A 139,232-nucleotide genomic window follows, 5' to 3' on the forward strand; every position below is an offset into this window, starting at 1 on the left:
GCTACCTCCACTTGCGCACACCACCCCAGAAGTGGCTGCATTTTACTTGTGCTGTCTGTATGCACTGCAGGACTTATGCAGTCCCTGTCCAGCCCCAGTGTAATGAAGCCATTTCTGGAGCATGTAAAAAGCACCATGGATTCCTTGCAAACACCCACTTATCATTCACACCCTTTATCACTCTCCTGTGTGCCAGCAAGAAGGCAGGTCAGGAACAGGGCAGCAGTTCCACGTTGAAAAGGCAGAGGCGGTGGGCAAGGGCACTTTGATCTTTCCAGCTGCTTCTCGTTCTCATGCCTCCAGATTTGTTACACGGATTTCTGCTGCTGTTTTGATCTGTGCAGCTTGTAACTTTCATGTCCCATCAGCTGTCCCCAGAGGATCAGCTCCGCACCCCACAGTGTGAATGGGCTCAGCTGTGCAGATGGGACTGTGGGTGTAAAAAGGAGCATTGAACCTCACAACTCTGCCTGGGGTGGATCCTAGGGTGGAGGTAAGCACCATTTGCTGGGAAGCACGTGAAAAGCAGCGAGACTGCTAGAAGGGGCAGGCTCCAACCAGCTCACACCTGGTTTCCCACTATGTCCAGTACCAGTGCTTCAAGAAAGGTGCAACAGTAGGCAGCGGTTCACCACCTTGTTCCCCTGAAGGCCTAAGCCTCTCCCTAAATTTGGCTTAAGCTATGATGCATGAGAGAAACAAGCCCTAAGTTCCAGATCCAGTGACCAACTAAATCCAGTCTGGGATTTACCCCTATCTGTTGACAGAGTTAGTCTGCATATGTGCTAGAAACAGGCACTACAGGAACATGGAGCTGGCAGGGAGGAGACGAATAGGGCCTGGATTCATCCATCTGACTTGGATTGGAGTCAGCAGACTCCTGCCCTGGAAGGGGCAGGACAGCATGCTGATTGTGCTGGCCAGCTTGGCTTCTGGACAAGAGAGGAGCCAGATGGTGCTGCAGGGATGGGCAAGAATCTGTGATAGATGGACAGTGCGCAGAGAGGCTGGAGCCCAGGCTGAGTTAAGCCACAGGCATAACTGGCCCGTGATAAGACACTGCCCATTCCCAGGGTGTCCATCAGTGGAACAGCATCAGGATCACAGCTGCACCTGTCTGGTTACCAGCTTTCCTGGTGGGGAAGAAGAGCTTTACGACAGAACTGGATTGTACCTACTGCCATGCCACCCACCTGAGCCTGGACCAGAAGTGCAGAGCAGTCATCAAGAAAAGTGGCTCTAACACATCTAGCCTTAGAGTAGATCTGTCCATGCTGCCCCGTGGGGTGCCTGGGAGAGGTAGCCTGCCCCCTCTGCCAGCCCTCTTCTACCATCTCCTGGGCTGGTGTCCCTGTGCACTTGCCTGCAGCCTTACCTGGCTCTAATGCAGCCCTGCTTCTGCCAAGCCCAGATGGTTTCTGGGATAACTGTATTGCAAACTCCTGATTGACCCCAGCACAGTCTTTCTGGCTTTGCTTTATTGTGTTGCCCCATAGCTGCCTATGATGGTCCTGGAGGGTAATATGTGAGAGCTGGGAAAGCTGCTGGAGTAGTGGGGTGGGGAAAAAACTTCTTTTCCCATTAATACATTATATAGGCACTAGCTCACATCTTTCTGATCCAGTTAATTCCTCCTCCCAAAAGCCTTCCCCCCCCCCAAAGCAGCAGGCATTACCCTTCCCAGATATAGAGTACAATCTTGGGAGGTGCCCTAGTTAAGCGCAGTGCTCTGTGTTGGCATTACCTATGGCCACAGGAAGCACTGGGTTCCCCTTGCCAGTCGCTATGGCAAGTTTCTATTCGGGTTTGGAGAGAATGGCAGAAAATCGACCTGCCCAAGGAACCCAGTGCCTCTTAGCAGGGCGTCAAAATTCATCCCAAAGGCCAAGCAAATAAATGTGTGCAGAAAAAGTGAGCACAGAATGGAGCTCACATGTTGCTGAACCCAGGGCACCACATAGGGCCTTTGCTTAGGTGGCCTGGTGGCACCTGCCACAGAGCATGACCTCAGCTGCTGGCATTGTGCTTGTAGGGAAGGGGCAAGACCTGTGACCAGAAACAGGAGTTGAGCATGGGGGGCAGACGGATGGATCTGGGTGCCAATAGCCAGCACCACAATTCAGTAAAGTCCCCATCTCTGTGGCTGGTGCTTTGGGATTGAGCTGGGGCTCCCAGCGTCTAGATGTGTGAATGGTTACAGCTTGAGCTAAAGATTCAGGTGCAGAGAAGTAGGGCTGTGGTGACTTGGCCTTGGCACTCGGGACAGCACTTCACATGCAGGATAGTGGGGTCTGCGGGGGGTTATACATCATCTGGTTTCTGCAGCAGGAGGCGGCATCTGCAGAAATGAGAGACCAGGCCTATATTTATCTCTGAATTATTCAGAGCCACATGCACTGCCTGTCTTGGATGCCATAGAAGTGCTGTTGAAATTACTAATTTTAAAATATTAAAATTGCTATAAAAAATACATTCTTCCTGAATAAGAATCTTGCCTTATGCTTACATCTGACCTTCATCATCCAACGGCAGGACAATGGCTTGCCAAAGATCATGCAGCAGTGCTGGAAGTAGGATCCAGGAGTCCTACTCCTCACCCCTTCCTTGACTGATAGATCATCATGACACCATCTCTCCCCAAATAAAGCAAAGGAATCCATGCTGCAGGGAAGGTTTTGACTCCTAAAGCAAGTCCACCTAACCCCAGCGATCAGTTTGGTCCTAAGGCTTCCCTGGGGGATTGAGGAGGCGATGCTTGCAAAGAGGAGCAAAGTCTTGGTTGAACATCTCAGTGAAATGTGGCAGCCGTCACACCCCCTCAGGAGTCCCAGGGCCTGATGCCTCTTCCCCCATGGGGGTAAAGTGAGTGTGTCGAAGGGAATGTGCACCATGACGCAGGAAGTTGAGAAGGGCTGGCTCTCACCCTCCGAGTACTGGGGAACAGTTCGCTCCTTCAGCCCATCAACACCGCAAGCAGGGGTGTGACTGCAGCACATGGAGGCACATCCTTGAGAATACAAAGCTACGTCAATCATACCCAGAACAGAGAAGCCAGGAGGGCACAGGGTGCCATGTGTGCCAGTGGCCTGAGAAAGTACCCAGGGCAGTTGTGCAACAGAGGGGGGAGCAACTGGGGCTCACCGTCCTTGTGGGGAGGGAAGTGGGGCAAAAGCAGATGTGGCTGCAGCAGCACTGCAATTGGCACCGCAGGAGCTGGCACTGCCCCAGGCACTACAACAGACTGTGTGTTAAAATGTTTCTGAGCAAACTTCAGTCCTACCCCCGGAAATCAGTGAGCAAGGATGGAGGAGACGTATCCACTTTCACCTGGAAAAGCGACACCTGGTGCAGGTTGTTCGAAGATGCCCTGGGAGGGGGAGTGGACAGAGAGAATGAAGAGGACAGAGATGCAACTGGACATGGAGACAGCGAGAAGGACTACAACAGGATCAGCAGCTGCGGAAGTCACAGCGACAAGGACAGTGACTGAACTGAGAATGTAAACCTCAAATCGGGGCTTGGACGAAAGGACTGCGATTGGGGTAGGTGAGGGTGGAGGGTGGGTGCATTTATTGTAGCAGGAAGTGCGGGCTTCTTAACGCGGTTTTAAGATGCGTGATGGAAAGCTTATGATAGAGGATGTATATATATATAACTCTATATACATTGGCGATGTGTAGGGCGTGCACGCGGGTGCACGTGCGCCCCTTGAGATCAGCCGTGCACCCCCTGGAAGCGCCGGCTGTGAAACCATAAACGCCACTGGCTCAGCAATCAGCCACTGGGGGACCCTCCCCACCCATCAGCGATCTGGTGCCCCCCAGACTCGGGAAGCACCCGTCACCCATAGTACTCATCGTTGGAAGGGACCTAAACAGATCATTGAGTCCAACTCCCTGCCCTGGGCCTCCTCTTGAAGACTCCCAGGGTAGGGGAGAGAGAGCACCACCTCCCTTGGGAGCCCTGTCAAGCAATGTCTCCATCACCATATATATCCATCTCTCTCTCTCTCTCTCTCTCTCTCTCTCTCTCTCTATATATATATAAAAATATATTTTAATGGAAAAAACCCACAAGCTGCCTCAGGGGTGCCTCTGCCCCAGGGGCTGGCAGCACTGGTGGAGGATTGCACCACCTCGCACGGGCCCCGACGCCAGCAGCGAGGAGCCGGCAGGGCGGCGCGATCCCCGCGGCGGCCGGCAGGGGGCAGCGCCGCGCCGCCGCTTGCCGCCGCGCCCGCCCTCGCCGCCTCCAGCGGCCCGCCCCGCCCCGCCCCGCCCCGCCCCGCCGGCCCGCTGGTTCGCGCCCCCCGCCGGGACCATGCCGCCGGGCGCCGCTTGACGAGGCTCCGCGCCCGGCATGAGCATCCCCGGCGGGGCAGGGGCAGGGCGGCCGCTGCACCTGCACGCTCCGCGCCCGGGGCTGCAGCGGCGGGATGGCGGCGGCGGACTGCTGCGTGAAGGTGGCGCTGCGGTAAGCCGGTGCAGGGCTGCGTGTCCGCGCCCAGGTGCCCGGGGAGGGGAGGGGTGGGGACACCCCCGGGCCGGGGGCTCCCAGCCGCCGCCGCCGCCTCCTCCTTGCACAAAGGGTCCTCTCGCCCGCATCGCGGGGGTTGGGGTTTGGGGGCGCTTGCGGCTTCCGGCCAAGGGCGTGCATGTCGCGGCGCGGGCGGGCGTGGGGGAGACATGCGCGGGCACCTCGGGCTCCTCATCCTCCCGAGGGGCAAGGGGACCCGGCATCTTGTGAGTCGGGGGCAGCCCGGCTTTGTTGGGGTGGGGCGGGTAGGGGCGCCCCGGTGGAGGCGGCAGGACAATGGGGAGGGATGGAGCCGCCGGGGCTCCCCGCGCCGCCACAGTGCGGGAAGGGCCGTGGGGGGCCCGCGACAAGAGGTGCCCCATTGGGGGCAGGGGCGCGAGCCAGCCCTGCGCATCCCACCGCCTGCGGCACCGGGGGCTCGCAAACGCAGGGCGCGTTGGCTAGGGGAAGCGCCAGACAATGGCTCTTCACGCCCCTGAGCCCGAGATGTTCATGCCCGTTTCCAGTCGGAGCCCGGGATGGCAGCTTCTGCCTCCCCGCCCCGCGACGTCCCCTCTGTGCAGGTGCGGGAGCAGGGTGCTGCACGCGCCATCCCCTCTGGGTCCCTGCGGGGTCCGAACCCGGGGCTGCAGAGCGCTTGAAAGCCTTTTTGGGGAGTGGGGACAAAGAGGGGACAAGCCAGGAAGCGACCAGAGGTTGGGGTCACCTTCCTCTGGGGCCACAGGGGTCTTTTCTTTCCGCTGTGCCGTGAGACCCCGCTGTGGTGCTCCAAACAGCACGCTGCTGAGGTGCGTATACATCCCCATCACTGTAGCGGCCAAGCGTCTGGCTTGTGGGGTAGTTGTCCTCCCCGCTTCAGAGCGGCAGAGCGTGTGCGCGGTGGGGAGCAGAGGTGCGTCCTGCCAGCTCCGGGAGGGGACTGATGCTCTGCCAAGGCTTTCACGGGTCACTGCGATTCAAGGGAAGGAGATGGTCCCCCCCTCTAACAGAGCATTATCCATGCCCGACCTCCAAATGGGAGCGAGGTGGCAACCATGGTTCAAGGGTACGTCTAGGATTAGGCTGCTGATCCTGAGGCCCATTGGTCTCTGGTTTATTCAGGGGACTTGCCCTGATTCTGGGCAGGCTCCTCTTGGGCTATGCTGTTTGGGAGGGCCTGCCCAGAGCTGGCTCTGGCACCCATGTGAGACGTGCCAGCCTCTGGCATCAGGTTTTCAGTTCATCCAAAAAAAAAAAACCAACCCCCAAATCCTGTAATCCCCCATCTGCAGAAATGCAGCAAAACCCTTTAATAAACCAGCACCTGTGCAGGGATCAAAGAGCTGAGCTGACAGCAGCAGAGGGGGACTGGGCTGCTAAAGCGATCTGCTCTGCATTAAAGCAAACCCGAGCCTAGACAATAGAGCGTTCTCAAATGGCTGCCAGCTAACGGCACAGACCTGCCTGCAAGGTACAAGAGGGCGTTTTTTTTATTGCAGGGTAGGAGAAGCAGTCACACTGCTGATTCCCCTCCATCTGCGTGTGTGGTTGCCCTGCTGTTTCCCCGGCTAATCGCTTTATCCAGATGCCTTTTTAATCTCCTCTTGTGATAACGCAAGCAAAAAAAATCCTTCCTTGCTGTTTTAAATGTTTGAGACCCATGCTGTCGGCAGAGATGGAGCCGGGTCTATGCTGGAAACTTGAGGGCAAAAGCTTAGCGTTAAAGGGAGCCGGCAAAAAGGAGGGGAGAAATACTGCATTTCCCACCCACTCTTTGATGGTTCTGACGTGCAGCACAGGAAGGCCTAAAAGATGACATTTTTGTTTTGTTTATGTTTTTCCCTACTTCTTTTATTGTAGAAATTCAGATTGTCCCCTTTTTTCTTCTGGGACACTCTGGGTGACTGGAGAGCTAATAGGTTTATGACATCACAGCCCTTAAGGAATGGAAATCTAAGGTCTTGACCAGAAAAGGGGGGTTTATAATAGGCTTTGTCTGTGCTGGGATTTTAGTTGCCGGCGTTTGAGCTGCACAGATATCCCCACTGTAGGTACAATTTACCTCATTATCAAACTGGGATAATGTGTTTCTTTAACTCCAATCTGGGCTTGAGAGATGCACCAAGAATAGACTGTTTTAAAATGGTGTTGAAGTTTGACTCAGAGGGGTTGAGCCAAACATGTGAAAAAGCAGATCTCTGGTAAGTGTGAAGCAGCACCGCCTCTTCAATTAGGGCTGTGAAAGCCCCACTCCCTTCTCACCTCTGCCTGCAGCAGAAAGACAAAAGAAACACCTGAAGTCACTCTGGCTTTGCTTTTTAATCAGTAAAAGAGCAGGTGCGTGCACACATGGTTTTGCACCACTCTGAATTCAGTATCAGCCTGGTTTATAGGGGTCACAGGGCACAGTGAAGCACAAGTGATGTAAACACGGTTGGAACTGGATCAAGCATCCAGGCTGTTTGCACCAGTCTTAACTGAACCAGTGTAAAAATATTACTGTTCGTTAAACCGGTCCAACATGGAGTACGGATAGGAGTGTTTATTTGAGCTATCCCTAAGGTTCTGAAAAAGGTTCCTTTCTTTACTAATGAGCACGTAAGTCCTGTTAGTTTTGCTTCATAGGTGACCTGGAAGCTGAGCTTGTCCCCAAACCAGCTAATGAGCACAGAGCATGTGCTCTCAAGACTTCTGCAATTTAGAAATGAACATCTCCCATTGTGTCCCTCACCTTCCCAATTACTGGGACTGGCTTCTCAAACTTTACCCAGGGTTCAAACCCTAAACTGGGCTCTTTTTTGCCTCTGACCTCATCACCAGCAAAGAATAAACATTTTTCTGTTAGAACATGGCTAGTGGTGGTGTTGATAAGGGCAAATAGCAATACAGGCTTGGGTAATATTAGCAAAAGCATATGGGCTCCCAGAACCAGGGCACAGAGCCCTGCTGGGACCAGCATGACCACAGTCACTGAACATGCAGAAATACACACGTGTACATCCCAGTTGGGCTTGATGGAGGGGATCTAGGAGGCTGGCAGGGGGACGATGGACCTTTCTGAGCTAGTTGTGGACCTTTCTGAGCTCTTCACAACAGCATCTGCCCAAGGTTTCAAAGAACTTACTAAATAAGAAGAAAATGCCCTTACCACCAGCATTTCCTGCAGCGACTGAGCACGCCTGGCGGTGCCGAGAAGGGGCAGGAAGCAGAGCTTGTGAAATTGGGGAAGGAAGTCGAGTCGGATTTCAAGTTTATTTAAACCCTGCAACCTCCAGACCTCAGTCACTCTTGTAAACACTCCTGCTGAAACACTGCCTTACCAGGGGTTGCTGAATCACTTGCTGAGCGGCTCTTATCTCTCTACCCACTGAGCTTACTGCCCTGCTGCATAGGGAGATTTGACTCCCTTTTAAGCAAAGGGCGTTGCTGTTCACAATTCTGCATACAGCTTGAATTGGCCGCTTTGTGGTGGGGTGTGGAGGGGAGAGTTGGGAGACACATGCCGCCAAAGCATGTCTCTCCCAGGTGGTGTGTGATCGTGCGCCGATTATGACTTTTCCTCCTGGGTCTTGAGTGCGGCTGTACCGCTGACTTGGAACAGGAGCTGTGCTGAAGACATGCACAGTGCCTTTGAGCAGGGCTGGCCCCACTGCACTCAGTTATCATTCGCTGCCAGGAAGAGGAAACCTTTGAGAACAGCTAGCAGTTGGCCTCGCCTGCTCACAGTGGTATTGTGGCATCTCTGCTGCAACACGGCTAGCGCTGACTTTAAGAGCTGGCATTGTCCAATGGGAAGTAAGCCTGTTACTGGCTTGTGGAGGTCTAGGAAACTTGCTGGCAAATCACAGAGGTTCCTGAGCATTGAAAATATCAGGGTCTGTGTTGACCTAAATTCTAGGTCCTCCAGTACCATCTTTGGTCTGAGCGGGAGAACTAGAGCCTGTCAAGTGCCCTTTGAGCTAGTACCCAATTCCTGAGTTAGGACAATGCCCTGGGTTACTGTGTTGGAGCAGGGGGCGGGGGTGATGCTGCATTTTAGAGATCTCAGGCCAGTGTGATCAGATCTTAGATAGTAGAGATGTTCCCTGGACTCTTTAGACTGGAAACAGTGATGGAAACTAGCTTTTGAGTGGTTGGTATCTCCTGGATAGATCCAGCTATGGGATGTGAAAGTGAAGTCACTCTTTTAGCAGGGATAGGGGAGGTGACAACAGAGCTTTCAGACAGATCCCCATAATCTTGGCTAAGGTGCTTCAGAAAGGTCTCCCTGCTTCAGAGCCAGCCACTGTGGTGGTTTAAAGAGTGTGTCCACTTCCAAATCCAGCTCTTGGCTGTATCTGGAAAGAGTTTTCCCAATCCAGTCTGATTGCTAATTGGAAACCAAGGAACAGATTGTGGGGAGGAGATGTTGGTAAATGAATAGTCAAGGTAGCGGACTGAACTGGCCAAATGCTGCAGCTGAAGCCTGATGGGCCAAGTTGTAAATGCTCCAGGATGTCCTTGAGCACCTCGCTGGCCCATGTACATGATGGATAGCAATGCTGACGATATTTTTACTGTAACCCTGGAGGTCCTAGTTACGTGCAAAAATGCTCCGTTCTATTTAAGTCCTGCTAAGGTTTTGCCTGCAATTGCATGTCGAGGTAGTGAATTTCCCGAGGTCAACAACAGGGGCATATGCATTCATGCGTGTGCATGTGTGTACCTTGCTTTCTGTTTTAAATACACTGTTTTTCAATTCCATTTCAGTTCCCTCCCTTTTGTTTTAGGAGACATGATGAACAGTCAAGTCTGCCCTATCTCTTATTCTTTTCCCTAAAGTAACAGGGATTTTTTTTTCCGTTTTTTGTTCTCCCCTCACATACAACTCCTAGGCTGCTCCTTGCTTCTATGGGTCATCTCTGAATCTCATCTCTCTCTGACTGGCCCTCTTGCAGATTGGCTAGCCAGAACTGGACGCGGCATTCAAGCATGGGTGTCCTAAATCTGCATTGTATATCCAGAGGTGGCTTGCCTTGAGGGTATCTTGGAGCTTTTTCTACACAATGTTCCCTGTTCTCTAGCATGGGGTAGACTGGAAAGACCTGTAACTCAAGTACAGCAAAAACTGGGGAGACACCACATTTCCTTCTCTGAGGTCCTAAGGAGGTGCAGCACAATTCTGTTCAGATCCTTATTTTGGATCTGATGGTTTCCAAAGTCACTGAAAGCCTCTAGCCAGCACCTGGGTAAGGGCAGTGAGAGCTACCAGGGATCACACAGGATCTGATGCTTTCCCAGCTCTAAGACCAAGACTTTCACACAGAAATTAGCCAAGGGTTTGTTCAAACTGGATGTGGAAGTAGCAGCTCAGGGAGCCATTGAGGTCATGGCTGCTGCTTTACATGGGAACCAGATCCACAAAGATGCTGTGCTTTCAAGAAGTGGGGCAGGTGGGAGTGTCTGCATCTGCAGATCTCAGGCGTGGGTTGGCTCTTTTTCAAGGCCTCACCCCTCCTTTCACAGAATGATGTAGGTGGTATTTGCAGGTGTGTGGGGACAGCTTGGCCCAGATTTTCTCCCCCTGGGTCTGCATTGAGACCTGTAATGTCTCTGTCACAGCCTAGACCCCAGTGCATCCATGAGCTGCCTGAAAGGATTAGCAGGGAGGGCAGCAGGCTGGAGCTCAGATACTTTGGCAGAGCTGCAGGGAGCCCCACAGCTGGAACAACGGGACTGTGGGCTGGGACAGAGGGGCATTGGCAGAGCTGCATGTTGGGATTAAGGGGTGTCGTCAAGATGATTGAGGTGCATTGGTTGGGCTGTCGGATGGGGCAGGAGATGAACATCTGACTACACTTGACTTGGCTCAAGCTGGTGCTTTCTCAGGGCGTTCACCAGCACTGATACTCTACTGTCTGCTAATATGTGTGTTACTTAAAGGCCAAATCAATCTAAAAAAACATAAGTTCGGCTCACTCGAGAGGATGGGGCTGTGACTGGGACCACTGGAAGTTCCCTGCTATGAGGCAGTAAATACGTGAATGACCAGGGGTTATGCTGATGAAGTCTGGAGCTGCCTGAGGACATGGACCACTGACTTAATGAAACCCCAGGTCGCATAGTGGCACGTATAATGAATGGTGAGGACTCTGACCATGAGGTATGGGAAGGAGATGAGCCCAGGCAATTGTAGTTTCCCTCTTCACATTCCCAGTGCACTGATACAGCTGGAGATCTCCCCTGGTAACTGGGCTACAGGTTCAGCTGAGCATGTTTGTTCTGTACTGCACAGGCATGTCACACTGGACAGCGCCGATATTGCTACTAATTGGTCACTCCAGATTCCCAGATCCTGACTGTGTTGTTTGTGGGTGTGGTTTTTCCACTGCTGCAGAGGGAAGGTTTAAATCAAGCTCATAAAGCTGTCATAGAAACTCACCAGTACAGGCACTACACACCCTCAGCCGGCCTTTGTGCTGGTGGCTAGGAGGGAGCACTCCAATATGCTGCGATGACAGCACGCACACAATAGCCTTTGATTTGCTCGCTTGCCTCGGGTGTGAGAGTGGGTGGAATTTTATAAGGCTGGCTTAGATCAACCATACACCTACTATGACTAAAGTGTTAAATAGATTGGAAAAGAGGGGGTAGCCCGCAAAGGGAGGTTTGGGAAAAGTACCTGGAGGTGCCCCTTTTTGTAAAAAAAAAAAAAAGTAATCCTGGCTTAGGGGGTCATCCAGCATGGGGAAGGTCTCACTTGCTGGCTGGAGGAGTTCATACTCAGTGACATTTCCAGAAGTGCTACAAGATTTAGGAGCTCAGATGCCCTTGGTTTTCAATGAGACTTAGGCACCAAGTTCCATTAGGTCCTCTTGGCTTTCACATTTTAGGGGGATGAATATTTTATGTCCTCTGTATAACCTGGAAAATGCCTCACAGGGCAGCAGTCTAACAGATTCGTACTTTCATTTTGTGTTTAAAACATAAAGTCCTAGACTGGTAAAAGCCTCAGTTTGCAAGAGTGTGTGCACTGGGAACCTCACCCCACCCTGGGGCAGGTGTTGGGTGTAGTCAGCACCCATGGCTCCAGAGCTGTCAGCCTCCAGGCCAGTGGTTCTCAACCTTTTTTTTTAGACCCAAAGCACCAGTGGAGAATACCAGCTCTGAGCTTTCACTCTTTTTTTGAGCAAGTCTTCTCTACAAAGACTGCAGAAAGCCCACAACAGGTCAGGATGTTTCTGACACTCTGGATTCCTGTTTGAAGTCTCTGTGTTTATCCGTATAGGTGTTTGCAAACCTATCAGTCTTAATAACACAGCACCCTTAAAAGGATCTCATGGCAGCTCATGTTGTCTTGACACTGTGATTGAAAATAACTGCTCCAAGCTGTTTCTTCTTGCACTAAAAAAGCACTAGTAAATTCTTATTATCTACACGGACCAACTTCTAGAAGGGGCATGTGCCATTCTTCATTTACTGCCTTTCCCCCTGATGTAGAAGAACCACACGCTTGCCATCAGTATGGTATGCTAGAAGAGCTAAGGGAGGTCTCCATATGAGAGCACTGGGGGGTGTCTCTCAACAGTGACAGTCTGCTTTGACTTGTACTTCTCCTGAGGAGACCCTGCTGCTTAGACAAGGACACAAGTTCCATAAACCAAAATATTGACCTCTGATAAAATGAGGGCAGATCTAGGATTTAGTAAAGGAGCATACAGCACATCACCCCTCAGCCCATAGGGGAAAGGTACCAAGATTGGATCCTTATCTGCTTTTGGGTACTCGGAGTCCTTGGTTGCTGCTGTGGCATGGTCTCAGCTCGGTTTCTGCCTGGATTCTGCAGGGGACCCACGTGTCCGAGGAAGCAGGGAACCAGGGCTGCCAATATGTGCGCTATGCAGCGGAAGAGGGGTGCAGCCGCACCATAGCATGCCCCCCAGATCTGCCTCTGATAGAGGGTTGGCATCAAAGAGGAGGATGAAAACTCTGGTCTCCCCATATGTTCCTACGTGGGTGAATCTTGCCTGGAAAAGAAGTTTCTCTGGGAACATCGGTGCTGTTCCCTGGGACCTGTTTCAGGTTGAAGTGAGTCGGGTGGGATTTTAAAGCTCCAGGGCTGTGTTCACTTGTGGTGCTGTCTTTCTGGAGCTGCTCTGGTACTAGCAGTATTGGTTATGGTAAAGCAGCATTAGAGGTGCTGGTAAGCAGAATGATGGTTAAGTCTCTAAATGACTGTCACTGAATCTGACCCCTGATCCACTTGTCTAGGGAAGGAAGCAGGGACTTCCCCAGCAATCCCTGGTGGGAACTGAGAAGTAGATTCTGTCCATCAAGTTAAGCCTTCCCGTACTTGTTAGCCAGGCCCTTGTAGTCCCAGAGTGGGTATCCCCTACCAGATGCTGTCAAAATATTTGATGGTGTTAGATTAAACAGAGGGGAGGACTGGGACATGCTGTATTGCAAGGGGAGGTCACAGAAGACTCCACCACAGATATTGCCCCCTTCCCAGGAGGGGCTGGTAGCAGCGGGCTGTGCACAGCTGGGCAATTTCCGTTTACATTAAATGCTAACAGGCTTCTCTTGTAGCCGCAGTTGGGTTGGAGGTTAAGCATGTAACCCTGGTGTGCCAGAGCAATTCCCCCAGCAGGCCTGAGTCTGTCACTCCTGACATGAAGGCGGGCGGATAAAATTTACAAGGCTCGGTTTGCTTTGATACAGAGCATCTTGATCCACTTAGCAGACCTGCTGCGCTGTCATGCACCTTCTGCCTATGCCAGGGCAGTCCTCTTATGTTTATTAACCAGCCGCCATTTAGATGTATTTTGGCTTTTCAGTATATTCAGGGCAAAAGTCATAGCCTGTTTCGTACCTCTGAGAAGATAAGGAAACAAGAGCCCATTCTCTTTTCTGAGGCTTTGGTCAGTCTGGGATGCAAAACGGAGCGACAGATTTGCCTGTGAAATGTCTCTTTGGGTGTTGCCCCCTTAGCTGTGCCAGGACTCTGCTGGCTGCAGAGGGAAGTTGTCAGTCTGCTTGCCAGGCATGCTGCCTTTAGCTCTTGCACTTATCTGGCCCCATTGTGAGTGTTTCACAGTCTTTACACTCTGCAGAGGGCAGGTCTATTATCCTCGTTCTACAGATGGAGAGACTTGGAGTTTGTCTGCATGGGAAAAGATCCTGGATAGCTGCTGGGGAGCAGCACAGCTCCTTGTGGACAGCTTCCTTCTGGACTAAAAATGCCTTCTTGTGGTTTGATGTAACGCGGATTAAGTTCCTGCACTCTACCGTATTCCAGATTGATTTCCTTATGTGACTTGCCCAACGTCAGGGACTCGGGTGGGGATTGGAACCGAGATCTCGTGAATCCTGGGTTATGTTCCAGTCCCCGGGCTCTCAGTCCGCTTTTTCCTGAAGGACCTTGCACGTGTCTAAGACTATGACAAACCTGAACTGAGGGTGACTCAAAGGCATCTGTGCCCTTTGGGCCATGGCAGTGCCCAGGGTCTGACTTTCTGCCCTGTATGTAACCCATCATTAGTAGAATATCACTGGACAGGGCAGGAAGCTTTTTCTGCCTGATCCTCACCCTTGTGGCAAGGCTGCCAAAAGGATTTGTTTGCAGTCCCCTACAGGGGATATTTTTATGCCACCACTGACTGTTTCCAAGAAGACCTCTGCACTCTCCAGAGGAGATGAGACCAAATGATGTTGGGAGGCCTTATGGCCATGTACAGAAAAATCCAGGATCAGCCACTCCCCGCGTGGCTCAAGCCTGATTGACATACCCTGGCTTGCCCTGCCCAAGGGGGCACTAACTTTTCCCTCCAGTCACCAGTGCCCTGACCCAGGGTGGTGCAGCACTGCAGCTTGTCTGCCCATTGGCTTTGCCCTGCTCCGGCAGCCCCTCCTGTATCGTTAACCTCGTACAGGATGCAGCGTCCGTGGGTCAGGCACCAGCAGGAACCTCCTCCCTGATGGGCCTCTGGGAAGGTCAAGCTTGTCCCACATGGGCTGATGGGGCTCTTGTCACTGGCTCACATTGCTGCTTGGAAACCTCTGAGGTATCCTCGACAAGGGGAACTTGTCAAGGACTTGCTGACTACATTGCCTACTGCAGCCCCAGCCATTTCCCCAAAGCCCCAGCACCACTCAGACTCTGATCCCCACTGGTTAGGGGCCAGGGTCACCAAGCCAGCCCCAAGCCTGGGATGGCACAGCTTGAAAAGCTAAGCAAGGTCCTGTGGATTGAGTTTAGGAGCCTGCCATATGGCTCGAGCCTGAAGCCTTATGGGTGAAAGGTGAGTGAGTTAACCCTCAGCTCCCCTTCCCAAGCTGGGCCAGGGCTTTGAATTCAGGAAAGGAATGGAGAGCACCTAGAGCCCTCCCTCCCCTCCCCTCCTCCCCTTGCCATGTGTAAAAGGGTTCCCCTAGAGAGCATTATCGCTCAACAAAATGACCTCTAACACTGAGGGACAAAGCAGCCTGTTATTGCTCCCATTGGGCCTTTTCTTCCTGTCTCGTCTGTCACAGTCTCAGATCACAAGCACGGCTAGCACAGAACGAGTGAATGAGAGAGAAAAAGTGTGTGTGTGTGCATGCGTGCACATGCACAAGCACATAGGCTTATGAGCAGAGCACCCAGACCAAATCCCCGCCCAGGAGTAACTGAGTAAGCCTGGGGGTGGAAAATAGGCAAATCATGAACTTTAAACCTTCACCAGAGGTGTCTTCTACATTTCATCTCCAGTGATGGCAGGCTAGTGTTTCTGTCTGGTAGTAGTTTGGATGAGGGGCTGTTTAAGCCCAATGTCTTGTCTCAGTATTGGCTCCATCTCCTGCATCTGAGGATGGTGCAAGGAATCCACTGGTTGGCAATTTAGGATGCACTCAACCTATGAGGAAAGCTTTTGCTAACCACCCTCAGTGACTGGTTGATGCGTGCGCTGAAGCGCGAAGGCTCACAGCCCTGAAGCATTTGCACCCTATCTAATGAAACCGTGGGTGATGTTTTTCCAGTGATCAGTGCTGCAGCTAAAGCTGAGTACTTTCCACCTTCCCCTTTAGCTTGGGTCAATGTGTAGATATAGAGAGAAGAGTTGGCCGTGCTCGTATGTGGTTTGTAAGCTCTTCAGGGCAAGGACTGGTGATGCCACCCCCAGCACAGTAGGACTCCAGCTGATGGAAGCCACCAGGTACTATCACAGTCTGTTTTAATTACCCAGGCAGTGAAGAGTAATACAAATAGGAGGCCAAGCAGTGAAATGCAGCCAAGTCTGGGGTGGAACAGAGCAGCTGTTGATCAGCACACAGGAACAGGATAGCTAGTTTACAATGGGAGTGAAGAAGAATGATGAATGCAGGTGAATTCGTTAAGTGGCTACATTCCTCATAGGAGACGAGCAATAGATTGCACAGTGACATGATTGAGTAGAGGCCGGTCCCCAATGTGCAACTTGTGCTTACAGAGGAGGAAGAGCCTGGACTGGCGACCTCAGGCTCAATGTAGTATGTGGCTAGGAAGGGAGCTGGGCCCACAACTGCCAGGCTGCAGCAAGCAGGCTCTGCTGGGCATAGTGTCTCTTACTGACTGGTCCAGAGAGGATGAGCAGCCCAGAAACAACCGCAGCACCAAGACTGCAAGAGAAACCTTCCTGTGGCTTTAAAGAAGCAGAGTGGGGATCAGGATGCATTTTCTGTCCTGTCATCTGTATTGGCACTCGCAAAGGGATGAGCAAGGTATGACTGCTGCTACCTGAGCTGCTGCTCTTGGTGGTTATATGCAGAAGAGGTTGGGGTAATGCATGTTATTCCAGATTCGTGCATCAGCTGGGTAGAAAGCATGTCTAAAACCAAAGCAGCCTCATCGCTCCTACAGCTGGGGCTTACCATGCATCAGCCAAAGTGCCTGCCTAGTATATGGCAACAGGGTCTGATACTTGGAGTGGCTATAGGGGTGTATTGGGAGCTTGTCTGTGCAGACAGGTCCAAGCTGCTACTTCCCAGCCTCTTGTGGGCTAAGATCAAGTGGGGGTATCTGAATCTCAAGTTCTCTGGGCTTGGGCCTTCACGTAGGATGCCTGCCAATGGATCTGTGAGTCTCTGATGTCCCAGGGTGAGAGCCTGGGACAAAGGATGCTCGCCAGTTGTAGCACCATACATGGTGTTTAAAATGATTGAGTTCTGCCTGCTCAGTCAGTGTGGTTTTTGGAATGATTAAGTTCTGTTCAATCTATTTGATTTGGGATTAATCTGGCTGATTTGACCTGGAACCTGAAATATATTAATTAAAAAACAAAACAAACAAACACAAACCAGATCCAGGCTGCTACAAGACAAATGGGGACCTCCTGCTATGTAACATGGTTGGAAAAGACTTGTAAAGCGTTGCAGCCCACAGCATCCCTCACAGTGAAAATATTTGTCTATTAAAACCTGTGGAGCCTGGTGGTTGTCAGAGCGCAGAAATTAGATGGCCAGCTCCTGCCATGGGGTGGATGTTGAGGTTTGCTCAGAGTAAAGAGGAGCTGATAAATGGCCATGCGCCTGCGCATGGAGTTTGGGTGCAGTGCTCCTTGTTCCACACTGGTTCTGAATGGCATAGGCCTTTTGATCAGTTTGAATGGCAGCTGACTGCAGCACTTTGAGTTGTGGTGGTGCAGCTTGGGGGCTTGAGGTTTGCATTTTGCATCCCTGCTTGGATCTATTTGGGTCTGCCAGGGTGGTGCCATGGAGCGCTCCTTAGGTCCTCAGTACTCTGGGGAAGGACAGAGCTTGTACATCACCCACTTCCATGGGGCTGTGCTGGCTCCTTGGCCCTTCTGTGATATGAATGACATTGCAGCTTGGAAGTCTCTTGGCACGTGCAACTGAGTGGGCAGGGAGGAACAAGCTGCAGCATTTGAGCCACTGGTTTCCGTATCTGCTGCCAGTTCGAGTGCTGAGTGAGAGAGCTCTCGCTTCCCTGGGAAATGGGAAGCAGCAGCAGAAGGGCAGGACTAGACCTGGGAACAGAGGGAATCCCATTCTTACCCAGCTGGCTATGCAGGCCTGGACTGCAGGAGCTTGTCCTTCATCCTATCCTCTGCCCTCCCTAGGCCTGCATTTGAGCAGAGCCAGACTATGACCAAGAGGCCCCTCAAGCTTCATTCCCAGTCTCTGCTCATCTGTATTTCATGCTTGCACCCACCATTGGAGGAGGTTAGGGTTTAGCAAGCTCCTTCCTAACTCTTTCTTTCCTGTGTGCTCTGCATTGATTTATGCTCTGACAGCCTGCAGTGCTTGGTGGAGAGGGCTGGTTTTGTAGACTCCTACAAGGTGTAGAAATGACCTGTTCTCTCTCCAGTTGTAGCACTGAGGAGAGGTCATGGCTTCATCAATGAGTCTTGCAGTCTTACTCCTTCTGTAGACTCATGCTTCAGGCCAGGGTTTAGGGGGCTGCTATGCAGTGTCTGTAGGCATGTTGGCCCTCCAAGCCCAGCCTGCATCTCTGCCCAGTACCTCACACTGAAATCCCCTTTGTACTGACAGACAGCCCAGTCTTGCCCCTTCACTAGGGTGAGTCTGCACTGCTCTGGGCAGGAGGGCCCTGCTTTGCATGGCTTGCACAGTAGAGTAATCTAAAGGTTGGGATTGCAGGGGATAATCAGCCTGGCTCTTAAGAACCAGGCATGCTGAGAAATTGGGCTCAGGGAAAATGAGAAGCCAACAGCAGGTTCTTTGCTCCCAGGCACTGAATGCTTGCCCTCCTTACCCTGACATGGTCCTCTGTGCTGCTTGCTATCTTATCTCCCATGGTCTTAGCCTTGTGACTGCTGTAGCTTGGCTTCCTCATGATAGGTTCCACAGTCTCTTGGGCTGTGGCCTCTTTACACAAGAAACAGCTTGCTTAGAGCAGTATGGAGAGTAGGTGCCCCATTTGGGGAAAGGAAACAGAAGAGATGCAGGAGAGGAGTCCTGCTGTCCTTTCTAATCTTAAACTAAGCAGGCTGAAGCTGGTTCAGTTTTTAGATGGAGACCTTGGGGAATGTCCAGGTGCTGCTGGTGATTTAGGATCATCATTGAGCCAGTATCGCCTAATGATGGGGTCCATCACTATATGCATCTGTGCTGGGGTAGAAATGCAGAGGGGCTTCACCTCGGTTGTTCAGCGCTCTACAGTCGTGGAGCAGACGAGTCGCTCTGCCCTAAGCTTTTCATTCTACAAAATAAGCTGCCTTGTGCTGAACAGGAACAGAGATTCTCCCAGCACCCCTGACACTGGGCCCGCACACAGGGGACAGCGGTAAGGCTTAGTTCTGCTTCCAGTGGGATGTCCAGGGTCAGACTACTGTAAAATAGAAGCTGCTGTTGGTTGTGCAGGTGTGAGTTGGCGTGACCTCACCGGCAACAGCAGAGTGTTGTGTGCCCTGTGGTATAACTGGGCTCTGGTTAGCCTCTGGGTTCTGCCATCTCTGCACCAGGCAGGAGATACTGAGATCTTCTCTGCAGAGTGGTGAGGGCTGCTCCATGTCTCTGTCTGGAAGTAACCTGCAGGAACCAGCTTTTACCATTATCTGTGTTAAGGCAGTGTCTAGGCTAGGGGCTCCTTTTGCCAGGTGTTGTGTAGGCAGACCCTACCCCAGAGAGGTCGCAGTCTGAACAGGCAAGTCCAGAGAGGAGGGATGCAGCATCCAAGCAGGGGGTGCACTGTAGATGTCAAGGCAGCTCCACTATTTAGTCTTTATGGGGAAGGGGTTGGCATTTTTTTTTTTTTAAATCAGTTCTGGTATGCGGACTTGTAAACCAGTCCAGATCTGAAAGGACATACTAACTTCCGTGGGGAGAGACAAAAGTCAGCCAGCCGTCCCTCTGCTCTGTCTTGGACTGGAGATTTCTAAAAGATCAAAAAAAGGACACTAATGCTTAACCCCTGTTATTACCCTCCTGAGTGCCCAAGCCAGCATTGGGCATCACATTCACTCTCTGTATGTTGGGTGTATTTCCCAGCTGGAGCTTGAATCCCTAGTCGAAACCCTGCATGTTTGTTCATCTTCTTGAAAACAAATCCCTAGCATAAGCTGTTCCCTTCCCAGCTGCCCTGATCCCAAACTGGATCTACCTCCCTGAAACTCTGCTCCCTGAGTGCAGGCACAGAGAGCAGATGGAGCTGATCAGCACAGGTGTGCCATGCCAGAGCTAATGAGCATCACATGCTGGCTGCCAATGCTTGGTTTATAGGTCTTCCTAAGCTTGGGAAAGTCTAGAGCTGGGGATTATAGGAGGGCAGCAAAATAGTTCTTTAAGAGCTCTGCATTCTCGGAAGCTGGACTCTGGGGAGCAGGAAGGCATAGAAATCCCACCCCCACCCCTGGCAGGTCCTTTCTACCATGCAGCTGGAGGACTGCCATTGGCAGAGCCCAATGTTGATCCTGAAAAGCTGGGGGAGTTGGGAGGAAGGTGAGCAACCCTCAGCCTCTGGGGTGGCCTAGCTCATTTTCTGCACTGCTCCGGGAGGTCAAGGCAGTGAACCCTTGTGCAGGACAGAGCAGGGAGTGTTGCGTGGAAAAATTATGCCTGCAGGACCTGAGCTGCCTCAGGATGGGCTGATGACCTGACACTCCTCTAGGCTGTGCAGGACCCCTTACTCTTGTTAAGCATCTGCTACTTTCCAAGCCCTGCTATGCTGGGAGAATTGGGGGCACCGTGGGTTGGTGGCAGCACCCCCGTGGAGCAATACAACTGTTCAGTGTTGTGCACAGGAGTGAAAGGGCCACTTCCTGGGGGTGGTTTCCCTTGAACACGTAGCAGGGAAGCTGGTACACTTCCGTGTATTACCTCGCTCCCTCAAGTGCCCTGCCTGGCACTGTTCTGTCCATTTACTAACCCGGCTCCATTACCCTCGCGTCTGAGCACCTCGCAGTTTTGGCTGGATTTAGCCATCCCACACCTTTACGGAGTGGGGCAGTGTTATTGCCCCATTGCACAAAGGAAATCCAGGGGAGGCTAAGTGACTTGCCAAAGGTTGTCAAGGGCGTCTATGGGAGAATTGCGAATCAAGGCCAGGGTTACTGGATCCTGGCCTGGTTCCCCCCATCATGAGGCTGCCCTGCAAACTTGAAGCTTTGCAAAGGAGTCTTCCTAGAACCAAGCAAATGCTGCAGACCCTGGGCATGGAGATATCTTGATCTGGAAGTGGCTGCAGGCAGTATGTTCAGCCAGCGTTAATGTGCTGCTGGCAGATGACTAATGGTATCTCTTAATCTGAGCTGTGGGAAGGAGCATTTGCTGATCAGGCCTGACTCTCCCAGGGGACCTTGATTTGATTCTCACTGATTGCCTTCTTGCTGCAGTAATTAAATGCTTAACTTTGTTTTGAATTTGGTCCAAACCAGCCAGTGTCCCATGTACAAACAGCCCATCTTCCTGCGGCAAACTCTTTCCTATGGACGCTGCACTGGGCTACCTGAGAGAGTAGAGGGTAGAGCCATTCGCTCCCTCCTTGATGCAGAGTGGCGTGAAATGCTCACATGGGGGTAATATTAAGTGCTGCCAGGCCCTGAGCTGAAGATCCGTGCACTCTTTAGTCAATGCTGCAGGGGATAGGGCGCTAAAGGACTTCAGTTCCTTACTAACTGGGACACCGCTAATCCTGACGTGTCGGTTCCTGATATGTAGAATACAGATACCAGCACAGCCCTGCCTCATGTGGATGCTCACGGTCAATAGAGTTGATTGTGAGTAAACCCCAATGGTGGAGGCTGCATGAGTGTTAAATAGATTCCTCATCTGTCCCAGCAGCTGCTCTTGGGCCAACTGGAGATTGAGGGCTAGAGAACGAGCCAGAGGGACAAGCCTGGATTGGCAGGGTCAGGGTAGAGGGCAGCGGGCCCGAGGGCTGGCCCTAGGTAGTAGTACAGAAGTGCTCTATGTCAGCTGTGCTGGTTGACAATAGACTCTTTTTCAAGCTGTATGTTGTGCCTCCAGTCTCAACATGGGAGCCCCCATGAGATCATTAGCAATCCCTCTGTGTTTTCACCCAGGCAAGGTGCATCGGTCTGAACTGCCTGACAGTCCATGCAGGCCATACGGGCTGGGATTGACTGTATAAAGTCAGCAGAGCGCTGGGCAGAGGAGCTCAGGTGGGAAGAGACTTTTGGATGCACAAAGAGGATGGCAGTGACTGGCTGGGCAGGCAGTCGTACCATATCGAAAGCTCAGGAGGATTGGAGCAGCTGATGAATTCAGCCTGAGTCACATGTGTCATGCTTCTGCAAAAATAGACAACTGCAGCCTCCGTCATCCAAGAGTGAGATGACAGGCACGAGAGCTGCAACACAGGAAACAGAAGCTATGTCTTTGCCAAGATGATGCTGTTAGGGTCTGCTCAGCCCTAGGTCCTTCCAAGATGAATACATGGAAGCTCTAAGCAGGACTGATATTTCCCAAGGGGCTCTGATCTTAGACGTAGGGCAGCCGACTGGTGAGCCTGTGTTACAGGTCTCATGCTGTTCAGTCCAGAGGATATGACCTGACCCTGAGCTGGAGGTGGGCTTTTTAGCACACTCTGTAGCAGCTTGTGCTTTTAGCCATGAAAGCACCCAGTTCTGCTGCAGTGGCAGCTGATTGCACTTGCCGCCCTGCTGTGGGCTGAGGACCACCACTCTCAGCCCAGATCAAGTATTTGGACTGAATTACCTCTCCTCCAGACTTGGTGGCCCTGCAATTAGCTGTTTTGTAGGGAGGAAACCCAGTAGCATAACCATGGGTGGGCTAATGGGTCACAAGGCCTGGATGCTGCCTAAGGGGAAGTGCCAGAATTGAGCTAGGGGGGTGCTTCACCTTCCTTCCCCCCGCTCCTCCCCTTCCCCTTGCCCTGCACCTTCTCTGCAGCAGCTAAAGCTCCCATGCTGGGGAGGGCAGAGCTATAGGGGCACCACTCAGTGCCCTGGGCAATGATGGGACAGGAGCAGTGACCAGAGATTCACTGCAGCGGGCTGGGGGGATGTCACCACCTTTGCTTGCTGCCAGAATCAGTGTTTAAATGGCTGCTCAACATGTTAGTGACAAAAAAACAAACAAAAAGGAGTTGACATCTCCCCCTGCAGCAGCAAGCCTCTAGCTGCTCCTCCTGCACTGTGCACTGCCACTGCCCAGGGCGTAGGACTGGCTGGTTATGCCTCTGATGACACCACCAATATCAGGGAGTGCCAACATTGCAGGGATTTCCCACCCACATTCCAGCTGTGCTAATTTTAATTACAAGCCAAGTTTGTGTGGCACTGGGGAGAAAGCCTCAGGTGGCAGCCTGTCTATGGAGCTAAGCTAAACTGCTGTGAACTGTGCAGCTCACTGGAGTCTGTGCTGCTGTCACGCACCAGGGATGCAAAAGTTCCTGGTCTGAGTCAGCCCGTCTTTCAGTGTCCCAGAAATGGGTGCAGTGAAAAGAGGTATTTCTCCTCTCCCTTTACTCGTTGAGCATGGTGCCTCTTTTACTATGTAGGGGTTTTCGTTCTTGGAGGTTTAGACTCTTGTACGGTCTGAAGTAATGTTTGAGGATATTGCATTGAGTAGAAAGGTTCTCTTGCTTCAGACTCTGGGTTAGTTGGCAAAGCAGGCTAGAGTCCCTTCTTTGAGCACTCTGGGGACAGTGCGTTTCAACCACAGAAGCCGGAACTGAACAGCTATGTTATTTTTAAATTCATGATTTTATGACTCATCAAAAAGCAAGATCTGGGGTGAGCTGCAGCTTGCAGTTCCCTCTGTACCAGCAGTAAAATGCACTGCCTTCCTATGTGAAGGGCAGGCCATTGACCTTTGCAGCATACCTCCCATATTCATACACAATAGCTACTTCACGGTTATTGGGCATATAGCACTAGCCCACAGGGCAAGCTGATAGTACTTGCATTTGTCTGGGGCTTTGGGACCCAGCAGCATAGTAAATTTCTGTGGTCGCTAAAACACCCAGTAGGTGGCAAGACAGCATATGCCTTGGTGAGTGTGTTGGATGAACCATAGAAAGAGCCTGCTCATCCTGGGGATGAAACGTTCCTTCTGGGGTGCTGTGCACAAGAGTGGAGAGTCTGCTCAAGTGTCCTTGGCTGTGTATCCCCCTTCATCCCTGTGCTGTGTGATGCTGCGTGTAGTTCAGTGGTGCCTGTCCCCTAGGAGTGGCACAGTTCAGTGCTGCTATATAGTTCTCATCCTGGGGGTGTTTCATGACCTAGTTCAGTGCCAGATTTTCAAAACTGCTAAGCTTTAGGCATAGCTGGGGGCTCTCCATGGCTCTCTGCATGAGCTGCTGGGATTTGGGAACAAACACTAATGGAGCATAAGGCTGCAAAACAGGCCACTAGTTGGTAATGGTCTCTGGACTAAGGCCACTCTATGGGCATGTCTACATGTTCATTAATGCACCATCATCACTATGCATTAAATTTAATACCTGTAATAGGTACTAACTTAATGTGCTGTAATCAGCACTACTGTGCAATAGCGCCAGTGCACGTCTTTTAAGTGACACTAATGTGCAGTAGACTAATGTGCTAATGCACAGTAGAATTAGCACGGCTTTTCCCTTGACGTGCTAATGCTCAGTAGAAGTAGTTTACTGTGCTTTTAGCATCTTGTTTAAGTATGAAATATCTTGATAGGGACAGTGACAATGGAATAGGAGAGGGAGGCTGAGGCAGAGGGGAGGTGACTCAGTGACAAAGGTGAGATTTGCACTCAATGTGCTTGGTTCCCACACTTGCAATTGAACACCACCCTCTGCAGAACGTCCATAGGCAATCTCCACCCATGTGGCTTGTGGGAAGGTGATTTATGTTTCGGGGAATGGGTCGAGGGTTTGAGCGTCACGGGTTAAAAGGCCACTCCCCGAGTGCCTGATCTGTGACAGGCTCTCACACTACTCTCTGTGTCCGATCCTATTCTGCACCACTGCTTTAAAGCATCCTTGTCTAATCAGAGGCTTCTTAGTGCTCCTCTTGAGCTAGAGGTGGTAAGATGCCACGTGCTGATGGATGGGCCCTATTTTAAACAGTGGTTGTCCTCCGTCATCATTCCCTAGGGCAATTATTGCTTAGACCCTGGAGTGCTATATCATTTTTAGTACTGGGCTGTCCACTCTGAGGAGCAAAATCCAGATCTTTTGTACACAGAGAAGGTGTTCAGGGCCTAGGTAGCAAGGCTCTATGTAGTAAAGGCATCTTCCTGGATTGCCTGTTTCTGGGCAGTGAGTTGCTGACATGCCTTATTAGGAGGCAGGGGCGGTAGCTTTTTGAATGGTTCCCTGGTGGAGTCTTACAGAGCCTGGCTATTAGACCAGTACCCATTCATTGCTTTGGAAGCCAGCCCAATTGGTTCCCCTCTCTGTAAATGTTGGCTTACAGCTATGAAGCCGAACAACCCAGCCATTGTACATCTCAGGGCTGCTGGAGAAATTGAGAGTATTTTCATAAGAGATTGAGAGAGAGAGAGTGTGTGTAAGCATCTCACCCTTTGGGATGTATCTCCTGCTCCCTTTTCTTCCCTCCTCCCCTTCATGGATGCTTGGTTGCCATGACAATCTTCTCATGGTGATGGCTGCTTTCACATCCTGCCAGCAAAGAAAGAAAGAAAAGACAGAGAGGCTCCCAGCTGGGGAGCCCTCTGTGTCTGTTCTCTTGCTTTATATACTGCTCCCTGTCTGTCTTTTCTGTTCTGATCTGGCTCCATCACAGACCGGATGCAGGAGAGGGGGTCTCCCTGGCACCATATGCCTCTTTCGGCAGCAGCAGGCTCCAGACTCTGAAACTGGAATGGCCAGACTCATCCAGTGCCACCAGTCCCTGTCCTAGCTGGAGCTCCCAGTCTGGAAGGGCTCAATCCCTCCCCCTGCCCATGTCTTTGTCTCTGCCAGCAGGTCCATCCGCCTCCCGTTCTGCATGCTTGCCACTGGCATGCCGCTGACTCTCAGAGTTTGTCATCCCTACGTCTGCAAACAGACTCTCCTGGCAGGGATGACCTGCAGCTCCATCCCGAGCAGCCCTGTGCTCCAGTGGTCTTTGCCCAGAGCAGGTCTTTTTGCTCCTTTCTACCCCCTGGCTCCAAGAAGCTCACTGCCTTGATGTGTCGTAATGGGAGAGGGGGCTTGTGTGCTTTCTAATGCCCTCCCTCATTTCCTTCCAGCTAGGTGCATCTGTCTCACTCCCTCCACCTCCGCTGGACGGGTCAGGGAGGTTCCAGTCTTTCAGGGCTGCTGTGCACTGACAATGAGCACTGTGAAGTCCTTTGTGTTCGCCCACTTCCTCTGTTCTCTCTCCTTCACCCATCACCCCTCTCCATTGACCCTCTGGCACTAATTATCCTCTCATGAGTAGGTCTGGTGTTGGTGAGCCTGAACTGTAGCAAGCTCCTTAGGATGGCTGTGTTCCCAGACGACATTGCAGGAAGCCAGGACCAGCATGGTTGCTGTTGGGGCATTACCACATGTATACAACTTCTCCTGCAGGCTGTCAGGGAGAGGGAGCTGGTGCTGGCCCAAGGTGGTTGAATGTGCCTGTTCCAGCTGGACCTGGGCATGGTCAGGACCCATTTATATGAGGACACTGGCTGCTGGTGTAGCAGTTGTCTCTACAGTGGCACCTCTGAAATGGAGGGACTGACTGTCACTGTTAGTGTAAAAATAAGCAGTAAGCAGGGTAGAGATGCACCTCATAGACTAACTAAATCAGAGATGCATAGGCGAGCTAGAGGTCACTTCATCAGTTGCTACCTGTAGCCGCAGCTGGTAGTATCTGAAGAAATGAGCTCTGACTCACGAAAGCTTATGCATCCCTGATTTAGTTAATCCCTAAGGTGCATCTCTACCCTGCCATCTGTTAGTGTAGGTGGGACAGACTGCTCCTGCAGTCCCTGCCGAGCAAGCGTGACAAAGCAAGAGGCCCTGAGACTGCTGCCAATGCCAGTTCAATGGGCTGGTCAGGCAATGGCTGCTGACACCAGAGCAAATTCCTAATGTGGACAGACAGGGCTTTGGTTTAATCTTTCTCAGGCACAGCCTAGGGGAAGCTGCCTCTTATCTGTTAAGAAGAGTGAGCTTCCTGCCAGCCCTGGGTATTTATGGGGTTGCCCAGGGACCAATGGATAAGTCCTTAATTGCCAAATAGGTTTAGGTTTCTGAAGTTACGCTTGCTGCTACTAAGGTGCTTGGAGTCCGTCTCTGGAGTAAGGGGAGGATGTCCACTAACTGCAGTGCCCTTCGTACCAGGCTCTTGGTGAAGTCAGTGTCCTCTCATTACTGTTTGGGCCTTCTCCAGCTTCCATGAGGTCTCCTTGCTTCTTGGCAAAGGCTAAATGACATAGTATTGGAGGCCTCAGTGCAGTGCCTGGACTTCACTGGCCAAATTCTTTCCTGGTGGAAATATGTTATCATCTGTACTAGCATTTTCCCACTCCAGGAAACAAAAGGTGCTTTGTGAGCACTGCTGGACACCATGTATCCTTGCACTGTGAAGCTGGTCACCAGCATTGTCCCCATAGTATAAATGGAGAAACTGAGGCATGGAGAGCGAAACCCATTGATTCACCCAAGATGTTACAAAGGGTCAGGAATGGAGCCAGAGATGAACCTCTCAGTGGGTCACCTGGTGCTCAGCTTCGAGTCTCAGGGTCTAGAACTGCTTCTGGCTTTATTGTGATTTATTGTGTAAATATGGCCAGTGGGCAATAACAGCTTCAGAGGAAGGTAGAAAAAGCCCCATTAAGCCATAATCTGTATAGTTTCTTCCTGACCACCATCAGAGGTTGGCTCATGCACCTAAGCATGAGGATTTATAACCATGGGGAGGAAGGGGCCTTTAGGTGTGTATGTTGTCATAATCCGTGTCAGTCCAGGTCTGCTGTTTTCTGCTAAAGTCTCTGTATTAGGGCTATGCAGTAACCTAGATTGCCAGTGCACCTTGTCACACTGCATAATGGGGGCAGTTCTCTTCATTGTACTGCCCAGGATTTCTACCAGCCTGTCTTGATATTTGGCCTCAGTTTTCTTTACTTAGTTTTATTCCAGTAGTCCCTCCTTTCCCCCATCCCCCTGAACACAGTCCCTGCCTCCTCTGTGTTTCTTCCCTGTTCTCCCCAGTTCAGCTTGGACTGTAAGAGCTCTGGGGTCACAGGTGGGACAGGTACTTAGAAGTGCTGTGTTCCCTGAAGCCCTCTTTCAACCAAGTCTTTGCAAGATTTGTGCATGTCGGATGATAAGTACAGGAGGCCATAAATACCTTTTTGTTATTCTAAGCAACAGTGAAAAAATATCACTTTAATTAGAGGGGGGAAAAATCTCTGTAAAACTTAAAATGTTTTTGATAAAAAAAGTAATTTGAGATCTTCCTCACCTCTCCCTCTGAAAACGAAAAAACAAATCTCTTGGAAACCGTCACATTTTTAAGGGACGGGGGACATGTTGGTTAAAAAGATTTTTTTCTAAAAATAAATAATAATTCAGGACAAAAGCTCCAATTGTTGAACTCTTCTGAAAATGTGACCTTTAGTTATGGGCACTAAGCTGAATTGAGCCTAGATTTCAAATCTGTCATTCTTGATTGGGGGGGGGGGGGGGGGGGGGGGGGACACGGGACTCCAAATGCAGGGAGAGTTTTGGACACGGGACTCCAAATGCAGGGAGAGTTTTGTGATAATTTGACATTTCTGCATCACCTTCCATCCCTCAAACTTTCCTTCCCCGAGCAGGAGGGCTGGACCTGATGATCTCACGAGGTCCCTTCCAGCCCTGAACTTCTGTGAATTGATGCACAAACTATGCATGGTGCAGATGGTATCATGGGTGCTAATTGCCACTCCTGGCTCCGTGGGTTTGGATGTGGCAGCCGTTTTGTGTACTGTGAGCTATTAACAATTTAAGATGTGAAATGAGAGACTGAAAAGCTCCTCTCCATGAGATTTCTGCTGTAATGGTTTGGAGGCATGAGTCCCTTTCTGCCAACATGGTTTACCAGGAATTAATAAAAGTATTTGGGAAAGGAAACTTTTTTGCCATTAATTCCCCGAGTGCTTTCTATCTGGGCATTCTTGTTGTATTTTATGTAATGGGAGGATTTTTCAATGGGGATTGTATGCGAATTTGCAACTTGAGAGCGTGTACACTTCTGCTTCTATGTAGGTATTTACCCTCCTGTTTGAGATGGCCTGGCCTGGGAGAGGTTGGCTTCATCAGTCTTTCTTGGTTTGGGCCTGTGTCTTTCCCTGATGTGTTTTAAGTGCTAGAATTGGTATCTCTAGTTGATTTTTAATTACTGTTTTTAATAGCATTGTTTGAGCCTTAAATTTGCATGATGAGAAACAGCTTTTACTAGTGCAAAACGTAAATGTACAGTGTGGTGATCTAGCTTTTATAGTGATAATGGCCTGATTAACCATTGGAACAGATTGCCAAGGCCTGCTGTGGGCTCTCCAGCACTGAAAGAGAATAAACCAAGGTGTGGGGCTCTCCGATCTGCTGTAACTCAAACAGTAGTCATGGGGCTGAATGCAGGAATCCCTGGGTGATCCTCTCTGGGCAGTGCAGCACAAGCCTGCAGCAGTCATGGGGTAAGAGCAGATCGGGGCTGGGAGCAAAAACGTGCTGCTTAAGGGACTGTGATGCCTGGCAGGAGAGAGCCTTTGGGGCAGGGAAGGGGAGGGTGGCTTACTACCAGTTACTTCTGAGCTCCTTGTTGCAGTGCCAATGAACACATACAGCTGACCTAAGCCTCTTGCTTTGGCTGCCTCAGTTATTAGGCAGTGCAGTTCTTTATAACAAGGTCTGATTTTTAGATCTGATCACCAGGGAATTGAGGTGAAACCTATGGGGAAAGTGGGCTCTGGAAGTTGGGCCCCAAGTGTTTCAAAAGTGGAGTACTCCAAATTAGAGACCATAGCTAAAACCATGGGTCTTAATTTTTATAGCAGAATGAGTGGCTGGGTGGGAGCCTGGGGGCCCCAAGGGCTGCCAGTTGGATAGCCATGGTATCAACCGTGATGGGTTGGGGCTGTACAGCGCCAGGTGGCAATTCATTCAGGAGAAGGCTAAAGGCCTGTCAACTGACCTAGTGGGTACTGCAGATAACCAGCTTATTTAGTTGGCAGATAACTCATGGATGAGAAGGTGAGATGGGAATGCAGAACCTTTGGCATCAGATCTGTTCCTTTGTGCAGGAAGTCATGAATACATCTAGGTAGTAAATAAATGTCTAAGAGGAAGGAATAGCACATTATTCTGTAACTGGAGTCCAGGCCCATGAATGGGATATCTAGTTCTTTTCTGTGCTGTACAAAATAAAGAAGTGGGGGTGTTTCGTGCTTGTTTTGTTTTTGTTTTTCGGGGGGGGGGCAGTTCATAAGAGAAGGATATTTTACATAGACATTTCTTCCTGCCTCCTCCTTTTGAAATTGTACCAAACCGCACTCCAGGTCGTGAAGCCAGGCGGGAGGCTCTCATGAAAGGCTTACCAGTGTGGACCACTCTGAACACCAGAAACAAAGGCCAAAATCCTCTCTGATGTAATACACTCAAACCAGGCTTCTGTGCAGCCTACTGCTATGATAAATAGACTAGTGGGCAAACTTTCTATCCAACTGTCTTTTTCCTCCCAGAAAATAATGTGAGATTTTTCACAAAACAAATGTCTTTTTATATTAAAAAAAAAAAGCGCACAGAATTTTTTAACAACTGGATCCTCTTACGAAGAGTTTTTTGTTTGTCTAAAATTCTTTCTCAACCAGCTAGTGAGAAACTTCTGTGAATGAGCTTCTATGCTTCTCTGTAGGTTTGTTGCTTTTCCATTGTATTTAGTGACATCAGAGAATAACCTCTTTTTGAGCTATTCTTCTCTAATTTTGTGCTTGTGTTTGCTAGTATCAGGCATTCAGGTGAGTCACTTCTCTCAAATCCTATAAATAAACCTCCTCCAGGATGAGACTGATGTTCCCATTCTTAGAATAGCTTCATCCCCAGAGCTAAGTATACCCCCCCCAAACCAAACAAGACCTAACTCTCTTGTGCTTTGCCCCTGGTGTAGTTGCTTTCTGTGTGGGTAAAGTCAACATCTTTTATTTTAGTGTAGCTCCATGGATAGAGAATTGAACTGAACAGCAGGACATGCCTGCGTGTGCTCCTGGCTCTGCTGTTGTCCTGCTGGGTGGCCACACACAAGTTACTTCCTGACTCTGTGCCTCAGTACCCCATTTTTAGAGATGGGGAGATCTGCCCTTGCAGTGTGCACTGATGACAAGAGCTCTGTAAGAGCTGGGCATCGTTAATATGCTGCGCTGCAGGACAGGGGGAAGGATGAATGAGTGGCAATGTGAAGATAAAGCTTGCACTTAACCAATGAAATGAGTAGAGGCAAAGGGCTTGGGCTCAACAAGACCCTAATTCTATTACTTCTTCCAGGTAAGTGAAGACCTCCTGGCATCTGCTCTCTGTGGGCTTGAGACCTCCACAAAACCCTCTTTTTCCATTTTAATAAAACATGAGTCTGTGATCACTGCTGTTGCCATTTCACTGATTAATGTTTATATTTCCATAGTGCCTAAAGATTTCCACTCGGATTGGGGGCCCTGGGGCTTTTAGCATATCTAAAAGTGCTATCCCAGCGTACCATTTGCTCACTCAGATCATCGGCAACACTGCTGCTACCATCTTGAGTCTGGTACCTGGTGTTGTTCACAAAGTCCAAGCCTTGGAGTCTCTGGATTCTGTGAGATGCTTAGCTGGGCAGGAGAGACTGCGGGGGTCAAATAACCCCAGCAAGGGGAGTGTCCAGTCTCCTTTTGAAGATCTCCTGAGTAGGTGCCTGTACCACTCCTGCTGGGAGTCTATTCCAGAGTCTGGACTCATGAACTGTGAAGAAGTTATTCTTCTTGGGGGGGTTTGGTTTTTTTAAGAATATAAGCTATTTTTTCCACTAAGCCTTCTACAGCTATATGTGCCAAGGCATATGAACTGAATGCCCCCCTGCTCCAAGGCTCCAAAAATCCAATAAACAGACCCCCTCATTCCTTGGATCAGTCTCATGATTTTGAGGGTGCTGGGGGTTGGCAGTGCTGTCACATTTTTTTTTTTTTTAGCAGCTGTTTGGTATTCCAGTTTATAAATAAAGAATCCAGTTATTTATGTGATAAAATGCTTTGCAAGTGCCTGTGTTGCATTTAACAAAGGGGAATTATTTCCTAGGGTGGTATCTGGGTTATAGCTGGGGGGTATTGTATGGAGGGGACAGTTCTGGTTCCAAAACACTATTTGTTGCAGGGAATATGTTTGATTTTGTGGAGAGCAAGAGACCTGGAGAGGAGTGTGCTCTGTCACTGCAGTACTTGTATGGTATCTTTGCTCCGGTGAATGGCACTAGTAGGACAGGCAGGGCTTCTAGTGGTCCTACTCCACCCATGGCCCTAGTACAATATGGCTTCCTCTCCAGCTCTTGTTTTGAATCCTGAATGGCGCTTATTTCTTATTTAACTGTTCTCAAGGATGAATTTGAGATAATTTATTTTCTCTAAAGCACCTGCCCAGGCAGGCCCAGTGGCAATGAGTCAGCCCAGAACTGGAAAACTGGTTATAGTGGATATTTTTTTTAATTTGAATCTGAACTGTAATTTTGTCGTGTCAGCCGAATCTGAACTTGAATGGAATGGGGGGTGTGGGAGGGAAATGGGTTCCTGGTTGAAAGAAAAGATCAGCTTTATTTACTTATTTATTTATTTATTTTGCATTTTTGTGTTTGTGGGGCTTTTTTTCATCCCTGTTTTAAAAGCTACCATGATTTTTTTTTTTTTTTTTTTTTTTTTAATGCTTGCTCTAAAACAAGGGGACAGAAGTAACAAGCAGGCAGGTGGCTACTACCAAACGGACCTGCCCTGCTATAATGGAAAGAGGAGTCCAGCCCACAAGACTGGGGAGGGAAAGGGGAAGCTTTGGAGTTGAACCACACAGGAGGCAACGGGAGCCCCCAGGTGAACCAACTCTGAGAGCAGCTGCTCTAGGGAAGAGCAATAGGGGGAGAATATAGACAGTGACAGTGGACACACGAGGCTTAGAGTGCAGTTTAAACATCAAGTGGACAGACAGGCAAACCTGTTTAAACCAATGTAAAGCTGCTTAGAATGGTTCAAAAGTATACCTGGAAAATCAGGTCCTCTTTTGAACCAACTGACTGCGAGTTGGTTTGATATTGCATGTGGACATCAAGTGGTCCGTGACACAAGTCCGGTCAGTCTTCCAGGCATCCCACACTGCATCATTCCCCAATCCCTCCCACTGCTGTAACTAGTCTTCTGGTACATGGCCAGAACTCTGTTGCCCCTTCGCCTCCTTATGTTGGTACCTTTTATCAATGAGCTCCCTTGCACTGCTTGTTTAATAAAAGCTGTCCTTCTAATAACTAGCTATGTCCTGACTCAACATCCCCCACCAATACCCAGCCCCAGGGACAGCTCCCCACTCCAATTGTTCCACTCTCTCCATGCCCTGAACTCAGTGAAGCAAGCCACAGGGCCCATTCCCACACCTCACCAGCTAGGGTCTCCAAACTCTACCATCCCTAGTCTACCCCTGGAGCAGATCTTTCCTTCACCCATCCTGGCTGGGTGCAACATGCATCTCAGAGCCTGCTTGGGAGGAGTCTGTCCAACCTGCTAAGGAGGATGGGGAAGAAAGGAAGAGTGCAATCCATACTGGTCCACTGTGACTTAGAGAATTTGGCTGACTAGCACCTGGAGCAGAAGTGCCTGGGGTGGGAACTGCTGTTCAGAGCATGGTTCATGTCGACCCACTAGGGAAACACCTGCTTGGTTCATTCCCTCAGGCACCTGGTGCAGGAGAGAGAAGGACAAGCAATGTTCCTTGGGCTGGAACGAATGTGTAGGGCACTTAAACCTGGCCATGTGCCAGTTCCCACCTATGGGCTGCATCCTGCAATTTCCCTGGGGTGTGGCATTCCCAGCCCAGACTTTGCAACTCCAACCCAGAGGTGGCTGCATTCTAGTGTCAGGCAGAGTGACCCCATGCAATGAGGCACTCCATGCTGCAGACTGCCCTGGGAGGGATAAGATTGTTTTGACCCCTCTTTTAAATGTTTTTTGTCCCTTCCTCTGCAGGATCCGTCCTCAGCTGTCAAAAGAGAAGATTGAAGGATGCCACATTTGCACCTCAGTAACGCCAGGGGAGCCCCAGGTGTTGCTGGGAAAGGACAAGGCCTTCACCTATGACTTTGTCTTTGACCTGGAAACGTGGCAGGAACAGATCTATACTACTTGTGTTGGCAAGCTCATAGAGGGCTGCTTTGAAGGCTACAATGCAACTGTGCTGGCATATGGACAGGTACCGGAGTTCCTTGTCTCTGTGTCTTGGCCAGTGTAACCATGCTGTGTATTGCTTAGCCACTGAGCCCTGCACCAGCAAAGCCATGGGGAGATTCCTGCAGGGAGATGGTAGGTGTTGCTGCGGGTTTGTGGGGAGGTTTGCTGGCAGAGGCTTAGACCTGGGATAGAAGAGGGGAGGGAGCTGGGATTGAGGCATCAGCCAAACCTATTGGAGGGTCTGGGCAAGAATAACTGAGGTTTGGGAATCTGCAGGTTTGGTCTGGGGTTATGGCAGGGCTAGTGGAGGGGGAGCTTAGGACTAGAATAATGAGGCAGCAAGTGCAGCTTGGGCATCAGTGGAGCCATGCGTGTGTGGGAAGCCCATAGCTGGGTGGAAGCTACAGGCTGTAGTGGAGGCTACTGGCAGCACTGGGTGGTTTGGGTCCAGGACTGAAGCCCCTCTGCCATACTCTGCATGTTGTGCCATAGGGCAGCTGTCTGACTGCTTGTGTCTTGCCCCTTTCAGACTGGCGCTGGTAAGACGTACACAATGGGCACTGGCTTTGACATGAACATTTCTGATGAGGAGCAGGGGATAATCCCACGTGCTATCTCCCACCTCTTCAGTGGCATCGAGGAGCGCAAGCGGGCAGCACAGGACCAAGGCGTGGCAGCCCCGGAGTTCAAAGTCAGCGCCCAGTTTCTAGAGGTAGGTGCATGCATGAGAGCCCCGGACCTGGGGTCAAGCATGAAGCTCTTATCCTACTACTGATGGAGGGGGTGGGGTGAGAGCGTCTCTTCTGGAACTGTGCCTGGACCCAGAGGACTGCAAACCACAGCTGCTTGCTTCCTGCTAAAGACAGCACGTGCTGTTGGCCCCGTGTTCACAGTGCTGATGGTTTTTACCTTTCGGTTTCTCAGGGCAGCAACAAGCTGCCTGTCTCTGCTCACTCTGCCAGTCAACAAGGCCAGTTCTCTGGCAGACTCTTTCACCTACAGCTGACATGGGTCCAAACTTCCAAATGGGAAGCTAGAAAAAGGGAAAGCTACAAGAAATGCCATCCTTTGGGGAGTGTGGGTCAGCCTTCTTGGAAGGTGCCACCAATCTGCCCTGTGCTGTCCCCAGCTACCACTCTGAATCCCCTTCCCCTTCCTGATCTGCTGCTCTGCTTTCTCCCCTGTGTTTCTTGTCCATTCTGCTGTTTTGCTTTCTGCTTCCAGACCCATCTGCCACAGTGCTGCCTGTCCCCTCCCCAGTCTGCCACATGCCACAAACCAGGGCTTCTTCTGCCACACATGGCACCTATGCTGCAGACTGGCCACCCCTGCTTTGGGGAATTATGTTAAGCAAAAGTGTTATGGTTCTTCCCCCACCCCCTCCATCTCTCTTGCTCATCAGCTTAGTTGGTTACCTGGAAATAATGCACTGGCTTCCTTCCCACCTCTTCACTGTGTTTTTCCATTTCCAGGCCATGATTTATCATGCCTGTATTACTAATAGACACTCTCCTACAGTGCCATTCATCTGGAATGGGCCTGTTGTGTCTTGTAGACTATGTACATATAAACCAGTGGCACTCAACCTTTATAGACTCAAGGCACTCCTCATTAGCATCGAGGAAAATGCCAGATCTTAGTTTTCACTCGTTCTTTGACTGTAGAAAACTAATAGAGCACCTTTTCTGTTGCAAAGAACTCAGAAAGACCACAACAGATCAGAAAGGTTTCAACATTATGGATTCCTGTTTGAAATCTCTGGAGTTATTTTGTGAATCATGTTTGCACACCTCACGGTGCTAATACTGCTTAGACCCCATGGCACCCCTGAAAGGAGCTGAATGCACCCCAGAGTGCCACAGCGCCCTGGTTGAGAATCACTGGTATAAACTCACTTTACCCAGAAGCAACATGCAGCTGGGTCTGGGGTGGAACATGAGGAAAAAACATACCGGATGCGTCTACATATGATGCTATGTCACCATAGTGACACACTACAGTGATGTAGCATCCACAGGTGTCTACACATGACCAGCAGCTACTTCACCGTAGCAGCGTTGTTATAGCGCGCCGGTATGGTGAAATAGGTGCTAAAAATAACCATGCACCACGTGCACGGTGTATTACAGGTCATTGCACCGTGCTTTAGTACTTCCAAGAGGAAGTACTAAAGCACAGCACAATAACAACATCGCTGTAGGGCACAGTGTAGACATGCCCCCTGTAACATTAATGGTCTTTATATATGTGCTCTGGGGAGGAAGGGTGGCGTTTTAATTAGAGTGGCTACAAGAGCCACTCCAATTAAAGCACCTGGAGCATCACGTGTATTAGTGTCCCTGCACTGAAAAATGGCAGTGGGGGCACTTTAAAGCTTGTTTGAGCTTTAGATAAAGTGCTCCTGCCACCAGTTTTCAACGCAGGGACACTAATACATGTAACGGTAATTACCACACTCCAGCAGACTTGATTAATCAAGTCTGCTCTGATGCACCGTAATTACAGCACGTCAAAGCAGCCTCCCTGCATGTGTATAGGTGCCCTAATTGTCAGGCCAGGATGGGAACGAGTTGGAGTGGGTTCTGTGGTGGAATTTTTGAAGGGAGCCTGTAGCTAAACTAAGTATCCTGAAAAGCTTTCTGTTTGCAGGAGTTCAGGGCATCATCCCAGAAATGTCAGGAGAGTTGTACAGGACTGGCTTTGTGTGTGCTGTTCTGACCATGCTTGTAGAGAGAGAATGTATTGGGACCTTTGTGTCTAGTGACCTGAGCAGAGAAACTGGCTATCACAGATTTCACGAGAAATCCATACGGTGCTATTTACTAGTTTCCTGTGCATGGTTTCACAGGATCCATACATCTCGACTACATCTAGCGCCTTGAGCTTCAGTGCCCTTCAGGCTGTTCATAACGCCAAAACACCTCTTTGACAGAAACCCTAGGCAAGGACAAGCATCTGATTCACAGCTGTGACTAGAGAGGACTGAATGAAGGGAGTGTGGTGGCTCCAAGTTCTGCTTCTGCCTTTGCCCCTGCATGCTCTTAATGGCCTCATTAATCACCTTGGAGGTGCTGTTTGCTTCGTTCTTGCAACAGGCTCACCAAATAGATTAACAGTGATAGCCTGTTTTACAGGTGGGGAAACTGAGGCACAGAGCAAGGAAGTGGCTTGCCAAAGGGCACACTTCCAAGCTTGGGCCAGAACTGGAATCACAGTGTTTGGATAAGATGTAATCCATTAGAGTCTCCTCCCCTTGCTGCTGGGAGAGTCACCCTGGGCCTCTGCTTTTCCCTCGGGACATGTGAAGTCAGGTACCTGTGCCTGCATGACTCGGAGTGTATCCGTACTTGCTCTTGGATATCAGCTGTATCCCCATTTGGCCCCTTGGGAAACCTTCCCAGCTTCCATTGCACCCTCCCCTGCTCTTCTGGGAAACCCAACCCCAGATCTAAAGAACCTGGCAGCATGGCTCCATTCCCAAGGATTTGTAGCTGGGGAACAGCTCACTCACTAAGCCGTCTGTTCTGGGATGGAAGTGAGACACAGGAGGATTTCCTGACTCTTCTCAACTCTCTTTGAAATCCCTTTGTCAGGGTCAAGGTTATTTGAACAGTGAAGAGCTCCACTCCCCCAGTTAGCTGGTGCTGGTAGCTGTGGCTCCCCAGTAGCAGACCCCCAGCAAGGACCCTGACTATAGCTGAAGAGGGAGCTAGAGAATCAGAGAGAGGCAGTCAGGGAAACAGGATGAAACCCATCTAGCCCACACACTGCTGCCCTGGCTGGCAGCTCCCGGGAGCCCGTTCCCTGGGGCTCCAGCCTAGCCTGCTCATTAAACACCTAGGGTGGTAGGATTTCAGCCCCATAAGCTCCCAGGACCTAATTGACCTGGTTGTCAGGAAGTCTTTCCTGCTATTCAGCCTGGATTTCCCTTACCTCAGTTCCTCCCAACAACATCCCCTCTGGGAGAGCAGCAATCAGTGGATGGGGTTGTGTAAATCTGGGTGGCTCGCTGTGACTGTTTGAAGTAACTGAGGATCTGGGACTTTCCCTGGCCTCATTGAGCTTGCTTGGATTCAGCACAAGAGGCCACAGACTCAGAAGGCCCAATGCTGCAGTCATGCAGGAGGAGGCCTGTGTGGTGGCTGCAGTGGGTGCTTAGCTTCTGGCTTCAGTGCCTGTGGCTTTGGCAAAGCAATGAGGCTGCTGGATTAGCTGGAAGGACCTCAGAGGCTGCGGCATTGCGTGGGTTAATGGCACTGGAGCTGTTTTGCAGAGGCCCTGCCCTGCCTGTGGAGTTCTGGTTTGTTTGTAGCCAATTTTTAAAAAAAATATATATATTTTCATTTGGGATATTTTTGGCTTTTTTGCTTCAAAGACTTTTGGTGCCTTGGCTGCAAGAGGCCTGGGGGGCAGGAGTTTCCTCCAGATTACTTGCTTCAGTATATTCAGAGTTGCTTGTTTGTATCCTTAGCCTGCTCTGCCCAGCTTGATCTGGGCAGTGAGCTCTGTCGTGGTGGTAAGAAGCCCCTAGCGTAGGCAGTGCTCAGGTACTCTTCCTCCATGGACCTCAGAGCGCTTCGCAAAGGCAGTCAGTACTATTATAGTGTGGAGAAACTGAGGCACAAAGGCGGGAAATGACTTGTCCCTGTCAGTCACTCACAAGCCTGTGGCAGAGCCAGGAACAAAACTTGGGTGCCTGGAGCCCTGGTCCAATGCACTGTCTATTATCCCAGCCTGCATCCAGTTACCGTCATCGGTGGACTTGTACTGGTGGGAGACTGCTGGTGTAGACAGAGCTGCCTGTAGCTCCAGGATTGCATGGCAGGCCAGAACAGTGCCAGGGAGCCCTAGACTCCCTGCAAAGCCAGTGGTGAAATGCAGGGGGCTGTCCCAGGGTAGCTATTCTAGGGGATTCTGCCTGCCCCTTCTTTATGGGCAAAATTCTCCTCCTCCCCAAAGCAATTGCCCCTCAGTGCTATGGGACGTGGACACCGCTGTTAGGAAAGGTGCTGCTGTCGGCACGTAGCAGACTCTGTAGCTGTAGCTCAGGCGACAGTTAGCGCTCCGGAAGCGGCCGCATGCAGGGTTGAGGGAGTTTAGCCCTTGCAGCTGCAGGCTGATCTGTATCTTGTGACTCTCCCCTCCCTGAGTAGGCTCCTTAAGGGGAGGTTTTACTGTTCTAGGAGCTGGCTTCCCCCAGGGACAGGGTGGAACAGATTAGCCTTTATCCACAGAGATCATTTGTGGTCATTTCTCCCCAGCCCCTTGAGCCGAGCGCTTGTGCTACTTGCAGCGAATCCACTCACCAGGCTTAGTAGGCCAGGAGCAGCGAGCTCCCTGATGCAGGAGCCCTGAGCTGGCAAGCAGAGCACTGACCCCGCAATGCCTGTGGAGGGGCTGGGCGGGCGAGAGCCTGGCCTAATGCTGGGGCCTTTTCTGATGAGCCTTGTTTGTTTGTTTGTTTGTTTGTTTGAAAATGCAGCTTTGTGCAAAGAAAACTTGCAAGGGGAAGGACTGACTTCCATGAAGCTCTGGTTGGAAAGGGCTCTTGGATCTACAGTGGGATTTCTGGTCAAAGTGAGAAGCAGCCGTAACCCCCACCCCAGGAGAGCCAGTGGCCTGGTGGTCCTGGCACTTGTGTTCCTGTGAGACATCGCACTCACTCACAGCACAAGCTGAAGTGTTAGTCTCCTGCATCCTGGACAAGTACCCCAACTCCCAGGCTCTGGGTTGTTCTGGGGTCGCTCATCTGACCCCGGTGCTCTTTCCTGCCCGGGGCAGGCGGTTGGACGCAATGATCTGCTGAGGTCCCTGACAACCCTAATATCTATGAATCTATTCTTTCTCTCCCCTGGAAAACACTGAAAGCCTTGGTGCCATCTTTATATGGAGTGGGAAAGTCATGGAGTCCCCCTTGGGAGTGATTGCTCAGAACCACTGCAGCCTTGTCTGGTCTCTTAGGGTGCCCCCTGAAGCCAGCCCAGGCTTGGCTTCTAGAGCAAGGGCAGGAGCCTGGCTCTTTCTTACTTTGAGACCCTTGTCTTTTGGTCCATGACTTCCTTGGTGGTTTTGTGGCTCTGACTCCAGGAGCTTCTAGTTCAGCCCTGAGAGGACTTTGTCTTCTTGGGGAGAACATGTGCAGTGCAAAGATCCAAGCAGCAAAGCAGATGTCTCTACTTCGATGAAAGCATTCATTGGCATAAAGGTCATAGAGTAAGAAGACCCTGTCCCCAACCCAGCCTGCACAGCCCTAAGCACCCCAAAGTTAACTTAGCTCTTCTCTCTCCAGTCTGCCCAGCTGCTCAACCTCCAAGTTGCTCAGCTGCTCCCCTTCTCCAGGCCACCTAGCCAGGAGCTAACACCCTGCTTGAACCTGCTCTGCCCATTGTTATCCCTTCAGCTTCTCTGGAGTGGCTATCCTACCTTTGCTGATGTGCCAGGCAAGCTAATCAAATCCTTTTGATGCTGGTGCTGCATCTTGTCCTGTCCCACCCAGTAGGCAACTCTGGCTTCACTGTCTCTGTAACTCAGCAGGGACCAACCTTTTTGGCAGGCATGCCACAAATTAAGCCCATGCCTTCCCCAAGTGCCACTCCAATTCCCTCTCTCTGCCCAACCTGCTGCTCTGGTTTCTCCTCCCTGCCCAGTTTGCTGCTCTGGTTTCTACTCCTTGCCCTGTTTGCCCTCTCCCTGATCTGTTGCATGCACACAGGCTGCCCATGCCACTTGTGGCACCCTGCTTTAACCCATTCTTTTCCTCCCTTGTATAAGTTAGCTGGGGAAAAATGAGGTGCACAATGTTATTACAGCAAGAACACAATTAACACAGAAATGTTACAGTAAATCCCATACTTCATCACAGGAAGCACTTGTGAAGTCTGGGTTAGGAAAACAGTCCCCCAGCTCCAGTCCAGGGCCATTTAATCTACCCAGTGACTCCAGTCCTCTGTCCCTAGAGTAGCAATTCTCAATGGGGTGATGTGGCAACAGTGCAACTTTGAAGGGTGCTGTGAGGTGTGAGAAGATGAACATGGGTCTCTTGCTCAGCTTTGCCTGGATGCTCTCCCTCCCCACCCTGCTACCCAGCCCTGCTGTGAAGAAGCAACACTATAATAAGCTGGTGTTTGAATGGGGTGCTGCTGAATTCACAAAACTGTTGAATCTAAAACGGCAGAGAATAAGGTCATAAACAGCCAGGCACCAGCACAGCTTCCCTGTGGGCCATCAGCTCACCAAGCAGCATGTTCATTAGCTTCATGTTGCATGTCATTCACACAAGAGAGCAGATGCCTCTTGTGTGAATGACATGCCCAACATCATTCATCTCTGCTTAGCCAACGGAGGGAAAACTAGGTTACCTGACCTGGCCGGGGCTAGCTGCACTGCAGGCCAGGGGGGAAGGATGGGCTTTGTGGGATTGGACCCAGGTTTCCTAACTATAACCCTGCTTTACCACACTTGGTGTGACCGGGCAGGGCAATTTTTCTCTCCACGCCTCAGGCCCTCATCAGTACAGTGGGGATATAGCCCTGGGGTTATGAGCCTGGCCTTTCTGCTGGACTGTCGCTACCTGCACCAGCACCCCTGCCCTGTTGAACCTTTCCCCCCCCATACTGGGACTAAAACTCTCTGCCCCATGTTCAGTCCTGAGCCTCTAGTGGCCTGTCCTATAGGCTATACCTGAGCTGCTGTGCAGGAAAACAAGAAAGTGTGCTGGTGCTTTGTTAATCTGGGGAGGGGAGAATAGGCCTCCTGCTCCCTGCTGTCTGTGAGCTCCTGGCTATAAGCCCTAATTAGACCCTTTCTCCAATGGGGCGGGTCGGTTAGTCCATGACCCTTGCCAGCATGCCTGACTTGCCAGGGTCTGCCTGATTGCTCTGGATAATTATGCTGTCAGGGATGCTGGGAATCAATCCCAGATGCTCCAGGCCCCAGAGGAAGCAGGGTCTCCAGGCGTGCAGCAGTGTGAAATGAATGATTTCTGCTCATACAGGGAACACTCACCCTGCAGGGCCAGAGTCATGGCTCTTTCCACTCTTGGTAAGCTTTAAGACAAAACAAAGCAGGGTCGAGAGGGTGGACCCAGGGCTGGGACCCAGGACTCCTGGGTTCTTCTGGTTCAGTCACTGCTTAGAGGTATGTTCCCTCTCCCTAGCCAGGTGACAGCTGCACAGCATTGTGGAAGTGTGCAGCTCTGCAGCACTGCTTCATGCAGGAAGGAGACACTCGCGGGTAGACTTGAGAGAGGGATTTTGCTTCCTCCTGTCTCAAGGGCTCTTCCTTTGTCTCCTCTTATTCCTGTTTAGACCTTGCTAGAAAGCTTCAGAGCCCAGGGAGACTTCCTGCTCCCATCCTTGGGCATAAGTGAGTAGCCTGTGCAGGCCTGGGGGTCAGCAGGCTTAGCTGGCAGTTGGGACCAACCAGCAAATTGCAGCTGGTATTGTTGCAGTGATGCCTACATGTGCATTGTAGTGCGCTCCCTCCTGCAGTGTAGCAAGACTCCAGGGGTTTGATGGAAACAAGGGGAAGGAGGACTATGGCCCCTATTCATACCTTCATGGCATGGTAGGAAGTCAGCCCCAAACTCATATGCTGGGCTCCTCTGAGACCCCTGCTGTCAGTAACTCCATGCTTTTTCCCTTCCTTCTGCCTCAGCTGTACAATGAGGAGATCTTGGACCTGTTTGACAGCGCCAGGGACCCTGACTCCCGCCACCGGAAATCCAACATCAAAATCCACGAGGATACTAATGGTGGGATCTACACGACTGGTGTCACCTCACGCCTCATCAACACGCAGGATGAGGTGAGTGGTGTGTGGGGTCCCATGTGATACACAGATCCCAGCCCCCTTGAATGCTGTTCTGTATTTGGTGGGTAGGGAGTGAGTGAAGGGCAAACGGCTCATAGGTTAGGGTTAGAAAGGAGGGTACCAATTCTGGGAAGTGCAGCATCACCTTTTCTCCCACAGAGTAGGGGACATTCAGCAATCTGCAGGCCAGGACTGCTCACTGCCCCTGTTAGGTCTGGCTCTTGCTAGGATGGTCAGGTCTCCTGTGATTGTAGGATAAGGCAGACTGGAGGGATGATGGGTCAGCTACCTGCATGCTCCTTTGCAGTGTAACGGCAGTGCACGGGAACACCACGCACTTTTGGTTTAGTCTGCTGCATTCCTAGCCCTAAATGAGATCAGAGAGGGAGAGGGTGCTTGGCTATATGTCCTCTGCCCCTCCCACCAGCACCCAGGGCTGTCTCAAGGACTTGTTTTTAGTCTTGTCTCCCAGGGTAAGGGGATGGTCCTTCATCTCTTCCCCACACTTAGCACAAAGCCTTACAATGGGAGAGAGAACCCCTGCTAGCTTGAACAGAGGGTTAATTGCCTCCTGACTTGTAGCCAGAGAAGAAGCGCTTTCAGTCCACTCCCCTATCCTTTCCATGTTGTGCTTCCCCAGGGAGGCTTGGATTGGCCCTGCTCCCCCAGAGACATGGGTACCCTTGGGGACATGGGTATGTGGCCTCACTTGAAAGGAGTCTGAGTATTCTTTTCTCTGACCCTTAAGAGCTGTTAACCAAGCTCTGGTCCAGGAGGGATGAATGGGTGGCTTGGGCAACTGCAGACACCAGGCATGCAAGTGCATGAAATCAGGCTGCTGGGGCCTTCTTCTGGGCACACAGGTGTCTTGACAGAGCTGCACACCGAAGCCAGGTTTCAGAGCAGTCCAGGCAGCTTTAGGAGTAGACACTACTCCGTGTGGTGCCTGGTGCTGGCTCACCTCTTGCATTATTCAAGACTAGTATGGGTGGATCCAAGGTTTGAATCTGGCTCAGTGTTCCCTGTACATTAGAGGATGCCACAGGGGCAGCGTGGTTATTGGTAAGGGTGCTAGTCGGGGACCAAGACTAATGCAACCTGGCTTCTATTCGTAGTTCTGCCACTGATCTGTTTGAGGGGCCTTGGGCAAATCTCAGCTGTGACAGGAGGCTTGGTGCTCTTACCACTTTGGTGCTGAGGTAGTCTGCAGCTGTGGCCAGGGCTGATTATGGAGTCATCTGCCCCTGGAGGAACCTGCGAGGCATGGGGCATGGTATGGGAGGGAGCATGGGGTGTGGTGTAGGGGTGGAATGGAGCCATACAAGTACCCCTTCAGGTGAGAACCACAAACACCTGGTAGTCATGGGAGATTGAGAGTAGACTGGGAAGCCCTGGGGCAACCTCCTTTATATAAACACAATTACAACAAGGTGTGGCAGGCGAGAGAAGGGGTGACTGTCCAATGAAAACAGAGTGAGCAAGGGCTAAAAGGGACTCCAGGGGCCTCATGGCCACCCCTGGAGATGATACCCTGTGACACCAGCCCCTCTCAATGCCTCCAGTATTCCCTTCTACCCTCCAGCTTTTCTGACTCTGGGACTGGAACCACGTATGTCTCCGTATAGCCTCCAGCATCCCCAGATCTGAATCTAGTGTAATATAAATAAGCCACCTGACATGGTGCTTGGGTAAGTCTCAAGCCCTCTGCCGCAGAGCACAGGTTAGTTTCCACCATTCCTGCTTGCCTGAGGTCTGGCTTTGCCAAAGACTCAGACAGGAATGCAGCCTAAACCTCTGCCTCATATTCCTCATGCACTTGGCTGTTCCTAGGCTTTTACTGCAGGGCCCTTCCTTCTGCTCCCCAAAACACATTCCCTGCCTGCTTCACATTCCAGTTGGACCTATTTGGGGCCAGCTGCTAGCTTGCCGGGCCATATGGAGATGCTTCTCCCCATGTTGTTTGGGGGATTCTTCTTAACCCTTTCCACATTGTTGCAGCTGATCCAGTGCCTGAAGCAGGGGGCTCTGTCCCGCACAACAGCCAGCACCCAGATGAATGTCCAGAGCTCCCGTTCCCATGCTATCTTCACCATCCACTTGTGCCAGATGAGAGTCTGTGCCCGCCCAGACCTGGTAAGGCTGAGTAATGGGGGAGGCAGGGGAAGCAGCAGGTGTCCCCTCCCAGTTCATTTCAGGGCAGGGAGGTTCTTGGCTATGATCACTTGCCAGGGTGGTTCTTGGCTATGATCACAAGCTGTCCGGAAGCCAAGAGGCAGTGGGAAGGAAGCAGGTTTAGATATGTAAGGCTGGCAAACCTGCACCTGAACTGGCACCTCTTGTTTCCCTGCAATAGCAGCAAATGTTGGCAGCTGTCTGGGATCTTGGGTCTAGAATGCAGGAAGAAGCTGGGCTGGGCCTCGCCTTCAGGGAAGCTTAGTGAAAACTCTGCTGCTGATTCTTGTCTCTGGGCAGATCCAAATACTGACAGGCAGGATTTGTGCCATGGCTTGGGACCTTCTTGGACCTGAGTGAAGGAAAGGCCATACCTGAGTTTATGCCCAGCCCTGGATTTGCAGTGGTGCCTGACTTAAGGGATCAGTGCTAGTGAGACTTATAGCTCCAGGTAGGCTCTCACTCTGTGGTGTGTTTGGACTGCAGGTGAATGGGGAAGTGATCTGCCCCCCAGACGGACCCCAGCCCACCAATGAATATGAGACCCTCACTGCCAAGTTCCATTTTGTCGACCTGGCTGGCTCAGAGAGGCTGAAGCGGACGGGTGCAACAGGCGAGAGAGCCAAGGAAGGGATCTCCATCAACTGTGGTCTGGTACAGCCATTGGTGCCTCCCTTTTAGAGGCAGAGAGGAGATGAGACTGGGCTGTGATGGATGTAAAGGGAATTGTGTCCTGGGCCTACTGAACATGGGCAATTCCTGAGGTCCCCTCTGGTAGACTGGCTCCCTGCCTGCTGTTTAATGTCACCACAATTGTCTCCTGAAATCCCTGCCTAGGTCTGCAGGGATGGATGCGGTCACTAGCTATCCTGTGCAGCCTTTATGGAGTAGGACTATCTGTGCCCAACCCTACACCTATCTGGAAGGTCCCACTCCCTTCCTGATGGCAGTGCCCAGTGACTGCTGTTTGTGGGAGGCAGTTACAGGTAGGGGCTAGAGGCTGAGCCAGGTGGGAGCAATACCAGTTCAACCTTAAAATACTTCTCTGGTGGTTTGAAACTTGTCATCAAGTCCTCAGCACCGGCATGTGCAAGGGGCCAAGTCCCCATGCAGGTAGAGGTTCTAGGTCTGGTCTCAGGGTTGTGGAGGCAGTAGGTGGGCAGAAATAGGGAGCTGCTTTGTGTGTCTGCCAACGCAGGAAGTCCAAAGCTGCTCCCTTCTGTGCACTGGAAAGTTGGTGACTCCAGACCCCTGAGCTTTGTTTTCAGTAGAGGGTCTACTTCTCCATGTCAAAGCATCCACAGCCCTTTCCCCTGTCTTGCAGCTGGCCTTGGGAAATGTCATCAGTGCCCTTGGAGACCAGAGCAAGAAAGTGGTGCATGTGCCCTACCGAGACTCGAAGCTGACTCGACTCCTCCAGGACTCCCTTGGGGGGAACAGGTACCGGGCACCCTGAGTTGGGGCTTTTCAAGTTGTCCAGCTGCTATCTGTAGCTGGGGCTCCCCCCAGAGCGTGCCACCCACCAGGGCTGTGAGTGTCCAGAGTAATGGAGTGGGGGGGGCGGGGGCGTGTCTTTCAAGGACCTGATGTTCTGGGTAGACTTCCTGGGGTGGCAGGTTGATGAGGAACCAGGGGATCCTCCTGGCTACCACTCAGTGGTGCCTTTGAAATGTAAATGTCTTGTCCCTTTCTTGCTCCCAAGGACCAGATGCAATTATCCAGCTTTTGCAGAATTAGCTCTTGCAAAATCCGGCTGAGCCCTTAGCCATCTGGGACTTGGCAGCAGCCCTCCCAACATGAGAGAGCTTCAACCTCACCTCCTTCTTGTTGTGGTGCCATTCTCCCTGTGGGAACCCATCTGCCTGTATAATGCCCTGCAGTGGCTTGATCAGGCTGGGTCCACTGATAGCACATTGAAGGCAGTGAGCAAGGCTGGTGCAGGTCTTTGCTGTCACTAAGCCAGCTGCATCCTGTACTGTGAGCTCACCCCATAATGATCAGAGGCAAGACCTGATTGATATTCCCCCGCCCCAAATTATAGAGTATTTCATTGGGTTGGGAGAGAGAGAAAGTAAATGAAAGCCAAAGGAGTTTCTTGACTCAAATTGCCAAGCTTGGTCCCAATGGAAAGCCACCATTCAAAATGGCTGAACCTCAGTGGCCCAATCCCATGTTATTGTAGCCCCAGGGGCACAGCAGAGGGAGGGATTGTTGCCCCTTGTCTTTTCATTAGCACCCTCTATCCTTTCCAGCCAAACCGTCATGATTGCTTGTGTGAGCCCCTCAGATCGGGACTTCATGGAGACCCTGAATACACTCAAGTATGCCAACCGGGCCCGCAACATCAAGAACAAGGTGGTGGTGAATCAGGACAAGACCAGCCAGCAGATCAGCGCCCTGAGGGCTGAGATCGCCCGCCTCCAAATGGAGCTCATGGAGTACAAAGCGGTAAGGGGTGGATGAGCAGGTGGAGTGCTGCAGCTGTGTACACATCAGCAGCAAAGGTCATCAGTGGGAATTGAATCCAGGGTCTTCAGCACCAAGCTGCCATTTGGGCTGAAGGAGGGATTTTGGTCACTGGGTTGAGGTAGCAGGCTGTTATGGTTGCTGAGACTGTCCACTAGAGGGACACACTTGTCATTATGATCTTGTTATGAGTCTCAACCAAGGTGCCACAGCACCCTGGGGTGCTGCGAGATCCTTTCAGGGGTGCTGTGGGTTGCCATGCAATGTTAGCACCGTTAGGTGTGCAAACATGATTCTTAGGATAAACCCAGAGATTTTGGCTCAGAACCTGAAGAGTTTCTCTGTTTTTCCTTAGCTAGAAAGTGAGTGAAGACTAAGAGCTGACATTTTAAGGTGCCTTGAGTCTAATGGAGGCTGCCTTGAGTGTAAAAAAAAAAAAAAAAAATAGTGAGAATCATTGCAGTACAGATACCCCTGAACTCTGTGAAGCCATGGGTTCCAGTCCAAGCAGCAGCAACTCAGCCCTTCAGCTTTGAACTGAATGCTGTTTACTGTGAACAAAGCCTTTCTGGGTGCTATCTGTAGACAGTGCCACCGCTGCCAGTCTTGTCCATAGATTCATAGATTCATAGATGTTAGGGTCGGAAGGGACCTCAATAGATCATCAAGTCCGACCCCCTGCATAAGCAGGAAAGAGTGCTGGGTCTAAATGACCCCAGCTAGATACTCGTCTAACCTCCTTTTGAAGACCCCCAGGGTAGGGGAGAGCACCACCTCCCTTGGGAGCCCGTTCCAGACCTTGGCCACTCGAACTGTGAAGAAGTTCTTCCTAATGTCCAGTCTAAATCTGCTCTCTGCTAGCTTGTGGCCATTGTTTCTTGTAACCCCCGGGGGCGCCTTGGTGAATAAATCCTCACCAATTCCCTTCTGTGCCCCCGTGATGAACTTATAGGCAGCCACAAGGTCGCCTCTCAACCTTCTCTTGCGGATGCTGAAAAGGTCCAGTTTCTCTAGTCTCTCCTCGTAGGGCTTGGTCTGCAGGCCCTTGACCATACGAGTTGCCCTTCGCTGTACCCTCTCCAGGTTATCCGCATCCTTCTTGAAGTGCGGCGCCCAGAATTGCACGCAGTACTCCAACTGCGGTCTGACCAGCGCCCGATAGAGGGGAAGTATCACCTCCTTGGACCTATTTGTCATGCATCTGCTGATGCACGATAAAGTGCCATTGGCTTTTCTGATGGCTTCGTCACACTGCCGGCTCATGTTCATCTTGGAGTCCACTAGGACTCCAAGATCCCTTTCCACCTCCGTGCCACCCAGCAGGTCATTCCCTAGGCTGTAGGTGTGCTGGACATTTTTCCTCCCTAGGTGCAGCACTTTGCATTTCTCCTTGTTGAACTGCATCCTGTTGTTTTCTGCCCACTTGTCCAGCCTATCCAGGTCTGCCTGCAGCTGTTCCCTGCCCTCCGGCGTGTCCACTTCTCCCCATAGCTTTGTGTCATCTGCAAACTTGGACAGAGTACATTTCACTCCCACGTCCAAGTCGCTGATGAAGACATTAAAGAGTATCGGTCCAAGGACCGAACCCTGCGGGACCCCACTGCCCACACCCTTCCAGGTCGAGACCGACCCATCTACCACGACTCTTTGGGTGCGACCCTCTAGCCAATTCGCCACCCACCGGACTGTGCAGTCATCCACATCACAGCCTCTTAATTTGTTCACCAGTATGGGGTGGGATACCGTATCGAAGGCCTTCCTGAAGTCCAGGTATACGACATCCACCCCTCCTCCTGTGTCCAGGCGTTTCGTAACCTGGTCATAGAAAGAGACTAGGTTGGTCAGGCACGATCTGCCCGCCACAAACCCATGCTGGTTTCCCCTCAGCATAATTTGCCCTGCCGGGCTCTCACAAATGTGAGCCTTGATAATTTTTTCAAATACTTTACCAAGGATGGAGGTGAGACTGACCGGCCTATAGTTGCCCAGGTCCTCCTTCCTCCCCTTTTTGAAAATGGGGACCACGTTAGCCCTTTTCCAGTCCTCCGGGACTTGGCCCGTGCGCCACGAGCATTCGAATATTCCCGCCAGTGGCTCTGCAATGACGTCGGCCAGTGCCTTCAGCACCCTCGGATGGAGCCCATCCGGGCCTGCCGACTTAAAGGCATCCAGTTCTTCCAAATGACTCTGCACTACCTCAGGATCTACGTATGGAAGTCTGGCGCCTTGCTGCTGCCTCTCTACAACCCCAGTGAGAGACTTGTCGTGCCCCTCGCTTAGGAACACTGAGGCAAAGAACTCATTGAGGAGTTCAGCCTTGTCCCCTCTATCTGTCACCAATTGCTTCTGCCCATTTAGCAGGGGTCCTATTCCTCCCTGGGCCTTCCTTTTACTCCCAATATATCTAAAAAACAATTTCTTGTTGTCCTTTACTTGGGTTGCCATCCTCAGCTCCATGGTAGCTTTGGCCCGCCTAACTGCCTCCCTACAAGCACGAGCAGAGGAGGTATATTCATCTTTAGTGATCTCACCCTTTTTCCACTTTTTATGTGCTCCCCTTTTGGCCCTTAGGCTGCCCTGGATTTCTCTGGTCAGCCATGGAAGCCTCCTGGCCCCTTTCCCTCTTTTGCCTCGCTCGGGGATCGTCTTGCTTTGTGCCCAAAGGATCGTTTCCTTTAGGCACAGCCACCCTTCTTGGGCACCCATCCCATCAAAACTCCTACTCTGCAGTGCTTCCTTGACTAATCGCCCAGTGTCACCCTGCTGAGTGTCACGTAGGCTATGACCCAGGACAGCTGGTCGCCCCCTGAAAGCTGGCTGCCTTTCAAGGGTGTTGTAGGTTGCAGTTACTTTAGGATCTGTAAAGGGCTATGGAAATATAAGGGAGCAGGTATCTCACTCTGAACATACAGAACGATTTGGTTGGTCTCAGTCAGGATGGGACATCCTCCTGTTTGACAGCTGTCTGATATTGCACATCAGAGACATCGCTTCATGCATGAGCATCAACCCTAACTCATCTGGAGGTTGCTGTTGAGCTGATTCATGCGTCTCCCATGGCAAGGTGCTCTCTGCAGGCAGGAAACATGGTTCAATGGTTAGTGCACTAGCTTAGGGCTCAGTAGACCTGAGTTCAGTTTGCTGCTCAGCCACAAACTCCTTGTGATCTTGGGCAAGTCACTTGACTGCTGGTCCTTCTTTACAATGGGAAGAGTGCTGCTGCCCAGCTGTGCATGAGAACAAATAGGTTCAAAATTGGGAGGTGTCTGAATGTCTTGAGCACGGATAGGCAATTATTTTGGACAGAGGGCCACTTACTGAGTTTTGGCAAGCCATTGAGGGCCACATGACAGTCAGCCAGGGGCAGATAAATATTCATTTTCTAAATCTTTTAGGGGATCCACGGGCCAGATCAAATGGCCTGGCGGGCCACATTTGGCCTGCGGGCCACATTTTGCGCGCTCCTGGTCTTGGGTATGGGGGCCAGGCTGCTAGCCTCAGGTGGGAAGGCATTTAAACTGCTAGTGGCCCCTGTTCTGCTGCCCCCTGAGCACCCTCCCTGTTTTGAATACTTGCCTTTCTTGGGTCCTGTGTCTTCTCTGCTCTTCTTACTGTGGGGGCCCATAGAGGCACCCATCCTCCGTCATGTGGAGCCTTTGGGTGCCTTGCAGGTAGGGCTGGTTCCACAATGTTGGATGCCATGGATTTGCTTTGACCTTCTGCTGCCCTCTGTCTCACCATCTCCTCTCCCCACAGGGTAAGCGCGTCATCGGGGAGGACGGCTCTGAGGGCTACAGCGACCTGTTCCATGAGAACGCCATGCTCCAGAAAGAGAACAACACTCTGCGCATGCGGGTGAAAGCAATGCAGGAGGCCATAGATGCCATCAACAACAGGGTCACCCACTTGATGAGCCAGGAGGCCAATCTGATCCTGGCCAAGGCAGGTGAGGCTGATGGCTCTGTGGGTATAGGAAGGGAATCATAGAGAAGCAAAACTAAAACTACTTACCCAATGGAGCAGAATTTCAGGCTAGCCAGGCCAGGGCTTAGGCCCTTGTGGGGCTGGGAAGTGCCTCCTCTCATAGGGGTCCTTGGTTTAGCCTGACTCCAGTTCTGTTGCTCCAGGTGACGGCAATGAGGCCATTGGTGCCCTGATCCAGAACTACATCCGGGAGATCGAGGAACTCAGGTGGGTGCCTACTGCATAGGACACGACCTCTCTGCTAGGAGGTTACATATCCCCAAAGCCTAGAAGAGCTACAGGACACAGCATGAGATGGTAGGTAGGGCACTGAACTGGCATTGTGGCTGCCAGAACAAGCTCTAACCCCAGCTCTGCCACTGATCTACTGGGTGACCTGGGACCTGTCACTTCCTCTGCTCTCACGTTTTGTCTCTCTCATCTACTCAGGGTGTAAAGTCATCAGGGAGGGCCTGTGGTGTCTCCACAGCACTGAGCATGGAGTAGCACTGATTTCAGTGAAGGTCTGTAGGTGACTGCAATATAAAGAATAGCCCTGACTCAGGGGTGGAAATGCCTCCCTGTTCCATGCATCTCTCCTGCCCCTGCCCTACCCTGCCAGCGCAGGGCTGGCAGCACGTTCTGTGGAGCTGTGACCAATTGCTGAGTTAAATGCCTTGAAGGGATTTGTGTAAACACAATTGAAGAGGAAGTGCTTATAAATATGGATTTGGCACTGTGGAAATCAACAGCCCTGGAGACACTACTCCTGGCATTCGTTCTGGGCTGGACTCTCAGCCAGCATCAATCAGCATTACCCCTCTGGCTTCCCCACAGTGGGGCCAACTTACCTTCTGCAGCGGGAGCCACCCCCCTGCTTGTAAAGCCATATGACAGCTGTGCTCCCCAGGAATAGCTTGCTGCCTAGCACAGGTTGCTGAAGGTTAAACCTTACACCTCTTTGGGTGCCGATTGATCCTAGCATTGCAATTAAGACGCTGAAGGAAGTCCCTCAGCAGCAAGGTGGTTCCTCGTGGTTTTCTCCAGGTCTCTTCTATCACCTCTCAGGACCAGAAGGGAGCCCTGGACTCTGTGTCAAGATGCCTTTGCATCTCATTGAGGCAGTGTGGCCAATAGATTGTCATCTACCATATTACCAAGGGTAAAAACAGACATTGGTTTATCTTTGGTCTAGCTGTCCAGGGTTTTGACTTGCATCAGACCAGGTGCAGGACAATCATTTGCACACACCGCTTAACTTGAAATAGCCAGGATCATTCTGGGAAAAAAGTGTCATCTCTGCTCCACAGGTTCTTAAAGTGGGACAATGGGCTTGTACATCTGTAGCATCCCAGGATAAAGGGCTTTGTCCTGGGAGAAATCTCGTGTCTGTGTTTATCCTAAGTGAAGATACTGCATCTGTGGCATGGCCTGTCTGAGTCTCAGTGTGGCTGCTGGCTCCCATATGCTACATGCATGGAGTGTGAGCCCTGTTACTGCTGGCTCTTGCATCCTTCTCCACTGGCATCTCCCTGCGTGTTTGTCTCCCTTGTACCCATCCACAGGGGCCAGTCTGGGAGAAGATCCCCTGAGCCACTGGACCCAGATGACATGTGCGGTTCAGGTTCCAGAAGAGAAACCCATCATCCCACCTTAGACCTTCCAGGGGGTTCTTCCCTTGGGGGATGGGCTGCTTGAATATCCTACACCCCTGATGACAGCAGATCTTTTGTAACCAAGGTTCCCCCTTTTCCCTCTGTCCACAGGACAAAGCTCTTGGAGAGTGAGTCCATGAACGAGTCTCTCCGCCGCAGCCTGTCCCGTTTCTCCTCGCGGCCCCCATACTCCCTGGGGTCATCTCCAGGGCCGGGCCTGGGTGTGGTAAGCAGCCCTATTGCTTCTGTGGAGACAGAGGCCTCTGATGTCCTCCGACGGGCCAAGCAGGACCTGGAACGGCTGAAGAAGAAGGAGAAGAGACAACAACGGAAAAGGTGAAGGCCAGCTACCTGGACTTCTCTCCCTAGTTGTGCCTCTGAGTTTTCACCAGCCCTTGTGGGGAATCTCTACCACTCCTCTTGCCCCCATGTATTGCCCCATAACTCTGCTCAGCTGTCTTGCTGGAAGCCTGGGAGGCTGGTTTTCTGAAGAGCTACTAAACTCTCAGACAGTGTCTCCTAGGGATGTTTGTTTTCTGTGGGCCATTGCTGGGACTCACTTCAAACCTCACTTCCCTTTATTCAGCCCAGAGAAGGAAGCGTTTAAGAAGAGGCAGAAGCTGCTTCAGGACAATGGGGAGGAGACGGATGAGAACGAAGTGGAGGAGGTGAGAGAAGTGGTTGGCTTCCTCTTTGCTAAGGTGGGTGGGCTTTGGTTGCCTGCCCACTGGCCCACCACACTGATGACCTTCTCATCATCTTGCCTGGTGGAGGAGAGCCCTGGCACACCATTGGGAGGGGATTGAGGCACAGCCTGGCTCTGCAAGCAGATGCGGGAGGTCCTGGGAGCAGGATCTGTAGCCAGGAATCCAGCACCAAAGACAACCCTGTAGGTTGTGTAGCAGCTGTTATCTGGCACTGTCTAGACTTAAGAAGTTGAGGGTAGAGGGAGACACTATCACTTGCTTGTGCCTTGTTCTTGTGGAAGTGGGAAGGGTTGGACAACTTGCCATGTGCCTTTTATTGCTACTGGGTTTCCATCCCTTGAGCCATGTCCCTGTTTTGCCTCTCCCAGCTTCTATTTGAGGGGCCCCCAGGATCCTGAATATTTAGCTGCTGTCCTGGGTGGGAGGGTGTTACCTGTCCATAGAAGCTCTCTCCAGACATACGAGCCCTTCCACCGTACCCACCTCCTGATTTTGCTCTGGAAGGAGTGAGGAATTATCTGTGCCTCCTGCAGGGTGAGAGGAGGAGGCCCTGAATTGGCCAACACAGGGGAGCTAGCTATCACCGACTGTAGCCTGCCCCTGCCTCCTACTGTTGCCTTGAAGACCATCGTTAATTTGCCTGAGATTAGGGATTGGGAAGGGGCAAGAGACTAAGCCCTGGAGCTGATGAGGATGAGTCTGAAGGCTCCTGGCCTCAGTCCTAGCCATGAGCTTGTCTCCCAGGAGGAGGAAGAGCGGGATGAAAGTGGCTGTGAGGAAGAGGACGGGCGTGAGGACGAAGACGAGGATTCAGGCAGTGACGAGAGCCTGGTGGACTCTGATTCTGATCCCGAGGAGAAGGGTAATGAGGGGCTGGGTGCTGTCCCCTCAGGTCACTGACTCCAGGTGCTGGAAATCTCCAGCACCTGCCTGGGGACCCGTCGGGCTGAGAGAGCCTGTTGCAGGCTCAGAAACTACGCTCACTTGCTGGCATCAAGTGCTTTGTGGAGAAGGTGGTGGGGGGCTGCAGTGCAACTGCAAGGAGAGGTGTCTGGGTCTCAACTGGAGAAGTGTTTGCTGGGTGTTAGGTGGTGCTGCTGGAGCTGGCACCCCTTGGCATAGGCCTGCATGATGAAAGGTGTCCCTACCCTGGCACAGCTGTGCCCCTTAGCTGGCCCTCTTAGGCTAAGCCCACAAAAGCCAGGTGCCTCACCTCGGAGCGCTGCCTTGTCTGGGTTGGGTGGGACTGCCATAGGGTAGGGCCTTCACTCTCCCCATCCCCACCAAGCACGTAGCTGCCTGCCTCTGCCTCCCAGGCCCCTTTGCCTGATGGTGACTGTCTCTCCTGGCTTCTAGAAGTGAATTTCCAAGCTGACCTGGCTGACCTGACCTGTGAGATTGAGATCAAGCAGAAGCTGATAGATGAGCTGGAGAACAGCCAGCGGCGCCTGCAGACTCTCAAGCATCAATATGAGGAAAAGCTGATCCTGCTACAGAACAAGATCCGGGACACACAGCTAGAGAGGGACCGGGTCCTGCAGAACCTCAGTAAGGGGTCCCTTCCCTTCTTCCTCCCACCCCTGCCCCCTCCAGTATCTAGGCAGTCTCACCCATATGCTGGCCCTTGCAGCCAGCCAGCCCTGAGAGCAGAGGGCTCTGAATTGCCTGGCATTGAACAAGTCCTGAATGGAAGCAGCTCCCCGCTCCTGCTTGGTATCAGACATCCCAACCTCTGGATCAGATCCTTCCAGGGTTTCCTACTTGCGACTCTTGAGTAGCCTTGCCTTGCTACTCTTGAGTCACCGTGCTGTGCTTTTTGACTCACCCCGTCCCTTGATGGGCAAGCTGCTGGGGACCCATGACCTTCCACCCCTGCAGCCTGCCAGCTGACTTTGGAGAGGCAGTGAGCTCAGGGCTGGTGGAGAATGCTTTCCCTTCCCTGACACCTCCTTGAGGAGCTCACAGCACTGAACAGGCATTCATGAGTGTTTACCACACAGGAGACAGGCCACAAAGAATTATTTTCCTCTTGGGTGCGTGGGGAAACTGAGGCATTGAGTGCCGTGCCTGAAGCTGCAGAATCTGTGGATGAGCTGGTCTCTGTGCTGATCCTGATGCCCTCCCAGAGAGGGAATGGTGGCTCCCTAGAGCAGGAGCAACAGGACAGCTTTCCCATGCCCAGAACTCCATACCTGTGGTCCTTGTCAGTCCCAGGAACCTTCTCTGAGGTTGGAGAAGGTTCTCCATCAATACTAAATTCACTGCTCTGGTAACCAAATGTCCTGCCTCAGGCTGAGCCCCATAAGACATGTTTCACCTGAGGGTCACCCAGCATCAGCTGGAGCTAGAATGAAATGGCAGCTGGGAGGTGAATTGTGTATGCCTTAGCCAAACCCTTCATGGGACTGTTACCTGGCATATACCTGGCTTGAGTGCCTTTGCTGCCAAGCTATAGCTCTAGTTCAGACTGGGGGTCCCTGCTTTCAGGTGTTTGTCCCTGTAACAGGGGCAGGTCAGGCTTCCCCCCTCATTTGTCTCTTGAACTGCTGGATCAGGCAGGGTTCAGTACCTGATGCCCAAGGCTCAATACGAAGCCCTTCCTGATAAGGGCTGGCAGGTTTGCTTGCTTGAGAGGGGCCTGAGTGGGGCTGAGCATAAGAGATGCAGCAGAGTCCCCTAGTACCCTCAGCACCCCTGCGCCTCTCCCCAGGCACCATGGAATGCTACACAGAGGAGAAGGCCAACAAGATCAAGGCCGACTATGAGAAACGGCTGAAGGAGATGAACCGGGACTTGCAGAAGCTGCAAGCAGCCCAGAAGGAGCATGCCCGCCTGCTCAAGAACCAGTCCCGCTATGAGCGGGAGCTGAAGAAGCTGCAGGCTGAGGTGGCAGAGATGAAGAAAGCAAAGGTACCATGGGGACAATGAGAGCTGCATGGGTAGGGTGGGTGCAGGTGCAGCCCCTTGTGCTAGTGACATGCTGATGAGGGTCAGCTTGAATGGCAGAGGGTTAGATTGGCACAGACCCCTCCTGCAAGTAGAACTTGCCCATCCAGTAGTGCTGCCCAACTTGCCTAGCTGTTGAGATGTGGGGTCTTCCTGTTCCTGATTTAAGTAGGGCCCCCCTTAGGCAGGGGCATAACATGCGAAGAATGCACCCAGAGCAGGCCTCTCACCTTTTCCCCCACACAACAGCAAGCAGTGGTGCAGGCAGTGCGTGTCATGGACTTCAAGGCAGTCTGGATATCATTCTCTAGAGTGGCCGTGGAGTTCACTGCTTCCCCGGGGTGGGGGTGGATTTTCACCCCCTTTTTTGCCACTGAAGCAGGAGTCTAACTAGGATGAGGCAAGTGGGGTACCAGACCCAGATGCTAGCTAGGAGGGGGCACCAGCATCACGCCTCTAGGAGTCTTTGCCAAGCCAGGAGCAGCTCTGCACCAAGTAGTGTGTCTGGGGGGGCGGGGAGCAGGTGGGGCAGAGCCTCCTGCGAGTCTGGGTCACAACAGTTACAGCCCTGCACCCATATGGATGTATGGGTGGAGGGCATGACTTGGGCACCAGGGTTGGCTCCCAGGGAGTCCAGCCATGAAGCTGCTGCTGCCTGAGTGCAACTGATGCTGCTATAGCAGCAGCTATAGCCCAGGAATAAGCCTTCCCTCCCCCTGCCTGTTCCCCATGTCTTTTCCCCCTGCCCCCCACCCTGCAGTGGGTGGCATACCCCCATGTGCTCTCCTACCTCTGTCCTGGGCACTCAATGAGGTCACTACAACCTTTGTGCCAAAGCCCATGTTGAGAGAGCAAAAAAATGCTGATTTGGGGGGCAAAAAATTCTCCTCCCAGGAGCAGCAGCAAAGTTGTTTAGTTTGTGGTGCCAGGGTCACGTGTTCAATCCCCAGGTGGACTAGATGATCTCTTGAGGTTCCTTCCAGCCTTACTTCTCTACGATTAAACTCCGCTGCCTCTCTATAACACTATGATTCCTATAACACGCACATTGCCTGTGCCACTGCTTTCTGAAGCTGGAGCAGGGGATGAAAGGATGAGGTGCCCCTTCCCTCTTTCTTCTCCTGTCCTTCTGGTTCCTCTCCCCATATGCAGTGCCTGGAGCATGTGCCCGGTTTGCCCACCCCATTGTTACACTACTACCCTTAGGAAATGTGGGTAGGGACCTCCTCTTGGACCTGGCACAGTGAGTGCCATGGCACAACTGCCCTTCCGCCCCGCAGGTGGCACTGATGAAGCAGATGCGGGAGGAGCAGCAGCGGAGGCGGCTGGCGGAGACCAAGAGGAACAGGGAGATTGCCCAGCTGAAGAAGGAGCAGCGCAGGCAGGAGGTAAGTGCCCCAAGTCCTCCAGTGACTTACAGTTAGGGCAGTACCCAGGGTGGGAGCTGGCTGAGCTGCTGGGCTAGGACTGGAGCTCAGAGGAATGCATCCAAGTGGGAGATGTGTCCAACCCAGGGGCAGCAAGAGAGCAGTGAGGCTGGGTTTTTTAAGGTGTCTTGTGCTCAAGCCTTCCCTGCAGTGATGCCCCAAGCCAGCTGGGAGGGAATAGTTATGAATGAGCCTGTTCTGATACATGTTCTCAGCCCTTGTATCTCAGCAGAGCAAAGCTGAGAAGCAGCTCCCAGCCAGGGTGAGCAGCAGGAGAGCACCTGTAGGGCTGGGCTGACCTACAGGGGAGCCCCTGTGGGCCAGCAGGGCAGGACCGAGCCAGGAGCTGAGCTGATCTGAAGGCACGAGCACTATAGCAGAGCAGAGACCCCAACACCCAGGGACCAGCTTAGCTTTTTGCTCTCAATCAGGGCTCTGCTAGGGATGTGCTTTGTCTTTGTAGTTTCAGATTCGGGCTCTGGAGTCCCAGAAACGCCAGCAGGAAATTGTGCTGCGAAGGAAGACTCAGGAGGTAAGTGGCGGCCCTGGGCTGCAGAGCAGAGCTGCTTGCTGCCTTGATGGGGTGGGCACCCTGGACTGTGCCATTGTGCCAGACCCCCTTGCCAGGCTGTCTGCAGACAGAGCAGAGCAGCGCTGTCTGCTTCCACTGAGGCCCTGTCCCAGTGACTGATACTTAGGTAAAGCCAATCCTGTAATGAGATACTTGGCCTTGTGTGTGTATTTCCCAAGGAGTAAGGTGATTTTTGTGGCTGTGGGAAACTGGGCAGGAGACGACAGAATATGAGCAATGTGTCTCCTGCCCAGATCTTCTGTCTCTGCTGCTTCCCCTTTCTGGGACAGGGCCCCGACTCTGCTCTGACCCGTTGCTTTCTGCTGCATCCCGGAGCAGAGCTGGTCACTTCCCCTGCCACCGAGCTGACTCCAGTGCCTGCCATGTGGCCTTGCTCACAAGATGACTCTCTGATCCCATCTTCAGTGCCTTCAGTGTCTGGATCCCATTAATTTCCCCAGCTGATCCTGATGCATTCAGGAAAGTGCCACCTAAGGACACTGGGCCTCCTCCCTTCCCTGGATAGCTTGGGGTCTGTTTAAAGGTGCACTGCCTTGAAGACCACAGCCCCGATGCTCATTTATTTGAGACAGGAGCTAGTGGGCACTCTGTGGCTCAGGAAGTTGAAGACCCAGCTGGGGCTGGAGGCCTGGCCAGTTGGTGGCTTGGAGGTGACATCCCCTGAGCTTCTGAGGGAGGATCATGTGTCTGAGCCTGTCATTTAGGGGCTGCTCTTGCCTAGGTCTCAGCCCTGCGTCGCCTGGCCAAACCTATGTCGGACCGTGTTGCTGGGAGGACAGGTCATAAGCTGGCAGTGATGGACTCAGGGGTAGAGGTTTCTGCCAGCACCACTTCATCGGAACCGGAGTCCGGGTCACGCTCTGTCTCCAGCATTGTGCGCCAATGGAACCGGAAAATCAACAACTTCCTGGGAGACCCTTCACCCTCCCTGAATGGCGCCCGGCCTGTCAGGTGAGGCTGGGAACAGGCTGGCTCTTCCCAGCCCATGCCACCCACTGAGGAGGACTTGCACAGCCCTGTGCCCCTGGTTGGCCTTTGGGCTGGGCTCCAAGTTCCTGGGGTTTGGAGTGGAGCAGGTTTCCAGGCCAGGCTGCACGTGGGGATGGGTTTGTCACTTGTTCAGTTGCAGGACACTCTAGATTTGGCATGTGAATGTCTCAACCTGGCCTTCCACCACTCCTGCTTTCCTGACTTCGGGCTCCCTTCTGCAACTGCAGGGGACTTTCCATCCCACTCTGTGGCCCCCTGTTTCCCCTGCTTTGGGCTTGGTTCTGTCCTGACCACTGTCAGTCTGCCCTGCCATTCTTGGCAGCAGAGTAACAATAGGCTTCCAAGCTAGTGTCCTTGCTTTCTGGTCTCTCCTGCTGCTGTGTAGCTCCCTTACCTAAGACACCTTGGAGCACATGCAGACATGTTGGACACTGCCTGAAAAGCAGGCTATAAAGATTGGGTAGTGTGGCTTTAAAACTGAATTACCCTGAAGGAGTGGAGAGGCAAGAAAAGACCAGGCATCCTGGCAATAGTCTGTCAAAAAGCAGGTGGGTGCCTCCAGGGGAACCCCCCATTTCTGCACAACCCCCAAAGTGTCTGAGGACTTGGAGTGCAGGCTCTGTCTGTCTGCAAGCCCCTTTTAGGCAGAGGCAAGAACTGCTCTTGCACCTGGCCAGAGTGGTTATGCAGGAAGATTGCAGCAGCTGGAGTGCCCTGACCCCTTATCCTTCCCATGCAGGAAGAAGTTCCCAAAGAAGGGGATGAGCCAGACCTTCAACAAGGCGGCTCGGCTCAAGTGGCAGTCATTGGAGCGGCGTATCTTTGACATTGTCATGCAGAGGATGACCATCGTCAACCTGGAGGCAGACATGGAGCGCCTGATCAAGGTGAGACAAGGGGCTGGTTCTTCTGGGAACGCTGGGCTGCCTGGAGGGCTGCCAAAGTTGGGGTGGCTGGAGCATCGGCAGGACAAGGGGGTGCTGGGCATGTTGATAATGCCTAGATGGTGCTGGATGAACTTAGTTCCTTTCCATCCCTCTGCCCTGCAGAAACGGGAGGAACTGTCCCTGTTGCAAGAGGCACTGCTGGGGAAGAGGGAGAAGCTGCAGGCCGAGAGCCCTGAGGAGCAGAAGGGCCTGCAGGAGCTGAATGAGGAGATTGAAGCACTGACAGCCAACATAGACTACATCAACGACAGCATCTCTGACTGCCAGGCCACTATCATGCAGATCGAGGAGACCAAGGTGGTGGGGGGAGAAGAATGGAGACTTCTGGTGGGGTGGGAGCAGGGGAAGGGTCCTGTATGAAGAGGCCCAAGGCAGCATTACCATGGACAGGGGAACTGAGCAGAATTGAAAAGATCTGTCAGGGTCACACAGTCACAAGCAGAGCTGAGGAAAGGACCCAGGAATCCTAGTTCTCTGCTAAAAATTGCTAGATCATACCCCTTTCCTATGCAGACTTAATGAGAAAGGACAGTATTTTCCATCATTGCAGGTCCGTTGCTCACTGTGGTTGTCCAATAACATGGTCTGTGAATGCTCTGTTTGGTGTGCTCATGAGCACTGCAGATGTTGGTGCAATAGGCTGCCCTAGCCCATGAGTCAGGCCAAAGAATGTGGTGGAAATGGTCTGGGGGCATCTGGGACCATGAATCAGCTACATTGTGATGGGAATTGGAGTCAATAGCTCTCTGCAGACTAGGATCTAGGAGACACCTAAATGTCGTCATCATCATCATTCACAGTCCTCTTCAATCCTGGCCTGGACTGTTTTGTTTGTGGAAGGAACTGCTGACTCCCCTATTCTGCCACACACCCAACCTCCCTTGCCAGTCTTCAGGCCCAGTATCCTTGCTGGGACTTGCTTCGCACTGGTGTGCAGATCAGAGGACACAAGAGGAACTATGGGATAAGCATGTCTATGGTCTGGCCTCACCAGGCTGGGTCCTGTATGTGTACAGAGAGCACCTCCTCACTAAGCTGGGCTCCTGTTGGAGCTCAAACATAGTTAAAGTACGGGCTTTAGCAACACAGCCTCCCAGGTGAAATGACTTAGCCCAAGCTCAACGACCCCCTTGATCTTGTATAGCTCAGTTTGAAGCCAAGGCCTTTGGGGATGGTCTTGTGTTCTGAACTGAGCCTAGGTCTAGTACAAGAAGTTAGTAAAAAATATCGAGGGCTGTTTCAGGGGAAATTTCCAAACTTTTTTCCATATCCTATGAATAAAATACAGCTTTTTTTTCCCTCAGTAGGAAACTATAGGTTTCTTGTTTTTTCTAAAGTTTTTAGTAACTTAACATTTTTCAGGCTTCTCACTTTTCAGAAATCTAAAACTTTCTTCTGAAAGACTTTTAAGGGCAAATTTTGGAGGTCTTTTGTCAAAACGATTTTTCATAAAAGAAATTCTTTGAAGGAAGATTGCAGGCAAACTGTGAGTCTTCGGGGCTGGGAGACAACTCCAAGGAACCAAATACAGCTCTTTGCTCTCCCTCTAGTGGCTGGTTCCCGTCAGTAGATTGATTAGACTGTCCCGTTAATAGACTGGTCAGTAGATGTTTCTTCTAGTCAGTGACTTAGCCCTGTAAACCAAGCAGTAGAAGGTCTTTTTTTTGGTGCTGGAGGTGTATGGTTCAGTCCACAGTTGGTATGTTGTTATAAGTGAGAGCCCAACAGACTCAGGGCACAATGAGACCTGAGTTGCATGTTATTTGTAGGTTTATAAATGGAAGGGCTTCAGCATCATTAGCCACGTCCAGACCTGAAATCTGGATTTGTGATGGTGGTGGCTTGTGTGAGTGTAGTGTTTTATAGATGATAGGGAAAAGTAAGTGCTCTGAGAGCATAAATCTGCTTGAATACCAGTCTAGAAAGCTTCATCCAGTTTGAGCCAAGACTATGAGCCAGGCTGGTTCCTGTATGTGCACAGAGAGCACCTCCTATCTGGTTGGGGGTGGGCAGAGATCTGTGTGGACAATGGTTAGATGAGGGTTTAAGTGAGATTACTGGTGGCTGGCATTTTGACACGCTCAGCTTCGACACACTACTTGTATGGTAGCTGTGTAGAGAACATATGCCCTCATGCCTGTGTGTGTCCATGTGTGGGGTGCTGGTCATGCCACCGTTCCTCAGCTCTGCCTTTCAGGATCTTGGCCATTGGATGACTTCACCTTTCTAATTCCCCTCCTTGTTGGGGGTCTTCTGATTTGCAGGAAGAGCTGGACTCTATCGACACTTCAGTGGTGATCAGCTCCTGCTCCTTGGCTGAGGCACGTCTCCTGCTGGACAACTTCCTCAAGGCCTCGATTGATAAGGTGAGGATTGAGACCTGTGGATGCAGCGAGGGTGCTGCTAGGGACTGTGGAAGTGGCAAAGCAGATGATATCAGGAAGCCTCCCATGGGTTCTCATCTCAGTAGTGACAGGCTAAGTCCAGGCCTGAAATCTGGATTTGTGATGGTGGTGGCTCAGGGTTTGGAGCTTTGTGGCTTGGTGTCTGATGTACTTGTGCATTGACCTGGATCAGGGGTGCTCAGCCTTCTGGCCCATGGGCCAGATGTGACCCACAGAGCCATAGTAGCTGGAAGTCAGGGCTCCCAACAGGTATGGAAATTTGGCGGCATGGGAGTGGTGGCTATTAATGTGGCCATGTGCTCCCCTGCCAAATTCACAAGCCCCAAGCCCTGCATGGCAGGTCAGAGCCAGGCCAAGCCTCCTAATCCTCCCCGCACCCTTGGGGCTGGGCTGGGTCATGCTCCCTTTCCCCACATGGGACTGGGTTGGGGCTGGATCCAGGCTGTGGATGAACTAGGCATTGCTCACCTGGCCTGCTGGGGAAGAATGTTGAGCACCACTGACCTAGACTGGCAAAGGATCCTGCTCTGTTGGCACAGAGGTGACAGAGCCTGTCATATGAATGTTGTCACAGTGGTATGGTACATGGGTTATAAGAAGCAACTGAACAAAACCCGAGTGCAAGGTCTATGTTAGCTGAGGGGTGGAATTAGTTGAGCCCAAGAATCCTGATTCCTTGCCCCAACTGCAAGGCCCTTCTGCGTGCGAGGCTGAGGTTTACCTGCCCGCTCCATCCACACAGGGGCTGCAGGTGGCTCAGAAAGAAGCCCAGATCCGCCTGCTGGAGGGGCGCCTGAGGCAGACAGACGTGACCAGCTCCTCTCAGAACCACGTGATCCTGGACGCCTTGCGGGAGAAGGCAGAGTCTCATCCTGAGCTGCAGGCGCTCATCCACAATGTGCAGCAAGGTGGGTGCATTGCTCATGGAGCAGACATAGGGCCTTTCCCTCCTGGGAGCTCCTGAGGCACCTACGAATGCCTGGCCATAGACAGGGAGCACTGGTTGGGGCAACACCTCTGCCTGGGGTTGGCAGAAGTGTGTACTTCCTCTGAAAGTGGTGTTTGCCAGGGAGTTCCCACCCTCTTGTGGGATGTTGAATTAGTTAGACCCCTTGTAGGTTCAGGGATTGTTCCAACATCCCCTGGGCTGCAGTAGTCGGCCACCTTGCTGTAGAAGCACAGGCAGGGGACTCCTGTCCAGCAATGAGGGGGCGCAGGAGTCAGCAGAACAATTACTGTAGTGTCTGGGATTCTCAGGAGGGGACATTGTCACCTCCTAAAAGCCCATTTGCTAATCTGAGCCCTCCTGGTGCTGGTTGGATCAGTCTTGGAGGGGTGCCACCTTCCCAGTGCACCACTGACAGTACCTGTTCCTTGCATAGAGAATGGCTATGCCAGCACAGATGAGGAGATCTCGGAGTTCAGCCTGGCCTCAGAGGGGAGGTGAGTACATCCAGAGAGGCTGGTGTGCCCCACATTTGCTCCCCACCAAAGCCCAGAATGCCTCTGATGGGGTCGGGGCAGGGAATCTGGGGAGAAAGGTTGCTCAGCCCTATGAGGTGGGGTAGCAGGAGGAGAATGGTGTGGTTTGGGGCTGCTGGAGGGAATCCCCATTCAGGCTGCTTCAGTCAGGTTCAGGGCCAGAAAGGGGCAAGGGCAAGAAGGAGCCGGGAAATGACTACATTGGGTGGGAGTGGAGCGGTCTCCCCACTGCAGGGGAGGGGGGGAATCTTGGGCTTTATCCTGGGGAGGAGCTTGGGGAAGGGAAGAGAAACCTTCGCCAGGTGGGGACTCGGTCGTTGAGTTGCAAGGGAGCTTCTTCCTTCAGTCTGCGTCCCTGGAGACAAATTCAGAGGACTGACTGTTAACCTTCTGTGTTCACTACAGCTTCTCCCAGTCTTTCTCCATGAAGGGCTCGGCCAGCCAGGATGACTTCAAGTTTAAGGTGAGTTCACATCCCAGACAGCACACGTTGCTGTGCAGCTGAACAAAGCCCTGTCATGGGGGTAAAAGAGCTAGGTCAAAGCCAGGGCTCGGCCCATCAGACCTCCACCCTTCTTATGCTTTGCAGCTGGGTGGGATGGTGACCCCACTGTGGGGTCTAAGACTTTGCACTGGTGGAGAAAACCCTAGACTGAACACCGAAGAGGGATGGTTCCGGAACTTTAACAGCAGCAGATCTGGCTTGCTAGGGACAAGCCAGAGGCTGGACCTCATGTTCATTGGGCTCCCTGGGGCACTGGAGTCCACTGAAAAGCTTTGGTGCCCTGTTGCTGGGCTGTTTGTACCGGGGTTTCTGTGAACTGTACTTCTGTACTTCTTGCAGATCTGAATGCCAAGGGAAGTGTGTGCAGTGCCCAGTGTGTGCAGAACACACTCCTCCAGGCAGGGGGGGTATGTCACTGTGCCTGCAGGACCTCAGAGAACAACCTGACACTGAGGGTCATTGTTATCCTCAATAGCAAGCCTGTGAAAAGCAAATGCAGGCAATGAGCACCTGGCTGTATCGCTGCCTCAGACAGGCTTAGGCTTGGCATCCAGCAGCAGAAGAGGCTGCTGGAGGCACATAGTGAAAGGGCCTTGGTATCTCAGACTCCTGAAATAGCAAATACAATGTACCACTGAATGCATAAAAAGTTCATCCCCACAGAGCAGTGAATCCCTCAGCCCTCTCCTCTCTGTACCTTGCTCTAGGGGGAACCCAAGCTCTCGGGACAGATGAAGGCTGTGTCAGCTGAGTGCCTGGGGCCCACACTGGACATCTCCACCAAGAACATCACCAAGTCCTTGGCATCCCTCATGGAGATTAAGGAGGATGGGATTGGCTTCTCCATCCAGCATCCTTACTACAAAGAGAAGGTGTCCCGCACCATCAGCCTGCCCACCCGTGGGAGCACCTTGTAAGTCCTGGGCAGCCTAGGCCCCAAATGCCCATGGGGTCTTGAGGAGCTGAACACGAATGTGTCTCAGTACCCCAGCCCTCACCCTGCAGGCAGCATGCGAAGCAAGTGCTTCCAGCCCACATGACCTCAGAACGCCTACATCGCCATCTTGGATGGATAGCAAATAGGTGCTGGCTACCAGCAGGGGTGGGGACCAGAGAAGAGAGGGAAGAACTAGGATCCCCTATAAACAACCTCTGCAGGATAATGGGGCATTCTGTGTCCAAGGCCCTGTGATTTGCCTCCTCTGTTAGCAGAGTTTCATCAGATTCGTGCAAGGCCAGGCAATGTTGTGGCTCCCTGGATCCATGCTTATGGTGCTAGTGGGACTCGAACCTCCTCCCTATACCTAGATGTGTCCTCTCTGGTGCTTAGCAGGGTCCTCTGAGCTGACCCCTGTTGGGATGGGTGAGGGGCAGGGGCTGATTCTCATTCTGCCAACACGAGGGGCTTGCTGACCTGTTGTCACTCTGTCCAGCCCAAGGCAGTCCCGCGGCTCTGACACCTCACCTCTGACCAGGAGGAAATCCTATGACCGTGGACAGCCTGTCAGGTAAACCCTGGAGGGAGCTAGGGCTGAAGAGGAGAGGAGTGGAGGTGGCAGGCCAGAATTGGGGTGCTGGGGGAGTGAATGGGCTGCACTGATGGCTGCCTAGCAAGGGTCTGCATGCTGTACGTGGGGGACTGGAGGTGGGGGTGGCCGATGTGTTGGCAGGGAATGAATTGGGGGACAGGACATTTCCTTCAGGCAGGTGTCTAATTGTGGTGTCTCTCTCAACATGACTCAGGACTTCGGATGTTGGCTTCACTCCTCCCTCATCCCCTCCCACCAGGCCACGAAATGACCGCAATGTCTTCTCCCGGCTCACGAGCAGCCAGAGCCAGGGGTCTGCGCTGGACAAGTAAGGCCCTTGTGGGGTGGGAGGGCTCTGGGGCGTTCAGTGCCAAGGCAGCAAATGACAAGGGCTCTGTAGTCCACCACCTAGTACCAGGAATGACCCCAAAACCATGGACTCTCAGCTGGGCTCTTGCTGCCCTGACACCGTCCACACCTGCTGTTGGGCCTTCCCTGATGGTAGAGCTGATGTGGGAGCCAGGCTGGACTCTGCTTCACTATCCTCTAACTACAGTGGTCCAGCAAGGATCCTAGGAGCCAACACCCCCTCCAGTGTCGCTAGTCACAGCAGGGACCCCCCATCAGAAATGGCCACCTGCAAGGGTTTGACTGGAGACCCATCAAGTCACAAATGCATGCAATTTGGCCTCAGGCTTTTGAAGCAATGTAGGTGAAGTGGGTGAGCTGGCAAGCTGCTGCATTAATCCCCCATGCAGGGTCACAGCCCCCCTGGGTGGCACCAGGGCTGTGGGTATTTCCATGGATACTGGGATCACTCAGCCCTGCCTAGTGACCTCATGTTGGCTCCTTGTTAGCACCGTCAAGGGCTAATGAGCCTGGAACCTGAGCTCAGGCAGGAGAAAAAAAGCTCATGTTTGGGGATCCAGAAGCAGTGACTGGCTGGGCTTTGGCATTACTTGGGCCCTGTTGTAGTGCTGTTGGACATCTTAACACAGTGTTCACATGTGCCTGGGCCTTGTGCACATGTAACCCTATGGTGAGTGTGTCATGGGTCCCCTCAGTGCCCCTTCACAGGCCATAGGATTAGTTATAGCCTGACTAGGGAGCTGGAGGTCTTTAGCTCCAGCAGTATCAGATCTTGCTCCCAATTCTGGGAGCCCCTCGTGTCGGTGGCTGCTGTGCTGGGTCCCTGCCCAGGGTGGAATTTCACCACGTGGGATTGCCTTAATCTATAAAGGGGTTATAGAGGAAGCCGGCACCAGTTCACAGCCATATCCACAATCCCCTCCCTGTGGATGTGTGTAGCCTCCTATGCTAGGAATGGAGAGGGGTCTTGACATGATCTCTACGCAACATGGAGGCTGTTTCCCAGATGCTGGGGGCACCAGCTGTGGTATGCACCTTGAAAGCCTGTCAAATCCAGCCCCTTTGAGCCTGCTTCAGCCACCGCGGGGCTCCTCAGAAGGGCTCCCACTGATTGCAAGAGTGGCTGGGTCAGGCCCCTGATTCCTGGCACCTGGTGGGTGAGGGGTGCCAGGCAGGGTTGACTCCTGGTGGGCTGTGTTGGGGAGGTGGGTGGAGCTGCTCTCCGTGTCTGTGCGGTTTCCACAGAGTAACAAGCTACCTTGAGACAGCCTGAAAATTCATAGGCCAGATCCTCAACCCAGCTCCAAGGGAGCAGCCGAGCAATGGTGCAGGGCACCCAGGGCTCTGACAGCAGTTGCCTTATATCTCCCTGAAGAGCGCCAAACAGTGTTGCTGGCCTGAAGCTGGTGCACTTGGGGCACTGATGGGCTCTCCAGGTGGTGGTGATGGTGTATGTAGGTCAGGGACACCACTGTCCTCAGTGCTTCTTGGGGGAATGAATTACTCTCTGGCTTTTCCTACACTCATGGGTGCAGAACATGGGGCTTGGCAGGTGGGGGGGCTGCCTTCCAATAGAGCGGTTTGTCTTGGATAATGAACAGGGTGGAGGGATCTTAGAAAGACTCGTTCATCCCCAACTGTGGGCTCAAGGCAGAGGGTGCCGGGGGTGATTCTCCGGCCTGCTCTGTGCAGAAAGTCACACAAGATGCTCAGGATGGTCCTTGGGCTCTGCGTGAGTCCAGCAGAGTTACTCTCACCTCACCCTGCAGACTGAGAGGTCTCTTGCCCGATCCACATGTTCCCTCCTGCTCCTCTGCCCTCTCTTCCCTGGTTTCTATGTATGCTCCTGTCTCGCGCTGCCCCACCTGCTGAGATGCAATAACAACCCTCCACTCTGACTCTGCTGCTGCCTTTCTTGTCTGGGATTTTCTCTCCCATAATCCTGCTAATTTTCTGCCCCTAGGTCTGATGACAGCGATTCCTCTGTCTCGGAGGTGCTGAGGTAGATACAACTTTCAATTTATTAAAATTGTCTCCTCTCTCTTTTTCTTTCTTTCTCTCTCCCTCTTTCTCTTTTCCCCCCCTCCCATTCTCTCCCACCCCCCCACCCTCCCAACTCTCCCTACCCTGCCTGCCAAATCTGTGTGGTGCCACTTTGCCCAGCTGATGGGACTCTCTCCTGGTGCGGCTTTCGCTTAGTGCACGGCCCTTTTCCCTTCTCCTTGCTTTCCTGGCTGGCCCTGCATGCTTTGTTGAGTTGCAGATGCCCCTTTCTGCTTCCAGCCTCCAGTGCATTTAGTTCTGATCTGTCCTTGGGAAATACAGCGGTGAGTTTTTACCTGGTAGTGTCTGGGTCTTTGGCTGGCCTGGTGTGGCTGCATGTTCTCTTCTGCCTTTAGTGCGCGGGCTTGTTGGTTCTGATGCTTGGGGCTGGACTCTTGGTCTAGGGTACTCCAAGTCCCAAGGCAGTCCAGCTGCTAGCATCTGTGCCACCCTGGAAAGAACCAGTCATTCATGCTTTGTCCTCTTCTACCGTCTTCCATCCAAACACCTCTCGGCACTCAGCAAACACAGTGTCAACTTCTCAATGCTCACGGGGTTGTCGTCCCCCTTTCAGAGGGAGAAACTGATGCACAAAGCAAGGGTGCATTTCCCAAAGCTCCAGCCTTTTGGAACGCAAGACTCTGCCGTGGTTGGAAGGGTAATTTTTGGAGGTTTCAAGGACAAGTGCAGCCTCCCATGTCATTTGTAGAAGCCTCAGTGGTTGCTCTAAATGACAGCATCGTCCAAAGAGGCTGCTTGTGATCTGTGCCCACCCAGAACCTCCCCCACTGCGGTATGTGCTGTGGCTGTGACACCAAGGGTGAGGGTTTGTACTGGCAGTGGCCTAGTTGTGCAACTCAGCTCCGAGGCCCATGCACATCATTAGAGCAGGGGAAGGGACCCAGCCCGGTGGGAGAGTCTCCTCCACTGACTTTTGGGTGTTGATGAGAGCCCCTGTGAGTCTGACACAAATGCCCTCCTTCTCTACCACACTGTGAGGCAGGGGCAGTGCTATGAGGTACTGGAGCTGTCCAGCCTCTAGTTGTGATGGTGCTAATGGGCTTTTCCAGTGGGGAGCTCTGCTATGCTCCCACCTTGCCCACAAGGCTGTGGGTCCCCACTCTTGGGCTCTGAAGCCTCCCTCTGAATGACCCTGATAACCTGACTAGCTATTCCTGGGACCTGGCACTGCCCCAGTTAGCTGAGCTCCTGGCACATCCTTTGGGACCTGCCTGGGTGAAACTGAGCTGGGACGAACTGTCTGAGACCCTGAGTGCTCTGCCCACAGCTGCCCTCCGCTGAAGGCTGAGGTGCTTGTCCTCTCAGAAGAGCAGCCCTTTGTCACGCTGGGAGGAGCACCAGGATTGTAGGCATGTCCCATCCAGAAGAGCCCCTGAGCTGTGCATGGTGGGCTCTGCAAGCCACTTGTCTCCTTCCAGGGAAGGTCTGTAGCATGTGTTCTGCTTGCCTGCTGCACTAGGTTTGGGAGGGCAGTCAGGTCACACCACCTCATGGATGGGGGCTATCTGTGCTCGTCACCCTGACACCCCTTGTACAGGTGTAGTGGGAAGGGGAAGCCTTCCACCGGGTGCGAGATGGGCTGTGCCTGAACAGGATGGTCCAGAGGTCTGGGAGGGGGATTCTGAAAGGGGCTCGGACAGCTTGGGCTCCTGGGGGTCTCAGCCACCCCTGATCCCACCTGGTGACCCTGTCTGTCACCCTGGACAGGCAGAGTTGCCCGTGTCCCTGGAGGATAGAAGCTCACTAAAGGATGCCACATCCCCACACTGGCCACAGGGGGGTGCCCTTGCTCCATGTGCCCACAACTGGATGGGGACAGCCAGGTAGTGGGGCAGTGGCTCGAGCCCAGGGGCTGCCTGTCCTTCATGGAAGGGAGTGGTGCTAAGGGCAGAGCCTGCAGAAGCCTCAGCTTTGGTTTGGGCCCTTACCTACCTGGGGCAGAGGGGATCCTATTGAGTGGATAGCTTTCACAAGGCTTTGCACACCCACAGAAATCTTCCTGCAGCACAGGCCCAGCCAAAGGCAGGGTCTTCATCAGCCTCTAAGCTCCCAGCGCCGGGGGCCTCAGGGACACAGCACAGTCTACCCACAGGCTGATCCCCTGTGCACCTATCTGCTCAGGGAGGCTTGCAGCCCCTCTATCACCAGGAAACTCTGCTGCAAGCCCAGACCCTGAGTAAAGCCTGTGGTTTGATGCCTTCTCATACAAGAGGCAACTTGCTCCCAGGGGAGTTTAGGTGGGAACCCCCATTGCTGATGTGTTTTCTCTCTTTCTTGGAAGGGGCATCATTAATCCAGTGGGTGGTGCCAAGAGTGCCCGGACAGCCCCACTGCAGTGCGTCTCCATGGCAGAGGGACACACCAAGCCTGTTCTCTGCCTGGATGCCACTGATGAGCTGCTCTTCACTGGATCCAAAGGTGCGTGCCCTGGTGAGGGTGGGTGGGGGGTGCTGAGCTGTAGAGATGCCTATGCTGGCTGGAGAATGACTGAGTCCCCACACCCTTATGACCACCTGGGGAGGATTGGCATCCTGCTTTAAGGCCTCAAGTCCCTGCCAGCTGAGCTCAAGGCTACAAAACCCCAAATTCATAAGGAGACAGTTTTCAGTCAGCCCAGGAGAGGGCAATGGTGCTGCATCAGCCATTGGGTAACCAATGTCATTGTTCTTGAAAAGCTGCTTGGAGGTGGCTGTAAAATGAGTTGCTGGGCTGCAGCCCAGTCCCTGGTATTGAGCTGTCCACGTTGCAGGGGGCATGAACTGTCCTTCCTCCAGTTAACTGGGACAGAGAGTCTGGGGCTAGATGGTCCTTGCCCCTAAAGCTGTCCTTGAGAGGTGGAGGGGCAGGCTTCCGGGCAGAAGGAATTTGCTGGATCAGGGGTTCCTTTACTGAAAGATGGCTCAGGACCTTTGCTCTTGAGAGGGGTCTCCTAGGTAGCTGCACCTGGCAGTTTTCTCCAGAGTCCATGTCTCCTCCCTCAGACCGGAGCTGCAAAATGTGGAACCTGGTGACAGGCCAGGAAATCGCCTCCCTGAAAGGCCACCCCAACAACGTGGTGTCCATCAAGTACTGCAGCCACACAGGGCTGGTGTTCACAGTGTCCACCTCCTACATCAAGGTGTGGGACATCCGGGATTCTGCCAAGTGCATCCGCACCCTCACGTACGTATCTGACCTCCAGGTCCCTGCTGTGCTTGATGCTTTTCCCTGGTAGCTTTCTTAGCTATGGCACAGGTCAGGTTGCCAACCCCTGGGGGCTTGCAGGGCTGAGTCTGGGAACTTTGGGACAGTTTGCCATGGGTCAGCTCCCAGAGCCTCAGCTCACAACATTTGCTGTTCTAGTCTCGGGTGCGCTGTGCAGTTCGTCCGTATGGCTTCAACCAGGTGTTGACCCAGTAGTTCTTCTGCAGGCTTCAACCTGGCTTCCTCCTGGCAGTTCTGTCCCATTCCCAGCCAGACATCAACTTCCCAGCCCTCCCATCACCCCCTTATCCCCTTCACACCCCCACCTAGGCCAGTGTGAAATTCCTTGGGCTGGGAATCATTTCCAACACAGGAGCAGGAGGAGCATCACTTCATCCCCTTGGTGGCAAGTGTTTTCCCTTGCTGTGACAATGCTACATGTCTTTTGAGGGCAGTGTGGAGCTGAAGACTGGCTTCCTCATTACCTCAGTGAGGAGGCTGATGTCCAGGGAGGGGGGCAGGACCTGGTGGCACCATTCTGTAAGACGCTGTCAGAAAATGATGGCCAAGCTGGGACCAGGGGCTGCTTTCAGCTGTCTCCTAGGGGCACAGTGGAGCTGATCTCCAATCCAGGGCAGAGTACATCCCTTCCCACCCCTGCCTCATGAAAGCCTTTGGTCTTGCACTCACATGTCTATTCTTCTGTACCATAGATCTTCGGGCCAGGTGATCTCTGGAGATGCCTGCGCCAGTACCACCACTCGTACCATCACCAGTGTACAGGGGGAACACCAAATCAACCAGATCGCGCTCAACCCCACCGGCACCATGCTCTATGCAGCCACGGGCAACTCTGTCCGCATTTGGGAGCTGAGCAGGTCAGGCCTGGGCTGGAGTTCGGATGCATACAAGGGGTGTAACACCCCTGGGGGACTTGAATGCTGGGGTCATGTGTATAGAGGGGCCCTAGAGCCAACAGGAAGGAAAGAGCTGGAGCATGCACTCATGCTGCAGGCAGGCCCTAGCCTAAGGGAGCTAGCAGCTGTGACTGGCACCAAGGGAGCTGCTGCAGTAGCCCAAACGAGCACTTGGAGTAGCTTTATCCTGTGCATGTTGGGGATTTGTGACTGGCCCCAGAGAGGATTGGCTTAGATCTCCAGTCAGTGCCACGGAAAAAGTGCAGGTGTACATTGCTCTGCGTCGTCCTGTGCCTTATAATTGGCACCCTTCAATGAAAGGCAGCTCACTGAGCCCCTCCGAGTCTTGCTTGAGCCCAGCTCCTGCTGCTACAGGCTCTGGCCAGGCCGAGGCTTTCTGCTTCTCTCAAGGGACTTGCAAGACTGAGGGAGTCCTCCTGCTCAGGACCCTGGCTTCTGAGGTGGCAGTCTCCTGTGGCTATGTCAGGGAGAAAAGGAGGCTTAGGGACCCGCTGAGACTTCACAAGCAAGTACCATCCACAATGAGCCGTGTGCTGTTGTTTGTAGATTGCAGCCTATCGGGAAGCTGACTGGGCACATTGGGCCTGTGATGTGTCTCACGGTGAATCAGACTGCAAGCAACCATGACTTGGTCGTCACTGGATCCAAAGACCACTATGTCAAGGTACCCCCATGCCCTCTTGCCCTTCAGCAGCTGTAGATGCCTTTGTGCCTGGGCTGTGCTACTCATGGGAGTGTTCCCCTTTTTGTGTCTGGAAGTGCCAGGCTCGTGGCATCCTAGAACAGCAGGGCTGGAAAGACCCTCGGGAAATCGTCTAGTTCACACCCTGCTCCAGGCAGGATTATCACTGTCTAACCCCTCCTGTAGAAGGTCAGCTGCCTCCTGAATCAGGGGCTTGCTGCACTTCATGACCTGGCTTGGTAGAGGTGTTGGTGACTCAGGTCTGAGTTTTTCTGGAAATCCCAGCCAGGGCCTGGGAAAAATGCCCCAATCCCCTTGGGAGGTGTGGGCTGCATCATCCAGAATCTGACAGTGCCCTGTCCCTCCCCACAGAGAGCTGTCCTTGCTTGCAGAGTCTTGCTCTGCAGAGGGAGCCTGCTCTAGCAGGGCCTGTGCATGTTCTGAAGCCTTGGATCAAACGTAGTGCCTGTTCTGAACCTGGCAGGGGAAATACCATATATCTGTGTCCATGAAGGCAGTTTTTCTAAAGTGCACCTTGGAAGATCTTCTTTTCTGGCATGATTCAGTACCCACCAAGGTGTAGCAACTTTAAGCCCACTTTATGGAAATAGGAATCACCTCCCTTGCTTGCTTCAAGGGCCTTATGGCTAAAGGCAAGTAAAACTCGGGGGCATCTGAACCCCAAGCCTGCATGTAGGATGCCTGCCAAAGGATTTGGAAACATCTGAAGCCCCAGGTATGGGTGGAGGATGTTTGCTGGTAGTAGGGCCACTTATGGCTCTGGACTGTGGATTTGGAGTTTGATTTGGCTATTTTGGCTTGGAACGCGCATAAATTTAATAATGAAAAAATTGTTCTGAAGAACTTCTGGGATCCCAAAAGCCCAAAGCCTGAAGATCTGCAGTCTCTCACACTCATATAATAAGGCTGGTGCTGGATGGCCTCATGGACATCCAGCCTGGGACTGTCGATGCCTGGCCCAGACAAGGCAGCATAGTCTCCCTGTTCATGCACCTTGCTGATCTGCCTCAAACTGGAAAGGTAAAATAGGCCTCTTGCTGCTCATACAGCCCTTGGCCTCTCTGCCGCAGATGCCAACAAGGAGGCAACTTCATTTTTTGGAGCCTGGACACCTGCTGACTAGAAGCAGAGATGCCACAGGGACCCCACCCAGCTAGGGGATGTCGGGGCTTTCAGTTACAGCTGAGCACACTAGGCTCCAAAGCAGTCCCTGGGTGACAAGCCCACTCCCTCCCATCCTCTTTTCACCTATGGCCCTCTCCCCACAGATCCAGAGGTCCCTGACTGGCCATCCATCTGTGGGGCTCTTGGTGCCAGTCTCCCAGCTCTTGACCTCCCTAGTGGCTGAAAGTATAAGACAGGCTGAGCTCTTTCCCCAGGACTGAGCCAGGCTCTCACAGCTATCTGTGCCCTGCAGGTGTTTGAGATTGCGGAAGGCATGGCGGGTAACATCGGCCCCACTCATAACTTTGAGCCCCCCCACTACGATGGCATTGAATGTCTGGCCATCCAGGGAGACGTCCTCTTCAGCGGCTCCAGAGACAACGGGATAAAGAAATGGGACCTGGAGCAGCAGGAGCTCACCCAGGTATGGAGGGGAGTGAGCAGGGCCCTGATGACAAGTGCCTTGCAGGAGAGACATGGGCTTAAACCAGAAGCTTGCAAAGCACTGTCTTGAAGCACGGGGTGGGGCTTTGAATGAGGTGGATGTAGATGGCATCTCCACCCCTTCCTCCTATCTGCTAGTGGTAGGGAGCAGGGGGAGGAAGAAGGTGAAGGCAGATGAGTCCCAGGGGAGTGTTGCCAAGGCTCAGATGCAAGGTAAGGCTGCACCACAGGAGCTACTCAAGTGATCCTGCTGGCTATTCATGCTTGGGCCCATGTGCACTGACCTGTGCTGTGTGCCCTACTGGCGGGTGATTTGTCCATCTCTTCTCAGGTTCCAGCTGCTCTGGGCATTTAGAAATTTGCTTCTGAGATGGAGAATTCCTGCCCATGTCTGTGTTGGATCTCAGGGTCCCATGTACTGCAGACCTATGTCTTGTTGGGCACCTAGTTGGGACCTCCGGAGTTTATGCTGTAGCTCATCCCAGAGAGGCAGCATGACCTGCTGGCTGGAGTGGGGCAGTAGTAGTCAGGAGGCTCGGGACCTGTATTTCCATTCTGTCCCACTGACTCTCCTTTTTTGGGGGTGCCTCAGTGTCTGGGGATCTCACTCTATCAGATACCCTGGGGGCAGATATTGAGAGGTTCAGAGCACCTGAGTGGCTGATAGGTGTCAGTGGGACCTCAGTACTCAGCACCTCTGAAAATCAGATGGGACGTGTGTTGCCAAAATGGAGATACTGAACTCAGTAGCTGCTTGTTGCTGTGACTTGGGTGGGTCCCGCTGCCCTCCCACGCAACATCTCATTGAGTTCTGAGGAGGGTTGAATGGATTATGTCTGCAAAGAGCCTGCAGATCATAGAAAAGTATTGCTGGAAGGGACCTCTGTGATGGCAAACCCTAACACATTCAGCTGTGTTGCTGGGAGCGTTATTCTTCTCCACGTGCTGAGCCGCTCTCACATAGTCCTATTGAGGGGTATCCTGAGCCCAGTCTTGGATTCAGTCAGCCTTCTGCCTCTTGGTTAAAAGCTGGGCCCAGCATAAGAACTCCAGTCTCAGAGTTCAACCCTCTCTAGAATTCGGGGTATTTGGATCAGCCCATTGTGCAGATGTGAGCCAGCTGCAAAATCTGGATCATAGGTTAGATGACAGAAGGACAAGGCAGGCCGTGTGCAGTGGGTTCACTGAGTAGATCCATCCTCTCTTTGTCCCTGTGAAATCCCAACAGCAAATCCCGAATGCACACAAGGACTGGGTTTGTGCCCTGGCTTTCGTCCCTGGCCGCCCCATGCTGCTGAGTGCCTGCCGCGGAGGCCTGGTGAAGGTCTGGAACGTGGATAACTTCACACCTGTTGGGGAGATCAAGGGGCATGACAGCCCCATCAATGCCATCTGCACCAACTCGAAGCACATATTTACTGCCTCCAGGTGAGTGCTGGGATGCCTGGGGTTTCTGTTCCCAATCCCTGTCCCCTCAGGAAGAGTCCTCAGCTCCAGGTGGTGTTGGGGAGGGAGGTTTGACCCCAAGCATTGCCCCAGAATTGTTCTACATCCAGTACGACCCTCCACATTCCTGGGCTTGGGTGTGTAGTAGGAGCAAGAGACTGGAGCAGTCCTAGAGCAGGGTTCCTGGCGATCTGGGTTTTTGGGGCAGTAATTGGTGGGTCAGGCTGGCTGCAGCCATCTGGTTTCCTTGCTCCTCCATCTCCTCTCAGACAGCGTCCACCCTTCCCAAGACAAGGTCTCCCTTCCCCTCACTCTAAGCACTCAGTGCTGAACTGCCCTGCCCATGGCCTGCTGATGCCACTGGCTGTTTGTTGCTGACGTGCCAGGAAGAGTCGGGCCTGATGCTGCTGCCCTGCGCCTTTCCTGCAGCAAACTGTCTTCCCCATGGCTGGGAACTGGCTCCCACTCTGGGCCTTGCTGCATCCCCCCATGGTCTCTGCCTGGCCCTCTCCTGCCATGACCCAGTCTCCATGTGCAGCCCTGCCCTTATGAGAGATCTCCTGGCAGTCCTGCCCTGTCTTGCCCCCAGTTTTGCCAGCACCAAAACTCTGATCTCCTCTTTCCGACCATGTCCCTTTTCTCCTTCCCTTTCTCTCTCTGTCTCTCCCTGCCGCTCTCTGTGCCGCAGTGACTGCCGGGTAAAGTTATGGAATTACGTGCCTGGGCTCACACCCTGCCTGCCACGACGCGTCCTTGCCATCAAGGGCCGTGCCACTAGCCTGCCTTGACCCACCTGCTCTCTGGCTCTTTCCTACTCTTTGCTTGTTTGCTTTCTCTCTCTCTCTGTCGCTCGCGTCTTCTCTCTTTCCTTTCCTCTCTTGCACTCTCTCCCCGCTCTGGTCTCAGCTGCTTCTTGACGGTACGAGATTGCTTGTTTGGTTTTTGGTTTCCCCAATTTTATTCTGTTTTTTTACAAGAAGAGAATCTCCCCTTTGGCCCATCCCAGCCTCCCTCCCCTGGGTTTTACTCTCTGTTCTGCCCCTGGTGCCCACCCTGCAGAGCCAGGCTGCCTGCCTGCCCCACGGTATTGAAGGGTTGCATGCAGGCAGCCATATATGGAAGGGTCCCCCCTCCAGAGACCAAGCCTGGAGGCTCCCTTCAGGGTCACAACTGCAGGTCACTTGCAGCTCAGTCAAGGGGCAGTAGAGCCCAGCAGCTGGCTTCAGTCTGCTATGGGCTTGGCCAGCCAGTCTATGCCTCCTCATAGGTCATTGCTAGTCCATCAGCTCTCCGTGTCCCACAGTGCATGGCTGTTGCCAATGAGATGCAACAGGCTGGGCCCCGAGCTCCTGCCAAGTCCTCCAGTGGAGGGTCTCTGAGAGTCATCCTCTCTTATAGTCAGTGAAGGCCATGCCTGATCCCCGTGACCTCCCCAACCCGATGCTTTCCTTTCCACCTGCCAGGGAATGGCAGCCCAGAGGTCTTCTGGGGGCAGCACTGCTTGAGGGTGGGCTGGGGGTTGGGAATGGGCTGTGGCCTGCTGCTCTATTGCAGTTGAATGCTGTGTTGGCACTGGTGGGGTGGCTGCTGGTGACCCCACTGGGCAGTCCCCATTTCATGCCCTCTCTCTTACCTTTGTTCCTCAGTGACTTGACAGTGAAGCTCTGGAGCAGGAGAAGGTCATTGAACAGCACAATCTAGGAGCTGCCAAGAGACGAGTCCCGGGGACTCCTGTATCCTGAGAGGGGAAAGGTCTCAGCCTTTTCCCTGGCCATCAGGCCACTTTGTTTGCAAGGTGTGGGAGTGGTCTAGGCCCCAGTTGGTAGTTCTGACCTCTTGCAGTTTCTGGGACGGAAGACATCCTGTCTGGTACTTCATGCCCTACCAGCTCCTGTGATTGGGGAGCTCTGTGTGGGGTGGTCCGTCCCTTCCTGCCTCCATGCTGGACTTTGTCAATGCATAGGGATTCCCAGTGACCAGAGCTAGAGCCAGAAATTGCTTCATAACCAGCAAAGCCAAGAATCCTGATGGTATCACTTCTATCTGCTCCCTTCTGCCCACAGCTCATTCAGCACCAGAATAAGCCCCCACATCGCTGGCTGCAGTAGTGAGATTTTTCCTACATGTGCGATGAGATCAGTTTACCAGCATCCATCTTGCTGTCCCCTGCACCTTTTGGGGGCCTGGGCTCATTCATAGCTTTGGGGCTAGTTTCCCTTGGAGCTATTGAAAAAAAATCTCCCGGCACGCCTAATTGTCCAGCAGAGCTGGGTTCTGCTGGCTGGTACCAAAACATGGAGAGGACTTTTACAATGCCCAGAGATGTCTTGGACTGCCTCATTGCCATGTTTGGGAGCATCCCCAGTATAGAAGTGCTACTGTGGATGGAGCTACCTCTAGGGACCACCTCCAAGCCATGATGCTGTGCCAGGGCTCTGCAGATCTTTGGACAGCAGAACCTTTCTGTGTCTCTGAATGAAATCCATGGGCCCCGGGTGATCAGAGACGTCTGAACCTGACAACTACACCCAAACTCCTAGCTCGTTCTGGGCACTGCCTTTCCCTTGTGCTGCATGTATAAACGGAAAGCAGGTGGCAGGCCTGAAAAATGCCTTTCTGACACCTCTCCTCTTGCACAAGGAAAAGTGCAACTAGAAGCTGTATTCACTGGTGGTCCCCTCGTGTCCAGCGGAGCCTTAATTGTATAGCTAGCCAGTTTGATAGATCTTGTGCTCCTCGCTGTCTGGTTGGACATGCAGCTTGGCCACCTCTGCTCTGCACCCGTGTAGCAGATGCAACCAAGGTCTATTCTAGCTGCTGCTGGAAAGGGTATTTCTACTGTTTTTATATTGGATTTCATAAGCATTTTTAACCACCCTCAGTGTTGGGGATCCTTGGTAGCTTGGACAAGTGTTAGTGTTGGTGAAAGGATGAAGAGCCACGTGGTAAAGTTATTTAGGTACCTGATTTCTCTCAGCTCTTTGCATTCTCTCACTGGAGGTTTTTAGATTTGTTTGGATTCCTGCTCTCCCAGGACATAAGTCTCAGTTCAAGAGGTCTGGGACTAGAGCAGGGCCTGAAGGATAGGGAGGAAGAAATGTTATGGTCAGGAGAGAGGTGTTTTTGCAGAGCTGGTAGGCGGGGAGTGCTCTGGACTGCAAACTGTGCAAGGCTGGTATGCTGCTGGAGAAGGGTAAAGCCTGAACAAATGGAGGGGTCTGTCCAGGACACTGGGATTACCATCCAGCTGGGGTGGGGCAGGAGTTGCATAGCACTTGCATGTTGTTTACCCATGCTGTTGTTTTAGCACCAGCCATCAAGTTTGCCCCGGACTTGAGCTCCACATGGGACAAATTCCATTAGGCCCCCTCACCCCCTTTTTGTCCCTTCCACCATGTTTGGACTCGCGTTCATCCCAGACATTTGTAGCTTGTTGTCAGCAGCCATCACAGGCATGTAGTGTCCCTTAGACTTATGCTCCCACAAGGAGGCAGGATCCCCTTCACCGGTATCTTCTGCTACCTTTGTCTCTCCTCCCCTTCAAACAGCTACCTACTATGAGTCCCAACCCCATGTGATTGCAACCTGCATTCGCCAAGGACGTCTGCATTCAGGAGCTCAATGTATCATCCCTTTTGCTCTGGCTGAACCCTTCTTGCAATGTAGTCATGAAATGAGCCAAAGGAAGTCTCAGCAGATTGGCCCTTTCTTCCTCTGCTCATCTAGCATAACCCCAGATGTTACATAAGAAGCAATTTTTGGATGCTCGCTTTAAGGATTTATTCCTGTAGTTGTTTTGTGGGTTGTTGAAGCACTGATTCTTCTTCCTGTGATCCCATCAGCTATGGACTGCATGTTCTCCATTGGTAGGGGTGCCAGGACCTTCATACTTTTCTCTAAATTTGTAGGATATTTTTCTCGTGGCTTCCCTCTATGTGGGAATTTGAAGGAGAGCACCTGCGCGCCTCATGCTGCAGATTTGACCTACCTTAAAACTCTTATGAACAGGACAGGGAAATCTTCCTGAACTCTAAGCACTGGGGGGGCTCCTAAAATATTTGTTTTGTCTTTAAAATATTCAACTGCTGCATCTTCACAGAAGGAAACGATGACTTTGTATTGTTGAGCTCTACAAAAACATTGCTTCTTCCTTCCTTTGCTGGACAAATTAAGAAGTATCCTCAACCTCTGCATATCAGCAGGACCAAGGCTGCCTCTGCACTTTGACACATTGTTCATGCCCATTCAGTCTCTGAGCATCTTGGATGAGAAGCTCCCAGGTCTTGCCAGAATCCTGGTTCTGGTGAGATCTCAATACAAAAAAGTTGGATCAATTTGGATCCACGTCTCCAAAACCACTCTTTGTTCCCACGACTCCTACCACCAGCTCAAGGAAGTGTCTCCAGTTCTCTGTTGGTGCCCGGGAAGATTTTGGTGTCAGCATGGATTGCAGTTACTCACTTGTGCTCTGTTCCGCCCACAAAACTCGTGGTAATTGGAGAGAAAAACATCTACAGTCTTCAGGTGGGACAGAATTAAACAGGCTGGGAATGGACAGATGGATTCTCCAAACGGTGAGAAGAGTAACAATACATGGGACCTTGTCTGAGAAGAGGATGTGATGGTGGGCCCTGACCTTTGGGCAGTTCAGGAACCTCCTGCCCCGTGTATGTAATAGGTGGGTGTTGGGTGGGCAGGGGCCCTGGATGTTGTCTAGTGTCTTGGACCCCATTTTCCTTCTGGTTGACACCCCATCATTCACACCTGCACAAGCTGGATGTCAAACGGAGCTGCTCTGATAGAGGAGCATTTTACGTGCCCTTTGCCTTACCAAGTGCAGCCATCTTTAAAAGGGGATCAGATGGGAAGGGCTCCAGGCACAGGCATCTTGGGTCCTGTGGGGTTTTCCTTTAATCCTCCACATCCTGGACCAGATCCCATTGAAAAGTCTCCCATTGATTTCAGTGGGTTCAGGCCCACACTGGAGATCGCAGGAGGAAGGAAGCATCCAGCTGTGTGTTGCAGGGGCAGCCTGCTGGGATTGCCAATTATTTTGCTTGCAGCTTGATCCCCAGCCATGCTGAGCACTCTCCACTCTGTGTTGAGGATGCATGATGTGCTGCAGGACCAAGTACTCAATGGGTGGATGGGTCTCATTCTCTTTTGGCTTAAGGGCCCCACACATCTCATGGCTTTCATCCAGCAGACCTGGGGGAGCTGGTCACAGTGCATGAATAGGACCAAGTGGCTCAAAAGAGGGACATCTTCCTGCAGGCCAGTGCAGGACCTTGGCTTGCGCCCAGGCAGCTGGTGTCCACCACATGGCTACATTAAACTGTCCACACCATCAGGGTCTGCTCCCATACACTGTGCCAACCCCATTTCCCGCAGTGACTGCCAGCTCCTCCCTCTCTGCTGGAGAAGCAAAAGCAGGAAGTAATTGTGTACTGTAATGCTGTGTGTGCGTGTGTGTGTGTGTGTGTGTGTGTGTGCGTGTGCATATGTGTGAAAGAAATGGTTGTTTTTGTTAACCTACCTCACAGAGCTGTTTTTTGGGGTTTTTGAGTTTTTTTGTAGTTGTTGTTTATGGTTTTGAAACTTGAATTTGTCCTGGGAACGCACAGTCTTGCTGATGCATTTCTGAGCCATTGCTTGTGGCTGGGGGGGGGGGAGCTTTAATTCCTTTATGATACTGTAGTTCAGCACATTTTGGAGCTGACAAGCCAGCCCTTGTTCTACCCTGCAGGAGGAGCCCCTGTTTAAATGAGCCCTTCACGCAGAATCTTAGCCTTGCAACACGTAGCAGACTAGCAATAGCTCTTTGGGTGCTCGACCTGAGACACTTCCAGGGCTCCTGATCTTCAGAAGGTGGGTGCTAGGCTCTCCCTGGCAATCAAAACCTTTTAAGAGTGTCTGAGGCAGAGCACTTCAGCTCATCCACAGCTTGTGAAAATCCTGACCCTGAGTCTCATGTTGCGTCTCCTGGGCTCAGTCTAAAAATGGCTCAGATGAGTGCTCTGAGGCAGTGTGGTGGGATGTGGGGGCAGGGATCAAAAGACCTTTTGGCCCAGTGATGATGCTGCCTCATTCACAGACGGTTTCTGCCTGGCTTTCTCCTTCTGAAAGTGCTGACTTGGCAATCCAGAAGCAGCTTCTGCCATGGTGCAGGAGGAGGCTGTTTCAACCGAAGTCAAGGTATTGGAAAGCGGGACTCTGCATCTTGAATGCATGGTCCCTCTCCCCCTCTCGGCCCCCTCCTTCTTTCACATTCCCATAGTCACTGCAGCCACCCATGAATGGTGTTTTGTCTGGCAAAATTCATTAAGAGAATATATTTGCTATTTGGCTTTGGGTAACTTTGTCCTAACAAGAGCCTGCTATGGCACTGTACCTGCCACCACCCTAAGACCAGGAGTAAGGAGGCAGACAAGAAATCAGTGTTATATGGCTCTGCTTGGTTGAGTCAGTCCCAAGCAGAGGCTGTTTCCTAGCTTCTATGCTAGTTCCCTTGTCTCCTGATGTCCTTCAATTGGACCTAAATATCCTCACTTACCTGGGGGCAGGTGGTGAAAATTGTCAGAGCTTCATCAATGGAGCCAGAACAGGTGACCCCAGCTGAAGACCTGCCACCTGGGCCTCACTGCAAGGTTCATAAGCCTCTCATGAAAAGAGCAGGTCTAGGAGTGTCATGAAGCTTTGCAAAGGGAGTAAAGGCAATTCAGAGGAATGGGACTTCCCCAGCCCTGCATGCTGCACCTTCTGCAGGTGGCTTTCGGAGCCACTCGCCTCGTTGCCTCCAACACCAGCTCCAAGCTGCTAGATGTGATCCTGCTTCCAGACTAGAGGGGGAAGCAGAACACAAATGCAGTTACCCTAAGGTTAAAAATGAGCATTTGGGAGGAAGGAGAGGGCAGAATAAGTGTTTCCATGCAGACTTGTCAAAGGGCAATGACTGACAGCAAAGGCAAGTCTTCAGGGGAAAGAAAGGAAGTGGAAAGGTTGGCATGTGCAGCAGACTCACAGAATGGGCGATCTGGGACAATCTATATGTAGATCTGCATCTATTTAGGGGAAGCAGGTGACAAGCCTAGGACATCTTTCAGCCAGGAGATTTCCTCTGCTGGCACCAAAGCCCAGGGGCATCTTTAGCCTTGCACCTTGCAGACTTAGAGAACACAGTGTGACTTGTACCCACTCCCAGCCATCTTGTGATGTGATATGCAGGGAGCCATTTCCCAGGACCCAATCCTGACTTTGCTGTCTGCCTTAACTGCATGCAAGTTGGAGAAACCCAGGGAGGTGATGAGTCTCAGGGTCTGGGGCACACTCCTGCTTGCTCTTGTAACTCATACCTGTCCTTATTGCTTCTGAGTCTCTTTACTTCACTCTTCCTGGACCTGCTCTTTCATCTGAAACCATCCAAGTGCAGAATTGAAGAGTGTTGGCTTCCTTCATCTCCCAGCAGACTGAAGTTTTGCAGCATGTTTGATTATGGGGTGGTTGAGTGCTGGGAGCTGCACCAAGCCCTGCTTGTGGCTGGCACGGATGGTTACATGAAGAGCAGGTGGCAGGGACCACTGCATCTCCCCCTTCTTTCTCAGCACAGGCTGTTGTGCTGTCCTGGAGCTGGGACTTGCTCCATCCCTCCCAGGTGCACTTGAGGGGAAAGGATCCCCTCCCAATGGCCCTACATCAAGAGTCAGCACAATGGAGCCAGGGCATGAGCCCTGCCCTTTCAATCCATGGTATTATGGCACAAGGTCTTGCTCAGGAGCAGTCTTCTGGTCTTGACTAGCTTTGGGAGGAGTCACGGCCTTTGACTTGGCTCCTGGGGGTCTCTGCCCCATGATTCCTCCCATAGGTTTTCAGAGCACAGCAGCAACCTCCCTTCCCTGTGGATGCTCTCTGACCCTGGCATCAAGCAGTGCCATGAACAGGCCAGGGGACTCCTCTGGGAAGTGCTTGGCATCAGGGAGCAGAACTAGTACCTTCATGTTGAAGGTGGTAACTTGGAAGTCTTCAATGTGCGCAGCACTGCTCATCTCCCAAGACTCTGCTTTCCTCCTCGTTTTACCGGGTGCAGAAGCGCTGTCCTGCCCCTGTGTATGCTGCCTCCATTCCTGGCGTGCCTCATGCTGGGCAGTGATCCAGGACCAACCCCCTGAGAGCACAAGATTCAGACTGTGAACAGGTGACCTGACTCCCAGGCTGCATCTCCTCGTCTCCTTCCCCCTATCCACTCTTACTGCCCATTTATTTCATTCTCTGAATGCTCCTCACCACCGTTTCTCTCTTGGGGAAAACTGGGTTTGGAGGCCCAGGCACGGTGGAGGAATGAACTTCATCACTGGCTCTTGGCCAGTACCAAGGTGAGAAACCATCCTGAGTAGGTCTGACCCCAGGGAAGGTCCTGTCCCAGCAGGCCACTCCTTGAAGTTCTGCCAGTGACTTCCTTTAGCTTTCCACCCTGGAGCTCCAGCAGGCTCTGCAGGCCAGCTTGGTCTCCAACCTGGAGATTTGTCCACTTCACACTACAGCACCGCTTGATGTTGAGATCTTGGTGATAGGATAACCCTGCTGCTGCCTGGCATTTCACGTGTGGGCTGGAAACCCTTTTAAGTAGCCCCACACACAACCCTAGACACCGAAGACAGAACAGGCTCAGCAACAGGAGGCTGACTCCCCCCATCGCCCTGTCTCAACTGTATAAATGTTGCCAATAGCAGGTGCCTTTTCTTGCCCTGAGGTGTTTTTATAGAGGCCAGCCCTTGCTCAAATTTTCATTTCTTGGGGTTGTAAGACCCTGCAGATCCATCTGTGTTAAGCATAGCACAAGGTATGTGTATATATTTTATACTGTAAGGTATTCCTGTAAATAGGGTAAGGTATTGAAGCCTCATGATGTACATGGTTTTCCAATGGACGTGTTTGTTCCTTTCCTTTGTCTTCATAAATAAAATGCATCAAATGGAAATGGAGGAGTAGAGCTGCTCTTTACTTTTTTTTTTTTGCCGGGGGAGGGAAGTCACTGATGCTATGAACATGTACAGCATGAATGAGAGGAAGGGGCGGATGGAGACAAAGCAGTCCTTTGAGTACAGGGAGCATGTTCCAGGATAAAGTGTGCTGTGTCCAGCATGGCTAGAGTGGAAGGAGCCCTGCACAAGGGGGAAGCTGTCCTTGCTCTGCTACCACCCAGCTGGCCCCAGCAGCGGGGTTTACTCTCTCCTAGATTTGCTTGGCAGGCAGTGGACAATGACTGGAGGTAGCACTCAGCTGGCATCAGAAATGGGAGTCAAGGTAGCTAAGTTTGTTCAGATCCAAGCATTTATTTTGCAGTTAAGCAAAGAGCAGTGGTGTGTTCTCAGTGCTGGGAGCGTGCCTGTGCTCTCCCCAGCCCGGGTCTCTGAAGAAATGCAGTGCCCTCCAAAAAGCTCATACCCCTGGGGAGCTTTGAGGGAAGGCTGTGCCTAAGCCAGGAGGGGACAGCCTGAGAGCTCAGGTGTCATCCCACAGATAAGGCAACTATAAGGTAAGGTCACAGCTCTTAGGAGTGGGGGGTGGCAGGGGAAGGACCTATGGCTTGGCTTCTGCCTGATGTCCTGCAAGTCTGATGCTGGCTCTGCTGATGAGTGTTGAGCAGAGGGATTAACCAGAACCGTGATAGCACACGGGCCTGACCACAGGAGAAGGCCACACAGGGAGGGCGAACCTGGGCCTGAAGTCTATTGTCCCAGGTGTGCACCAGGAGTGGGGATGAGGCCAGGAACATGCCCAGGATTGGGCCCCGTTTATGCAAGACTGCCTTGTTTTCAGGCCTCTGGAGATGGGGAGGGAAATGTGGGTGGGTTTTACCGGGTTTCCCACGAAGTCAGCATGTCAGTGGAGCCAGGAAAAGGGCATTTACCTTTCACCTTCTTGTATATCGCTGCAAAGTGAAAGAGAACAAGAAGGAATGCAGAGCCCCACAAATTCCCTGGCCCCATCCCCACGGACAGCAATCTTTCCTTGCCTGACAGTACAAAGGCTGGGAGTGATTGCACTCCAGGCCTTAAGGACAGAGGTAAACACAGAACTAAATGGGAATGTGCTTGGGTCTTCCATGCCAGGCCTGCCTGTGTGGGCCTGTGCTCTCTCCAGCACAGATCCCTGAAGAAGTACCATGTTGCCCCAGATGCTCACACCCTTGGTGGGCTCTAGGCAAAGGCTTTAAGCCTTGGAAGCAGAGACTGCAGGGTCACTCCTACTGCCAGCTCTCAAAAGTTGGTGCTGGACACAGGACCTCTACCCTCTTCAGGGGAGCTAGAGAGCCATGGGGTGTCACATACTCAAGGGGAGAGCAGTGGAGACCTGTGGGACAGATGTCTGGCTCTGAGCACTGTGGGGAGCTCCTTTGCATCTCTTCTTTGGAGACTTGGCCCTGCCTTGCCGCACCTGGGCTACAGGTAGAGGAGGCTGGATCCATGCCACCCCATAGCAGGATGAGGAGCTGAGTGTCATTTCTGACAGCCAGCAGCTGGCACCTTGAGGAGAGTGGCACACGTCAGTTCCTCCCAGCAGTGGGATCTGCTAGCAGGGATAGTTGTATTATTATTTTAAGCTGCTGCCCGCTGTTGCCTCCTCTAGGCAGCTCAAGGCAGGTGGTGTGGCCATGCAAGCAGGTGTGCTAGGAGTGTCAAAGGGGTGGGTGCAGACATGTGCAGCCAGTGAGCCTGACCACAGCAGCACACAGCTGGGGTCACCCATGACTACAATGGGAAGGAGCCGCTGCCTGCGATGGGCACTGCCAGGCCTGGGGGCTGCAAACCAGCAGTATGCAATGTTACCAACCTCCATGCTACAGACCTGAGGCAGTTGCTCTGTGTGACCTGGGCCCTGCAGCTCTACCTCAGTGCTCAGTACCTACCCACTTAGAGGTGAGGAAATCAGAAACGTGCCCTCCTAAGGCCTGTCTTTACCTAGCGCTCCAGCCATTTGTCTGCTGCTGAGCCTCCAGTACCATCTGGGCACTGGCCACCTCCAGGCCAGGCTCCTGCGGTCCCCTGCCCTCCCCCAAGGAGCCCTCACCGAGCAGATTGGAACTGGCCAGTCCTGACCTGGGCTACCCTTTGCCCCTGCTGGAGAGGGTCTGTATCGTCTGGGACCTGATTCCCCTGCAGACACCCCCTGCCACCACCCAGCACAGACAGGGATGCCAAATGGGACTTCTTGCTGCCAGCTACTGGGCTGGTGCATGCTATTCCCTCCCTCCCTGTGCTCTTGGCCCCACGGAGGGCTCTGGGCCTGGCCCCTGCTTTGATCATGGCAGTCATTGCCATTGTCTCTCTTCCTGCCAAAATGACACTAGGACTGGGAGGGTGGATTTATAGATAATGAGAAGTTTTACAGCCTGTCTCCCCTGGCAGGCAGCACACTGCCATGGGGAGTAGCACTAGTGGAGCTGTGTTTCCCCAGAGCAGAGGGCATGGGGCAGCCAATCCCTCAGGGCAGGGCTTGCACTCTCCAGCCTGTTCACATATAACACAGGAGTAGCTTCATGCCAGAGAGCAAGGGGGACTACTCCCTGTCTCCCCCACTTCTCAAAGAGCAGCCCTCTCTGCAAGCTCCAATACTCATGACCTGGGGAGGTTCCTTCTCCTGCCCTTGCTGCCTCTGGTTTTGCCACTTCTGGGTGCTGCTCTACACTGAGCCAGCCTCAGCCTTCCCCAGTGCCAGCCCTGCTGCTGCAGCCTGGGATGCCTCTTGGCAGGCACCAGGTCAACCCCATGCATTTATTTCTGTGGCAGATTAACCTGCATTCCAGGTAGCCATGGCCAGGAACCAGGCTAACCCCATGCATTGCTATGGTGGATTGTCCTGTAATCTGGATTGCAATTTAGTTGACTCCCAAGAGCATCTCTTTTGAATTATTCATGTCTGAAGTCCTAGGTGGCCCATCCAGCCTGGTGTGAGAGAATCCACTGACAACTGTTATGAACAACTGTGAGCCACAATGATAACTGCACGGTTGCTCTAATCATCATTAAAAGATTTAACCCACTGTAGGACAGTGCGGGAAGGACAGCTGTGGAGGACACATGACCTTAACCACAGTCAACCAAATGACCATCAGTGCTTAGCACCCACAATAAGCCAGGCAGCATCAGGCCACAGCCTGGGCATATGGGTACTCCACTCGCATGTTTGGTAACAGAATATATGCACACTGGGCTTGACCTTGCCTCACTTATGTGAGTTATCTAGGGTTTGAGAGTTGGTCCCTGCAGGGCAGTCCCAAACCACAGCTAGGGTTTGCCAATATCACAAGCGACATGTAGGGGGGGCACGTGCCCCCCCTCCCCCCCAAGATTGGTTGAAGCCACTGCTGGCTTCTGGGGACAGTCGCTGCCCCCACCCCCGCCAACACGGCAACTGGCAGCTGCTGGTGGTCTCCGCTCACTGTTCACTGCTTGCTACCCTCCACCCCCCGCCACTGACACCACTGGTGGCAGCTGTGAGTAGTCTCGCTCGCCACTGCTGGCACCGCAAGCGGTGGCTGCAGGTGGTCCCCACTCACCATCATGGTGCCCCCCTAGTCATGGGAGGCACCAGTCATTCATGGCCCAACATTATACCATGAGGGTGGTGATCATTATTTGCCAAGAGCTGAAGAGCAGCACACGGTTAAAACCTACGTTACTGATCCACAACATGGGCAACAGCTGAACCGGTTCACCTGGGGGCCACCTTAATACTGCATTCAACGGTTATGGCCAGCAACCAAAGCTGACCAGGTAAGTTTGAGTTGCGCTGCTGTAGCTGCTGCCACAGCTAGTGAGGCACATGAGAGGGCTGGGAGGTTGCATCCCCAGCTGGCCACACCTAGCCCTGGTTTAATACCCACCCCTGGCTACCAGAGGGAACGGGTTAATCCTCCAGTGACCTATAACCATGACTGTCCCCACTCAGGAGATGCCCTCTGAGAGAGTCAGAGTCAGTCCCCTATTCCCCTGAGGTTCATTGCATTTCTTCGCTTCGATACTCACTGCTCTCCCACCCCAAGCATTTCCCTGGGGCAGGAGAGGGACAGCAGGGTTCTCCAAGCTGAATATTTTTGGCTTTTATCCCAGGGGAGCCTGGCCCAGGTACAGCCTCTTGATTAACTAATGATAATGGAAGGTGCCCCCCCCGCCTTCATTTCAATGCCCTGCCCTTTCCCTCCCCTGCTCCGCTTCCTGATGGCTCTGACCACCAGGCTGCAGACTTTCTTTCTTTCCCCTGGTTCTTTGCCTTCTTTTCCATGGAGGCTCTGACCTGGCGATTGCCTTCCTGCCCCTGGTCTCCCCTTCAGACCCATCCACCAGTGAGGGGAGGAGTGGGAGGAATAGGCTCCCCAGTGCCTGTGGCCAGACTGGACCGATTGCACATGCAGTCCTGCACTAGCACATGGAGGGGAGACCAGCTGGGCTTTCCAGGTGCCACGGGCTGGTCTCCATTTCTGTTTTAGATGGCTTGCCTATCTCTACCAACAACACAAGGACCTGAACTGGCTCATAGCCCACCGAGCCCTGCCAGTGAGGGCCGGGAGACCCAGCTGCCTGTAGCCCAACTGCCACGGGGCCACCGAGACGATCGACCACGTCCTCTGGCTCTGCACCTGCGCCAAGGAGGTATGGAAAAAGGTGAAGCAGCTGTGCAAAGTGGTGACCAGCGTCAGCCAGCTAACCAGTGAAGCAGCGCTGTACGGGCACCTTGCCAAACACCAGGGGAGCCCATCACCCCATTTCGACCAGTTTGTGTCCTGCGTCAGGAGCGCCTTGTGAAAAGCCAGGAGCGTCCTGTTGTACGGGCACACGGACGTAGCGGTAGTGGGCTGCATGAGAATGGCTCTGAGCGAACTCCAGACTTACTACCAGAAACTGGTAGTGGAGGATGGAGAGGACGTGGCCAAAGCCACCTGGCGCAGGATCATCCAACCCCCTACCCCGAGTGGGGTGAAGGCAGTGAAGAAGAGGAAGAGACAAGCAGAACAGAGGGCGGTGACAACAGCAGCGGGTCCTCCAGCGGGAGCGATGACGGAGAGGACACTTGAACTGAGTATGTGACCCTGCAAGTGGGGCAGGGGTGGAAAGGAGGTGTGGCCTGGTCTGAGGGACCAGGATGGACTTAGTTGTTCTGTGTGTGTTGCATGCGATGCGGATATTGTAACAGGTCCGGGTGGCCAGCGGGCCTTTGTACGGGTGCAGGTTTTTTGTACAGGTGAAGGTTTTTCCTTTTGCAGTGTGATACTAGGAGTGTGTGTATATATAGACATATTTTTTCACCAAAAAAAAAATTTTAAAAATCTCTACCAGCAACACCTCTTTTCCGATCCCACCAGGCAGGGCAGCGAGGCGGCATCGGGATCAGGCTCCAGGCAGGGCGGCTTCATGGCAGCAGGGGGAAAAAACCCACTCAAGGGAGTGAGAAAAGTGCCCCTAAGAAAAACGTGGGGCACCAGCTCCGCGCGCTAGGGCAGGCGGCCGCACGACCTGCCAGCCAGCCCAGCGCGCTGTGATGGGGGCCGGGCAGCCAGGCGGGGGGAGCCCAGCTCCGTGCCGGGCTCGGGGCCGGGGCTGTGGCGGGGGGCGCTGCCCCGGCCCGGCGCGGTGCCACGAGGCGGCGCAGCACAGCGCAGCGCAGCGGGGCCGGACGCGCCTCCCCCGAGGACACAAAAGCGGCGCGGCGCGGAGCCGCCCGCACAGCCCGGAGCAGGCGCCGCTGCCGCAGGTACGTGCCCGGCCGCGCGGGTCGGCTCCGGGGCCCCGCTCCCCACCTCCTCTGCGAGGTGCGGCTCCGCTTTCCGCTCCCCGCCCGGCGCGTGCTCTGCTGCCCGTGCCCGCAGCCAATCTGCTGCTCCGCTTTCTGCTCCCCGCCCCGTGCTTCGCGTCCAATCTGCTTCCCCGGATGCTCCGCATGGCACGGGCAGCGCCCCGCGGCCGCGGGCTGGCGGCCCCTGCTCTGCGCCAAGTGGCCGCTAGCTGCGTTTCGACCTGCCGCAGCGGCGATGGACGAGCTATCTTGTTGCAGTTTTTTCAATATATTTTTGTGGGTGGCCTGGAAATGCTGGGTGCTGCTGGCCAGGGCTGTGTGCAGCGGGAGGACAGGCTCCACGCAAGCTTTCTTGGGATGTGCACAGCAGGTGTTTTGCAAGATACGGTTTTGGGGTCCCCTGAGCCATCGAAAAATCAAAATTGCAGGGGGGGGAGCAGAGCCGGGAGCTCCTCCCCAGCTCGGCTGGGAAGGGGCTCGCTGCCTGCATGGAGGCTTTTAAACGTGGCGCAGGTGGCAGGGGGTGAGCGGGGCTCAACCCCATGGCTATAGGGTCTCTGACAGCTGCAGGTTTTGCAGGCCCTGGACCACAGCCCTGTTCATGCTGTTGCATCTTGACTCTTGGTCCCTTCCTAGTCCATTCCTGTATCCCCAGCTAGCTATGCCAGTTCCTTCATCCTGCTGAAGCTGTTGATACTCCATGCAATGTTCGCTGCCCCTTAACTGCATGCTCTGCTCCTCCAGACTTGGTTTCGGGAATGTACTGGTTTTGCAACACAGATCCACAATCCACGTGGCTGTAGTGAGATCTCCCAACTTCATATCGGTTGTGGCATGATATTGCTCTGCACCAAGTAGATGCAGCCACAGATCCGGGTTCTCACCATGGTTACCATGAGAAGCCCTGCAGCCTTGTTTTTTGGGGGAGAATTTCCAGGAAATTTGCAAGACCTGAAGTCTAAAATAACTCAGACAAGAGAAGCTGGCTGATGGCAGGCAGCAAAGTGAATTTCCTGCTGCTGGCAAGGCGGAAATGCGTGTGCACGTTCGCTCTGAAGTGGGTGGGGTGGTGGGGGTGGGAGGGAGGCTGCGGCTTGATGCTGAATGTTTAAGTGGGGAAACCCACCCGCTGGTTTCTGCCATTCAAAACTGTGAGCTTCCCTCAACCAGCAAGGAGCAACAGCAGCAGGAGACTGTATGTTTTTCACTTCTTCAAGGTCCCTCCTTTAAGGCCTTGAAGTATTTGTTACCACTGATTATAACCTCCTAGGAAGTAGGTAGGAATTTTTATTTTCATTTGCAGATAGAAAATAGCTGTTCAAAGGGAGGTCTTTTGCCTAAATTCAGTAGCAGAATTGGGACTGGAACCCAGGAATTTGGGTTCCTAATAGCCCTGCGCTGATCTCAATCTGCTGTGGTGGTCTGTGTGATGCTTGCAGTGCATGTAAACCTACTGGACTAGACCTTCACTGGGTGCAAATTGTCATAGCACATCCTTTCCTTCCTTGCATCCTTGTGACAAGGTGTTTAGCAGACTTTGCAGATTCAGTGGCTTCTGACAGGGCCATGCTATGAGCAAACACTGGTTTCAAACCTTCAAACTCTGGCTTCCAGCCACTCACCCCAGTGCTCACACCACCAGAGCAGGGTGTTGTCACAGTCGTTTCCCTGAGGTACCTGAAGTATGCCAATTGACATCAGCTGGCCCAAACCGATGCAAAATTTCAATTCCTGCATAAAGCAGGAAGTCTTAAGTAAGGGTTTGCACAAATTCAGAGCAAAAATCATGGCATGCTTTCAGGGTGGGAGGTGGAAGTAACCAGCACTTGATATTCTCCCTATGCCTTATGAAGGGTGTTTATGCCCGAAAGCTTGGAAAGAACTTTTTTTCCAACTATTTAGTTGGTCTAATAAAAGATATCACATCTACCCAAAGACCCTTGCCTGAATAAGCACTAGACACTTATGAGTCAGAATAACCCACTAGGTAGCAGTCAGTTAGGAAACTCTAAGGTTAATAGTAACCAGCAAGGTCCTGTGTACCACCAGTTCCTGCTGGAAAACCTGCCTCTATGAAGGAGTGCTAGAGGGTGAGAAGGCCCTGAGGCTGGTATTGGAGGGCTTCATCTTGGGTGTTGGTGTTCGGCTGGCACATATGTGATAAGCTTGGACATTGTTCTCTTCCCTTGCTCCAGGACAGTTCATGGGAATCCCTCTTCCCATGAACAGGGCCGGATGCAGGCATGGGTGAACCGGGCAGTCGCCCAGGGCCTGGACAGAAAAGGGGCCTGAAAATGGTAATTTAAAAATTATTATTATCGTTATCTCTGGCGAAGGGGGGCCCAAAACTCAAAGTTCACCAAGGGCCACCAGGAGTCTAAGTCTGGTGCTGCCCATGAATAGCCAAGTGCCTGCAGCTGCTGCTCAGAGCTTGGTTAAGGGAGTCATAAAGAAAGTGGGGTTCCTGGCAAGCATTTTTCCCTCCTGTTCCCCAGATTTGGTGAGCAGCACTGGGGGTGCTTGGCTGCTTGTCTCCAGTTGGGGGGATAAGCTTTGGGGTTTATATTTCCCATCCTACCAGAACCCCAGTGCATGGGACAGCACCCGTACCAAAGTGTTGTCTCTGGAACAGATGACTTTGACATCACGATTATTTCTTTTGAGGTCAGAGCAGCCTTTAGGGGCTAGGATTGGGCTGTAGCTTGCTACGTGGTAGGGTGAGTTGTATCAAATTAGGCTGGTCAGAAAGCAGGGCTGGGTGTGAAGTGGAATTTCTATGGAAAAATTCAGCTTTTTATAGGAAAAGCAAAATATGGCCACTTACTGACCACCGAAAGTTCATTTAGTTAAAAACAAGTTAGGATGTTTCCTTATTCCAGCAAGCCATTGTCTTCAAAGCCTGGAAACTCATGTGATCTTTGTGGCTGCAATACCTTGCTCCTTAGGAATTCCTCTGACATTATATAATGAATATCCATGTATGGTAATGTGTCTGTTGTATAACAAGTCTGGTATTTCCATAGCGGTCTCCTTCCCTTCTGTAGCTGGGCAGCCCTGGGAAATACCTCAGCCTCTTTGCTGTATTGCAGTCAGTGCTGTCTCTGGCATCTTAGTTCACTTATTACTGGAAAGTCTGTGCCTGCCTCAGAGACATTTTTACAATGTGCTGTGATGTCTTGGTTTAGGGGGATGAAGTGCCTGGAATAGCAGAGTTGTTGGAGTATCTTCATGGGGCCTTTTATGTCAGATCATGGGCTCAGTCCTTCTCATCCTAACTCATCCCATTTTATAACTTACCTTCAACTCCCACACTCCCAATTAAAATCCACACTGCAATTACTCAGAAATGCCCGGTGCCACAGGCATGGATTTAATAGCATTGCTCTTGATTTACATTTGTGAGGGAGGATCCGACCACGGGTCTCTCAAGATCACTTCTCAAAGCAAGTGTCTTCCTCCCTGTGAGCACGTGGAGACAATTCCCTGCTGTGACTTGCTCCTTGTTGGAGGCCTGCACACCTATAAACAGCAGGCACATTGGAATGGCAGTGCATTACACTCATAGTCTATTCCCGCAGATCAAGCGTGTATAACATCAGGTTGGAGAGAGTTGTGCTCTTCTGGCCAAAGCCACGAAAGGCCCTGAAGGTTCAGGGAGAAGTATTCCTGAAAATGTAATGGCTGTAGCTGCTGAAGCCTTGGCAAGCTGTCTTTCCACAATGTATTAAATGGGTCTTTGGAAGCTGACTCTTCTTCTTTCCTGCCTGCCCAAATAAGTAGCCCTGCAAATTTCATTCCTGTGCTGTTCACCTCCTCCTCTAGTGAGTCAGACCCTATTCTCTGGGATGCCCATCCAGATAGCTCTTTCTCGGGTCTGGCCTCTTTCAGTGGCTTTTGTGATTTGTGATGGTTGTTCTGTACAGATTACTCTGATTTAACTTGACCAGTGGGTTTTGTGCAATACTGTGGATCGGCGTCCTGAAGTCCAAACGCACTAAATTGGGCATTTCTATCCACAGCATATCTTTTAGTTTGGCTAAAAAGAACTGGCATGTCATCTTTCTTCTGAAGGGACATGTAAACTCATTGCCCCATCATCTCTAAAGACAAGGCAATTTGTGCTTTGACCAGAGTGCTACATAATACTAATGACCCTGAAAAAAATCAAGTCCTAGTTGTCTCGAAATTGAGCACCCCAAATTAATAGAAAATGTTGAGCTTTGTATTTGGTTATGCATTGGCAATCTTCTATGGTGTGTCTGAATCGTTTTTCATTGTTGTGGTTCTAACTTTCTGTTAATTGGATGGAGCCTGGCTTCCACTAAGCTTTTTGACAGTGTCTTTGACCTGGAATAAGCCAACTCTCAAAATTGTCAGCTTCGTGGTAGAGTTCCCAGGAAGAGACTGTGAGCCAAGTGATGACATTGAGATTGATGGGGCTGCACTAACTTGCATCAAAATCCAGCCTGCAGTCCCTTCCTGCACGCTCCACCAAGCGGAAGCTGGTGTGTTTCAGTTCTTCTTTCAGCTAACTATCTATGCGGCTGGTTTCGGACTGTGAACATCTGCAATGTGCTGGAATGCCACTAGACATTGATTTCTCTGTAAGGTTTCAACGGTACATTGTACACCGTGTATCAGCCTCCAGCTACCTGAAGGGGGCTCCAAAGAGGATGGAGCTAGACTTCTCAGTGGTGGCAGATGGCAGAACAAGGAGCAACGGTCTCAAGTTACAGCAAGGGAAGTTTAAGTTAGATATTAGGAAAAACCTTCTTACTGGGAGGGTAGTAAAGCACTGGAACAGGTTACCCAGAGAAATGGAATCTCCATAGACGTTTTTAAGACCCAGGTGGACTTGGCTGGGATAATACGTAGAGATGATTCTGCTTTGAGCAGGGGGTTGGACTAGATGTCATCCTGGGGTCCCTTCCAACCCGAATTTTCTATGAGTCTGTGAGTAGACATACCTGACCTGGGCAGATTAAAATGAGCTTGGGTACCGATAGCAGTGAAATCACAGGAGCATGGGCTTCAGTGCAAGTCCCTGCCCAAGACCCTGGCTCCTTGATGCACCAAGTCTGTGCTGCTGCAGCTTGGGTGCAAATTCCCAACATGTCTTCCTGTGCTGAAGTTTCCTCTTTTTTACAGGGAAGGAATGCCCTTGTCTGGCATAACATTTTGAAGTTTTCCTTTCCCGTGCAATTGTACCAGGAGTAGCAATTTATAGGAATGGATTTTTACTTGTGTAGTTGCTTGTAGCTTTTACTGAGTTACTGTGTTTGACCAACAGTCTTCCATCAGCATTCAAGCATGTAAATAGTGGTCCTGTTTGCACAAGTACTTCAGAGGGGTTTAATCATTGACAGCTTTTTTCTCAAGTCCAGGTAGTCTTTTCTTGTTTTATGGCATGGTCCTTCATTTGATAATCTCAAGTGAGGGACTTAGTTAGGCATTTACTCAGTGGTGGCAGTATTGAAAACATCTTGTTCAAAACTGTCCAGCTAAACAATGTCCCTAGCAATTTCCATATTTCATTAAGTGCTGTACTGGTCTTGGAGAATCCAAAGAAACCCATTTGCTGTCCTCTCAGGCAAGTCTGACTATGTTATTACTGATATGGAAAGGATTACATACTTACTTGAGAAAAATTATTAATTTTCCCACTACTCCACGCTATTCCGTGATTTATTTTTTACATCTTCTCCAATGTCTAGCTAAACTGAATCAAATCCATCGCTGTGTGAATTTTTGGGCGTTGCTAAACACAGATCACCCACTTACCATATTGATCAATAGCTTTCATGTATTTTCCATAGTTCGACTGAGACCACCACCTATAGAATTCAAGAACAGCAATGGGACATGGCAAACATATGTGACTGGAATAAAAAGAGTAAACTAAGGAGCTTCTTTTCTTCCCACCTGATATCACTACAGCAAGGAAACAATGAAACAAGTGGTAAATTCAAAATTGCTGAAAAAAGCTTTCCCTCCTATCGGTGTGTGAATCTACACTGCAGCACATATTGCTACAAGATGGTGTTTAAGTCAGAAACTTAGCATTACAACTCAGGATGCTTGTGTTTTGTTCAAATATCTGGTCCCTCTCTGAATCTTGCTAACATCCTTTTGGAAGGGTGATAAAAACATATGCTTCATCATGAATTGTGGGGTGGGGGGTTGAGATGACACCTGTATGGGAGTGGATTATCTATCCATATGCAAGGCGTCATCACCAGTAAGGTAACAATGAGTAGGCCAGCAGGGCAGTCCCGGACCCCAGGGGTGGCCAAATGAATCTGGGGAGATGTGCCTCGCTCCTGTTCTCCTGGGCACCCCGCATCTTCCCTGCAGCTGCAAATGCATCTCTGGCAGTGGGGAGGCCAGGGTATCAGCAGCAGCAGGTCCCAAGGGACCAGCAGCTGGAGGCTTGCTGTTGCTGGGGCATATGTCTCCCCCTTTTTTGCCAGGGAAACTAGTGTTTAAATGGCTACTTGGCCTGCACCTTGGTGGCAAAAAAGGAGGTGATATACCCTCCCCTGCAGTGGTGATCTCTAGCTGCTGTTCCTACACCATCCCCTACCATCTCCCAGGGCACAGCATTTGCCAGTTATGGCTCTGGTTTTCACACCTTCTGAAACAGTGGGTGCCAGAGACAGGTCTGGACCAGATCTGATCTGACCTGGCGATTCCTCATTCCCTTTCCCTGGCTCTGCATTACCCTTTGAGCACCAGAACAGACCGTTAACTGTTTCTTATCCCTGTTGCTTCTTGGAATTTGCTCAGAGGTAACATTTTGGGAGTGACTTGTGGGGAAGAGGACCAGGAGGCATTTCAGTAACTATAAGTGGCCAACACTTTTAAGATTGATGTTGTAGCCACGAGAGTCCAGAGGTTGAGAGAGGCAAGGATTGTGTGTCTGCTAACCCTGAGAATTTCTCTCAGCCGCGCCCCCTGCCCCCCACACCACTTTTGCTGGATTTCAAAGGATGTCCTGCATTTGAAAGTTTGTCTGACTTTATCCCAACTACATTGTTGGTCCAATAAAAGAGATCACCCTAGGAAATCCTTGCTTCTCCCAAAAAGAAACGAAAAAATCTAGAACGCTTGGTTCAGAGTTGATCCCATGCATTAGATCAACTGAGAAATTGCAAAAAAAATATTTTTTTTCCTGCAAGCTATATATATATATAAAAGTGTATATATATTAGGGGGCTGGACTCGATCTCCCAAGGTCCCTTCCAGCCCTAACATCTATGAAGAATCTATAAAATATATATATGTGTGTGTGTGTATTTTTATATATATGTATATGCATACACACACACACACATATATATTTATTTATTTAAATATATATTTTTTCTCAATTAGTCTAATAAAAGGTATCATCTCTGAACCAAGAGTTCTAGATTTTTGCATTTCTTTTTGTCTCAGACCAACACGGCTACCAAATACATCCCTTGCTTTTCCCAGCACTGGTTTCATTTCCTCTGAAATGGGGATGTGGGTGTCCGACAGAAGCACAGGAGCGCTGGGAGCAGGCTGTGATGAGGGTCTGAGGAGCTCTCTCCTAGCAGCAGGAAAGGTCTGCCCCATTGCCTTCTCCTAGGATTTGTGGTAGGCCTGCATGTGGGCTGTGGCTGGCAGTCAGTCTTGCATGGCTGGTGCCGCCTGTCTGGGATAGGCTCTGCCTCTGGGGAGCCTCCCCTTTGGTGAGAGTAAGCAGGATCAGACTCCCTCTCACCTCTGCAAAATGCAGTTACAGACCGTGGAGAAAGTTGTGTCCTTTTAAGGCAATCCAAAGAATGATTTGGCTGAAAGGGAGGGGTTTGGCAGTGGCGAAATAGGGCAGGAAGAGAAATACACAAAACCCAGCCTGCGGGGCCATGAGAAGAAGCAGGACAAAAGCTTTCCCAACTGCTGGCACTAATCCTAGTGAGTCTGTCCCGCTCATAACGTGGAGCCTCCGATGCTTAAGCGCCTGCACAGTTCCCCACCCCAGGGTAGCTGTTTGGTATTGCAGAGGGCACAGCTCACTTCTTCTGTATTGAATTTCTCTATATGACTGTGAATAAGGAACCGACAGCGCCACGGGTGCAAGACACCACAGGCCCAGCTGCTCTTCACAGCTCTAGCCCCGGCCTGCAGTTGCGGATCACTCCACGGCATCCATGGTCCTCACCCTGAGTCCTTGCATTTGGAAGCTGGGCTGAGAGCGCCAAACTCGTGCCACTAGTGACTGATCTTCACTCAGGATTTTTACTAAAGCTTTTAATAGCTGTTTTATTAGAACTAGTTCTTAACTGCCCCAGAGAGAAAAGCAACGGGCACCTTTTCTGGCTTTATATGGTATTATTTATACCCCAGCAGTGTGACAGTAAGGGCAGTGAATTTCCCACGGTCACACAGAGCTAGGGGCAGAGCAGCGTGGAACCTGGACAGCCATGGGACCGAGGAACCCCATCTGTCCCCCGCTGGCCTATGCTTCCTCACCAACAGAGCCTTAGATTAGAATTGGCGGAGGCCACGGGCCCCGCGTGTGACCTTTGGTTGCACGCTCCTCCGCTGTGTGCAGTGGCAGTCTGGGCAGCTCTGTGCTGGCTCTTGGGAACTTGCCCTGCTGCTCTAGTTAGTGCTGAGCCAATGGGCAAGGGGAGGTGGAAGTGACAGAGTCCAGCTGTGCACTCCCATGATGAGATGGATTCAAAATGAATGTCTTCTCTACCCGCGCTGCAGCAACAAGGGGAGCAATCTCCCAACCGAGCCGCTCCGGAGCCTCAGAGCCAGTGGCCGCATGGGAAGAGAGCTCCTTAAGGAGAGTCACTGGTTCTCCAGCCGGTGAGAAAACAGACGATGAACTGTTTCATCCTGGCCACATGAACTGGGAGCCGGATCTTGAATGACCCGTTGCAAATCCTCCCTCGGCCTCTGCCGGTCCGGCCGATTTCATTTGGGGCGGATCACTCAGCATTTCTGGGCATCTGGAGCGGATGCAAGAATCAGTGACTCCTGCTCTTGGCAGTGCAGCGAGTTTCCAGGGACAGAGAGGGGAGACTTGATAGGGATCTCCCGTCTCCTCTCACCAGCTTTCAGCTGAGGAGGAATTCCAGGGCTGGCCCACGCAAGGCAATTAAATGCTATGGCATTTGTTAAGCTTGTGGGTGTATCTCTGTAAGACCCTTGCCAGATTCCTGTACTCCTTGTCTCTTTCCTGTATGGTTGGATTCAGAGTCCAGCTGAAATCTTCAGGATCTAGGGACAATATGTGAGAGGTTAACAGGGGCAGTCACTGACTTGAACAGGGATGTGGGGAGCTCTGCACTGCAGAGTTTGGGTGTACGCAGCGGTCACATATGTGATCTCTTGCCTTGGTGGACGATCTTTTCTAAAGTCCTCACTCACTCGCAGAGAGGACAGAAGTTCAGACAGCCTGAGTCTCTCCTGAAAGTTTTCAGGCCTGCAGCATTTCCCTAGCTCCAGCTAGCCAGACCTAGAAGAAAGCCTGCCGCTTTGCTATTCAGTTGGGTGGTAACCGCAGGGTTGGGAATAAGGCTTGGATGTTCCAGGTGAGCTCCTCTAGGCCCATCTTCCTGTCTTCCCCACCCTTGTACAAAGTCCCTGGGAAGCGGGGAGCCAGTCGAGTGAATTCTTGAGTATTCTGGTGTCTGACACAGGGCAGGACCAGTCATTGCCAGAGGCCATGTGAGTCCCATGTATGGTATCTACATACTTTGGTGGCTGCCCTGGGCCAGAGGTGTGGTCCAGGAAAAGCGTGGTTAACCTGTCCTGTTTAAATTCCCTTTCCCACCCTTCTCTCTCCCCTGAAGTTCCTGGAGTTCAGGAGTCCAAGGAAACAGATCATCTTGAATTGCAAAGGGGGAATCCGGTTTCCCCAGGTTGCTGGTGGGCACTCAGTCTCGTCTGCCTCATCTGCTCTACTGAGTGCCCTGTGCGACTGCTGGGAGGGAGACCTGACACAAGAAGCTGCTCTCTTCCTGCCTGTGTCCCTGGTACCAATCAGGGCAGCTGGCCGTATGGCCGATGTCCCAAACACCTCCCACTCCTCCTCCTCCTCAGTGCCCAGGGACAGCTTGCACTATCTACAAAGGTGCAGTGGTCCTTCTGCCTTTTGAATAAAGCTAGAAAGCTCTTGGACCCATTGCTCACTGGGATTTACCAATTCCACACCTGAAATAGTGTGATAAAGGTGTGGGAGGATCAGGTGTGCTGCATGACGTAGGTTGGGTGCAGTGCTTGAGCTCTTGATAAAATTCAGATGCCCTTGGTTGGGGCCTGCAGTGTTCGTGGCTTTTCCAGGGTATGTGCAGACAGCCCTTTTATTCACTTCTCTTTCCAAGTCTTCTGACCCTCCTGCCCAGCTGTTACACTGCTTTGTCCCTTAAGAGTGAAGCTACTTCTCTTTGCTTTTTTCACAGGATGCCGAACTGGGGTGGAGGGAAGAAGTGCGGCGTATGCCAGAAGACGGTGTACTTTGCTGAGGAGGTGCAATGTGAAGGCAACAGCTTCCACAAGTCCTGCTTCTTATGCAGTGAGTATAGTGGCCCACAGATCTGGCCTTTCTAATTGACATGGCAGCACCTGGGCTGGCTTGTTGTCATCAGCCATAGAAATGCATTAAATCCATTTGTTAGTTCTTTTGGACCAGGGAGAGCCTCACAGCTCTCCATTCTCCTCCAGACATGGGAAAGGCATTTTACTGAGACAATGCAGAGCCCCTCGTGAGGTTCAGGGACCTGCCTTAAACATTAGGGACACTTTGGGAAGCAGCCATGTAAAATCCCTGTCTTCACACCACAGCTGAATGAGATGCCAGTGCTAGTCCACACTAAGACTACATCTCAGGACTTTAGACTCTGAAAGAGACTGTTCTGAAACCCTTCTGGTACTGCCTTGCAGTGAGAGCCATGCCAGTGGTACCCAGGCTCAGGCACTCCATGGGAGGGTCTCTTTGCTTTTGGCTCTTCAAATTCAAAGGCAAGGGTCTGAGTGGGATCTTAAAAGAAGTTGGGGCTGTGGGCCATGAGGTCATGTGGGAGGAAGATCCCAGCCTTGCCTTGTCTCAGCCATTCTGGTGACGAAGTGCCCAAAAAATGCTTGATGGTGTCAAGGTGGAGGCTGAGCCACCTTCTTTCTTTCTGGAGCTGCTGAAGCCTTTGCCCATTTAGACTGACCCTCCCACACTCCCCCTGCCTTTATTGCATCCGGTGCAGCTCTGTGTCTACATGTGCTTAGGTCCTTCTCAGGTGGACATTTACTGGTAAACTGGTTCATCCCAGGTGTTCAGATGAACACGATATTGGGTGGTGCAGTTGCTTCCCACTGGTCCCAGGAACATGCAGCTCCCCAAGGACCATAACTGTTAGGGTTAAGAAGAGTTGTTTCCATAATATCTGGGAGACTTTCAGAGACACCATCCCCTCCCCACAGGTGCTCCCCAGTGTCTGAGAAGTTCTCTTTTCCTGAAGAGGATATGCAAGCCTGACTTTCTACCTGTGCTACTCACAAGTTCAAGTCTTTAGTTTAAATGCAAGATTGCAGGAAAGGGTTTTTCTCCAGCTGTCCCCTCTCAGCCACACCTGGGATGAAGCTTCACACAGGTCCCCAGATGACACAAGCCATCCCAGCAGAGCACTTACGTGCAGTACAGCTGCCTTTACACTAGAGTTTTGCCAGTGTACAAAGGTTGCCAATGTATCCTTGTGCACATTTCCCCCATCCAACTTTCCTCTTCCACAAAGGCTTCCGGTGTGGTCTTGGTCTGGCTGTTGTTCCAAGGAGCCACATGCATGTGGGGAGGGACCATAGGGCAAAACCAGATTGGGATTTAGGGCTCTGTGCAAATTGCTTAATCCCACACCTTGCCAGGATCATCTTTATATGGCAGGAGCCGGCGTTAACTCTTACTGTGCCTTATAGAGCCCACTGCTTCACTCCTATAATGAGGGCAGCAGTGTGAGGGTGGAGGAGGGGAGTTGTGCTGCTGAGGGGCAGTGCTTGGGAGCTGGGGGCAATAACTTCTGGATCCCAGATCCCTGCTTATGGGCCTGATCCAAAGTCCATTGAATGACAAAGGCTTTTGTTGTCTTGAGCAGACTTTGGACCGGGCCCTGTGTTCCCAAACTTCCTGCTGTTGGAGGTGTGGGGCCCATGTACCTTAGCCCTACTCAGATTCTCAAATGTAGGTGTGCGGTTTGCTATACATTCACTTCCGTAACTATAGACAAATACAATCTGGTATTTCCAAGGGATGAGAGTAAAGTGGCGTCATCACGGTGAAAAGTCACCCTTGCTGTCTCTCTGTGCCACTGGGTGCAAAATAACCCTGAACTAAGCTCACAATTCCAAAATCCTGTGCTAAGAAGGAAAATGAGTTTGGATGGCCTATAGCAGGGGTTTTCAACCTTTTTAAATAAGTGTACCCCTTCTGACTCAGAGTTTCAACTCCTGTACTCCCTTTTTTTTTCTTCTTGTTTTTAAGGGTGTTGGGGTAGATCAAGGCCCCTGCAATGAGGGAGGGAGTGGGGCTGGGGCAGGCACTGCACAGCCGGCGTAGGGTGGCAGCGGGATGGAGCTGTGAGCAGCTCATCTGAAGGGCATGGGGGGAGAGTGGAGCAGCTCCTGCCGCTGCGTGCACCCCAGGAGGGCATCGGGGGGCGCGTGCCCCTAGATCTGTGCCGCCACTGCTGCACCTGCGCCGCTTTCACACGGCCGGTCGCATGTGCTGCTTTGTGGGCTGCTGACGAGCAGCGCGTGATTGGCCAGGCGCGAGGCCCGTCAGCAGCCTGCAGAGGAAAGCAGTGCAGGCATGGCAGCACCGGTGATGGCGTGGGGCGGTGAGTGGCAGTGGGTGGTGATGGCAGTGGTGCCTGCCACGTACGAGCCCCTCCCCCATTTGGCCCCTCCTCCCCGTGCCACTGCTACATGCAACCCCAGGATGGCATGGGGGACACATGCCCCTGGATCTAGGTGGGCTGACACTGTGGACCAGGGCCAGGGCTGTGCCAGGGTCTTCCTAGCAGGGGGGATGGGCAGCGCCGGGATGGGGGTTGTGGGGCTACAGCAAATTCTGGAGTGGCTGTGGCCCCTCCTGTACTCCCACTCCCAGCACCACCACTGCCTGCCCCGAGCGAAGCCCAGTCCGGCCTCCCACCAGGAAGAGCCCAGCACTGTCCTGGTCCAAGCCCACATGCGAACCCCCCAGTCTGGCTGGCCATGCAACATCTGTGCAGCCCACAGAGGGGCACCACTACCCTCAGTCCCATGGCCCTGCTCCTGGGAGCAGGCACAGAAGCAGACTCTCCCCCCGGCCCCAGCCATTCAGACCCCTGCTGCTCTCCAGGAAGGGGGTGGAAGACAGCGAGCTGGGAGGGGCGGGGGGGGAGGCACTGCAGTGTGCCATGTGGGGCCAGTGGTGCCCGGCACACTCCTCCTCCTCCCCCGGGTAAGAGGCAAACTGTGGAAACGCACTGGGGGAGACGCCTATGCCGACGCCGTGCCCCAGAGCATGCTCCATTTCCATCCACCTGCCCGCACATACCCCCTACCACCTTTTAAGTACCACTGGGGGTATGTGTATCCCCTGTTGACAACCCCTGCTTTAAAAGATACTTGTGCACACTTAGCATGGATGCTGGGTACATCTCTGGTAGCCTACCCAGGCTGCTGCCCATGTTTAATGCTGTGACTACATCTCTATTCCCATGACTATATAACAAACCTGAGCCAGCACCTCTCTGGCACAGGGGGAGTGTCCTGCCTGCAAACCAAGGACATATGGAATGACTAAGGCACTGGAAGCTTTAATTGTAGCTGAGGCAGAAAACTGAGGGTGGAAGAGGCTAAGCGGGACTGTGGCTGCCCACATACGTAGTATGAGAGTACTCATATCAGCTCTACATTGCAGCAACAGGAACCTGTGCTCTTCTGCAGCCTCAGATAAGGTGCTAGGGGGCTGTTATCTCCTGCTGCTCTGAGAGTCCCAGAAGCTTCTGGTGTTTGCGGTGTGGGGTGCTTTGCACGTCTTTGAATCTGTCTGAGTCACAGCTCTCACTGGAGCCTGTCGTGGCAGTATTTGAATACAAACAGCCAGTGTGACGTGGCTTGCTCCAGCACTCTGCGAGCAAGAATGTAGGATATTACCAAAAGAGCCTGAAGCATTAAGTTAGCATGCAGCAGCAGGGATAGCCAAGACGGAGCAGAACTCAGGACAAGCAGAGGACCTGGATGGAACAGGTGTTACCCTAGGAAGGGAAGATGCAGCCATAGCAGGTGGAAATGCAGATTTTACTTCTCTACTCATGGAAATCAGGGAGCAGGAAGCCTGTTTAGAGCTGATTGCAATGAGGACAGCTTCTCGCAGTGTGAGGGCTCCTTACACTGTACCCAGTATGCGGATCACACCTGCAGCCGTACTTCTTGCTCCTGACCTTCCCACCACTCTGCTGAAGTCCTCAGCATTACCTGCAGCAATCCCTGCTGTTCTTGTCCTGGATCACAGACTGCTTTTCATGCTGAACTGTACTCAATTCTGCCTACACCTGTTCAAAATTAATTATGCTACACTTGAGCACTCTTTGGGTGTGTCTACATGCGCTATTGGCATGCAACAATAAACTCAGATGTGTATCATGCTGGAGTTATTGCATTTGAATGTGCACCCAGGACTGCAGCACCTTGAGCCAGATCAGAGCAGATCTAGCTGGCAGAGGGTCCGGGGGGTCAGCCTGCCGGCCTGGGGCTGCTCGGACCCGGTTCAACGTGCTGCAGAGGGCTGGCTGGGGCAAAGGAGTGCTTCACTGTGGGGTTAGCTGGCAAGCAGCCCGCATGCTGAAGCACCCTCATGCCCCAGCCAGCCCTGTCAGCATCTACGTGTGCATTGCTGTTCACAAAAAACTCCGCAGCAGGGTAGTACTTGTATTTACTACTTGTAAATACAAGTACTAACCTGCTCTGGAGTTTAGTTTCCTGTGGCCTAATAGGGCCACACATGCAGACACCAAGATGTTTAGTGCAGAGCTAAGTAGGCAACTCCACAGTTAATGTCTCATGTAGACACACCCATTGTGTGTCTGAACCTAATCTCCAGGGGAGATTAGAAAACGTCCTGGCCCACTAGGAAAATAACTTTGAATGGCCAGATTTACCTTGGTTTAGCTGAACTGGACTTACACCATTGTTGACCCCAGCCCTTTGAGATGGCAGCTGACTCACCAACCAGAGATGAGCCTCACAGCTCCAAATGAACCAGTTGTAGGAGAGAGAAGTGTAGTCAGGCCAGCATGACATATGTGGATCTAACCCCAGATTCCTCTTTTAGTACGTTGACATGGCTAAATAGCAGGGTTTGGAAAAATGGAAAAATCTTTCTTTTCTGATCTTGTTGCACTGGAATTTCTGCAGCCCCGAAGCTGTGGAGTTGGTGGCTGATTCCCAGGAAGTGGGTTTGGCAGGAGTGTTCAGTAGCTGGCTAGTGGGAAAGTGTGATTGTTAAAGCTGGGGCTAGAGAGGGGCCTAACCCGAGAGATGGGCAAAGGTGGTCCTACTGCCTTCCTTAAACAGCTGTCCCTAGAGCAAAAGAAAGAAGGCAGTGACCAAACTAAGTGAAAGGGTGACATATGCTCCTTTCAGCTAGGTTGTGCAAACTTGAAATTGTTCCTGAAGGGTTGTTCGCAGTGTTTTTAAGAATAAGTTAGACAAACTTGTCTAGGACAGGATTGTCAGGAATGATCTTGGCTTGAACAGGGGGTTGGATTAAGTGACCTTCCAGAGGTCCCTTCCAGCCCTACTTTTCTGTATGTGGACATTAATCCGAGCTCAGGTCTGAACAAGTAGGGGTATAGACAGGCCCAAAGGCACAAGGCTGCCTGGTTAACCTGACAGCTCAGAGACCGTGCAGGGCCAGCTGCATCCAAGCGGTGGGGGTGAGCTGCCCCCGTGCTAGGTGAGCCCCTCTCCAGTGCCCTGCTCAGGTCTGCAACAGAGGCTCACAACTCGCAGACATTCCTCATGTAATCCTCCCTAGATGGCAAGATGCAGCTTCCCTTCTCCTCCTCTCCCAGCACAGAGCTGCTCTGGGGTCCGGGCAGCGTGGGGGGAAAAGCACCATATTTAGTCATGGGGACAGCAACGCGCCGGCCTGCCAAGGCGCTGGGACCAGAGCTCTGTTCTTTGTTTGCATTCTTGGGATGTTGTTTAAGGGCAAGAGCCTTTCCTTCTGGCACAGAAACAATCAGGCTGCCGGGAGCAGCCTTCTGCTGACATTTAAGGCGCGCCTCTGGGTCAGTCTGTGTTGCAATTGCACTGGCGCTGCTTGGGCCGGCTGCTCCCCCCCTCTTCCTCCTCCGCAGCCCTGCCATGGTAGGTAAACAACACACAGCTCCCCTTGGAGGCTCTGAGCCCTTCCCCAGCCCTGATCCTGCTTCTCCCAGCTGCCTCCTCACCCCTGCAGCTTCCTCTGGGATTGCATCAGGGTGTCACATTCACCCCAGACTGGATCTGGATCCTGGGAGCTCCTCTCCAGTCAGATCCACAGGGCCAGCAGCAGCTGTGGTGGGTCTGGTGGCAGCAGCAGGGGTCCGTGGGTGTCAGAGCCAGTGCCAGTGGTCTTATCTATTTCCATGCTCCCAGTCTCTTCACCGGCAGATTTGCTCCAGCTGCAATCGGCCCAAGGGCTGGACTCTCTCTTGCTCATCTTTGGATGTAATCAACACTAAGCACTCATGCAAACCTCCTTCCCACACTTCTCCCCGCTTCCCTCACACACACCAGGCTGGATGTGACCCAGATTAACTCTGTTTGTGAGGCCTGTAAAGAGATTTGGTTCTTCCCTTTACGCAAGGTTCAAAACTTCCTGTTTCCCAAATGACATCCGCTCTGGCATCAGGGTTAGTGGCAGTTGCGCTGTGACTATGAGCTGCCTGGCCTATCCAGCCACTTGTTTTCCTCTTCATTCCTGTGCTCCTGTATGGGTTTTTCTCTGGATACTCTATGTGCTCTTCATTTTGGCAACACTTTTGTCTAGACATTTCCTTCCTTTTCAAAGCCTGAGCTGTCCCATCCCGTGTGAGGCCAGATGAGGGCTGACAGTGATATCCTCTTGTTGCTCTGCAGTGGTCTGTAAAAAGAACCTGGACAGCACCACCGTCGCAGTGCACGGGGAAGAGATCTACTGCAAGTCCTGCTATGGCAAGAAGTACGGCCCCAAAGGCTACGGATACGGGCAAGGAGCCGGGACCCTGAGCACCGACAAGGGCGAGTCGCTGGGAATCAAGCCTGAAGAGTGAGTTGGAGCATCTGGGCTATACAGGGGAGCCAGGAAGGGGCACCCCCACCCCATCTGCCTGGCAGCGTGCCGGGTTGTGGGGCTCCCAGAGCTGTGCAGCACTACTAGCATTTCCTCCTCAAAAGAGAGCCCCCAGTCTGCCATATCATCCTGGTTTTGCAGTGTAGCACTGCTGTCTCCTGGCCTCAGGAGCCTGAGAGACTGGCTGCTGTTCTCAGCTGTGCAACATGCCTCCCCCCCATGACTTCTACCCACGGTCATCTGATTGAGTCTTGCTGAGTCACTCACACACTGCGATGCTGTCTGGTGCCTCTAGCAAGGGCAACTCTAGGACAGAAATCAGCCAGGAGCTAGCATCTGATTCTGCACAAAACTGTGACCCCTCCACCCCACCCGAGTCTCCTGGCTAGGTCATCTTTCCAGGGTGAACGGGAGGTCTCTGCCCAGGATAATACAATCAAAGCCTGGCTTAGGTTAGCTCTTCATCAGACAGGGTACATATTCATTTTATTAACTAACTAACTAAGATATATGTAGAGCTAGATAGCTGTGTTAGTCTGAAGTCAGGGGTAGAAATGCAGACTAAATGGGATATATCACATATACGTGTATGTGATGTATCTTATTTGGCAGAAGGAAGGTAGAGATGCTGACTAAATAAGATATATCATATGTGTGTGTATGTATGTATATATAAAAAATAAGCTATATTACGTGTGTGTGTGTGTGTGTGTGTGTGAGATCTATCTTATTTGACAGAAAGCAGGGTAGAGATGCAGGGACCATGTTGCTGCTCTAGGTAATGGCACTTTCAGCTAAATATATCCTGTTCTTTGGGGCTTTGGATCTTCCAGTGCCCCAGTTCAGCTCCTAGGGCCCAGTTTGGCAAGGTTGGTTTTACAGTAGAGGAAAGCTTGCAGTTGCACAGGCCCTGAGCTGGTCAGGGGCTCTGCTTGTATTTTGCAGCAGCTTTTGCTGCGACTGCCTGGTGAAGCCCCCTTGGAGCTCAATACTGAGCATTTATGCAGCTCGCCAAAAGGCAAACTCTCTCCTTAGCTGTGCAGTCAGCTAGCAGCCCCCTGTGTGACAGAAATGACTTGCTTGGAGCCAGATGCCCTGCGAGCCTCTCTGGTGGGAGAAACCCATTTGCCAGATTAATTGAGTTGCCCCAGCACGCTGGTGAGATAAAGATGCTCTCGCTAACTAACTGGCAGGGGTGGCACCTGAGGTCCATGATCAGCCTCAGCTGTGCTCTGCTGAGGGCACAAGGCATGGCCACCCTAGGACCCTGGCTGGGTCTGTAGCTCATGTTTCCAGCTGCCTGTCCTGACCCTTCAGAGGCCAGCCTCTTCCAAGTGCTCATGCCCACCCTGCACGTGCACCCGAGCCCTTCCCAGCCTTCTAGCCCTAGCGTCAGACCAAAATCTTCCTCACATGTGGAACCCCCAGCCCTTCTCCGCTGCTGCTCCTCCCTGCTTGCCAGGCCAGGCAAGTAACTCTGTCCTTGCTGCTGATTCCCCAGGAGCCAGCCTCACCAACCCACCAACAATCCCAACGCTTCCAGGATGGCCCAGAAAGTGGGTGGCTCTGACGGGTGCCCACGCTGCGGGCAGGTGGTGTATGCTGCTGAGAAAGTGATTGGAGCTGGAAAGGTAAGGAGGCAAAGAGGAAGTGGCAGAGGGGCAGAAGGGTGTTGAGAGTATAGAGATGGTTTTTGAGCCCTGGTGTGACTGAGAGATTTCAGAGGGGGGAGTGAGCAAGTGCTTGTGGTGCTTGGTGAAATCCAGATGCTCTCAGGGGTCATCTTTGCCAGGGCCCGCCACTGGGGTCAAGGTGGGGATGGAAGGGGGAAATCCAGCATGCCAGGCTCACCAGAAAATATGGTGCCTATTTCTCTGCAAAGTCTGGGCTGAGTTGTGGGTGCCAGATCCTTTTCTAAATGCCATGCCACATGCCGCTTTGCTATCCCCTACTCTCAGGCTTCCTGCTTTGTGTGCCTGAGCCCTTGTCTGGCTCTCCCTGCAGCCCTGGGGGGAGAACGACAAGTCGGTGCACAAGTCTCCTGCAGAGAAACCTCCGTATTTGAGTTCTCCCAGTCACTGGTCCTGGCAGGCTGGGTCTGGCTGTTGCTTTGTTAAAACTTCAGGCCATTATCCCATCTTTTCTCTAGTACCAGACCCTGTACTCAGGAGAGCAGTGGAGTCATGTAGATGAAGGGAGTGCTAGGGACGAAGGCTGCCAGACATGCTAGCTCTGGAGGGTCCTAACATGCTGATGGGATGCGATAGAGCAGGTCTCCTTGTGGGCATCAGGGCCTCCCCTTCCTTCCCATCCACTGTCCCAGTCAGAAGTCAGCTCTCGCCAGAGCTGAAAATGCCTGTCACCAGCTCAGTGAAAAGAGCACAGCAAGAGCCGCTGTGTTGAAAGCTCTACAGTCAGCACAGATGTCATGGAGTAGCTACATTAGGATGATGGGGAATGACGCGAGAATCCATCAGGTGCTTCCCTGACTAGGACCCTGCATATCGTACACTAGGGTTGCAGGCACCTCGCAGCATCCCTGGTACCTCCAGGTGTCTCGTATCTGGCACCGTCTTCTGAGTCACGGAGACAGAGAGCTGTGGGGAGCAGTGCCCTGTAGGCTGCCTGCTTCCAGGGATGGAACGAGGGGGAGAAAAATGAGCACTCTGCCACTGAGATGCATGCAGAGCGCTGCGCTAGATGGGCCTGGGGAGTGAGAAACTGTGGCTTTGCTTGTGCTCCTGTGTTCTTAACACCTGCACTGAAACACTGTGAGGAGCTGCACGCTGGAGTTACCTGACCCGTCCCAGCAGTGTCCACACTGCCCCCAGCCTTAGGCCTTTATTGCAAATTGGATACCAACCACAGTGCACTCTGGAGCATGCTCATTCTTGCAAGGGCTTGAAATTCAGAGCTTGAGAAGATGTCCCGCAAGTCAGGGATAAGGTGATCTGAAGGGCTCTGCAGGTCTTGCCTTTGCTACGTACTCACACAGCTCTGCCACTGGACTTCTGCTGCCTCTGCTGCTTCAGTCCTAAACTCCCATGCAACTGCCAGAGTCCTGACCTGGGGTACCCTGCTGTCCCAGTTGTGGGCTCCCTGCTTCGTTCTGCCAATGCCTCTCAGCCCCGACCTGCAGACCCCATTTCCCAGCCCTGGGTGCCTTGCACACAGTTTGGCTAACCTCTCTTAGTCCCAAGCTGCAGGTTTTTGAGTTCTCTTCACAGCTTTAATGACGCCCCTCAAGCCCTACTCACAGCCCCCTGTTGTTGCAGTCCTGGCATTCCTGTTCACAACCCTGCCCGTGCTCCGCAGTCCCCCTCCTATCCCAGGCATGAGTCCAGATCCGTGAGCCTAGCTTCAGTCTATAGACTCACTGAAAGCCCCTTTCCCTGCCCTGGGCTCCTCTCAGTACAAAGATATGCCTTTGCACACATAGAACAGGTATTTGGCTCCTGAGTCAGCCTTGCCCTGGTGCGAGCAGCCTCTGTCCATGTTACTGCGTCCTCACTGGCACTGCACTCCCCAGGTGCATTGCCCTACCAGGGGGGTTTCCTTTGGGCTTCAGTGCTGCAGGAAGCTGAGCTGCTCTAGGATGCTGGGAGAGCCTGTCTGTCCTTCAGGGCAGATTGGGGAATGGTGGGAAGGCTTTGGAGAGCTTCCAGCATTCGAGGGAGGAACACAGTCCTCGCGGCAACTTGGGCAGCTTACCAGCCTGAGTGAATGTAGTACTCTTGCCTATAGCTCCAGCCAAACCAGCTGGCCCGGGTGCAATGCACCACCACACTCGGGTGAGATGGCTATATGTGCTGGGATATTGGGGGATGCCCAGGTAAGAGCGCAGGGTGGCTGGCAGTGAGGGAACACTAAGGGTCATAGTGCAGGCACTGTGTTTGGTGGTTAGCTTTATTCTCTGCATCTTTGAAGAGCTGAAGCTGGTAGCATTGCTGTGTCTAAGCAAACCCAGAGGGGATCCCAGGGGGACTACGTCAATGCACTGATATTTTTTGGCTGGCGGGATTTATTCAGTCTGTCATCGACTCCTGCCATAATTGCTAGTCCACATTTTCTTCCAAAAAAGGTTTTAAAAACCTCCTGTATCAGTAGCTCCCACTATTAAGCTGTCTGTTCAGAGGACACAAACTGATTTATCCACCGAGTTAAATTATCCACTGATTTATCCACCAGTGGAGCCGCTGGGGGAGTTTAAAAATAAAACGTTGGCCTGTTCTCTCAACATCTGGATGCAACCTCCCTAATTCAAGCCCTGCTGGATGCATGCCTCTACAACATGGAGCCATGGGCAAGGGCCTCTGCTGGAGCTAGTCACTGCAGCTCTGCTGACTTGTCTTGGGTTTTTTTTTCTGTTGTGTTTTCTCCCGGACTGGTGGGAGTCAAAACTGGAACTCTACTCTTCTGAAGCAGTAGCCCTGTCTGATGAGCCAGTTAGTTTCTTGTCTTCATCTTCATCATGGTATTGGGGGTTGTATTTGAGCTGGCGTGACCAGCCACAGGGATAGCTCACGTGTAGTGAAGTGGGGCTGTCTCCACTTTGTGCGGGGGAGCTAGAGTACTTGGGTTCACTCCCTTGTGGGCGACCCATCAATGAGTGCCATTTAGTTGGTGCCTGGGACCAAATAGATGTATACAGGCTGGGAAAGGCAGTCCTGCCTTTGTGACAATGCTTCCCAAAGAAGTTCAAGCTGAGACCTGGGACCTGTGGTTGGACTTGTTCCAAGGAGGGATAGTTGCTAGAGATTGCCTGGGGGTGGTTCTTTTGCAAACTAAAGTGGAAGAAATGATAGGAGGTACGCTGTGATGGTCCCTGCAAGAAGTTGTCAAAACTGTCACTCTAGAGCAGCGGTTCTCAACCTTTTTGGCCTCGAGGCACCGTGCAGTGGACTGAACTTGAAGCATCCTCGCTGGACTCAAAGCCCTGTGCATAACTCGTGAATTGAGTGGCACCAAATTTCAAAAACTAATTTATAAATTGCAGTGCTTACCCCCTTGCGGAGGGGCTGGGCAGCAGTGGTGGGGGATCATTCAGTCAGGGCTGCGTTTATCTGCTTGGCTTACCTGCTTATCTCCTTATGCTTCATTTATCTCCTCACTTTATGGCACCCCTCAAAGGACCTGGCAGCACCCCAGGGTGTCCTGGCATTCTGGTTGAGAATCACTGCTCTAGAGACAGCTATACTGGGGGAGGATCTGGTTGCAATAGGGTTTTCAGTCCTCAGAAATCCCCATTTTCCCTCTAGTTCAGATCAAACCATGACTTAACATTGGTCTGACCAACTGAACCTGTAGCTGGATCCCACGAGTGAGCCACATAGCTGCTTTCTGCCTCCTCCCCACTGATTTCTGCTTCTCTCCCTTCAGTCCTGGCACAAGGCTTGTTTCCGATGTGCCAAGTGTGGGAAAGGCCTGGAATCCACCACCTTGGCTGACAAAGACGGAGAAATCTACTGCAAAGGTGAGTGAATGCCCCCTTCCCAGGGCACTGGCCAAACCAAGGCTACAGCACAGAAACCTAAGGGCAGGGGCAGGGCAGGGTTATGGCTGGGTGCCTCTGAATGGAAATAACTGATGTCCCAAATGGGGAACTATGGTTGTAGGAATAGCAAGTGCCCAAATGCCTGCATGGCCCTGGCCCCGGCCCTAGCCTACATGCTTGCCACATGGCTTATATGCCAATAGGTCTTTCTGTGCACCCTGCTGCCCTGTGAGGGCTCATCTGCACTGTAGCAGCAGACTGGTACCTGTTCCTATTGGCATACTCTGAACCTGGGAGTCCCCTAGCAAGGCTGCTCTGGGCTCATCCTACCATGCCTGCTTCTGAGTCTCTGGTGCCCTGCCTGGAGCAGTCTTTCTGATGAACTTCCAAACTTGGAGTATGTTAGCAGGCATGGGCAGGCTAGGAGTGGGTCGGGTGTGCCTGGTCCTCCCTCATACCCAGACCTACCGCTACAAGCCTATCTGGCTGTGGCTCATACATTTCAGAGGGTGGCTGTGGATGCTCCTTGTGTTTAAGGAGGCTGGTGACCTCAAATTACCCAGTGAAATGGGAACGTCAATGGGAACCTGCAAAAAACCCTAACACTTGCTTCTGAAGGGGTCAGCAGCTCCCAGCTGGGCGGCAGGGCACCACTGCCTGGCTCCTGCCTGTGAGGAGGCAGCCCCCAGTTTGAACCCTGGGAAAGTGCCCGATCTGACGGGCCAACTCACCTCTTGTCCATTCAGTCCCATGAGCTCCCCTGAGGATAGAGCAGTGCCCAGCATGGAGCTTCCTCATGCCACCATCACTAATGGCCACTCTCTTCCTCCTCTGCAGGATGTTACGCCAAGCACTTTGGGCCTAAGGGTTTTGGCTTTGGGCAAGGAGCTGGTGCACTTGCCCATGCCCAGTGAGGTGCCAGGCCTGGCCCCGCTGACTCTCCCTTGCCATGCTGGTGCCTTGCTGATGCTGGGAGTGTCCTGTGCAGCGAGGGAGCCCAGCCCATCTGCTTCCTAGTGCCAATGCCTCTCTTCATAACTAACAACCTCCTGCTGCTTCTCACGGCACTACACCATTCCTGCCAGCTGGTTCCAGCAATGGATCTGACCCAGAGGCCTTGGGATCAATGGAGATCTCTCCGCTGTACAACAGGGGCCTTTGGCTCATGAGCTGCTGGCACCAGCGGAGGTGAGATGGGTTCATCTCTATAACACACATGCACACACACACACTTGCAGAGTGTAGATTCCACTCTTCAGAGCAGACAGCACCACTTGGTTTGTGACATGATAATACATTCACAAGTGACACCTGGGTGCTTTATCCATATCCATTTAGGATCTGAGCCCAGCTAGGCAGTGTGATGTCACAGGAGTATATAGTGTGTCTCATTGGACCATTAATTGCTATAAAAATCAGAACTGACAGATTATTGGGACTTGCAGGGGGGAATAATACCAACTCTTGGGTGGGCTGGAGGGAACAAGAGACCAAGTGACCAGCCTAGGTGAGAGAGTCAGATAAGGGTAAAGGCAATATTTTATTAATCACATGTATTTAAAGCATAGATTCAAGGCATGGTTGGGTGTAAATCATGGGCTAAGTCCCATGCTGGTATAAATGGCAGGGCCTGTTGACTTCAGTAGACATATGCTGCTTTACACCAGCTGAGAACTTGGCTCTAAATCTAGTAAACCATGAAGTCACCATTTTCAGAAGTGGGTACTGATTCTGCTGTTGTAGGGAGCCTAATTTGTGATGGCCAGGGCCCCATTTCTTTCAAAACCATTTGGAGCCTCTCTAACTCCCCACAGCTTCAGGGGGGCGTTTAGCACATCCAGGCTGTGCGGAGCAGAGCTTCTGGAGTCAAAACCACACCACGTCTTTGGCAAAGGTCGAAACAGGTGGCCCAGGCTCATGTCCCTGCTTTACTGACAGCATCGTGGAATATTAGTCTGAGAACATGAAGGCAATCTGTGCTGCCTGCCAGCATTGCTGCCAGTTTTTTTCCATGTAGTTTGTCTCTGCCTGAGCAGTGTAGGTATTCTAAGGGGTGATTCATGCTTGTGTCACAGCAGACCCCACACTGCTTGAGGTGCAGACTCCGCAGGCAAGCCTTTTTTTCTTGCCCAGGCCAGTGTTGCTCTCAGTTCCTGGGCTGCAGCTGAAATGGGAGGTGACATTTTTCAGGGTGCCCTAGAAGCTTGAGCCCAATTTTAAAATGGGAATTCAGGCTCTTAAGCCATGCAAGCACTTCTGACATTTTTACTCTGAATTGGGCCTTGCTGTATTCCTTGGATTTTCTTTGGAGGCCTTGCAGTCTGTAGCAACACCTTTGGCCGAGGTTTCTGAAGGTATAGGAACGATCCCCTTAAATGTCTCCAGAAATGTTGCTCCATCTTATATGTGTGGATAAATTTGGGGTCCAGCTAGAGATGGCCACTTCCCCTTCTAAGTTTTTGCTTGGGGGAGAAGAGGAGGTCAGGACAGGCTTTGCCTTCATGATCTCAGATGATTCCCAGCCTCAGCAGAACAGTCATTCCCATGACAAAGATGCAAGGGTTTACTGAAGAAAGCATAGATTCAAGGCATGGTTGGGTGTAAATCCTTCTGGATGTCATCTGAGAAAAGAGCATCACTTTTACTTCTCCCCCTTCCCTTTGGGGTGGGGGAGCAAGGGTTTAGGGTTCCTTCCCCACGTGCCTTTTCCACGAGAGCTGGGCGGACACTAGGCAGCCATATTTCTTCTGTACTTGCCACATGCAGGGATTGTGTCCAAGCAAAGTTGTATATTCAATAAAGCTGTAAGAACAGAACCTTTGTTTGGCCTGTTCTTTCCCTACCCCTGGGAGAAGGGTTGCATTGCAGAGGGGAACTTGCCACAAAAGTGAAGATCTAATTAATGAGACTTGGGCATGGCTGTTGCACAGGAGCCCTTGAGCAAAAGTAAGATAAGGTGTATTCGTCCCCTTGTCTCTATTGAGATCTGAACCTGGGACCTTCACTGCTGCAAGCAAATGCTGCTGCTGCTGCTAAAGGAGCTTCTCTTGCAAGTAGCAAGAAGAGACTCTTTTCTTCTATGGACCGGCCACTAGGTGGAGACTTAGGCCTGTGCACAGAGCTCTTGCAGATCACATCAGCTAGTGCCAGGGTGGCCAGCGTGCAGCACGGGTGCTGCAAGTAGCATGGGCTGGCGCTGTGTGGGGTACACAGCTGATCACGGACAGGACAGGCAGCAGATAGGGCAGGGAACAGAAAGCAGAGCAGAGGAAAGGGATCAGAGTGGCACTTGGGGAGGATACAGGGCTAATTCTTGGCACCCCTACCAGAAAGATTGGCCCCACTGAACCAGTGATTCAGCAGTGGGAAGTTTCCTGTCACCACTGGCCACTAGTCCCAGGTCATTTAAGACCTGAGGCTGTATTGGTAGGAGAGGCTCTGGCTCACGCCTGGGCAGCAGCAGCAGAGCTACCTGGCCATTGTCTCCCTCATATGGCCATTGCCAGTCCTTGCAGTTCACAGACAGGCTTCAGGCTAGAGCTGCTCCCCACAACCCACCAGGAGCTGCTGGGGCCCAGACCAGTGGCTCATCATTCAGCCTGTGTCCCATGCACTCTGAATCGTTGTTTGGCAGAGCCCTGCAGAGCTGAGCATAAGGGAGCTCATACTGCCCAGTGCACTATGCAGTGAGCAGGCCTTTTCCCCTGGAGCTGGCTCCCGGAGGGGCAGGGCTGATGCCGCATGATGGGCAGACCTGTGGGGAAGCTGCTGGCATGGGGCAGGAATGTACAAAGCAGGAAACTGCCCCAGTAGCTGCAATCAGACTTCGCCCAGGACATGGGAGGTCACGTGGGATCTCATTTGTATCCCAGCTCCGCCATTTACATGGTAGGAATACTGAAATCTCTGCCCCTTATAAAAAGCTTGAGGTGTCTGTGCTTGCCTGGTGCCCTCTGCTGCCCATTGCGGGTCAGGCTGGAGAGGTACAGGGTCACTTAACAGTCTGTAAGCTGCCATCCTGCCCTGCCTTCTGCCAGATTTGTTTTGGGAGAGCTGTGCGTGGTAATGAGAATTTGTGGAGGTGGAAAGCTTCAGGAACATAGATCCACAGGTGCTGTGTGCTGCTATATGTGTGTGTAAATTAAGAGGTGGCCAAAAGACCTATATATCCTTCACCCTGCTCCCTAATGTCTTCAGAGACCTATGCACAAATCTGAGGCTATGGGCTCAAAGAGCATTTTGTCAAGTCAAGTTTCTTCTGGGTACTCAGCAGTACTCAGTTGCACCTTAATGACGGGGTCAGAGAGAGGTAGTTAAGGGATCAGAGATATAGGTGAGGTATGGTTGCAAGAGGGATTGCAGATTCTTATCCCATTACTTTGATTAACTTTTGTGATCCCTTTGTTCCCATGGATTCTTCGCTTGGTTGCTTCTTCTAGCACTAACCCTAGCACTAACCCTCTTTCCTCTCCCCCCCTTCCTCTCTCTCTTTTTCCCCCACCTATTATATATTGTATATCAGATCATTTGCTCCACTTCATACACTGTTCTATGCTTTCCTGACATAGCATCTGCTGAAGCAAGCTAGAGTTCACCAAAGTGTGTGCTCTCTATGTCTCTTATTTAGTCTGTGGGCATGTCTTCATGTGCACATTTACTGCGCAGTAACTAAAATTACTGCACAGTACAAGCGTACATCTACACATGCATGACTGTACTGCACAGTAAATATGGTGACTTATGCCAATTTGAGCATAAATTGATACCTGCATCAGGCAGGTATCAAATTTACACCCAATTAGTTACTGCACAGTAATGCACATGTTGACACCTTACTGCGTAGTAACAGTGTGTGTGTGTGGACTTCAGTCCCAAGTCAGTCCACACACAGTGTTAGTGCACTTTAATGCCTGCACATGTAGATGTTGGCCTATTCCTGCTCACTGTGCAGTAATTTATTGTGCAGTAAATTTAAGCCGGCGTAAATGCACATGTAGATATGCCCAGTAAGATGCATATCTACTCTGTTTTCTTTCTTGTGTACGGTTATGCTCTGGGAAAGAATGGGTTAACTTTGCCCTGTACTAGAACTGAGAGTGAAGGTGAGCGGCTGCACTTAGTGTCTCAGCTACTAGAGGATGTGCAATCAAGGATACAATGAGCTAATTTGCATATGAAGACCCACCAGAGCACTACTGAGTTGAGGCTCCAGGGACTGGTAACCCCATTCTGTCTCTGGTGCCTGGAGAAACATCAAAGAAGCCCCAGTGGGAGCGAGTAGCTGGAAAACAGTCTCAGGTATAAAAGGGAGAGGAAAGCAGGACAGAGACTGAGGGCTGAATTCTACTACTCTTTATGGGTCTGCATGGGCACTTTCACAGCCACACAAATGGCATTTTTGACACTACACATACCAGTCTTTGCAATTCTGTTATGTGGGCACGGATGCAGGCTCAGTAAACTGTGCTGCCTGACAAAACCCTATGAATAGCTGGAAAGGGCCTTTTTTAACCCAAATAAATCGGTGGTTACTAGGGAAGCCAAAGACACTCTCTAAGTGGCCCTCTTGAGAATCTGTGACCTGTAACTCTGTAGAGGAATGGTCTAGGCCCCAGGAAGTACCTACCTGCCATCATGTCAATGCAGGTATGAAAGCAAAAGAGACAGTCATTGCAGCCTCTCGGCACAGGGTTGAGGGAAATGCAGAATTCTAGAGTCAGTGCCTGGAAGAGATTATAAGTACATGTAAAGCTATGCTTTTAGGTGCCCGGGCAGCCTGAGCTCCTACAACAAAACTACAGCAAGGTTTCAGCCTTGAATAGGTACCAGAGCTCTGTACATGGGTCCAACACTGACCTGACTGGGACCCATCACCCAAGAGGTTGCTTTACCCTTTTGTGAGGCCCAGGTATCTCATGCCATGGTGCAGTGCTGGAAGTCACTGCAGAGTTTCCACCATCCAAACACCTGCAGGTTGCTGAGAAGGTGGTACAAGACAGCTGCAAATCAGAAATGGGCCAGAAACTCCACCAGCCCTGACCCACAGCCTGGCAAAGGCTTCCTGATTTTCTTTGCACATAAATACGCTACAGAGAAGCAATCTTCAAAGCCAGGGTAAGTTTTCTGCAGCTGGTTTCCATGTCACACCAGGTGCCATTAGAGGGTTTTCAATGATAAGATCGATTTTAAAGATGGCTGGTGGTTTGTAAGAAATGCTGAAGCTTGACAGTGGTCTGTTTGTCTAAAGCAGCGGTTTTCAATCATTTTGGGCTTGAGGCCCCCTCCATAACTTCTGGGAATTGAGTGACACCCAGTGAAAAAAGCTAATGTATAGATTACAGTGCTTTACCTCCTTGTGGAGGGGCCAGGCAGAGACAAGCCTGATCCTGCACTTGTCAGCTTGTCTCACAGTCACAGAAGTTTAGGGCTGGAAGGGACCATGTGAGATCATCGGCCTTACACCCTGCAGCACCCTTCAAAGGAGCTGGCTGGTAACCCAGGGTGCTGCCACACCTTGGTTGGGAATCACTGATCTGAAGCTTGGACTTCAGGAAGGCCTTTGATACGGTATCCCACCCATACTGGTGAACAAATTAAGAGGCTGTGATGTGGATGACTGCACAGTCCGGTGGGTGGCGAATTGGCTAGAGGGTCGCACCCAAAGAGTCGTGGTAGATGGGTCGGTCTCAACCTGGAAGGGTGTGGGCAGTGGGGTCCCGCAGGGCTCGGTCCTTGGACCGATACTCTTTAATGTCTTCATCAGCGACTTGGACGTGGGAGTGAAATGTACTCTGTCCAAGTTTGCAGATGACACAAAGCTATGGGGAGAAGTGGACACGCCGGAGGGCAGGGAACAGCTGCAGGCAGACCTGGATAGGTTGGACAAGTGGGCAGAAAACAACAGGATGCAGTTCAACAAGGAGAAATGCAAAGTGCTGCACCTAGGGAGGAAAAATGTCCAGCACACCTACAGCCTAGGGAATGACCTGCTGGGTGGCACAGAGGTGGAAAGGGATCTTGGAGTCCTAGTGGACTCCAAGATGAACATGAGCCGGCAGTGTGACGAAGCCATCAGAAAAGCCAATGGCACTTTATCGTGCATCAGCAGATGCATGACAAATAGGTCCAGGGAGGTGATACTTCCCCTCTATAGGGCGTTGGTCAGACCGCAGTTGGAGTACTGCGTGCAATTCTGGGCGCCACACTTCAAGAAGGATGCGGATAACCTGGAGTGGGTACAGCGAAGGGCAACTCGTATGGTCAAGGGCCTGCAGACCAAGCCCTACGAGGAGAGACTAGAGAAACTGGACCTTTTCAGCCTCCGCAAGAGAAGGTTGAGAGGCGACCTTGTGGCTGCCTATAAGTTCATCACGGGGGTACAGAAGGGAATTGGTGAGGATTTATTCACCAAGGCGCCCCCAGGGGTTACAAGAAACAATGGCCACAAGCTAGCAGAGAGCAGATTTAGATTGGACATTAGGAAGAACTTCTTCACAGTTCGAGTGGCCAAGGTCTGGAACGGGCTCCCAAGGGAGGTGGTGCTCTCCCCCACCCTGGGGGTCTTCAAGAGGAGGTTAGACGAGTATCTAGCTGGGGTCATCTAGACCCAGCACTCTTTCCTGCCTATGCAGGGGGTCGGACTCGATGATCTATTGAGGTCCCTTCCGACCCTAACATCTATGAATCTATGAATCTATGAAGCAGGGGTTGGAGACCCAAGGCTCATGGGCTGGATCTGGCCTGTGGAGCCACTGGATCCAGCCCACAAATTTGGTGGCAGGGGGCAGCAGTGTTCAACATGGGGGGCTTCTGTGCCAAGGTGGGGAGAAGTAGCAGCAGTGGTTGGGTCCCAGCACCTGCCTTCTCATCTTCTGTTCTGAGCTGAACTGGTCATTCTGGCCTGCAGCCTGGTACAGTTGCCGACTGCTGGTCTACTGAGTTTGGGGCACAAAGCAAGGACATTTCGGAGAAGGCAGCGTGGCATTAGGAGAGTTCACCCGTCTGCCACCAGGTGACGCTGTGGAAGCATTGCAGGGACAGGCCCCCTGTTGCCTGTGGTCTGCTGTGGGGGTAGGGGCCAGGGCCGGGGCAGACAGGGGAGGAAGGAGGTGCACAGGGCTGCTGCCTGTGCAGGGCCAGTCCAGTGTGAGCTGGCATCAGGATGCAGTACCATGGGGTACTGCATTTACTCTGATCTGGTGGCTGATGCAGGGGACTTACCGTTAATCATGTAATTCCCCCTTCACTAAGTCCCAGCTGCTTCCTTCCTGTTTCTCAAGACTACAGGGTGGATGGTGCTAAATTTTTGGATCCTGCCACAGTACAGATGTGGAGATGCCCCTCAATCCTGACCTGGAGCCCTTCCCCCTCTTGTCTCAGGCCTGGTCTTCCCAAATGCAGAGAGCCCTGTTATGATGTAGCTCCAGGAGAGATACCATGCTTACCTGGCAGCAGAGATACCATGATGGTTTCGTCCCAGGTGGTTTTACTGACCTGGCAGGGGAGATCTCCTTTTTCTCAGTCTTGAATGACTCAGTGTAGGTGAGGGTGATGACCTGTCCCTTGCACTGCGGGCAGGCTGGGAGGATCTCAGCTATACAACTTACAAGGATGGGGGACTGCTCTCGGGCTTTCCCTCTCACTTACTCCTTTGGGCTTTTAGACAGGAGCTAGCAAGACTAGGGGGCATCTGAGCTCCAAGGTCTCTGGGCTTGGGGCTTGCATGGAGGATGCTTGCCATGGATTTTGGAGTATCTGAAGCCCCAAGCCGAAGAGTCTGGGAGGTAGCACCACACAGACCTGAAGGACTGAGCTCTGCTCACTCCTTAGGATTCAGAACTGATTTTGCTGATTTGGCCCAAAACACTGAATTAAAAATAAATAAAAATGATGATGTAGCTCCTTGCCGCAGTTCCTAAATCTAGCAGCTGCCTACTGCAGTCCTGTTCACACTTGTAACCCATCTGCCAGGTGCTGGACAGCAGTAACAGGGGCTGGGTTCAATTTTAGGGGTTGAATACAAACTTTCGTCTGTCTCAAATGCCATCCAGAGGCCTGGGAAGCACATTCTGAGTGTCTGTTCCAAAGTGAACAAACTTCTTCACTCATTAGTGACAATAACCCCTAATGGATTTATCAAAGGGGAACGGGGACAAAGACAACCTGAAAGGAAACCCTAGCTGGTCAGTAGTAACTGAACCCAAACACTTTTAACAATCTCCCATAGTCATGATGGGACAAACCCGGGCGAGTTACTACCTAGCCCAGCTGCTGGGAAGGGAGACTTGGGAATTCCAGCTCTTTTATTCAGTGTAGTATCAGGTTTCTCCCTCAACCTGCTGCAGGGACTTGGGCTCATAAAGACTTTCCCTTGGAGGAACTGATGATCCATAAGACCAACCAGAGAGAATAACCCCCTGTCCAGAGTCTCTCCTGCTTCTCACGTGCCCTGCCACTGCACTAGAACTGAGGACCACCCCTCTGCAGGTCTCTGCACTGCTCACAGTGGGTGCTGACCCCCCTGTGGCCTTTGTGCCACTTTCGATTGCAAGGTTCGTAGGCTACAAATTCACTGGTTTGGAAGGGAGGGCTGATGGACACCAGATCTGCCTCCTCTCCCTCCCCCAGCCCTTTACAAATGCATATTTTTTATACAAGCAGTAAAAACAGGTGCGAGCATAGGCAATGTATGCGTTAAGGGGGGGGCATGTGCCCCCCATGTCCCTCCAGATGTCTGTGCTGCCAGCTGCAGCGGGGGCAGCAGCAGCACAATTTCTGCACTGACACAGGGCACAGGACTTCACGCAGAGGTGGTGATGGCAGTGTTGTGCCCCCCTCCACTGTCAGCAATTATGCACTGGCTATAGGTGCGAGTAGCCTCCAAACCTGTTTCTGCCCATCCCCTCTCTGGTCTGCTGGGTGCCACACAGGGGCTGCCTGTCCCCTTGTGGCCACCCCCAGGCTAGCCCCTAGTCAGGCACCCAGACTAGTCCCCCACAGGTTAGCATGAGATAATGGGAAAAGCACAAGGCAGCCAAGCATGAACTGACCGCTATTCAGGGTCCTGACCCCAGTGCTCACACCTGGACTGGTGTCAGAGGGTGAAGTAGGTGAGCCCCAGTGCATCAGGCCTAAACAATGGGCACAGGTACCACGCAGAAGAGGGCTTGAACCCACCAGGCACTGCCATAGGGATGACAACATCGTGCCTGGAGTCGTGCTGGGCAGAGAGATTGTGCAGTGCTTGTTTGAAAGGTTCAGTTTTGGCTTTGCAGCGCCACGGGGCAGAGCCTGTGGGTGCCCAGCCAGCAGATGTTGCAGTTGCCTAGCAGCCCAGGGTCATCGATGTGGCAGCCAGGAAAGCTGAGCCTGCCCAGAAGGCACCAATCAAAGCAGGGCTGTTTTGCAGGGAGCTGCTCCCTCCCAGCTGCCAGCACCTTGCCAATTTTGTGAATGAATCCCAGCTGTGCACAGAAGCCTCCCCCCGCCCCCCTGCCCCAGCCCAGCACTGCCTCCCAGCCCAGCCCGGCTTGTGCTTGGGCGTGAATGGTGTCTGTCAGGCAGCCGGGGCGAGGCCGAGCAGGAAAGGAATGCAAGTGGGATGGGAAAGGCAGCTGGAGGAGAGAGACTGGGCATGTAGCGACATATCCTGGGCAGAGCCGCAATGGGGATCACACACTCTGCATGGGGCAGGCAGGAGACAGAGAGGGAGATCTGAGCGATAGGGGATCAGAGGGAGCGTGTGCCATCTAATTGCTTCCACCCTTTAAAAGCCAAGGAACCATCTCAGAGCAGGAGTAGGGTGAACTCTTTGGCCAGGCAGACCAGACTCCTCTGGAGAAGGGATCCTGCATGCTGGGGCTGTGATTAGAGGTGCTGGCAATCCACCCAGGCAATGCCCTCTGGGGCAGTGAAGGGCACCGTGATTCCCCGGGGGGCTGCCAGCCATGACACCGGAAAAGGTGCTGAAGGAGGGGTTGGTGGAGAAGCGCAGTGGGGGGCTGCTGCAGCTCTGGAAGAGGAAGCGCTGCCTCCTGACCGAGGAGGGGCTGCGGCTCTCTGAGCCCAAGGGCTCGCGCTGCAAGGAGCTGAGCTTCGCCCGCATGAAGGCGGTGGAGTGCGTGGAGTGGAAGGAGCGGCATGTCTACTTCACGGTGGTGATGGAGGACGGGGGCGAGATTGACTTCCGCTGCCCCCAGGAGGACCCGGGCTGGAACGCGGAGATCACCATGGGCCTGGTCCGCTTCAAGAACCAGCAGGCCATCCAGATGGTCCGGGCCAGACACAACTGCAGAGCAGGTAACGTGGGCTTGCCAGGGTCCTATGCTAGGTGAGGGGCACAGGATGAGAAAACCATGAGCCAGGTGGATAGAGAGGGCAGAAGAGGGTAGGGGCACGATCCTTGCCTGGGCACCGCTGGATCAGTATTCACTCCCCCACCAATGGTTGCTGGGTGAATCTAGCAAAGGAAAGTGCTCAGAGCACTTCACTTCATTGCCTTGACTTGCATCCCCCCAGGAATTACGCTTTCCTGGATAATGATTCAATGCAACCCCCAAGGGCCCAGTCCAAGCCACATCCCCTTCAAGGGCATGTTGTGCTGCAGGATAATCACCTACTACAGCTGCCACCTGCTGCTCCTTCAGTTCAAACAGGAGATGCCGGGACTCCGGCTGGGGCAGGGCAGTGGTTCTGATGCTTTTACCTGTCCTCTGGCATGGCTGCTGTCAAGCCAACTTTCTGCCAAGTCTCCTATCTCCCCTCCTTTTCCCTTAATGGCCCCTGATTTCCTGGGAGCCTCAGACCACAGCCCGCTCCTCTCTTTAAGGGCCTGTGCCATGTGTTTAAATAAGGCCAGTTGGGGTTTGACCTCTCCGAGGTTTTCTTGCCTCAGTGCTGTTCAGTGCCATGGCAGCCTCTCCTGGCAGGATGGTCCCACCATGGTGCTATTGCCTCTGGAGAGGAGATGGGGGTGGGCACAAAATGTTGGTGTCTGTCCTGATCTCACCGGGCTTCTGCAGGGTTTGCTTATGGGCAGAGAAACCTTCCCTGAGCTCATCCACCCCCTACTCACTGTACCGGGCAGCTCATGTTCACAAGTGGCTGCAGCCCACAGCATGACTCCATGTCCCTGGGTGACCCATCCCTGCTGGTAGATGAGCCCTTTCAGTGCCATGGTGCACTGAGCTCCCCACTCCCAGTTCAGACCAGCTGCCTGTCTCTTGGGTATGTGGGCAAGTGCCTGGAAACCCCAGAGGTCTTGTCTGGAGCAGGCCCAAGGTGTGGGGGTTGGAGTGCAGAGGGATGGGGGGGCAGCAGGCTCCAGCACATGCACCGGACAGCTAACCGATTCCCGTGACACTGCTTGTGCTCCCCTGATCTTTGAGGCCAGGGCTATGGAGCTGGTCTCTCAGCCTAGAAAGTAGGAAAAGGGCTGCACACATCTGTGGGCCCACATGATATCAAAGCATCCCCAGTATGAGAGTGCAATTCCCAGCATACCGTGGGCCTTGGGATGTGGCAGGCGGTGACCACAATGCTGCTACTGTCACAGAGCGCTCTGTGATGCAGGAGCTAGGAAATGTCCGTGGGATCTTCAGTGCTTCCTTTGCCCGGGGGGATACTAGATCCCCTGGTTCTGGCTCTGCTACTGTCCCTCTGCACATGGGGCCACCTTTGGTCCCCTGCTGTTCTGGGGACTGGCCCTGACCAGGAATAACTCAAATTTTCTTTTTCCTTTTCTGTTTGAAATTCCGTTTCTCGGGCCACATCAGCCAAATCAGGTATGAATCCTATCAACTGGGCAGATCTCAATTGTTCAAGTCCACGTAGTGCTACCACTAACAAGTATCCTCTCTCCCAGATTTTTCAGCCTGGGGCTTCGGATACTCCCAAGTCCATGGCAGGCATCCTACGTGCAAGCCCCAAGCCCAGAGGTCTTAGAGTTCAGATACCCCGTAGTCTCACTTGCCCCCTGTCCAAAAGGCCGACGGAGCAAGCTAAAGGGAAAACCCGAGAGCAATCCTCCATCACCATAAATTGCGTAGCTGAGATCTTCACATTAGAGGCATTGTAGACTCTCACATGGGGGAAGCCTGCCCACAGTGCAAGGGACAGGTCTTCACCCTCTAACTACACTGAGTCATTCAAGGCTGAGAAGAAGGAGATCTCCCCTGCCAGGTCAGTAAAAACACCTGGACCGAAACCATCATCGTGGTATCTCCCCTGCCAGGGATAACTCAAACCTGTAGATTCTGCCCTGGCCTTTGAAATATTGCTCTGTGACTTGCTCTCAGCTCCCTCGTCCTCTGAATGCCCTCCCAGGCCAGGTAGATCTGCACACAGGTCACCAGGGTCTTGCCTGTCTATTCTCGGTCTGCGCTGGGCCCCCTGCTAGCTGCCAGCCCCTCTTTCCGTGCTGGGTTGTCTCCCTCACTAACTCGTGCTTTGTCTTTGGCAGCATTCCAGTATGACACAGGCCCCGACTGCCATGCCACGGACGTGGAGGGACCAAACAGCAGTACAGGGATGGCTGTCAGTTCCCCAGCCAACAAGGAGAATGGGATCTCTGGCTGCAAGTGACAGCAGGGTCTGGCTGATAATATCGCACATAGAGAGGGACAGTGGTATTTTAGGGCTGAAGGCCCAAGGAGCCCGGAGCACACGTGCCACAGCACTGACCCCTGGGACCAACCTCCTCCCATGCTGTACTGCTCCATTTTCCAAGGGCCTGGGTTAGTGGCTGATGTACAGACTGGACCCCTTCGCCATGCCCCCGGGATCCAGTGAAATATATAGCTGCCTTTTTGCTGGGCTAATAACAATGGCACTACAGCTTGGCACAGGCCTACAGGTTGACTGACCACTTGAGGGCTTGCTGGAGACACAGGAAAGGGGTCCGCTGGGGGATCAGAGCCAAACATGACCACAAAATCCCAATCAGGATTGTTCCATCTGGCATAAAGCTAGCATGGACTCACTGTGGCTGGGGCTGGGTTGGGAACCTGTCCCCCAGCCCAGCCCTGCTGTCGTTGCGCTTGGCTCACAGTCCCTGGTGTCAGACTTTCACTCGTGTCGGCATGTGTCATCTTCACTGCTAACAGTTCAGGACAGTGGCCAGACAGGTGCAGGTGCCTTTCCTCTGCAAAAGACAGCGTCCTGCTCCCTGCACTCTGTACCGCAGCCCATTTCTCACTGTGCAGCCCTTCCTGCTGCACAGTGCTTTGCTTTGTCATTTTGTGCAGGCCTGTGCTGAACAAAACAGAAGTAAAGTTTCTGCAGAGAGGACAGTCAAACTTGGTGTGGTGAGATGCTATGACTTCCTCCCATGCACCCAGCTCTGCTTGTGCCCCTCAGACTCAACCTACAGCCCCTTTATGTCCTGCACTCAGGTTCCCCATACGTCCTGCTCTGCTGATGCCCTCCAGCTATGTCAGAAAGGTCCATCCAAGCCTATTGCATTAGTGTGGTTAAAGCCCACCAGCTTTTCAGCCAATGGCACACAGGGGAGTGATGTGACTGGCAGTATGTCCAGCTGTCTTTGCCTTCCCAACCCAAGTGACCAGGTGCCCATGAACAGCTGGAGGAGGCTTTTGGCATGAGACGCTTGGAGAATGTCCAACTGAAAGAAACTTCTGGGACATGGGACCAAAAGGCCTTCTAAGGAGAGCTTTTGGAGTGACATTTGTCTCTAAGAAGGAAAGGACCTGACTGAGGGCTCAGCAACCACTTGGTAACTCTCCCTGCAAAGGTTTCAGGAAGCAGGGTAACTCGTCAGTGCGTTCCTACTCTTTGGACACCTCTGCCTCTTGCAGAGCCACCTGGAAGCATCCACAGATTCTGCAGGAACTAGGATCATAGTCAGCATCTTAACCATACGCCTCCCATGCACACAGGAGCAGTGCAGAACTTGGCATGGACAGATGCATTCATAAGGCCCAGGCCACGGAAGAAGTTTATGGGACAGCAGGGATTGAAGCCTGCACCTGACCCTGGCTGTAAGTCCATCAGGTGATGCTGATGTTCTGCACTCTCTTGTCTGACAGCCGGGAAGATGTGGCAGCCTTCACACTCTCAAAGCCAACCTCCCCTCCTCCAGCTTCCCTGCTCTTTGTCTGTAAGCCTTGGGTGGGGGGGAAAGGCATCAGAGACTTGCTTTTCTTTTTTTAACACAATAAAGTAATCAATGAGAGTGGAAATCAAGCACGTGAAAGGTCTGTTTTGGGCAGGATGCTATAGGGAGCCTCTCAGAAAAGCTTTCTGGAAAAGGGTGCCACAACTGAACCTCTTTCCAGTTCTGGGATAGTCCTGACCCAGGGCTAATGTTCACATGCAGCTTCTTAGCTCTGAACAACCCCCTAGATCTAAATGTTGCCTGACCTTTTGGGGGAGGTGAGACCTGACTGGGGCTCAGTTCCAGATCCCAGGCGCTATCATGGACCCAAGGAAAGCATTGGACTGGTCCTACCAGCTTGGGACCCAGACTTCGGGTGTGACCATGTCTGAGCATGAGATTGCTGGCTTGCTTCAAACACCTGTGAAAGTTAGTTTTACTTGGTTTCCCTGAACTCCCTGGTCAGCATCACTTGAGCATCCTTGGGTTCATCTAAACCAGAATCTCAGGGCCATGAACTCCATGCAAACCCTGAACAAAGCCAAAGTTCATGCTGAGCCCTGAGAAGTGCAACAGGCCTTCTCAAGGGTGGTGTAATGCAAAGGCCATGCTTCTTGCCTGTTCTAATTATGTCCCCAGCAGCCTGTCTGCATGCTGTGCGCAGCCTGGTGGGAGAATGGGTATGATGCTCTCCAAGCTAGAAGGAAAAAGAGGTGCCCTTTCAACCCCTGGCTTAGGAAATCAGATTATTTCCCAGAGAGGGTGTCTGCTTGTGATTCACACAGGATTTCTCTGTCCTGCCTCCATGCCCATAAGGACATTTGGGGCAGAAGCACAAAATGTGGATCCTGTTCTGGGGCTAAATGATGTGAAGCTCAGGGGTCTTTCGATCTGGGGTTCTGGGGTGCGTTTTTTCCTTTGCATTGTGATGTGCTAAAATCTCAAGTTTTGCAGGACTGCTTTCCAAACTCCATTGTACTGTTGAACCTGGCAGGCAGAGAGGGTTCACCATGTGTAGGAGCAGAACTTCCCTAAGTGCTAAGTGCCTGGAGCTGGGGAAGCTGCTGACTAAGGGCCATGCAATCTGGATGTCTGTGGTAGTATCCCACGCACAAGGCAATGGATGCTAACTTCAGGTCAGCCCCTGGGGGTGCACGTGCACGTGTACAAACTTCCTAACTCTTCTAGTCACCAGCTAAGATCTTGATGCAGCCAAGGGCCACAAAACACAAAACTTCCAGATGTGCCTGCACAGTTGATCAACTCACAGTGCCTCCGCTCAGAGAATAAGCTATTGTCTCTTCAGATGTCTTTAAATGAGTCAGAAGCCAGGTGTAGCTCATGTAACAGGGGACTTGTAGCCCCTGCTACTTTAAGAGGCAGTGAAAGCAGCATTATGTAGCTGTAAGATCGTTGGCAGCTGAGCTGGTGCCATCTGCAAACAGGCAGCAGAAGGGAGCTAATGAGAAACCCCTGGGTACAGGACTGTATGGGGGTGGAGTCTAGAGCACCACAAGCCTGGCTCCTGAGCTGGAGAGGGTATTCTGGCTCAGAAAGGTGCTCCTGGAAAGTTGCTGTGAAGTTAGCCTTGTAAGTATTGGAGACTATGGGACTGAACGGTATCTTGTGAGTAACCCAGAAGGCATGGGAGCTGCTGGGCTTGTGCCAGGCAGCAGGCAAGAAACCCTGAGCTATTGGGGAAGAGCCTCAGAGAAAGACCAACCCCACCCTATGGGGAAGAGCCTTAGGGAAGGGCAAATCCTAGGATCCAAGTGAATCACTTATTGGCAGCTGTGTGGTATAGGGTGGCTACGAAGGGGTGAGAGGGGGCCACTAGGGTGCTCTGAGTTGGAAAGCATTGCATTTATCTAGAACAGGGTAGCTGATGACAAGTGTGTGAGCCCAGGGTAACCCTAAAAGAAGAGGGGCTGAGGAAGGGCTGACAAGAAGAGGCCTATATAGAGGGGGAAGTATGCCCTGGAGAAACCATGTTAAAGGGGGAGGCATGCCCTGGATGACTGTGCTGAGGGTAAATAGTCCCAGGGGACTGGGTTGAGAGTTGAACAGTCCCAGAGGACTGGGCTTAGGGCAGCTATGTCTAGAGGACTGTGCTAAAGAGGAAAAGCATCTAGGAGGCTACTCCAGCTTTTAAAGGTAGCCTCCCAATTGTTATCCATAATATTCAACACTGAAGGTGGCAGGCAGGGGGAAAAAGAGGTGCAACAGAGGCCAGAGAGCAGTGCAAGTGGACAGGACTGCCACAAAACTCCCTCCCCTTTTTTAAAATCCTGCATCCACTCATGCTAATAGAGCTGCTGTAACAGATGCCACATCCCCGCTCACAAGAGTCTATCATGTGTCTCAGTATTGGGTGTTGTTTGCAAAAGCTCCAGGTCCTAGAGTCATGGGATTGAGTGAGAGAGGCCTGATTTGAAAAGAAAGTGATTATCCAGTCACTGGGCTGCAGAGCAGTGTTCAACATTATGAACCAAGTGGGACCCTGAAGACTCTGAAACCGGAAGGCAAAATAGCATTGCTCCACGGTGGGTTATTCTGAAGAACAGCTCATGATTTTTGGGCTAATCCCTGATGGTTTGGGGGCCCAACTCTTAAATTGCAATACTGAGAGGTCCCACCCCATACGAGTGTGAATTCTTACTCTCCCTAAGCCTGTGCAATGATGCAAACAGAGGGTTTATTTGAATGTTCATCTGTGATATGGGGCAATACCTCAAACCAGCTCGGGGCCATAGTAACAAGAGCAGCATGACCTCCCACTTAAACGCACTTTCTTGGGCACCATGTAGAGTCCGTGACCTGGATCCCCAGTGCCATGTGCCCAGTCCAGGGGGCCACGTGCACGGCAAGCCCTGAAATTGGTGCATGCTGCATCCAGTGTTGGGCTGGACTGGCTATGCGGATGGCATAGGACAGGGGGTGTGGGGCACGGGCTGCATGTGGTGTCTTAGACTGATACTCCCCACCCCTTCCTCCTCCCCCCCACCATGCTGCTTGCAGTGCATGTGATACAGCCTGCAGGACTAGTGCTGGTGCATATAGTCACTCCAGGGACCCATGGAATAGAACATGTAACTCCACAGGCCACATCTGGCCCATGGGTGGCACATTTGACACCCTGGTCTATGAAACACCCAACTGGGAAGAGATTCCTCAAACAGAGGGGCCCCAACCTAGTGCAAATATGATGTGGTTCCCTGCTTCCCAATAGCTGCCTCCTGGGCAGGAAGTCGCTCTAGGAAACTGAAGGGCCATCAGACTATGACCAGATGTGGCATCACAAGTCGCGGGTCTGCACTTCTTGTGGGCAGTTTGCTACCATGTTTCCCACCAGTGGGAAAGGCTCAAGTAGCACCCCCAGCCCTGGAGGCTGGTAACCCCTCATCTTCCCAGCTGCTTCTTCATAGAGCAAGAGAAAGATGCTCCAGGGACTGAAAAAGGGTCCAAGGCAGAGACAGGCAGCAGGGACAAGGGGGGAAAAAAGAGTAATAACAGGGAAAAAGTAAGAAAGAAAAGCAAATGAACTCTGTACCAGAATCCCAGCCTAGAGATGAAACACATGGTAGACTCTCTGTGCAGGCCCCTGCTCGTGCAGGCCCCTGCTCGTCCAGCCCTGGTCTCCCGCCCCCACCCCAGGTCGGCTGATTCCCCTTGGTTGTGATCCACAGTCCCTGTGGTTTCCTAGCCCTCAGTGTCCTCCCCACAGCTTGCTGAGGCCTGTCATACTCAATACACACCCTTAGTATTTCTGAGCAGATGCAATTCTGCCAGGGACCGAGAACAAAGCTGGTTAACAGTGAGGTGAATGCAGGAGAGGAGCAGCTAATCTCCCAGCACATTCTGGACACAGTTGGAGTGGGTGGGAAGCTATGATCGTTTTACTTTCAGCCTCTGCAGGCTGAATTTTTCATGAAATTGCCAGAGGGAAGGTCAGTGAGAGCCTGCATGAGCACAAAGCTGGTAAACAGCAGAGCTGGTCACAGTCAGATCACGGCCACATCCCTGGGCAGGGCCTGGAGCTCTGCCTCTGCCAGACTTGCCCTTACATGCGACTCCTCTTATCACTGGCCGCATGAATGGCACGACAAATCCCCACTGCACTATGAGTCACCTGCCTTCTTTGCACATACACATAGGGGCACTGTACATATGCATGCACACACACGCAGGGATGCCACACACACACTCACACAGATATAAATACACACACGTAGGAACACATCCTGCATGTGCATCGCTGGAGGTGTTCAGGAAAAGATTGGACAATCGCTTGGTGGTTGGGGATGATGTCAACATAGCTGTCTATGCCTGTGATCTACCATGGGTACTTCCCATGCTTCTGGGCTTTGCTGGTTGCCCCTGCCCACCTTTCTGCTAACTTGTTTGGGTGTTTCTAAGCCTCCCTCAAAGGCAATGGGTGTTGGCTACAGCTAAGGCTGGGGATTTGGACTGGGGTGTGCCAATGCTCCTGCTGGGATCAAAGCTGGAGGTTCCTGGCCAGAGGGTCTTGCCCTTCCACTCAAGGTCAGAGCACCATGTTTGGCATCAGGAAGAAATTTTACCCTATGGTCAGATCAGTATGGACTGAGGGGGTTTTGCCTTTCTCTGTAGTGGGGGGCATGACCCTCTAGCCAGAATCTCTTGAGCATATATTGACAACATTTCACAAAAGTTGGCTGCCGTGGTTCCCCTGCTTCATCTGTAACAGGCTAGGGTGTTAGGTCTGTATGGTGTCAGGGTTGACAGTAGAGTTCAGGTTATGCATTGAATAGGATGGTTTGGATAGGGGTGATCCTGCCTCATGCAGGGGGTTGGACTAGATGACCTCTGGAGGTCCCTTCCAGCCTGACTTCTCTATGAATCTGTGCACACACAGGGACACCATACATACAGAGACATGTGCACACATGCTCACACATGCAGACTTCCCTCAGTTCCTTTCCTTTTGCCCTCCTCACCATCCTTGACCCTTTATTTGGAGCCTTCTGACATGTTTGGTTGCTGCAGAGCAGTAAGAACAGCTGTGCATTGGCAGAGAGGAGTTGGCAGGTCAGGTCAGAACTACACACAAGCTCCAGTGCTGTGTTAAGAGCTAGCAATGACCCCCAGGAGGCCATGTGCCAACTGACATCTTGGAAAGGCCATGTTATCCCTTGGCAGTAATGCACAGAGAAGAAATCTGGTGGGGCATGGATGGGGAGCAGCTGGTCCATGACAGCCTTGCAGGTGCCCCCATTTTGTGGCAGCCTGGGAGGGGCAATGCAGGGCTGGGAGCGTTGGGAGCATTTTGGCACTTCGGCCAACTTGTGATTTTATTGCAAGCCGGATTGCTGATGGTCTTCAAGCCCCAACGCCTGCCATCAGGGGACTTGGCAAGAGTCACAGCCTTGCATGGAAAAATGAGTTTCAGCCCCTGATGAAGAAAAGCTGGTAAACAGGATCGGAGTGGGACCCTGCAGGCTTGGATATCAGAACACACAGGAATGCTCATTATTTCGTTAAAAAAACAAAGCAAAAAACTCTGCATGATTTTCAACCCAACCCGTAAGTGTGCACAGTGAGGGTACTCGCAGGCAGCTGGAAACAAAAAGAACTCACTGGGTCTGTCTTAATCCCACTGAGGTACTGGTTCTAGTTGCAGGCTTGATGGATTCACCAGGCTTGGCGGGGGAGAAAGCTTTAGAGGAGGCAAAGAGCTCTAGAGGGAGTTAATCCAGGGTTCACAGTAGGGGCATGGACTGGTGCAGTTTGTGTCAGGTGGGTGAGGATTATGATGCAGAGATTCAAAGGGTCTTTGAGGTGTGTCTGAGCCACCAGGAACAGAGAGGTTCAAAAGGAAAACCACCACTCATAGCACTGGAGGAGCTGCCTTGATAGAAAACCAGGGGGATGGACACGGTGTTACCTGCAGACTTGGGCATGAGCGTGAGGGGGGTCACAGCTGCAGGGCTTCCTGTGCAACCCGAAAGACCTAGAAACTCTGGGCCTGTTTCCTCTCTCACTGATGCTGTGGGAAATCAGGAGGGATGGCCCTAGGGTCAGTTCTCCTCTCACTCCTGCTGGTGCAGCTCAGGACAGTCCCATTGAATCCACTGGTGGAAGATGGATGCGCATGATACCATGGTCAGGCCCTTCACTGCGTCCATGCTTGACTCCTGCAGATGCAGTCCTGGCCAGCAGTAGCTGCCCCCATCCTACCTCCCCTGGAGAGGCAGCAGCTGGCAGGAGGCTCCTCCACTGATGCCATCCCAGAGCCCCAGATTCCCCCCTACGCTGCAGAAACAGCCCCAGTGGGTCCCCAATCTGGGGGGAGGATAGACTGGGACCTGAGAGGAGCCTGCTTGGGTCTGAGTCTCCACTGCTGTTCATCATTGTTGCTGCCTTAGCTTCAACAGTCGGTTTGCTTCAGCTGACGGTCTGACCCCATGTCTGGCTTGGAGCCCCCAGAGCACAGAGGGGGGAGGATCTCACTGGGTGCTTTTTGGATTTTGTCTAAAGAAAACAAGGCTAAACTTTTGCTCTCTCCCTCCTTCCCCTCTCCCCTGTGGGAGCTTTTCTGTGAGTCAGCTGCTAAATCATAAATCTCCCACCCACACAGACAGCTGCACCCCATCCCTTGCCAGACATTGCTAAGGGTTTAACCCTTCCCTGGGCACAGAGGAAGGACTCTGGGGGATCCCATCTTGCCTTCGGCAATCTTGGTCCTATCCCCACATCACTGCTGTACTTGGAGGGGATGCACTGGGCTCTCAGGCTACCAAACTGGACAGCATGGAAAATCCATGCTTGGGTGCTTCCTCCCCCATCACATGGCTGGAGTTAACAGAGCTGGAGCTGGCTTGCTGCTGCCTGGTTGGGTATGTGGCACGCAGCTCAGCCCCAGAGCTAATGATTTCAAGTCATGTCCCAGGCAGTGCCTGCTACTGCTTTCAGCCATTGCGTGGGCTTTCAGAGCTGGTCCAGAGGGAAGGATTTTTCCTTTCCTTATGCGTGGGGTGGAGTCCCTCTCTTGAATCCCTTAAAAGCCCTTGTGGTGCATGTCTGCTGCCTGCCTATTAACCGAGGTGTGGCTCACTGTCCTGGGGCTGGTTGCAGCATTGTATAGCGATCCAGAGAGGATAAGTAGCTTGTCTGCCCACAGGGACCTGGCTGGCTCGGGGCTCTGGTGAGGAGCTGTGGAGTCTATGACTTGCCAGTTGCTGATCCTGAGTTTTGTCATTGTCCCCATGGGAGGGAGGGAAGTTACCTGTTACAGTCCTGACAGATGTATGTCCACATCTTTAACCTCCCCTCCCCTCCCCTCCCCTCCGCAGCACTGGGACCTTCAGCAGAAAGACGACTGTGGCCCTCCTGGACCCCAGCTGGGAGGGAGTTGGGAGAACTGAGATGGCCCCAATTGCTCCTAGTTTGTAGCTAATCAGCCTTGCTCCTCGCAGCAGCACTGACATATTTTCAGAGGTGTGCATGCAGTGGCTGAGTGGCATTCAAAGGCAGGTTTGTGGGCCCTGTAGGTCTCTTACTTCCCAGCAGCTATCCGGGCAGCAGACAGGTCAAACACACCTCTTTCCCACTCGCATGGCAACTCCCCGGTAAGGAACAGAGTTAATTCATTAAGATGCTTTGCAAAAAGAGCAGAAAGCAGGCATCAGAGTGGAAAGCAATGCAGGCCTTTGGAGGGGCTGAACACTGACAGCTTTTGCCCCAATGAATAACACGGAGCAGTGTCTGCATACCGTCTCCTCGGGCAGCTGAGAGCATTTCCTCCCATTTGCTGCCATGGCAGGGGTGGCCCGTGGGCCAGATCTGGTCTGTGACAGGTCTTTATCTAGCCCATGGTGGGTCCTTGGTCCCCTGGCCCAGGCACAGTCCAGCTGCAGTGCATCCTGCCATGCCCTGGGCACGCAGCAGGGCTGGGGCGGCTCCACAGCTGGACTGTCTTTCTAGGTAGCCCAGGTAGTGGTGGCTCATTCCAGCTGCCGCCGCCACTGGCCCCAGCCCCACAGTATTGGCAGAGACCCATGCTGCACAGCCCTGACCCTGTGCCTGCTCTGGGCTTGCCCATCCAGGCTCAGCAGTGGTGGTTCAGGACAGAAGTTGTTGCTTCGTGCGGGGATGAAAAAGTGGCTGCTCTCCTGCCCACTGCTAGCAATTCCCTGCTGTAGCTGCCTGGAGCCCACGCGGGGCTGCCCTGCATCTGCTCTGCTCTGTGTTGCCACCGCTGCCCTGCGGGGCAGCCCAGAGACGGCAGTGACAGCAACAGAGATGCAGGGCAGCCCTGCACGGGCTTTGGGAGGTTGCAGCAGGGAACTGCCAGCAGGAAAGAGCCTAGAAAAGCAGTCCATCTGTGGAGCCACCCTAGCCCTGTTCTGTGCCCAAGGGCGGCAGGACATACCACAGCCGGGTGGCATGGAGGGGCCAGGTCAGTACTGTGTGCAGCACTGGTGGGGAGGTGTCTCAGGGCATGTGCACTGTCGCAGGGTAGGTGTGACTGGCTCAGGAGGGCATGCACAGGGCTTCCCATGAACACCTCCACCATACCCACAAATCCTCCCCCACAACCACACCCTCCCCCACACATAATCACCCCCCCCCACAAACACTGTACCCACCCACCCTTCCCCACATGCACCCCACCACACACACCCATGCACCCGCCCCTGGGGGGAGCCCCCTCACTACTACATGCACATACCCTCCCACACATGCACCCACAGTCCCCCAGCCACCCTCCCCCTCCACACACCCCACAAACCCCATACCCACCCCATGCACACCCACACATACCCCCACACCCCACATACACACACATCCACGCACAAATGCACAGTGCCCCACAAGCCCCATATGCACCCCTCTATACTCCCCACTCCTCCACACCCCCCTACAATATAAAAAATACTTCATTTTGAGCTATTATGCAATCACCTCTATATATGCTACACAAACGCACACAAATCAGGACAATTTTTTTTTTTTTAATAAAATTAAAATATGTTATTGTCAGTGTTTGATTTTTAGTATCATTTGGGGGTTTTTCCAGTTCCAAGATGGCAAACCCCCTTCCCAAAAGGATTAGTTCTGGGGCAAGGGGAGGGACTTTTAGTGGCAAAGGTCAGGGGTTAGGGGGTGGGACTTCTGGTCCTAAAATGATGACCAAGGGGCGGGGCACCTGTCAAGGGGTGGGGCTACCCTTATGGCCCTGGACAGCTTGTCAAAACTCATTAAGCGGCCCTCCAGCCAAAATAATTGCCCGCCCCTGTGCCATGGGTATGGGGTGGGGAGGGCTGCAGTCCCTGTAGCAAGGATTCAGATACTGCAGATGCTGCACGATTCGTCCCCCACAGGCCAGTATATTTCCCTTCCATGACTGACTTTAAGGAAATCTGATGTGATGGAGTTGAGCAGCCTCGCTACCAAATATCCTATGTGAGCCTTGCAGTTATGCAGCAGGGCTTATGCAGCACAACAGGCGCTATGAGATGATGGAGCTTTGCCTGGGGTGCCTTGTTGCAAGGAAGAGGGCCTCACTGCAAAGCTGTGGTGCTGGCGACGTCCTCCTGCTAAGCACTTGAGCGATAATCTGTTGGCCCTGAAGTTTGGCAAGCATGAAAAGTTTGCTAGAAAGAAGACTCTGCTTTGCTGCATATACCTCTTGTTTGGCTGTAGCTAACATAGTCAATGGACCCACCCAGTCCAGGTCAGTCTGGAATAAACTGTACTGGTGCCCTCTGCTGCCCACTTCATAAACTACATGTTCCCACTTCAGCGAGG

At 52.4% G+C, this 139,232-nt stretch overlaps 3 protein-coding genes across 6 annotated transcripts; all 3 read left to right on the plus strand.

Moving 5' to 3' along the window:
- The first annotated feature begins 4,315 nt into the window (after window positions 1-4,315).
- Window positions 4,316-85,695, plus strand: KIF21B (kinesin family member 21B). 3 transcript variants are annotated; one of them, XM_019492577.2, is made up of 35 exons: window positions 4,316-4,473; window positions 33,613-33,835; window positions 34,343-34,525; window positions 42,469-42,618; window positions 44,623-44,757; window positions 45,283-45,450; window positions 46,121-46,236; window positions 47,049-47,244; window positions 51,019-51,208; window positions 51,390-51,453; window positions 52,992-53,216; window positions 53,467-53,548; window positions 54,332-54,449; window positions 54,944-55,135; window positions 56,298-56,497; window positions 57,814-57,921; window positions 58,424-58,492; window positions 59,274-59,503; window positions 60,282-60,429; window positions 60,592-60,786; window positions 62,754-62,855; window positions 63,637-63,802; window positions 64,277-64,337; window positions 64,782-64,839; window positions 65,589-65,794; window positions 66,315-66,389; window positions 66,625-66,738; window positions 68,743-68,781; window positions 71,125-71,261; window positions 71,825-72,005; window positions 72,740-72,904; window positions 73,511-73,628; window positions 75,085-75,255; window positions 76,504-76,703; window positions 78,368-85,695. In XM_019492577.2, exons 1-35 carry the CDS (start codon window positions 4,436-4,438, stop codon window positions 78,420-78,422), a joined length of 4,878 nt encoding a protein of 1,625 aa, XP_019348122.2. In that variant the 5' UTR covers window positions 4,316-4,435; the 3' UTR covers window positions 78,423-85,695. The 3 variants fall into 3 exon arrangements, with proteins under 3 accessions (XP_019348122.2, XP_019348120.2, XP_019348123.2); XM_019492575.2 differs by lacking the exon at window positions 78,368-85,695 and adding an exon at window positions 77,410-77,925; XM_019492578.2 differs by lacking the exon at window positions 68,743-68,781.
- A 5,668-nt stretch (window positions 85,696-91,363) lies between these two features.
- On the plus strand, window positions 91,364-117,147 carry CSRP1 (cysteine and glycine rich protein 1). Of its 2 annotated transcripts, none has more exons than XM_006262124.4 (6): window positions 91,364-91,469; window positions 101,951-102,063; window positions 108,645-108,813; window positions 110,339-110,468; window positions 114,217-114,310; window positions 115,169-117,147. In XM_006262124.4, exons 2-6 carry the CDS (start codon window positions 101,952-101,954, stop codon window positions 115,243-115,245), a joined length of 582 nt encoding a protein of 193 aa, XP_006262186.1. In that variant the 5' UTR covers window positions 91,364-91,469; window position 101,951; the 3' UTR covers window positions 115,246-117,147. The 2 variants fall into 2 exon arrangements, with proteins under 2 accessions (XP_006262186.1, XP_019348060.1); XM_019492515.2 differs by lacking the exon at window positions 91,364-91,469 and adding an exon at window positions 92,647-92,706.
- Window positions 117,148-124,877: 7,730 nt separating this feature from the next.
- PHLDA3 (pleckstrin homology like domain family A member 3) lies at window positions 124,878-129,532 on the plus strand. The gene is made up of 2 exons (XM_006262123.4): window positions 124,878-125,629; window positions 127,791-129,532. Exons 1-2 carry the CDS (start codon window positions 125,278-125,280, stop codon window positions 127,910-127,912), a joined length of 474 nt encoding a protein of 157 aa, XP_006262185.2. The 5' UTR covers window positions 124,878-125,277; the 3' UTR covers window positions 127,913-129,532.
- The last annotated feature ends 9,700 nt before the right edge of the window (window positions 129,533-139,232 follow it).

The sequence above is a fragment of the Alligator mississippiensis genome, chromosome 14 (assembly GCF_030867095.1).
Source record: "Alligator mississippiensis isolate rAllMis1 chromosome 14, rAllMis1, whole genome shotgun sequence".
NCBI classification, from domain to species: Eukaryota; Metazoa; Chordata; order Crocodylia; family Alligatoridae; genus Alligator; species Alligator mississippiensis.

Excerpts from the sequence above, each read along its gene's own strand:
- KIF21B (XM_019492575.2), top strand. The coding sequence starts at position 4,436 with ATGGCGGCGGCGGACTGCTGCGTGAAGGTGGCGCTGCG. Across the intron at positions 51,209-51,389 it reads TCTGATCCTGGCCAAGGCAG|GTGACGGCAATGAGGCCATT; the intron begins GTGAGGCTGATG and ends CTGTTGCTCCAG. Across the intron at positions 57,922-58,423 it reads AGGAGCAGCGCAGGCAGGAG|TTTCAGATTCGGGCTCTGGA; the intron begins GTAAGTGCCCCA and ends TTGTCTTTGTAG.
- CSRP1 (XM_006262124.4), top strand. The coding sequence starts at position 101,952 with ATGCCGAACTGGGGTGGAGGGAAGAAGTGCGGCGTATGCCAGAAGACG. Across the intron at positions 108,814-110,338 it reads CTGGGAATCAAGCCTGAAGA|GAGCCAGCCTCACCAACCCA; the intron begins GTGAGTTGGAGC and ends CTGATTCCCCAG. Across the intron at positions 114,311-115,168 it reads CGGAGAAATCTACTGCAAAG|GATGTTACGCCAAGCACTTT; the intron begins GTGAGTGAATGC and ends CCTCCTCTGCAG.
- PHLDA3 (XM_006262123.4), top strand. The coding sequence starts at position 125,278 with ATGACACCGGAAAAGGTGCTGAAGGAGGGGTTGGTGGAGAAGCGCAGT. Across the intron at positions 125,630-127,790 it reads CAGACACAACTGCAGAGCAG|CATTCCAGTATGACACAGGC; the intron begins GTAACGTGGGCT and ends TGTCTTTGGCAG.